The sequence below is a fragment of the Meriones unguiculatus genome (assembly GCF_030254825.1).
Source record: "Meriones unguiculatus strain TT.TT164.6M chromosome Y unlocalized genomic scaffold, Bangor_MerUng_6.1 ChrY_unordered_Scaffold_25, whole genome shotgun sequence".
Lineage (NCBI taxonomy): Eukaryota > Metazoa > Chordata > Mammalia > Rodentia > Muridae > Meriones > Meriones unguiculatus.
Window position 1 is genome coordinate 26,281,986 of NW_026843710.1, and position 144,179 is coordinate 26,426,164.

Consider the following 144,179-nt stretch of genomic DNA (forward strand, 5'->3'; position numbering starts at 1 on the left):
AGAGGAAATGAAAGAGGGGAGGAGATAGAAGGCAGGAAATGAGTGGGAGGAGAGGGGACAGAGGAGAGTTAGAAGAACAGAGGAGAGGGAGATCTTGTAGGATGTGGAGCATGAACAAGACCTGAGATTTCACAAAGAGTAAGTATAATATGGGGAATCAAAATGTTAGGAAACTATGAGTGCTTGGAGGTTTAGAATGCAATAACTATTGCTCAGCATTGTGTTCTATGTTAACTAAATAAACCCAGTCATCGTGTGGTGATTTGGGTATACAGCTGCTCAAGACTAACAGCAGCATTACCACAAGGAGAGCAACAGAGCCAAAAATTCTGAGCACAGCGGTCTTTCCTGAGACTCATACTCTAACCAAATACCATGTATTGAGATAACCTAGAACATTTGCACAGATCACAGATGTAGCCCATGGCATTTCAGTGTCCATGTGAGTTCCATAGTAATTGGAACAAGGACTACCTCTGACATGAACTGATTAGCCTGCTCTTTCATCACCTCCCCCTGATTGGGGAGCAGTGTTACTAGGCCAGAGAGAAATAGAATGCATCCACTCCTGATGAAATCTGATAGACTAGTATCAGAAGGAAGGAGAGGACAACCTCCCCTAGCAGTGGACTTTGGAGGGGCATTCGTGGAGAAGCCAGAGGAAAGGTGTGATTGGGAGGGGATGGGGTTTTATTGGGGGATACAAAGTGAATAAAGTGTAATTAATAAAAACTAAAATAAACGTATTGAAAAAATATAATTCCTTCCTGATTTATATTATAGGGGGGTGTGCATTGAGGTTGATATGAGAATGAGAGTGACCAGACAGAATGGAGTCTCTGTCTCTCAGTTTCTGTCAATTTATATCTTTCTTTCTTCTGGTCTCAGTTTTAATATTTCTGAATATGTTTTTTTTTTTTTAGTTTTTTTTTCTCTCTTACTCTCTCTGTCACCCTCTCTCTACCTGCTGACTGTGGTTCAGTAAGAAAAGCTCTCAGTTCTGCTGACAGATTACAAGAAGATGACTGCATGCCAGCGTGATATCCTGAATGGTGTCTGTAAATATATATGCAAGGTCCCAATTAAATGCTTTCTGTTCAAATAGTTGCCTTTGTCAGAGAGCCATTTTCACAGTAAGTAATTCTGTGAGTGTGGACATATCTGTGCATTTAAGAAATAATAATGGAATCTGTGAAAATAGGAAAGTCACATGTCAAGGACTAGTGACTTTATGAAAGACCACTTGAAAGAAATATGTGACTCTTTTCCTGAACTAAGAGTATTGGACCCAGTAAATGTCATCTCTGTGTTGTGTGCTTTAGCTGTCAAGATTGAGGCATGTAGGGCTGCTCAGCCTGTCTTTCAAGTTTGTTGTCATCTTGGCCCTTTTTACTAACTTGCTCCTGAAACTTTTATTGACTCTCAAATGTTTCATGACATCATTCTCCCTCTCAGCCAATTATAACCTGAGAGAATCTTGAGGTTTATATGGAGATGAGTAAACAAACTTTCCTTAGTGTCCAGTACAGGTGACTTTTTCTTGTGAAATTCAACAAGCCTTTATCTCATCCCTTTATTCAGATCCCACACCTTTTGTCCTGTTTACCTCTGTGAAAATGTCAAATAGAAAATGAAATGTCAATGTTTATTGAATTGGACCGCTTCCTAAGTAGGGAAGCTTCAAAGTGAAGTGGGATTAAGGGGAATGGACTTATTGGCAAGGTGCTCTCCAACTATTTTCTTGGATCTGAAATTTCCTAGGTTGTGACTTTGAACTGAGCATTTCCTAGCATATTCACAAAATTTATCCTTACAGTCTTATTGATATAATAGGCACTCTGGGGCTAGGGTTCCCTGGGGTTTTTATTCTTTAAGAGGAGGGCAAAGAGAAAGAAGCCAGATAATTCCTGGGACTGTTTGGCTGAAACAGAAAGATCTGTGAGGTTAAAAGGAGAACTGAGGGACAATAAACTATTTGACAGCTGGTGCTATTCTACAGTAGAGTTGTTAACCCTCTACGAGCAGGTTTGCCTTGGCTGACCTTGATGGATTGGAGCTGTGTCCTCCTCAGGGTCAATCAGCAATTCTCCTTGTCTTGTTTTACAGTTCAAACTAGTCCTTCATGACAGAGAAATGTGTCTGTGTTATATGCCTAGGACAGAAGAACAGAAGAGTTTCCTGCACTGGTCCTTCAGGAAAACACCCCAAATGTAGTGTTAGTGCCAGGACTGCTTGTACAGAGGTGCCACCTGAGCACATGAGTTCTGAGATAGCTGGGTAACCATTAATTCATGTCTAGGATTCTCTGCTATATAATGACTTCCTAGAAGGCATGCCTTAAAAGTCATATTCTGCTTTCTTTTAGTGGAATCTTTTCCCCAGGTTAAACATCATTGTAAAATTGTCACCAAATCATTTTTATTGATTATGTGGGAAATTCATATACTATACATTATGTTCCTTTTCCATTGCTCCCAGGTTCAAATTCCTACCCATGTGTCACACTATTTTTTCCCTTTAAGATACATCAATTGAAGTATGTGTTGTTCATCTACACATAGAAAATTATCAGAGTTTTAGTGTCAAGTTCCCTAAAAAAAAAACTGAGTTCATCCTTGATGCATGCTGCTACCACCCCCAAGAAAAAGCCATCAGTCCTGAAGAGCTCTATACTTTATCACCTTGATCAGCTTTTTAAATATATTTATTTATTACATATTGTTTAATTTGTGTCCCCTCTGCTCCCCTCTCTCCTTCTCCTTGCACTCCCTCTCACTCTCTTTCTTCTACCCCTATGATATTTCTCTATTTATCTGATATGGACGTCCTCCTCATCCTTCTATCTGAACCTAGCTTATCAGGTCTCATCAAGGTTGGCTGTATCAGTTACCTCTGAGATCTGATTCTCGGAGCATTGTTCTCCTTGTGTCTTCGATTCCCTGGACTTAGTACCCTCATCCTGCCTTCTCTCCCACAGGCTTCCAAGAGATCTGAGGGGAGGGAGAATTTCATAGGGAAAATCTCATTTAGAGCCGGGTGTTTTAAGGTCTCGCTGTGCACAATATTGGACTGTGTGTCTCTGTATGAAATCCCATTTGATGCAGAAGGAAGCATCTCTGTGGATCCAAGAACATGGTAATCAGTTGAGGGCACAAAGCAAAATATTTTAATCACAACAGCCTGGGTTTCTTGATAATTTCCATATGATGCCCTGGCCCAACAGCTCAATTCACTGCGATCCTGGCTTGGTGTAATCCTGGTTTGGTGACAATAGATGGTGTATTGGAACTTAATCCCCCACTATTAGGAGACCACCTAATAAGTGAATACATACCATATTTGTCTTTCTGCATTTTAGTTACTTAGCCCAGGATGATATATCCTGGTTCCATCTATTTGCCTGAAAATATCAAGATGTCATTTTCTTAGCTGAATAATACTCCATTATGGAAATACTCTACATTTTTCCCCAAAGGAGATTGTTAGTCCTGTTCTTTAGAACTTGGAATTTGATGGGACTGTAATCATTGTATTGAATGTCAAACTATCATGATAACTATATTCTTTTAGCCTAGAAATTTCTCCATCTTCTTTCACGTCTTGGTGGTTGGAATTGAAATGTTCAATTGAAGCTTATCTAGTTAGATATTGAGTCCCCAGTGAGGAAATGTCTGGAAAGTGTTAGGAGATATGGCCTTGTTAGATAATAGAATTCCTACTGGTTTTATAGCTTAGGAGGGTGTGCTTTGAGGTTGATATGCCAATGAAAGTGACTAGACAGAATGGATCTTTGTCTCTCTGTGTCTGTGACTTTATATGTTCATTTCTGTAGGTTTTTGTCTCTCTATTTCTGAATCTGTCTCTCTTGCTCTTTCTCTGTCTTTCTAAGTATTTCTTTCTGCCTTCTGCTTGTGGTTCAGTATGAAAAGCTCTGAGTTCTGCTGAAGGATTATAACAAGTTGTCTGCTTGCTGATGTGACATCATGGATATTCTCTGTAAAAATATAAGCAATGTCCCAATTAAATGCTTTTTGTTCAAAAAGTTGCTTGGTCAGTGAGCGTTTATCCAGAAAGTAATTCATTGACTGAGGACATATCTGTGGATTTAATAAATAAAGTTAGCATCTGTGATAATATGAAAGTGACATGTCAAGGTCATGAGACTTTATTAATGACCACTTGAAAGAAACATGTGACACTTTTCCTGAACTAAGAGTCTTGGACAAAGGAACTGTCTTCTCTGGGTTTTGTGCTTTCAGCTGCCTAGTTTGAAGCATGTAGGGCTGCTCAGCCTTTCTCTCAAGCAGGCTGTTCACTTGGCCCTTTTAATAATTAGCTGTAGAGACTCTTATTGGCTTTCACCTGTTTCATGACATTATTCTCTTTAGCATCAATCATCACCTAACCATTGTGATATCATAAGAACATTGGGATGTCATGATGGATTTGATATCATAATTTTATTGTGATGTCATAATAGCAATTTGATGTCATCATAGCGTTGGATGTCCTAATATCATTGTGAATTCTTACTGTTCAGAAGTCATAATAGCTTTTTTTTTTCTTTTCTTTTTCTTTTTTTTATTTTATTTTTTTTTATCAGTTACATTTTATTAACTCTGTATCCCAGCCGTGTCCCGATCCCTCATTCCCTCCCAGTCCCTCCCTCCCTCCCTCCCTCATCTCCACCGTGCCCCTTTCCAAGTCCATTGATGGGGGGACCTCCTCCCCATTCATCTGATCCTGTTTTATCAGGTATCTTCAGGACTGGCTGCAAAGCCCTCCTCTGTGGCCTAACAGGACTACTCCTCCCTTCGGGGGTGGGGAGACCAAAGAGCCAGTCATCGAGTTTTGCTCATCCTCATTAGCCATCAGGGAAATGCAAATCAAAACGACCCTGAGATATCACCTTACACCCATCAGAATGGCCAAGATGAAAAACTCAAGCGATAACACATGCTGGAGAGGTTGTGGAGAAAGGGGAACCCTGCTCCACTGCTGGTGGGAATGTAAACTGGTACAACCACTCTGGAAAGCTATCTGGCGCTTTCTAAGACAAATAGGAATAGTGCTTCCTCCAGACCCAGCTATACCACTGCTAGGTATATACCCAAAGTTTGTTCAAGTACATAATAGCTTTTTTAATTCAAATATTCATTGCGATGTCATAGCCTAATCACATTAAAATACCATTTCAAAGTCAAAATTGCATTTTGATGTCATAATAACATTGTGAAATCATAATACCTTTGGGATGTCATAATATTTAAATGTCATAATAGAATTGTAATGTCAAAATACCTTAGTGATATCATCATAGCATTGTGACTTCTTATCATTGTGATTTCTTAATAACATCGAGATATCATAATAGCATTGTGGTGTCATAAAATCATTGTAATGACATAATAGCATTGAGATGTATTAATATCATTGGAAAGTCATACTCTTGTGAAGTCAATAGCATTGTAATGTCATAATTCCATTTTGATATTATAACACAATCATGTTATAAGAGCATTGTGATGTCATCAATCTTTGTGATGTCATAATAGCATTGTGATGTTATAATAGCACTGTGATGTTATAATAATATTGTGAAATTATAATACATTGGGATATCATAACATTGTGATGTCTTAAGGGTATTATGATGTATAATACCTTTGTGATATTGTAAGAGCATTGTGATTTCATATCATTGTAATGTCATAATAGCATTGAGATATCATAATAGCATTGTGAAACCATAATAGAGTTGTGATGTCATAATAGCATTCTGATGTTATAAGAGCATTGTGATTTCATGATAGCATTATGATATCATAATAGCATTGTGATGTCGTACTGTAATTGTAATTGTCAAAATTCCTTTGTGATGACTTATACAATGATATCGTAATAGCATTTTGATGTCAGAAGAGCATTGGGATGCCATGATGCATTTTGATGTCACAATGCCATTGTGATAGCATAATCGCATTGTGATGAAATCAGAGCATTGTGATGTCATAACATCATTGTGATATCTCATAGCATTTTGAACCCATACCATTTTGAATTCAGAAGAGCATTACAATGTCAAAATTCTGATGTGATATCATAGCACAATTTTGTTGAAATACTACTGTATTAATAGCATGATGATGTCATAATACCATTTTAAGGTCATAATACCATCATAATGTCAACATAGCATTGTGATGCCATGATGTCATTGTGATGTCATAACATCATTGTGATATCATAATAGCATTGTGATGGCATAATACCATTGTGATGTCATATCGTTATGATATCACCAAAGCATTTAGATGGCATACCATTGTGTTGTCAGAATACCTTTTTGAAGTCATAATATCGTTGAGATATAATACCACTGTGATGTATCATAGCATTGTAAAGTCATAATATTATTATGATGTTAAAATTCCTTTGTGATGTCATACCACAATCATGTCATAATAGCATCATGATGTCATCATAGCACTGGAATGTTATGCAAATTTTGAAGTCATCATAGCATTGTGATATCCTAATTGAATTGTGATGTCATCATAACATTGTGATGTTATAATAGCATGGTGATATCATCCTATTATTGTGATGTCCTAATACCATTTTGACATCATCTGGTGGTGAAGTTATAATAACACTGTGATGTCAATAATTGTAATGTAATGAAAGCATGGTTATGTCATAAAAGCATTGGGATGTCATGATAAATTTTGTTGTCATAATGAATTCTGATATCAAAATGCAATTGTAAATTCATAATTTTATAATCTCATAAGAGAGTTGTGATGTCATAACACCATTATGATAGCATTTTGAAGCCATCATACCATTGTGATGTCATAATAGCATTATGATATCAAAATAACATTATGAAATCATAAAACTATAGGGATGTCATAATAATTTGATATCACAGTGCCTTTGTAATATCTTATTAGCACTGTGATTTCATATCATTGTGATGTCCTAATAGCATTGAGATATCATAATAGCATTTTGAATTCATAATATCATTGCGATTGCATCATAGCATTGTGAACTCATAACACCATTGTGATATCATAATACCATTGTGATGTTAGAATAAAATTGTTATGTCTCAATACTATTTTGAGGTCATAATAGCATTTTGATTTCATAGTACCATTGTGATGTGATAACACTTTTGTGATTTCATCACAGAACTGTGATGTCATAATAGCATTGTAATGTCATACTAGTATATTTAGGTCAAACACGATTGTGGTATGTCATCATAACATTGTGATATCATCAAAGCACTGTAATGTCATCATAGCACTGTGATGTATAGCATTGTAATGTCAAAATACCATTGTGATGTCAACATAGCATTGTGGTGTCATACTACCATTTTGAGGTCATAAACTCATTGTGATGTCATCAGAGCATTGTGATGTCAGCATAGGATTGTGATATCATATCATAATAGAAATGTGATGTCATAATAGCATTATGAATTCATAACACCATTGTGATGTCATAATAGCATTGTGCTGTCACAATAGTATTGGGATGTCATACAATTGCCAGGTCATAATAGCATTGTAATGTCCTGATAGCATTGTGATGTCATAACACAATTGTCATTGTAATGTCATAATAGCATTGTGAATTCATAATACCATGTGATGTCATAATACCATTATTATGTCATAAAAGCATTGTGAAGTCAAACCGTAATAGCACTGTGATATCAAAATACCATTGTGGGGTCATACCACAATCATGTCAAAATAGCACTGTGCTGTCATAATAGAAATGGGATGCATGATGAACTTTGATGTCATAGTATTGTGCTGTCATCATAACATGATGTCATATTAGCATTGTGATGTCATACTAGCATTGTGATGTCATATCATTAAGATGTCATAAAGTTTGTTTATTTAGTGGATCACATTGATGGGAACCACCCCTGCATGCCAGGGATGAAGTGTACTTATTATCATAGTGGATGATGTCTTTTATGTGTTCTTCGATTCAGTTTGCAAGTATTTGGTTGAGTATTTTTACATTGATGTTCATTGATGTTCAATTCTCTTTCCTTGTTGGGTCTTTGTCAGGTTTAGGTACCAAGGTGACTGTGGCTTTATAGAATGAGTTTGGTAGTGTTCCTTCTGTTTCTATTTTGTGGAATAGTTTGAACAGTATTGGTGTTAGCTCTTCTTTGAAGGTTGAATTCTGCGCTGAAACCATCTGGCCCTGGGCTTTTTTCATGGGAGACTTTTGATGACAGCTTCTATATCCTTAGGGGATTTAAGATTGTTTAATTGGTTTACCTGGTCTTGATTCAGCTTTGGAATGTGGAATAGAACAAGACAATTGTGCGTTTCAGATAGATTTTTAAATTTTGTGGCGTATAGGTTTTTTTTATTTTATTTTTATTTCCATAATCTTATTTTTCTCATTAGTTACATTTTGTTAATTCTGTATCCCAGCTGTATCCCTCCTTCCCTCCCCAATCCCACCCTCCCTCCCTCATCTCCTCCCTGCCCCTTTCCAAGTCCACTAATAGGGGAGGACTTCCTCCCCTTTCATATGACTCCCTTTTGTCAGGTATTTTCAAGACTGGCTGCAAAGTCCTCCTCTGTGGCCTAACAGTACTGCTCCTCCCTTGGGAGGTGGGGAGGTCAAAGAGCCAGTCATTGAGTTCCTGTTAGAAATAGTCCTTGTTCCCCTTACTATAGGAAACCAATTGATTACTGACCTATCACGGGTCACATCCGCGCAGAGGTTCTAGGTTTTATCCTCTCATGGACTTTGGTTGAGTTTCCATCTCAGAAAAGACCCTGTGCCCAGATACGTTTGGTCCTTGTGGAGCTCCTATCCTTTCCACATCAAACTCCCCTTCTTTCATATGATTCCCTACACTCTGCCAAAGGTTTGGTTGTGAGTCTTAGTATCTATTTTGGAGCACTGCTAGGTAGAGATGCTTTCTGCGGTAGACTCCTGTCATACGTTCAATGCATATCCCATTTGTCTTTCTAAATGAGGATTGATCATCATACCCCATGTCTGCTTTCTTGATTATCTATTTTAGGTGTATAGATTTCATTATGTTTATCCTATCTTTTAGGTCTATATAAGCGAGTATATTCCATGTTTGTCTTTCTCCTTCTGGGATACTTCACTCAGAATGATCTTTTCTAGATCCCACCATTTGCCTGCAAATTTCATGATTTCCTCCTTTTTGATTGCTGAGTAGTATTCCATTGTGTAAAAATACCACAATTTCTGTATCCATTCCTCTGTTGATGGACATCAGGGTGGTTTCCAGGTTCTGGCTATTACAAATAAAGCTGCTACAAACATGGTTGAGCAAATGTCCTTATTGTGTACTTGAGCAAATTTGGGGGACCTTGAAAAAAAGATTCTCAGCTTCATATGGAGAAACAAAAAAACCTAGAATCTCCAAAACAACCCTATACATCAACAGATCATCTGGAGGTATCTCCATTCCCGATCTCAAGCTGTACTACAGAGCAATAGTAATAAAAACTGCATGGTATTGGCGTAGAAACAGAAAGGAGGATCAATGGAACTGAATTGAAGACCCAGAAATAAACCCACGTACTTATGAATACTCAATTTTTGACAAAGCAGCCAAAACCATTCAATGGAAAAAAAGATAGCATCTTCAACAGATGGTGCTGGTCTAATTGGATTTCTACATGCAGAAAATGAAAATAGATCCACATTTATCACCCTGCACAAAACTAAAGTCCAAGTGGATCAAAGACTTCAACATAAAACAAGATACACTAAATCTGTTAGAAGAAAAAGTGGGGAACAGCCTAGAACTCATTGGCACAGGAGACAACTTCATGAACAGAACTCCAACAGCACAGGCTTTAAGAGCAACAATCAACAAATGGGACCTCATGAAACTGAAAAGCTTCTGTAAAGCAAAGGACACCATCATCAAAACAAAACGACTGCCTACAGATTGGGAAAGAATCTTCACCAACCCTCTATCTGACAGAGGGCTAATATCCAGTATATATAAAGAACTAAAGAAGCTGAAAAGCAGCAAAACAAGTAATCCAATTAAAAAATGGGGAACGGAGCTAAATAGAGAATTCTCTGTAGAGGAATATAGAATGGCAGAGAAAAACTTAAAGAAATGCTCAATGTCATTAGCCATTAGGGAAATGCAAATCAAAACGACCCTAAGATTTCACCTTACACCTATCAGAATGGCCAAGATGAAAAACACAAATGAAAACACATGTTGGAGAGGTTGTGGAGAAAGGGAACCCTTCTCCATTTCTGGTGGGAATGTAAACTGGTACAACCACTTTGGAAGTCAATCCGGCGCTTTCTCAGACAATTAGGAATAGCGCTACCTCAAGACCCGGCATACAGGTTTTTTAAAGTAAGACCTAATTATCGTTTGAAATTCTCCAGTGTCTGTTTTATATCCCCCTTTTTGTATCTGATTTTGTTGATTTGGATGGTGTCTCTCTGCCTTTTAGTTAGTTTGGCTAAGGGTTTGTCTATCTTGTTCATTATTTCAAAGAACCAGCTCTTGGTTTCATTGATTCTTTTAATTGTTTTATTTGTTTCTAATTTACTGATTTCAGCCCTGAGTTTGTTTATTTCCAGCTGTATAATCCTTTTTGGTGTGTCTGCTTTTTTTTTTCCTAGGAAGTTTAAGTGAGACATTAAGTTACTTGCATGAGATGTTTTGAATTTCTTTTTGAAGGCACTTAGTGCTATGAACTTTCCATTGTTTCATTGTGTCCCAGAAGTTTCAGTATGTTGTGCCTTCATTTTCATTGAACTATAGGAAGTCTTTAATTTCTTTGTTTATTTCTTCTCTGACACAGCTCTCATTTAGTAGCAAATTGTTCAATTTCCATGTGGGTCTGTAAACCTTTTGCTATTTTTGTCCTTGAGGTGTAGCTTTATTCTATGGTGATCAGATAGGACACAAGAGATTCTTTCAATCTTCTTGTATCTTTTGAGTCCTGCTTTGTGACCAACTATATGGTCTATTTTGGAGAAGGTTCCAATGAGGTGCTGAGAAGAAGGTAAATTATTTTTTGTTTGGGTGAAAAATTCTATAGATATCTGTGAGGTCTATTTGATTCATTACTTCTGTCAGAGTTATTGCTTCTTTGTTAATTTCTATTTTGTTGACCAGTCCTTGGTTCAGATTGAGTTGTTGAAGTCTCCCACCATTAATGTGTAGTTGTCTATGTGTGGTTTAAGTTTTATTAGAGTTTCTATAACAAATGTGGGTGTCCTTGCATTTGGGGCATGATGTTCAGGATAGTGATGTCTTCCTAGTGGATGTTTTTCCTTGTTGACTATGAAGTGTGCTTCCCTATCTCTTTTGATTTATTTTTGTTAAAAATTTATTTTATTAGATATTAGAATGACTTTTCCTGCTTGCTTCTTGGGTTCATTTGCTTGGAAAACTGTCTTCCATCCCTTTAATCTAGGTAATGTCTATCTTTGTGATTTAGCTGTGTTTCTGGTATGCAACAGATTGCTGGGTCTTGTTTATGCATCCATTCTGTTAGTCTTATCGTTTTTATTAGAGAATTGAGTCCATTAATGTTGAGGGAGATTGATGACCAGTGGCTGTTAGATCCTTTGATACTGGTGTTGGCAATGGTAGTGTGTTTTTGTGTTTGGCTACCTTATATTTCTCTGTAGTGATGCTATTTATTTCCTGTGTTTTCTTGAAAGTAGCTAGTTTTCTTGGGTTATAATTTTCCTCCTAGTGTCTTCCACCACAGAAACAAACTAAAGGAGAAAAACCACATGATCATGTCCTTAGATGCTGAGAAGGCATTTTACAAAATCCAACATCCATTCATGTTTAAAGTCTTGAAGAGATCAGAGGATGCACATACCTCAACATAGTAAAGGCAATATACAGCAAGGCTATAGCCAATATCAAACTCAATGGAGAAAAATTTAAATCAATCTCAATGAAATCAGGGACAAGAAAGACTGCCCACTATCTCTGTATCTCTTCAACACTGGTCTTGAAATCCTGGATAGAGCAATAATACAATTTAAGGAGATCAAGGGATACAAATCAGAAAGGAAGGAGTCAAAGTATCACTATTTACAGATGATATAATAATATACTTGAGTGACCCCAAAAATTCTACCAGGGAATGGCTACATCTGATGAACACCTTCAGCAAAGTGGCTGGATACAAAATTAACTCAAAAAAATCAGTAGCCTTCTTGTATACAAAAGACAAAAGGGCCGAGAAAGAAATTAGAGAAACAACACCCTTCATAATAGCCACAAAGGACATAAAGGACCTTGTTGTGAACCTAACCAAGTAGGTCAAACAAAGACTTGTATGAAAAAAAAAATTCCAGTTCTTGAAGAAAGATTTAGAAGAAGATATGAGATGATGGAAAGATCTCCCATGCTCATGGCATTTTACCATCCCCTCTCCTTATAGACATCTTACCAAAAACAATCTACAGATTCAATGTAATTCCCATCAAATTACCAACACAATTCTTTACAGACCTTGAAAGAAAAATTCTCGCCTTCATATAGAACAAGAAAGCCAGAATTGCAAAACAGTTTTCTGCAGTAAGAGATCTTCAGGAGGAATCTCCATCCCTGATCTCAAGCTGTAGTATGAGAGCAACAATACTAAAAACTGCATGATACTGGCTAGAAATAGACTGTTGGTTTAATGGAATAAAATAGAAGACACTGACATAAATTCACACACTTATGGACACCTGATTTTTGACAAAGATGCCAAAACCATAAAATGGAAAAATAATAGCATCTTCAACAAATGGTACTGGTCTAACTGGATGTTGATATGTTGAAAAATGAAATAGACTCATACTTATCACCCTGTACAAAACTAAAGTCCAAGTGGATCAAAGATCTCAATATAAAACCAGACATACTAACCCACTTAGAAGAAAAAATGTGGAAGAGCCTTGAACTCATTGGCACAGGAGACAAGTTCCTGAACAGAACACCAACAGCACGAGAAACAATCAATAAATACGAACTCATGAAATGGAAAAGCTTCTGTAATGCAAAGGACACTGCTGTCAGAATAATACGACTGCCTGTGGATTGGGAAAAGATCTTCACCAACACTGTATCAGACAGAGGACTAACATCCAATATATATAAATAACTCAGGAGTTAAAAAGCAACAAATCAAGTAATCCAATTAAATATGCAGTACAGATCTAAACAGAGAATTCTCAATAGCGGAATATCGAATGGCAGAGAAACACTTAAAGAAATGCTCAATGTCCTCAGTCATAAGGGAAATGCAAATCAAAACAACCCTGATATTTCACTTTACACCCGTCAGAATGGCTAAGATTAGAAACTGAAGTTATAACACATGCTGGAGAGGTTGTGGGGAAAGGGGAACTCTACTCCACTGCTGGTGCGAATGTAAATTTGTACAAATTGTGAAGTCATAATATCATTGTGATGTCAAAATTCTATTGTCATGTTACACCACAATCATGTTGTGATACCATTGTGATGTCATAATAGCATGTTGATGTCATAATACCATTATGAGGTCATAATACCATCTGATTTCTTAACACCATTGTTATATCACAAAAGCATTGTGAAGTCATAACACCATTGATACCATTTTGATATTATAATGCCATTGTGATAGCATAATAGCATTGTGATGTCATCATAGCATTGTGATGTAGTAATACCATTAGTGATGTCACCATAGTATTGTGAAGTCATATCATTGAGAATTCATAATAGCATTTTGATGTCAAAATTCCATTGTGATGTCATACTAGAATTATGTTGTAATACGACTATGATGTCATAATTCCACTGTGAAGTCATAATATCATTGTGATGGCAACATAACATTATGATATCTTATAATTGTGAAGATATTATAGCACTGAGATGGCATACCATTGTGATGTCACAATAGCCTTCACATGCTATAACCATCATAGCATTGTGAAGTCATAAGAACAGTGTGAAAAAAAAGAACAGTGTGAAGTCATAATACAATTGTGATGTCATAATACTATTCTGATATCATAAAAGCATTTAGATTATTTCATGATTGCATTGTTATGTCATAAGACCATTGTGTAGTTATAATACCTTTGTAATGTCATAATAGCATTTTGAGGTCATAATAGAATTGTGTTGTCATAATTATTGTGATGTTGTAATACCATTGTGAAGTCATAACACCATTGTGACGTTACAATACCATGTGATGTCATATAATTGTCAAGGTATTATATCATTGGGATGTCTTACCATTGTCATGTAATAATTCCCTTAGATGTCATAATTGCACTGTGATATCATAATAGCATTGGAATGCCATATTATTTTGATGTCATAATAGTATTGTGATGTCATAATACAAATGGGATTTAATGACACCATTTTTATTTCAGAACATCATTGTGATATATTAAAAGCACTTATACGTGATGATACTCCTTCTATGAAATAATTCCATTGAGCTGTTAAAATAAATTTGTGATGTCATATTGTCATTGTAAAGAGATTGTATCAATAAGATATCATAATACCACTTTGATATCGTAACAGCATTTAGATATAGTAGCATTTTGATGTCATGAAGCCATTGTGATATCATAATACCATGGTAATGTTATAATTGTATTGGATTGTCATACTGTTTTGATGTCATAATAGCATTTTAATGTCATAATACCATTGTGATGTCATACTATCATTGTGAAGTCATAATACCATAATGTTATCATAATAAGTTTCTGATGTAATTTTGAGGTCATAATTCCATTGTGATTTCAAAATTTCATTGTGATTTCATACCACAATCATTTTGAAATAATTTTTTCATTTGATAATTCCTTCAGATGATTCATGGCTGCAGCAATCCATGATGATAATCCTGAGGCTTGTCCTGCATCCACTCTGGTAGAATTTGCCTTAACAATGGCCTCTCTCAGCTGCTTCATCATAGTATCGAATTCTTCAGTCCAATTACCTAAAATATAGCTAGACAATTGTTTAGACAGATTTGCAGCACGGGAAAAATTCTCTTATTGTATCCTAGTGACACAAAGTCCAGCATACTTCCATTGACAGCCAAGTTGAGCGATTTGCCATAGGGTATCAATTTGCTCCTGCATGAGGTCAATCCTCTGATTGAACACCATCAAATCTCCTTATAGTTGAGGATTAATTCCTTTTTGTACATCTAATGCATGAGCTACATTGGCTAAAAGATTATTTAGGGTCTGAGCAGTCGGCATAGTATGACTCATGGCTAATGCCGCGGTGGTAGCTCCAACAGCCGCCAATGAGATGGCAGTAACAATGGTGGCTGTAATTCCAAGAACCCTTTTCTGTCTGAAGAGAGTCATAGCGTGAGGGGCATCAATGGGCACAGGCACCCAGTGAGGCATGCGAGTAACCAGGGCATATCTAAATTCACTAGCATTCTGTCATTGGGCAAAAAAGCAAGTATCATTACCACAATTACTTGGCTCTATCTGGCTAACAATGAATAAAAATGGGGGATATAAACAAACAGGTGTGGGCTTATAGGAAATATCATGAGAAGCCTTAACCCCCTTGTTGGACCATCCTGCATCAGTTCTAGAACTAGCAGTGGTGATGTCTGAGGTCTGAGTAGGTTCAGGAGACCATTGCCCCCAGGGGCGAAACGTGCTCCACGTAAATTGACTAACTCCATGTTTTCCTCCACTTTTGAAAGTAACTTAAGGTTCTTAAATTATCTGTTTTTTCCTTTTTTTAAATTTTTCATCAATTACACTTTATTCATTCTGCATCCCCCATAAGCCCCTCCCTCCTTCCCTCCCGATCCCACCCTCCCTCTCCTTTCTGCATGCATGCCACTCCCCAAGTCCACTGATAGGGGAGGTTCTCCTCTCCTTTCTGATCTTAGTCCATCAGTTCACATCAAAAGTGGCTGCATTGTCCTCTACTATGGCCTGGTAAGGCTGCTCCCCCCCCAGGGGGAGGTGATCAAAGAGCAGGCCAGTCAGATTATGTCAGAGGCAGTCCCTCTTCACATTACTATGTAACCCACTTGGAGACTGAGCTGCCATGGGCTACATCTGTGCAGGGGTTCTAGGTAATTTCCATGAAGTATGAGTATGAGTCTCTGGGAAGTTCCCTGTGTTCAAATTTTCTTGTTCTGTTGCTCTCTTTGTGGAGGCCCTGTCCTCTCCAGCTCTTACTATTTCCCAGTTCTTACATAAAATTCCATTCACTCTGCCCAGCAGTTGCCCATCAGGCTCAGCATCTTTTTTGATAGTCTGTAGGGCAGAGGCTTTCAGAGGCCCTCTGTGGTAGGTTCCTAGGTTGTTTCCTGTTTTCTTCTTTTTCTGATGTCCATCCTCTTTGCCTTTCAGGATGGGGATTGACTGTTGTAGGTAGGGTCCTCTCTCTTGCTTAGTTTCTTTAGATGCACAGATTTTAGTGGGTTTGTCCTATGTTGTATGTCTATATGAGCGAGTATATACCGTGTATGTCTTTTTGCTTCTGGGACAACTCACTCAGGATGATCCTTTCCAGGTCCCACCATTTACCTGCAAATTTCATGATTTCCTTATTTTTCATTGCTGAGTAATATTCCATTGTATAGATGTACCACAATTTCTGCATCCATTCTTCAGTTGAGGGGCATCTGGGTTGTCTCCTGGTTCTGGCTATTACAAATAAAGCTGCTACAAACATGGTTGAGCAAATGTCCTTTTTGTGTACTTGAGCCTCTTTTGGATATATGCCCAGGAGTGGTATGGCTGGATCTTGAGGAAGCACTGTTCCTAGTTGTCTTTGAGATATTATGACACCGCTGCAATTTCATAATACTATTGTGATGCAATAAAAGCAATGAGATTACATGACACTATTTTTATGACATAATACAATTGAGATGTCATAATAAAGTTCTAATGTCATGAAACTATTGTGATGTCATAATAGCATTTTGATGTCATAATAACATTTTGATGTCTTAATGTCTTTGTGATGTCATAATACCATTGTGTTGTCATAACACCATTTTGTTGTTGAATCATTGTGATGTCATAAAAACATTGAGATGTCAGACCATTGTGATATCATAATAGCCCTTTGAGATCATAATGCCATTTTGACATCACAATTCTATTGTGAAGACATAACACAATATGTTGAAATACCATTGTGATGTCATAATAGCATTGTAATATTATAATACCGTGGTGATATCATAATAGCACTGAGATGTCATGACACCATTGTGATGACATAATAACATGGTGATGTCATAATAGCACTGAGGTATCATGACACCATTGTGATGACATAGTACCAGTGAAATGTCATAATAAAGTTCTGTTATCATTACATAACTGTGATGTCATAATATAAATAACATTATAATACTGTGCTGATGTCATAAGAGCACTCAGATGTCATGACACATTTTTGAAGAAATTCATTTTACATGCCATAATAAAGTTGTGATGTCATAGTACAATTGTGATGTCATAAAAGAATCGTGATGTCATAATACTATTGTAAAGTCAAAATACCATTTTGATGTAATAACATCGTTTGAATGTCATAATGCAATTGTAATGTCATAATAGCACTGTGTTGTCATCATATCACTGTGATGTAATAACATTGTGAAGTCATAAAAACATTGTGATGTTATATCATTATGAAGACATTATAGCATTGTTATGTCATAATAGTATTTTGATTTTATATCGGCTTTGAGAATTCATAATGCCATTTGGATAGCGTGACACAAATGTTATGTCATAATACAATTGTGAAATCATGATACCATCTTGATATTATAATAGTATTTGGATGTCATACTATTGTGATGTCATAATAAGATTGTGATATCATAATACCATTGGGTGATGTCATTATAGCATCATGAAGTCATAATACCATTGTGATATCATAATATCATCATGATGTTATAAGAGCATTGTGATGATGTAATAGTATTTTTAGGTCATAATTCGATTGTGATGTCAAAATTTCATACCACAATTATGTTGGAATAGCATTATGATGTCATGATAGCACTGTGATGTCATAAATGCATTGGGATGTCATGACATCAATGCTATGTGATGTCATAGCATTGTATTGTTTTAATACCATGATGAAGTCATAAAAGCATAGTGATGCTATAATACCATTGTTATGTCATAAAATTATGATGTCCTAATAGCATTGAGGTGACATACCATCGTGAAGTCATTATAGCATTTTGATGTCATAATACAACTGTTTTTTTATAATACCTTTGTGATGTTGTCAAAACAGCATTGTGATCTCATAATACCATTGCGAAATCATAATACTCATGTTATGTAAGGATAGCTTTGGGATGTCATAATTGCATTGTTATATTATTATCGTGATGTTATATTTCCATTCTGATATCATATATGATATCATAATAGCAGTGAGATGTCCTAATAGCATTGTGAAATCATAATAGCACTGAGATGTCATGACACAATTCTGATGACATACCATTGAGATGTCCTAATAAAGTTGTGATGTCATAATAGCATTGTGATCTCATAATATCATTGTGAAATCATAATAGCATGTGAATTAATAATACCATTGTGATGTTAATAGCATTTGATGTCATAATATTCATGTGATGTTATAATAGTATATTGAGGTCATAATCCCATTGTGATATCATCATAGCATTGTGATGTCAAAGCATTGTGATTTGTCATAACATTGTTGATATAACGTTTTTTTGAAATGTATACACCTTACCCTTGTTTATTGAAATTCTGATTTCTACCCCCTTCTCTCTGGTTTCAATCCAGATATTGCATTGTGATACTTATCCTAAGCATCTGGGCTCAACTTTGTGTAAACAGGGAAGAATAAAACAACTAGCCACAATGTTGAGTGATAGGAGGAGTCAGAGTGCAGGAAAGGAGTGGGAGGAGAAACGACAAGAGAGCAGAGCTTGGAGAGCATAACTGGAGGAGAGATATTGGAAAAGCATGGAGAGAATGAACCAGGCCTAAGACTTCACAAAAAGCTAGAATAATGGGTAAAATCTAAATGTTAGTAAACTATGAAGACTTGAAGTTTATGAGGGGGTAACTATTGACCAGCATTGTGTTCTAAGTTAACTCAATAAACCCAGTCTCTGTGTGGTGAATTGGTTACACAGCTGTTTAGGATTAACAGCAAGCATTAATAAAAGATAACCAAAAGTACATATTATTCATCACCTACAACATACCATTGTGAAGCCATTAAAATTTTGTGATGTGAAAACACCATTGCGATGTCATGTCATTGCGAATATGTAATAGCATTGTGATGTCATAATAGCATTGTGATAGTATAATACATTGTGATGTCATATACCTTTGGGATAGCATGACAACTTTGGTATGTCATCATACCATGGTGATGTCATAATGCCATTGGGATGTCATCATAGCATTGTGATATCTTACTCTTGTGATGTCATAATACCATTGTGATATCCTATTGATGCTATGAAAACATTGTGATGATATAATAGTATTTTGAAAGGCCACTGGGAATTGAAAGGTCCATTGTGATGTCATATCACATTGATGTTGTAATAGCATTGTGATGTTATAATATGATTGTGAGATTATAACAATAATATAATGGCATGAGAGCATTGTGATGTCATGATTGCATTGCTTTGTTTTTTTATTATTGTGATGTTATAATTCCATTAGGATATCATACCATATGAGGTCATAATAGCATTGTGATGTCATATTCAATCGTGGTAGTCATAATATCAATTTGATGACATAATTACATATTGATGTAATAAACCCATTGTGATGTCATCATAGCATTGTGAGGTCATAATACCATTTTGATGTCAAAATTCCATTTTGCTGTCATACCAGGAGATTTTATTAATAACCTCCTGAAAGAAATATGTGACACTCTTCTTGAACTACCAATCTTGGAAAGGAACTGTCATTGCTGGTTTCTTTGCTATCAGCTGCCCAGATTGAGGTTTGTAGGGCTGTTGAGGCTTTCTCTCAAACAAGCTATGTACTACTCAGTGGTGAGTGAAGAAACTCCCTGGTCCTGGGGTTCACAGTTATAACTGGGCCTTCAGGACAAAGAACTGGCTCCATGGTATATGCCTAGGACACAAGAGCAGCTGTGTTATTTTCAGTGGTGCTCCAGACAAATCCTCTAAATGTAGTGTTAGTGCCAGGACTGGTGTTCAGCAGAATCTTATGTCCATTTTTACAGTCATTGTATAAGTTGTCAACATATTATTTTAAGTGATTATATGGGAATTTCATATAATATACAATACACTCCTTTTCCATTGCCTCCAGGTTCAAATTCATAACCATGTGTCACACTAATTTTTTTGTTGTTATTGTTTAAAGTACACCAGTTCAAGTATGTGTTGTTCATGTACTCATTGGAACATGATCAGAGTCTCAATCCAAGTCCCTTAAAGAAAACTGTGTTTCATCCTTGTTGCACCCTGCAAGCAATCTAAGAAGCCGTCAGTCCTGAAGAGGTCTATAATTCATCCCTTTGATCACATTTTTTTCTTGTGTATTTATTTATTATGATTTGTTTACTATGTATCAACTCTACTGCCCCGTCCTCAAATCCTTCCAGTCCCACCCACCTTCCTTCTTCTATCCATATGCCTTTTCTCTAGTTCCTTGATAGGGGTGTTTCTCTCCCCCTTCTATCTGACCCTAGCTTATCATCAAGGCTGGATGCATCATGTCCTCTATGGCCTCATTCTCAGGGCATTGTTCTCCTTGTGTCCTCAGTTCCCTCAAATTTTTACACACTTTCTGCCTCCTCTCCTTTAGGCTTCTCACACCTCAGAGGGAAGGGAGAATTTCATATGGAAATCCCATTTAGAGCTGGGTGTTTTATGGTCTTTCTCAGACTGTGGAGCTCTGTATGAAATCCCATTTCCGTCGTTGCAAGAATATGGCACTGGATCTCTAAGTTCAGGGCAGAGAACAACACAGTTAAATAAAAACAGTCTGGATTGCTTGAAAATTTCCATAGGATGACCTGGCCAAACAACTCAACTGCCACCCAATCCCCTATTGAAACACTGGTTTGGTCACAATAGGTGGCCTATTGGAACTTTATCCCCCCACTATTAGGAGAGCTCCTAACAAGTGAATACAGACCATATTTGTATTTCTGCACTTTAGTTACTTCACCCAGGATGATTTTTCCTGGTTCCATCCATTTGCCTGAAAATAATATCGTGATGTTTTCTTACATGAATAATACTCCGCTATGAAAATAATCCACATTTTCCCCAAAGGAGAGAGTCAGTCCTGTTCTTTGGACCTTGGAAGTTACGGGGACTTTAATCATTGTATTGAATGAAAAACCTTCTGGATAACGATGTTCTTTTAGCAGAAGTCCTTTCATTTCTTCCACTCCCTGGTGTTTTAAATTGAAATGTCCCCTTCAAGCTCATCTATTTACATGTTTAGTACCCAGTAAGCTAATGTCAGGAAAGGGTTATAAGTTGTGGTCTTGTTAGAGTATATAATTAAGATTGGAGTTATATTATAGGAGGGTGTGCTTTGAGATTGATATGCCAATGAAAGTGACCAGACAGAATAGAGTCTCTGTTTCTAAGTCTCTGTCACTTTTTATCTGTTTCTATCAGGCTCAGTCTCTCTATTTTGTATCTGTCTCTCTAGAAATCTATCTCTGTCTACATCTCTCTGCTTGGTACTTACAGTATGAAAAGCTCTCAGTTCTGCTGAAGAACAACAATATGACTACTCTGGATGCTTTCTGTAAAAACATAAGGCAGGTCCCTATTAAATGCTTTTTGTTCAAAGATTTCCCTTGGAACCTTTACACAGTAAGTAATTCACTGACTGAGGACACATCTGTGCATTTAACAAATAGTAATGGAATCTGTGATAATTTGAAAGTCATATGTCCAGGACAAGTGAATTCAATGATGAACACTTGAAAGAAATATATGACACGTTTCCTGAACTAAGAGTCTTTGACAAAGGAACTGTCATCTCTGAGTTGTGTGCTTTCAGCTGCCTAGATTGAGGCATATAGGGCTTCTTGGCCTTTCTCTCAAGCATGTTGTCCTCTTGGCACTTTTAATAACTGATTCCTGAAACTCTCATAGGCTTTTACCTTTTGCATGACAACATTCTGCCTCTCAGCCAATCAACACCTGAGCAAATCTTGAGGTTTCCATGGAGATGAGTAAACAAATTTTCCTCAGTGTCCAGTATCTCTAATCCTGTGCACATGTGATATTTTATTGTGAAACCCAATGTCAGGTAGGAAATGAAACTTTAATGTTTAAATAATTGGACAGCTTCCTAAGGAGGAAGCTTCAAAGTGATGTGGGATTAAGGGGGATGTACTGATTGACAAGTTAGTCTCCTACTGTATTCTTGGTTCACAAATTTCCTAGGTTGTGACTTTGAACTGAGCAGTTCCTGGCATACTGACTAAAAGTACTTTCACATTCTCACTGCTATAATAGGCTGGTAGGGTCAAGAGTTCCTTGGGGTATCACGTCTTTAAGATCAGGGAAAAGACAAGGAAACCAGACAATTCCTGGGATTCATTTGGCTGAAAAGAGAAAGATTTTGTATGTAAAAGGAGAACTAGGGGCAATAAACTATTTAATAGCTGATGCTCTTTCACACTAGTAGAAACCTCTATGAGTAGGGTTGCCTTGTTTGACCTGGCTGGGTCATCACCTGTGTCCTGCTCAGTGGTCAGTGTGGAACCCTCCTGGTCTGGGAGTTTTTATTTAAAAAGTTCCTCAAGGGCAGATAAATGCTTCTATGTTAAATGCCTAGGACACAAGAGCAGCTGTGTTTTCTGCTGTGGTGCTCCAGACAAATCATATAAATATAGTGTTAGGGCCAGGACTACTAGTTCAGTGGTACCACCTGAAGTCATGGGGTCTGAAATAAATATTAGTTCATGGCTGAGATTCTGCTACATAATGAGTTTCTGGAAAGCATGCCTTACAAAGTAGTACTCTGCTCTCCTTTACTGGAATCTTTCCCCCATGTTAAAAGTCATTGTAAAATTTGTCTACATATTATTTTTACTGATTTTACTATTTTATGTGGGAACTTCATATAATATACATTACAGTCCTTTGCCATTGCTCCCAGGTTCAAATTCCTACCCATGTTTCACACTAATTTTTTTAAATACCTCATTTAAAATATGTGTTGTTCATATACTCCTCAGAACATGATCAGAGTCTCATTGCCAAGTCCCTTAAAGAAAACTAAGTTCATTTTTACAGCACCCTGGCACAACCAACAAGAAAAAGCCATCAGTCCTTAAGAGCTCTATACTTCATCACCTTGGACACAGATTTACTTGCGTATTTGCTCATTATGATTTGTTCAATCTGTATCCTTTCTGCTTCCCACCTCCTCTTCTCTTTCCTGTCTCACCCACAATCCTTCTTCTATCTCTATGCCCTTTCTCTAGTTCCATGATAGGAGAGATTCTCCTACCCTTTATATCAGACCCTAACTTATCAGGTTTCACCAAGGCTGGCTGCATCATCTTCCTCTGCAGCCTGCTTCTAAGGGCACTGTTCTCCTTGTGTCCTCAATTCCCTCTACTTATGACACTCTCCTCAAGGGCAGATAAATGCTTTAGGAGACTGTCATAAGTAGACACTCCTGCTGGCTCCCCACAGCTCTAAGGGAAGGAAGAATTTCATGGTAAATCCCATTTAGTGCTGGGTGTTTTAAGATCTCTCTTTCTTCATGATATTGGACTGTGGGTCTCAGTATGAAATCTCATTCGATGTAGAAGGATCTAAGAATATGGCATGGATCTCTCTGTTGAAAGCAGAGAAAAACATATTTTAATAACAAGAGGTTGGGTTACTTAAAATTTGTGTAGGATGCCTGGATGAACAACTCAATTAACTACCACCCAATCCCTCCAGTGGAACACTGGTTTGGTCACAACAATTGGCCTATAGGAACTTTATCCCCCTCTATTAAAAGATCTCCTAATAAGTGAATACCTACCATGTTTGTCCTTATGCATTTTAATTACTTCATGCAGGATGATTTTTCCTGGTTATATCCATTTTCCTAAAAATATCATGATGACATTTTGTTAGCTGAATAATACTTCACTATAGAAATATTCTACATTTTCCCCAAAGTATAATGTCATTTCTGTTCTTTAGAACTTGGAAGTAGTGGGTCTGTAAACATTGTATTGAATGACAAACTTTCAGGATAACTATGTTCTTTTAGCCTAGATTTCCCTCCATATTCTACTTCCTTGAAGCTCTCTATTTACATGTGGGTTTGTTTGAAGGACCACAACAAGAAAAACAACAGCCCTTGTGTTCTAGGTATATAACACAACCATTTCTCTGTCCCGAAGGACCAGTTTGAACTGTAAACCCCAGGACCAGGATGGTTCCTAACTGATCATTAAGTAGGACACAACTGCTGTTGCAGCCAGGTCACACAAGGCAACCCTGCTCATAGTGGGTCGGAAAAAATAGTATGGAATACCATCAGCAATCAAATTGTTTATTACCCCTCAGTTCTCCTTTACACTTACCCATCTTTCTCTGTGTCAGCCAAACCAGTCCCGTTAATTGTCTGGTTTCCTACTTCTACTCTTAAAGACTCAATAGCGTGGAACCCTAGGCCATACCACCATATTATATCAATAGGAATGTGAAGGTATATTTAGTGAGTATGCCAGTAACTGCTAAGTTGTAAGTTACAACCTACAAATTTTCAGACCCAAGACCACATTATGAAACCACAATGTCATTTGGCACATTCCCCTTAATCCCACATCACTATGAAGCTTCCCTTAGGAAACTTTCCATTTAAATAAACTTAAAGTTTCATTTCCTACCTGACATTGTCACAGAGATGAGTAAAGGTGTGCACTCTGAATAAAGGGATTAGATAAAATATTGTTGAGTTACACAAGAAAAAGTCATGTATGCACAGATTCCGAGATTCTGGACCTGAGGAAAGTTTGTTTACTCATTTTCATGGAAACTTTAGCATTCTCTCAGATACTGATTGCCTGAGCAGGAGATTGATATCATGAAACAGGTGAAAAGCAGTAAGAATTTCAAGAGCCAGTTAATAAAAGGGCCAGTGGACAGCTTGCTTAAAAGAAAGGCTGAGCTGCCTTACATGCCTCAATAATGGCAGTTGAAAGCAAACAGCCCAGAGAAGAAAGTTTCTGTGTCCAAGACTTTTAGTTCAGAAAAACTGTCACATATTTCTTTCAAGTGGTCATTAATAAAATCACATGTCGTTGACATGTTATGTTCCCATTATCACAGATTCCATTAGTATTTCTTAAATACAGAGATATGTCCTCTGTCATGGAAATATTTACTGGCAAAATGTTTCCTGACAAAGGCCCCTCTTTAACAAAAGGGTTTAATTTGGACTTTGCTTATATATTTACAAAGACCATCCAGGAGGTCAAGTCAGCAAGCATTCATCTTGTAGTCACTCAGCAAAACTGAGAACTTTTCATACTGTACCACAAGTGGCAGGCAGAGAGAAGGAGACAGTGAGAGAATATGTTAGAAAGACAGATTCAGAAATATTGAGACCTAGACCAACAGAAACAAAGATATAAAGTGACAGAGATAGAGAAACAGAGACTACATCCTGGCTGGTCCCTTTCGTTGGCATATCAACCTTGAAGCACACCTTCCTATATTATCAGTTTTAAAGGAATAATATTATCGAACAAGGCCATACCTCCAAACCCTTCCCAGACATTTCTTCACTGGGAACTAAACATGTAAATTGATGAGCTTCAAGGCTACATTGCAGTTCAAATCACAAAGAAGTAAAAGAAGATGAGGGAACTTCTAGGGTAAAGAACATAGATATCCTTATATATTTTTCACTCAATACAATGTGTACAGGCCCAATTACTTCCAAGTTCTAAAGAACAGGACTGACAACATACTTTGGGAAAAATGTGGAATATTTCCTTAATGAAGTAGTATCCAGCAAAGAAAATGACATCATGATATTTTCAGGCAAATGGATGGAACCAGGAAAAATCATCCTGGGTGAAGTAACTAAAATGTAAAAAGACAAATATGGTATGTATTCACTTATCAGGAAGTCTCCTAATAGTGGGGATAATATTCCAATAGGCCATCTGTTGTGATCAAACTTGTCTTCCACAGGTGCAATTGGGTGTGCAGTTAATTGTTGTTGGGCCAGGGCTTCCCATGGAAATCGTCAAGCAACCCAGGCTGTTGTTATTGAAATATGTTGCTATCTCTCCTCAAATGATGGACCAATGTCATGTTCTTGCATCCAAAGTGATGTTTCCTTCTTCATTAAATGTGATTGCATACAGAGACCCACAGTCTGATATTATGCAGAGAGAGAGAGACCTTAAAACACCCAGCTCTAAATGGAATTCTCTATGAAATTCTACCTCCCCTCAAAGCTCTGGGAATCCTGCAGAAGAGGAAGCAGAAAGAGTGTCAAAAGTAGAGGGAATTGAGGACACAAGGACAACAATGCCCTAAGAATCAGGCTGCAAAGAAAGATGATGCAGCATATGGATAGAAGAAGGAAGGTGGGTGGGACTGGAAGGAGTTGAGGACGGGGCAGTAGAGTTGATACATAGTAAACAAATCATAATAAATAAATACACAAGAAAAAATGGCATGATAATTCATCAAAATAATTCATCAAAGGGATGAATTATAGACCTCTTCAGGACTGACGGCTTCTTAGATTGCTTGCAGGGTGCAACAAGGATGAAACACAGTTTTCTTTAAGGGACTTGGATTGAGACTCTGATCATGTTCCAATGAGTACATGAACAACACATACTTGAACTGGTGTACTTTAAACAATAACAACAAAAAAATTAGTGTGACACATGGTTATGAATTTGAACCTGGAGGCAATGGAAAAGGAGTGTATTGTATATTATATGAAATTCCCATATAATCACTTAAAATAATATGTTGACAACTTATACAATGACTGTAAAAATGGACATAAGATTCTGCTGAACACCAGTCCTGGCACTAACACTACATTTAGAGGATTTGTCTGGAGCACCACTGAAAATAACACAGCTGCTCTTGTGTCCTAGGCATATACCATGGAGCCAGTTCTTTGTCCTGAAGGCCCAGTTATAACTGTGAACCCCAGGACCAGGGAGTTTCTTCACTCACCACTGAGTAGTACATAGCTTGTTTGAGAGAAAGCCTCAACAGCCCTACAAACCTCAATCTGGGCAGCTGATAGCAAAGAAACCAGCAATGACAGTTCCTTTCCAAGATTGGTAGTTCAAGAAGAGTGTCACATATTTCTTTCAGGAGGTTATTAATAAAATCTCCTGGTATGACAGCAAAATGGAATTTTGACATCAAAATGGTATTATGACCTCACAATGCTATGATGACATCACAATGGGTTTATTACATCAATATGTAATTATGTCATCAAATTGATATTATGACTACCACGATTGAATATGACATCACAATGCTATTATGACCTCATATGGTATGATATCCTAATGGAATTATAACATCACAATAATAAAAAAACAAAGCAATGCAATCATGACATCACAATGCTCTCATGCCATTATATTATTGTTATAATCTCACAATCATATTATAACATCACAATGCTATTACAACATCAATGTGATATGACATCACAATGGACCTTTCAATTCCCAGTGGCCTTTCAAAATACTATTATATCATCACAATGTTTTCATAGCATCAATAGGATATCACAATGGTATTATGACATCACAAGAGTAAGATATCACAATGCTATGATGACATCCCAATGGCATTATGACATCACCATGGTATGATGACATACCAAAGTTGTCATGCTATCCCAAAGGTATATGACATCACAATGTATTATACTATCACAATGCTATTATGACATCACAATGCTATTACATATTCGCAATGACATGACATCGCAATGGTGTTTTCACATCACAAAATTTTAATGGCTTCACAATGGTATGTTGTAGGTGATGAATAATATGTACTTTTGGTTATCTTTTATTAATGCTTGCTGTTAATCCTAAACAGCTGTGTAACCAATTCACCACACAGAGACTGGGTTTATTGAGTTAACTTAGAACACAATGCTGGTCAATAGTTACCCCCTCATAAACTTCAAGTCTTCATAGTTTACTAACATTTAGATTTTACCCATTATTCTAGCTTTTTGTGAAGTCTTAGGCCTGGTTCATTCTCTCCATGCTTTTCCAATATCTCTCCTCCAGTTATGCTCTCCAAGCTCTGCTCTCTTGTCGTTTCTCCTCCCACTCCTTTCCTGCACTCTGACTCCTCCTATCACTCAACATTGTGGCTAGTTGTTTTATTCTTCCCTGTTTACACAAAGTTGAGCCCAGATGCTTAGGATAAGTATCACAATGCAATATCTGGATTGAAACCAGAGAGAAGGGGGTAGAAATCAGAATTTCAATAAACAAGGGTAAGGTGTATACATTTCAAAAAAACGTTATATCAACAATGTTATGACAAATCACAATGCTTTGACATCACAATGCTATGATGATATCACAATGGGATTATGACCTCAATATACTATTATAACATCACATGAATATTATGACATCAAATGCTATTAACATCACAATGGTATTATTAATTCACATGCTATTATGATTTCACAATGATATTATGAGATCACAATGCTATTATGACATCACAACTTTATTAGGACATCTCAATGGTATGTCATCAGAATTGTGTCATGACATCTCAGTGCTATTATGATTTCACAATGCTATTAGGACATCTCACTGCTATTATGATATCATATATGATATCAGAATGGAAATATAACATCACGATAATAATATAACAATGCAATTATGACATCCCAAAGCTATCCTTACATAACATGAGTATTATGATTTCGCAATGGTATTATGAGATCACAATGCTGTTTTGACAACATCACAAAGGTATTATAAAAAAACAGTTGTATTATGACATCAAAATGCTATAATGACTTCACGATGGTATGTCACCTCAATGCTATTAGGACATCATAATTTTATGACATAACAATGGTATTATAGCATCACTATGCTTTTATGACTTCATCATGGTATTAAAACAATACAATGCTATGACATCACATAGCATTGATGTCATGACATCCCAATGCATTTATGACATCACAGTGCTATCATGACATCATAATGCTATTCCAACATAATTGTGGTATGAAATTTTGACATCACAATCGAATTATGACCTAAAAATACTATTACATCATCACAATGCTCTTATAACATCATGATGATATTATGATATCACAATGGTATTATGACTTCATGATGCTATAATGACATCACCCAATGGTATTATGATATCACAATCTTATTATGACATCACAATAGTATGACATCCAAATACTATTATAATATCAAGATGGTATCATGATTTCACAATTGTATTATGACATAACATTTGTGTCACGCTATCCAAATGGCATTATGAATTCTCAAAGCCGATATAAAATCAAAATACTATTATGACATAACAATGCTATAATGTCTTCATAATGATATAACATCACAATGTTTTTATGACTTCACAATGTTATTACATCACAGTGATATGATGACAACACAGTGCTATTATGACATTACAATTGCATTATGACATTCAAACGATGTTATTACATCAAAATGGTATTTTGACTTTACAATAGTATTATGACATCACGATTCTTTTATGACATCACAATTGTACTATGACATCACAACTTTATTATGGCATGTAAAATGAATTTCTTCAAAAATGTGTCATGACATCTGAGTGCTCTTATGACATCAGCACAGTATTATAATGTTATTTATATTATGACATCACAGTTATGTAATGATAACAGAACTTTATTATGACATTTCACTGGTACTATGTCATCACAATGGTGTCATGATACCTCAGTGCTATTATGACATCACCATGTTATTATGTCATCACAATGGTGTCATGACATCTCAGTGCTATTATGATATCACCACGGTATTATAATATTACAATGCTATTATGACATCACAATGGTATTTCAACATATTGTGTTATGTCTTCACAATAGAATTGTGATGTCAAAATGGCATTATGATCTCAAAGGGCTATTATGATATCACAATGGTCTGACATCTCAATGTTTTTATGACATCACAATGATTCAACAACAAAATGGTGTTATGACAACACAATGGTATTATGACATCACAAAGACATTAAGACATCAAAATGTTATTATGACATCAAAATGCTATTATGACATCACAATAGTTTCATGACATTAGAACTTTATTATGACATCTCAATTGTATTATGTCATAAAAATAGTGTCATGTAATCTCATTGCTTTTATTGCATCACAATAGTATTATGAAATTGCAGCGGTGTCATAATATCTCAAAGACAACTAGGAACAGTGCTTCCTCAAGATCCAGCCATACCACTCCTGGGCATATATCCAAAAGAGGCTCAAGTACACAAAAAGGACATTTGCTCAACCATGTTTGTAGCAGCTTTATTTGTAATAGCCAGAACCAGGAGACAACCCAGATGCCCCTCAACTGAAGAATGGATGCAGAAATTGTGGTACATCTATACAATGGAATATTACTCAGCAATGAAAAATAAGGAAATCATGAAATTTGCAGGTAAATGGTGGGACCTGGAAAGGATCATCCTGAGTGAGTTGTCCCAGAAGCAAAAAGACATACACGGTATATACTCGCTCATATAGACATACAACATAGGACAAACCCACTAAAATCTGTGCATCTAAAGAAACTAAGCAAGAGAGAGGACCCTACCTACAACAGTCAATCCCCATCCTGAAAGGCAAAGAGGATGGACATCAGAAAAAGAAGAAAACAGGAAACAACCTAGGAACCTACCACAGAGGGCCTCTGAAAGCCTCTGCCCTACAGACTATCAAAAAAGATGCTGAGCCTGATGGGCAACTGCTGGGCAGAGTGAATGGAATTTTATGTAAGAACTGGGAAATAGTAAGAGCTGGAGAGGACAGGGCCTCCACAAAGAGAGCAACAGAACAAGAAAATTTGAACACAGGGAACTTCCCAGAGACTCATACTCATACTTCATGGAAATTACCTAGAACCCCTGCACAGATGTAGCCCATGGCAGCTCAGTCTCCAAGTGGGTTACATAGTAATGTGAAGAGGGACTGCCTCTGACATAATCTGACTGGCCTGCTCTTTGATCACCTCCCCCTGGGGGGGGAGCAGCCTTACCAGGCCATAGTAGAGGACAATGCAGCCACTTTTGATGTGAACTGATGGACTAAGATCAGAAAGGAGAGGAGAACCTCCCCTATCAGTGGACTTGGGGAGTGGCATGCATGCAGAAAGGAGAGGGAGGGTGGGATCGGGAGGGAAGGAGGGAGGGGCTTATGGGGGATGCAGAATGAATAAAGTGTAATTGATGAAAAATTTAAAAAAAGGAAAAAACAGATAATTTAAGAACCTTAAGTTACTTTCAAAAGTGGAGGAAAACATGGAGTTAGTCAATTTACGTGGAGCACGTTTCGCCCCTGGGGGCAATGGTCTCCTGAACCTACTCAGACCTCAGACATCACCACTGCTAGTTCTAGAACTGATGCAGGATGGTCCAACAAGGGGGTTAAGGCTTCTCATGATATTTCCTATAAGCCCACACCTGTTTGTTTATATCCCCCATTTTTATTCATTGTTAGCCAGATAGAGCCAAGTAATTGTGGTAATGATACTTGCTTTTTTGCCCAATGACAGAATGCTAGTGAATTTAGATATGCCCTGGTTACTCGCATGCCTCACTGGGTGCCTGTGCCCATTGATGCCCCTCACGCTATGACTCTCTTCAGACAGAAAAGGGTTCTTGGAATTACAGCCACCATTGTTACTGCCATCTCATTGGCGGCTGTTGGAGCTACCACCGCGGCATTAGCCATGAGTCATACTATGCCGACTGCTCAGACCCTAAATAATCTTTTAGCCAATGTAGCTCATGCATTAGATGTACAAAAAGGAATTAATCCTCAACTATAAGGAGATTTGATGGTGTTCAATCAGAGGATTGACCTCATGCAGGAGCAAATTGATACCCTATGGCAAATCGCTCAACTTGGCTGTCAATGGAAGTATGCTGGACTTTGTGTCACTAGGATACAATAAGAGAATTTTTCCCGTGCTGCAAATCTGTCTAAACAATTGTCTAGCTATATTTTAGGTAATTGGACTGAAGAATTCGATACTATGATGAAGCAGCTGAGAGAGGCCATTGTTAAGGCAAATTCTACCAGAGTGGATGCAGGACAAGCCTCAGGATTATCATCATGGATTGCTGCAGCCATGAATCATCTGAAGGAATTATCAAATGAAAAAATTATTTCAAAATGATTGTGGTATGAAATCACAATGAAATTTTGAAATCACAATGGAATTATGACCTCAAAATTACATCAGAAACTTATTATGATAACATTATGGTATTATGACTTCACAATGATAGTATGACATCACAATGGTATTATGACATTAAAATGCTATTATGACATCAAAACAGTATGACAATCCAATACAATTATAACATTACCATGGTATTATGATATCACAATGGCTTCATGACATCAAAATGCTACTATATCTAAATGCTGTTACGATATCAAAGTGGTATTATGATATCTTATTGATACAATCTCTTTACAATGACAATATGACATCACAAATTTATTTTAACAGCTCAATGGAATTATTTCATAGAAGGAGTATCATCACGTATAAGTGCTTTTAATATATCACAATGATGTTCTGAAATAAAAATGGTGTCATTAAATCCCATTTGTATTATGACATCACAATACTATTATGACATCAAAATAATATGGCATTCCAATGCTATTATGATATCACAGTGCAATTATGACATCTAAGGGAATTATTACATGACAATGGTAAGACATCCCAATGATATAATACCTTGACAATTATATGACATCACATGGTATTGTAACGTCACAATGGTGTTATGACTTCACAATGGTATTACAACATCACAATAATTATGACAACACAATTCTATTATGACCTCAAAATGCTATTATGACATTACAAAGGTATTATAACTACACAATGGTCTTATGACATAACAATGCAATCATGAAATAATCTAAATGCTTTTATGATATCAGAATAGTATTATGACATCACAATTGTATTATGACTTCACACTGTTCTTTTTTTTCACACTGTTCTTATGACTTCACAATGCTATGATGGTTATAGCATGTGAAGGCTATTGTGACATCACAATGGTATGCCATCTCAGTGCTATAATATCTTCACAATTATAAGATATCATAATGTTATGTTGCCATCACAATGATATTATGACTTCACAGTGGAATTATGACATCATAGTCGTATTACAACATAATTCTAGTATGACATCACAATGGAATTTTGACATCAAAATGCTATTATGAATTCTCAATGATATGACTTCACAATACTATGGTGACATCACTAATGGTATTACTACATCACAATGCTATGATGACATCACAATGCTATTATGCTATCACAATGGCATTATAATATCAAAATGGTATCAATGGTGTTATGACTTCACAATGCTTTTGTGATATAACAATGGTGTTAAGAAATCAGATGGTATTATGACCTCATAATGGTATTATGACATCAACATGCTATTATGACATCACAATGGTATCACAACATGATTGTGGTGTAACATGACAATAGAATTTTGACATCACAATGATATTATGACTTCACAATTTGTACAAATTTACATTCGCACCAGCAGTGGAGTAGAGTTCCCCTTTCCCCACAACCTCTCCAGCATGTGTTATAACTTCAGTTTCTAATCTTAGCCATTCTGACGGGTGTAAAGTGAAATATCAGGGTTGTTTTGATTTGCATTTCCCTTATGACTGAGGACATTGAGCATTTCTTTAAGTGTTTCTCTGCCATTCGATATTCCGCTATTGAGAATTCTCTGTTTAGATCTGTACTGCATATTTAATTGGATTACTTGATTTGTTGCTTTTTAACTCCTGAGTTATTTATATATATTGGATGTTAGTCCTCTGTCTGATACAGTGTTGGTGAAGATCTTTTCCCAATCCACAGGCAGTCGTATTATTCTGACAGCAGTGTCCTTTGCATTACAGAAGCTTTTCCATTTCATGAGTTCGTATTTATTGATTGTTTCTCGTGCTGTTGGTGTTCTGTTCAGGAACTTGTCTCCTGTGCCAATGAGTTCAAGGCTCTTCCACATTTTTTCTTCTAAGTGGGTTAGTATGTCTGGTTTTATATTGAGATCTTTGATCCACTTGGACTTTAGTTTTGTACAGGGTGATAAGTATGAGTCTATTTCATTTTTCAACATATCAACATCCAGTTAGACCAGTACCATTTGTTGAAGATGCTATTATTTTTCCATTTTATGGTTTTGGCATCTTTGTCAAAAATCAGGTGTCCATAAGTGTGTGAATTTATGTCAGTGTCTTCTATTTTATTCCATTAAACCAACAGTCTATTTCTAGCCAGTATCATGCAGTTTTTAGTATTGTTGCTCTCATACTACAGCTTGAGATCAGGGATGGAGATTCCTCCTGAAGATCTCTTACTGCAGAAAACTGTTTTGCAATTCTGGCTTTCTTGTTCTATATGAAGGCGAGAATTTTTCTTTCAAGGTCTGTAAAGAATTGTGTTGGTAATTTGATGGGAATTACATTGAATCTGTAGATTGTTTTTGGTAAGATGTCTATAAGGAGAGGGGATGGTAAAATGCCATGAGCATGGGAGATCTTTCCATCATCTCATATCTTCTTCTAAATCTTTCTTCAAGAACTGGAATTTTTTTTTTCATACAAGTCTTTGTTTGACCTACTTGGTTAGGTTCACAACAAGGTCCTTTATGTCCTTTGTGGCTATTATGAAGGGTGTTGTTTCTCTAATTTCTTTCTCGGCCCTTTTGTCTTTTGTATACAAGAAGGCTACTGATTTTTTTGAGTTAATTTTGTATCCAGCCACTTTGCTGAAGGTGTTCATCAGATGTAGCCATTCCCTGGTAGAATTTTTGGGGTCACTCAAGTATATTATTATATCATCTGTAAATAGTGATACTTTGACTCCTTCCTTTCTGATTTGTATCCCTTGATCTCCTTAAATTGTATTATTGCTCTATCCAGGATTTCAAGACCAGTGTTGAAGAGATACAGAGATAGTGGGCAGTCTTTCTTGTCCCTGATTTCATTGAGATTGATTTAAATTTTTCTCCATTGAGTTTGATATTGGCTATAGCCTTGCTGTATATTGCCTTTACTATGTTGAGGTATGTGCATCCTCTGATCTCTTCAAGACTTTAAACATGAATGGATGTTGGATTTTGTAAAATGCCTTCTCAGCATCTAAGGACATGATCATGTGGTTTTTCTCCTTTAGTTTGTTTCTGTGGTGGAAGACACTAGGAGGAAAATTATAACCCAAGAAAACTAGCTACTTTCAAGAAAACACAGGAAATAAATAGCATCACTACAGAGAAATATAAGGTAGCCAAACACAAAAACACACTACCATTGCCAACACCAGTATCAAAGGATCTAACAGCCACTGGTCATCAATCTCCCTCAACATTAATGGACTCAATTCTCTAATAAAAACGATAAGACTAACAGAATGGATGCATAAACAAGACCCAGCAATCTGTTGCATACCAGAAACACAGCTAAATCACAAAGATAGACATTACCTAGATTAAAGGGATGGAAGACAGTTTTCCAAGCAAATGAACCCAAGAAGCAAGCAGGAAAAGTCATTCTAATATCTAATAAAATAAATTTTTAACAAAAATAAATCAAAAGAGATAGGGAAGCACACTTCATAGTCAACAAGGAAAAACATCCACTAGGAAGACATCACTATCCTGAACATCATGCCCCAAATGCAAGGACACCCACATTTGTTATAGAAACTCTAATAAAACTTAAACCACACATAGACAACTACACATTAATGGTGGGAGACTTCAACAACTCAATCTGAACCAAGGACTGGTCAACAAAATAGAAATTAACAAAGAAGCAATAACTCTGACAGAAGTAATGAATCAAATAGACCTCACAGATATCTATAGAATTTTTCACCCAAACAAAAAATAATTTACCTTCTTCTCAGCACCTCATTGGAACCTTCTCCAAAATAGACCATATAGTTGGTCACAAAGCAGGACTCAAAAGATACAAGAAGATTGAAAGAATCTCTTGTGTCCTATCTGATCACCATAGAATAAAGCTGCACCTCAAGGACAAAAATAGCAAAAGGTTTACAGACCCACATGGAAATTGAACAATTTGCTACTAAATGAGAGCTGTGTCAGAGAAGAAATAAACAAAGAAATTAAAGACTTCCTATAATTCAATGAAAATGAAGGCACAACATACTGAAACTTCTGGGACACAATGAAACAATGGAAAGTTCATAGCACTAAGTGCCTTCAAAAAGAAATTCAAAACATCTCATGCAAGTAACTTAATGTCTCACTTAAACTTCCTAGGAAAAAAAAAAAAGCAGACACACCAAAAAGGATTATACAGCTGGAAATAAACAAACTCAGGGCTGAAATCAGTAAATTAGAAACAAATAAAACAATTAAAAGAATCAATGAAACCAAGAGCTGGTTCTTTGAAATAATGAACAAGATAGACAAACCCTTAGCCAAACTAACTAAAAGGCAGAGAGACACCATCCAAATCAACAAAATCAGATACAAAAAGGGGGATATAAAACAGACACTGGAGAATTTCAAACGATAATTAGGTCTTACTTTAAAAAACCTGTATGCCGGGTCTTGAGGTAGCGCTATTCCTAATTGTCTGAGAAAGCGCCGGATTGACTTCCAAAGTGGTTGTACCAGTTTACATTCCCACCAGAAATGGAGAAGGGTTCCCTTTCTCCACAACCTCTCCAACATGTGTTTTCATTTGTGTTTTTCATCTTGGCCATTCTGATAGGTGTAAGGTGAAATCTTAGGGTCGTTTTGATTTGCATTTCCCTAATGGCTAATGACATTGAGCATTTCTTTAAGTTTTTCTCTGCCATTCTATATTCCTCTACAGAGAATTCTCTATTTAGCTCCGTTCCCCATTTTTTAATTGGATTACTTGTTTTGCTGCTTTTCAGCTTCTTTAGTTCTTTATATATACTGGATATTAGCCCTCTGTCAGATAGAGGGTTGGTGAAGATTCTTTCCCAATCTGTAGGCAGTCGTTTTGTTTTGATGATGGTGTCCTTTGCTTTACAGAAGCTTTTCAGTTTCATGAGGTCCCATTTGTTGATTGTTGCTCTTAAAGCCTGTGCTGTTGGAGTTCTGTTCATGAAGTTGTCTCCTGTGCCAATGAGTTCTAGGCTGTTCCCCACTTTTTCTTCTAACAGATTTAGTGTATCTTGTTTTATGTTGAAGTCTTTGATCCACTTGGACTTTAGTTTTGTGCAGGGTGATAAATGTGGATCTATTTTCATTTTCTGCATGTAGAAATCCAATTAGACCAGCACCATCTGTTGAAGATGCTATCTTTTTTTCCATTGAATGGTTTTGGCTGCTTTGTCAAAAATTGAGTATTCATAAGTACGTGGGTTTATTTCTGGGTCTTCAATTCAGTTCCATTGATCCTCCTTTCTGTTTCTACGCCAATACCATGCAGTTTTTATTACTATTGCTCTGTAGTACAGCTTGAGATCGGGAATGGAGATACCTCCAGATGATCTGTTGATGTATAGGGTTGTTTTGGAGATTCTAGGTTTTTTTGTTTCTCCATATGAAGCTGAGAATCTTTTTTTCAAGGTCCCCCAAATTTGCTCAAGTACACAATAAGGACATTTGCTCAACCATGTTTGTAGCAGCTTTATTTGTAATAGCCAGAACCTGGAAACCACCCTGATGTCCATCAACAGAGGAATGGATACAGAAATTGTGGTATTTTTACACAATGGAATACTACTCAGCAATCAAAAAGGAGGAAATCATGAAATTTGCAGGCAAATGGTGGGATCTAGAAAAGATCATTCTGAGTGAAGTATCCCAGAAGGAGAAAGACAAACATGGAATATACTCGCTTATATAGACCTAAAAGATAGGATAAACATAATGAAATCTATACACCTAAAATAGATAATCAAGAAAGCAGACATGGGGTATGATGATCAATCCTCATTTAGAAAGACAAATGGGATATGCATTGAACGTATGACAGGAGTCTACCGCAGAAAGCATCTCTACCTAGCAGTGCTCCAAAATAGATACTAAGACTCACAACCAAACCTTTGGCAGAGTGTAGGGAATCATATGAAAGAAGGGGAGTTTGATGTGGAAAGGATAGGAGCTCCACAAGGACCAAACGTATCTGGGCACAGGGTCTTTTCTGAGATGGAAACTCAACCAAAGTCCATGAGAGGATAAAACCTAGAACCTCTGCGCGGATGTGACCCGTGATAGGTCAGTAATCAATTGGTTTCCTATAGTAAGGGGAACAAGGACTATTTCTAACAGGAACTCAATGACTGGCTCTTTGACCTCCCCACCTCCCAAGGGAGGAGCAGTACTGTTAGGCCACAGAGGAGGACTTTGCAGCCAGTCTTGAAAATACCTGACAAAAGGGAGTCATATGAAAGGGGAGGAAGTCCTCCCCTATTAGTGGACTTGGAAAGGGGCAGGGAGGAGATGAGGGAGGGAGGGTGGGATTGGGGAGGGAAGGAGGGATACAGCTGGGATACAGAATTAACAAAATGTAACTAATGAGAAAAATAAGATTATGGAAATAAAAATAAAATAAAAAAAACCTATACGCCACAAAATTTAAAAATCTATCTGAAACGCACAATTGTCTTGTTCTATTCCACATTCCAAAGCTGAATCAAGACCAGGTAAACCAATTAAACAATCTTAAATCCCCTAAGGATATAGAAGCTGTCATCAAAAGTCTCCCATGAAAAAAGCCCAGGGCCAGATGGTTTCAGCGCAGAATTCAACCTTCAAAGAAGAGCTAACACCAATACTGTTCAAACTATTCCACAAAATAGAAACAGAAGGAACACTACCAAACTCATTCTATAAAGCCACAGTCACCTTGGTACCTAAACCTGACAAAGACCCAACAAGGAAAGAGAATTGAACATCAATGAACATCAATGTAAAAATACTCAACCAAATACTTGCAAACTGAATCGAAGAACACATAAAAGACATCATCCACTATGATAATAAGTACACTTCATCCCTGGCATGCAGGGGTGGTTCCCATCAATGTGATCCACTAAATAAACAAACTTTATGACATCTTAATGATATGACATCACAATGCTAGTATGACATCACAATGCTAATATGACATCATGTTATGATGACAGCACAATACTATGACATCAAAGTTCATCATGCATCCCATTTCTATTATGACAGCACAGTGCTATTTTGACATGATTGTGGTATGACCCCACAATGGTATTTTGATATCACAGTGCTATTACGGTTTGACTTCACAATGCTTTTATGACATAATAATGGTATTATGACATCACATGGTATTATGAATTCACAATGCTATTATGACATTACAATGACAATTGTGTTATGACATCACAATGCTATCAGGACATTACAATGCTATTATGACCTGGCAATTGTATGACATCCCAATACTATTGTGACAGCACAATGCTATTATGACATCACAATGGTGTTATGAATTCATAATGCTATTATGACATCACATTTCTATTATGATATGATATCACAATCCTATGCTGACATCACAATGCTCTGATGACATCACAATGAGTTTATGACCTCAAAATGGTAGTATGACACCACAATGCTATGTTGACATCACAATGGTATTTTGACATTACAATGCTATACATCACAGTGCTATGATGACATTACAGTGCTTTGATGATATCACAATGTTATGATGACATACCACAATCGTGTTTGACCTAAATATACTAGTATGACATTACAATGCTATTATGACATCACAGTTCTGTGATGAAATCACAAAAGTGTTATCACATCACAATGGTACTATGAAATCAAAATGCTATTATGACCTCAAAATAGTATTGAGACATAACAATTTTATTCTAACATCACAATGGTATTATGATATCACAATGGTGTTATGAGTTCACAATGCTATGATGCAATCGCAATGATATTATGAATTCAAAATGCTATTATGATATCTCAATGCTATTAGGACATCACAATGATATGAAATCACAGTGCTAATAAGATATTACAAAGGCACTGTGATATCAAATTATTATGACATCCCTATAGTTTTATGATTTCATAATGTTATTTTGATATCATAATGCTATTATGACATCACAATGGTATGATGGCTTCAAAATGCTATCATAATGGTGTTATGACATCACAACTCTCTTATGAGATTATAAAATTATGAATTTACAATTGCATTTTGATATCAGAATTCATTATGACAACAAAATTTATCATGACATCCCAATGCTTTTATGACATAACCATGCTTTCATTACATTACAATTATTGACATCACAGTGTTATTATAACTTCACCACCAGATGATGTCAAAATGGTATTAGGACATCACAATAATAGGATGATATCACCATGCTATTATAACATCACAATGTTATGATGACATCACAATTCAATTAGGATATCACAATGCTATGATGACTTCAAAATTTGCATAACATTCCAGTGCTATGATGACATCATGATGCTATTATGACATGATTGTGGTATGACATCACAAAGGAATTTTAACATCATAATAATATTATGACTTTACAATGCTATGATACATCACAGTGGTATTATATCTCAACGATATTATGACTTCAAAAAGGTATTCTGACAACACAATGGTATGCCATCTAAATGCTTTGGTGATATCATAACGATATGACATCACAATGGTATTATGCCATCACAATGCTATTATGATATCACAATGATGTTATGACATCACAATGACATCATGGCATCACAATGCTATGTTGACATTATGATGGTATTATGACCTTAAAATGGTATTATGACATCATCATGCTATTAATACAGTAGTATTTCAACAAAATTGTGCTATGATATCACATCAGAATTTTGACATTGTAATGCTCTTCTGAATTCAAAATGGTATGGGTTCAAAATGCTATGAGATATCACAATGATGTTATGACATCACAATGCTCTGATTTCATCACAATGCGATTATGCTATCACAATGGCATTGTGACATCAAAATGCATCATGGCATCCCAATGCTCTTCTGACATCAAAATGCTATTACGATATCATTGTATAAGTCATCACAAAGGAATTTTGACAATTACAATTACAGTACGACATCACAATGCTATTATGATATCATAATGCTATCATGAAATCACAATGCTCTTATAACATCAGAATGCTATTATGACATCACAACTCTATTATGGTTTCACAATGCTATTATGATATCTCAATGCTATTATGACATTACAATGATATGAAATCACAATGCTCTTACAATATCACAAAGGTATTATACATCATAATACCCTTAAGACATCACAATGTTATGATATCCCAATGTATTATAATTTCACAATATTATTATAACATCACAGTGCTATTATAACATCACAATGCTATTATGACATCACAAAGATTGATGACATCACAATGCTCTTATAACATGATTGTGTTATAATATCAAAATGGAATTATGACATTACAATGCTATTGACTTCACAAGAGTATGACTTTCCAATGATATTAATACATCTCAATGCTATTATGTCATTACAATGATTTTATGACACCACAATGCTATTATGATATCTCGATGTTATTAAGAAATCACAATGATAAGAAGTCACAATGCTATGATGATATCACTAAGGTATTTTGACATTACAATTCTATTATGACATTTAAATATTATGACATCCCAAAGGTATTATGATTTCACAATGTTATTATGACATCAAAATGCAATTTTGACTTTGAAATGGTATTTTAATGTGATTAGGCTATGACATCGCAATGAATATTTGAATTAAAAAAGCTATTATGTACTTGAACAAACTTTGGGTATATACCTAGCAGTGGTATAGCTGGGTCTGGAGGAAGCACTATTCCTATTTGTCTTAGAAAGCGCCAGATAGCTTTCCAGAGTGGTTGTACCAGTTTACATTCCCACCAGCAGTGGAGCAGGGTTCCCCTTTCTCCACAACCTCTCCAGCATGTGTTATCGCTTGAGTTTTTCATCTTGGCCATTCTGATGGGTGTAAGGTGATATCTCAGGGTCGTTTTGATTTGCATTTCCCTGATGGCTAATGAGGATGAGCAAAACTCGATGACTGGCTCTTTGGTCTCCCCACCCCCGAAGGGAGGAGTAGTCCTGTTAGGCCACAGAGGAGGGCTTTGCAGCCAGTCCTGAAGATACCTGATAAAACAGGATCAGATGAATGGGGAGGAGGTCCCCCCATCAATGGACTTGGAAAGGGGCACGGTGGAGATGAGGGAGGGAGGGAGGGAGGGACTGGGAGGGAATGAGGGATCGGGACACGGCTGGGATACAGAGTTAATAAAATGTAACTGATAAAAAAAAATAAAATAAAAAAAAGAAAAAGAAAAGAAAAAAAAAAGCTATTATGACTTCTGAACAGTAAGAATTCACAATGATATTAGGACATCCAACGCTATGATGACATCAAATTGCTATTATGACATCACAATAAAATTATGATATCAAATCCATCATGACATCCCAATGTTCTTATGATATCACAATGGTTAGGTGATGATTGATGCTAAAGAGAATAATGTCATGAAACAGGTGAAAGCCAATAAGAGTCTCTACAGCTAATTATTAAAAGGGCCAAGTGAACAGCCTGCTTGAGAGAAAGGCTGAGCAGCCCTACATGCTTCAAACTAGGCAGCTGAAAGCACAAAACCCAGAGAAGACAGTTCCTTTGTCCAAGACTCTTAGTTCAGGAAAAGTGTCACATGTTTCTTTCAAGTGGTCATTAATAAAGTCTCATGACCTTGACATGTCACTTTCATATTATCACAGATGCTAACTTTATTTATTAAATCCACAGATATGTCCTCAGTCAATGAATTACTTTCTGGATAAACGCTCACTGACCAAGCAACTTTTTGAACAAAAAGCATTTAATTGGGACATTGCTTATATTTTTACAGAGAATATCCATGATGTCACATCAGCAAGCAGACAACTTGTTATAATCCTTCAGCAGAACTCAGAGCTTTTCATACTGAACCACAAGCAGAAGGCAGAAAGAAATACTTAGAAAGACAGAGAAAGAGCAAGAGAGACAGATTCAGAAATAGAGAGACAAAAACCTACAGAAATGAACATATAAAGTCACAGACACAGAGAGACAAAGATCCATTCTGTCTAGTCACTTTCATTGGCATATCAACCTCAAAGCACACCCTCCTAAGCTATAAAACCAGTAGGAATTCTATTATCTAACAAGGCCATATCTCCTAACACTTTCCAGACATTTCCTCACTGGGGACTCAATATCTAACTAGATAAGCTTCAATTGAACATTTCAATTCCAACCACCAAGACGTGAAAGAAGATGGAGAAATTTCTAGGCTAAAAGAATATAGTTATCATGATAGTTTGACATTCAATACAATGATTACAGTCCCATCAAATTCCAAGTTCTAAAGAACAGGACTAACAATCTCCTTTGGGGAAAAATGTAGAGTATTTCCATAATGGAGTATTATTCAGCTAAGAAAATGACATCTTGATATTTTCAGGCAAATAGATGGAACCAGGATATATCATCCTGGGCTAAGTAACTAAAATGCAGAAAGACAAATATGGTATGTATTCACTTATTAGGTGGTCTCCTAATAGTGGGGGATTAAGTTCCAATACACCATCTATTGTCACCAAACCAGGATTACACCAAGCCAGGATCGCAGTGAATTGAGCTGTTGGGCCAGGGCATCATATGGAAATTATCAAGAAACCCAGGCTGTTGTGATTAAAATATTTTGCTTTGTGCCCTCAACTGATTACCATGTTCTTGGATCCACAGAGATGCTTCCTTCTGCATCAAATGGGATTTCATACAGAGACACACAGTCCAATATTGTGCACAGCGAGACCTTAAAACACCCGGCTCTAAATGAGATTTTCCCTATGAAATTCTCCCTCCCCTCAGATCTCTTGGAAGCCTGTGGGAGAGAAGGCAGGATGAGGGTACTAAGTCCAGGGAATCGAAGACACAAGGAGAACAATGCTCCGAGAATCAGATCTCAGAGGTAACTGATACAGCCAACCTTGATGAGACCTGATAAGCTAGGTTCAGATAGAAGGATGAGGAGGACGTCCATATCAGATAAATAGAGAAATATCATAGGGGTAGAAGAAAGAGAGTGAGAGGGAGTGCAAGGAGAAGGAGAGAGGGGAGCAGAGGGGACACAAATTAAACAATATGTAATAAATAAATATATTTAAAAAGCTGATCAAGGTGATAAAGTATAGAGCTCTTCAGGACTGATGGCTTTTTCTTGGGGGTGGTAGCAGCATGCATCAAGGATGAACTCAGTTTTTTTTTTAGGGAACTTGACACTAAAACTCTGATAATTTTCTATGTGTAGATGAACAACACATACTTCAATTGATGTATCTTAAAGGGAAAAAATAGTGTGACACATGGGTAGGAATTTGAACCTGGGAGCAATGGAAAAGGAACATAATGTATAGTATATGAATTTCCCACATAATCAATAAAAATGATTTGGTGACAATTTTACAATGATGTTTAACCTGGGGAAAAGATTCCACTAAAAGAAAGCAGAATATGACTTTTAAGGCATGCCTTCTAGGAAGTCATTATATAGCAGAGAATCCTAGACATGAATTAATGGTTACCCAGCTATCTCAGAACTCATGTGCTCAGGTGGCACCTCTGTACAAGCAGTCCTGGCACTAACACTACATTTGGGGTGTTTTCCTGAAGGACCAGTGCAGGAAACTCTTCTGTTCTTCTGTCCTAGGCATATAACACAGACACATTTCTCTGTCATGAAGGACTAGTTTGAACTGTAAAACAAGACAAGGAGAATTGCTGATTGACCCTGAGGAGGACACAGCTCCAATCCATCAAGGTCAGCCAAGGCAAACCTGCTCGTAGAGGGTTAACAACTCTACTGTAGAATAGCACCAGCTGTCAAATAGTTTATTGTCCCTCAGTTCTCCTTTTAACCTCACAGATCTTTCTGTTTCAGCCAAACAGTCCCAGGAATTATCTGGCTTCTTTCTCTTTGCCCTCCTCTTAAAGAATAAAAACCCCAGGGAACCCTAGCCCCAGAGTGCCTATTATATCAATAAGACTGTAAGGATAAATTTTGTGAATATGCTAGGAAATGCTCAGTTCAAAGTCACAACCTAGGAAATTTCAGATCCAAGAAAATAGTTGGAGAGCACCTTGCCAATAAGTCCATTCCCCTTAATCCCACTTCACTTTGAAGCTTCCCTACTTAGGAAGCGGTCCAATTCAATAAACATTGACATTTCATTTTCTATTTGACATTTTCACAGAGGTAAACAGGACAAAAGGTGTGGGATCTGAATAAAGGGATGAGATAAAGGCTTGTTGAATTTCACAAGAAAAAGTCACCTGTACTGGACACTAAGGAAAGTTTGTTTACTCATCTCCATATAAACCTCAAGATTCTCTCAGGTTATAATTGGCTGAGAGGGAGAATGATGTCATGAAACATTTGAGAGTCAATAAAAGTTTCAGGAGCAAGTTAGTAAAAAGGGCCAAGATGACAACAAACTTGAAAGACAGGCTGAGCAGCCCTACATGCCTCAATCTTGACAGCTAAAGCACACAACACAGAGATGACATTTACTGGGTCCAATACTCTTAGTTCAGGAAAAGAGTCACATATTTCTTTCAAGTGGTCTTTCATAAAGTCACTAGTCCTTGACATGTGACTTTCCTATTTTCACAGATTCCATTATTATTTCTTAAATGCACAGATATGTCCACACTCACAGAATTACTTACTGTGAAAATGGCTCTCTGACAAAGGCAACTATTTGAACAGAAAGCATTTAATTGGGACCTTGCATATATATTTACAGACACCATTCAGGATATCACGCTGGCATGCAGTCATCTTCTTGTAATCTGTCAGCAGAACTGAGAGCTTTTCTTACTGAACCACAGTCAGCAGGTAGAGAGAGGGTGACAGAGAGAGTAAGAGAGAAAAAAAAACTAAAAAAAAAAAAACATATTCAGAAATATTAAAACTGAGACCAGAAGAAAGAAAGATATAAATTGACAGAAACTGAGAGACAGAGACTCCATTCTGTCTGGTCACTCTCATTCTCATATCAACCTCAATGCACACCCCCCTATAATATAAATCAGGAAGGAATTATATTTTTTCAATACGTTTATTTTAGTTTTTATTAATTACACTTTATTCACTTTGTATCCCCCAATAAAACCCCATCCCCTCCCAATCACACCTTTCCTCTGGCTTCTCCACGAATGCCCCTCCAAAGTCCACTGCTAGGGGAGGTTGTCCTCTCCTTCCTTCTGATACTAGTCTATCAGATTTCATCAGGAGTGGATGCATTCTATTTCTCTCTGGCCTAGTAACACTGCTCCCCAATCAGGGGGAGGTGATGAAAGAGCAGGCTAATCAGTTCATGTCAGAGGTAGTCCTTGTTCCAATTACTATGGAACTCACATGGACACTGAAATGCCATGGGCTACATCTGTGATCTGTGCAAATGTTCTAGGTTATCTCAATACATGGTATTTGGTTAGAGTATGAGTCTCAGGAAAGACCGCTGTGCTCAGAATTTTTGGCTCTGTTGCTCTCCTTGTGGTAATGCTGCTGTTAGTCTTGAGCAGCTGTATACCCAAATCACCACACGATGACTGGGTTTATTTAGTTAACATAGAACACAATGCTGAGCAATAGTTATTGCATTCTAAACCTCCAAGCACTCATAGTTTCCTAACATTTTGATTCCCCATATTATACTTACTCTTTGTGAAATCTCAGGTCTTGTTCATGCTCCACATCCTACAAGATCTCCCTCTCCTCTGTTCTTCTAACTCTCCTCTGTCCCCTCTCCTCCCACTCATTTCCTGCCTTCTATCTCCTCCCCTCTTTCATTTCCTCTGTCTCCTCCCAACTCAACATTGTGTCTAGTTGCTTTATTTTGGCCTGTTTATACAAGAGTTGAGACAGGATGCTTATAATGAGTATCACAATGTAATATCCAGATTGAAACCAGAGAGTGTGGGGGAGAAATCGGCATTTGAAGGAACAAGGGTTAAGTGTATACAGTTTAAAAGAACATTATACCAAAAGTCTGGATTCAAAATTAACTCAAGAAATTTAGTAACCCTCCTGTATACAAAAGATAAAAGGGCTCAAGTGGCACATCTGAGCAAGCAGTCTTGCCACTAACACTATGTTTAGAGGGTTTGTCTGGAGGATGACATTAGGAAACACAGCTGCTCTTGTTTCCTAGGCATATAACATGGAGCCATTTCACCATCCTGAAGGCCCAATTTTAAATGTAAACACCAGGACCAGGAGGGTTCCTCACTGACCACTGAGTAGGACATAGCTGCCCATCCAGCCATGTCTGCCAAGGCCACCCTGCGCATAGAGGTTTGGAAACACTAGTGTGTAACAGAACTAGATGTCAAGTAGTTTATTTCCCCTTATTTCTCCTTTTACACTCACAGATTTTCTCTTTTTCTGCAAAACCAGTCCCAGGAATTGTCTGGTTTCTGAATGACTCTGTTAATTGGAATTCTGCCCCCTGGCCTTGGCAGATGCGGCTCTTATGTAAGTTCTATGTCTCAGAGACTTTCTTGGTGTTCTCTACAAGCAGGGTATTCTGAGTTGGAAAAGTAGATAACAAGTTCCCTGCAACCTTGGGAACCAGACCACAAAATTTGTGTAAACTTGGGTGAATTCCTGGATGTCTTGCCAGGTGGCACAGATGTTTTGCTACTGGGAAAAAAAAATATGCTTGTAGCCTTTGCTTTGTAAGTGTTGTTTATAAACTGTAAGTAAACTGAGACTTGATCAGGAATCTCTCTTCTATTCTTCACGTCTCTGTCCCCCCATTTACACTCCCTCTTTCATGTGGACCCTTTTCTGTTGGTATAATGTTCTTTTCAAATGTATACACCTTGTTCATTCAAATGCTGATTTTTTTTGTCCCCCTCCACTCTCTGGATTCAATCTGGATATTGCATTGGAATAAATGTTAGGCTCAAATCATGAGTCAGTTGAAGAAGACCTGGAGTCAGAATCCCTGCAACAGCAAGAGGTTTATTTTCTGGCCGTTACATGATGGTGCCACCCTACAAATCAGAAAAGAGCAGCCCCAAGAAACAAAAGCCTTGGGTTTTTATAGGAAAATAATGCAGGGAAGCTCATGGGTTTTAGTCTTGGCAACTTGGGATTGGATGAAGAAGATATAAGGTAACTGACTTCTAAAATAATGGGTTACTATTAGGTGCTCAAGTTTCAGTCCTGCTAAGTGTGAATGTGGCTGCAATTAAAGGTGGGTGAGAGGGGTGGTTAGCTCATTCTTAAGATTGGGGCTGCTGGCTTTTGCGGTCAAGGGCTACTCAGAAGAATGCTTAAGGCCATCTGGGTTGGTTGCTAAGAAATTTTTTCTTGCAGACAAAAGTCTGGTCATTCTTTTTGCAGGGTAAAGATTGTTGCTTGCTCGCTTTCTTTTTAATCTGTCTTCACAGATGGCCAGGGTCACATTCCTCTGTTCTCTGGAGGAGTACTAATAGGCTTTAACTTAACATAGGCCTAAAACTCAAAAATATAGGTTTTAGAAGACATATAGGTTACAAAGTTAGTCTGATCTTTTCATTTCCCCTTTTCCTTGTAACTGCTTTAAACATGAGAATTTTATCTCTTTTTCTTTTCCTTTTCACTCAACATTTTAGCCTGTAGAATGGGACAATGAGCCGAAGATCTGTCTTCTGGAATTTCTTTAGTACTACAATTGTACTGTTGCTATCTCAGTTTGAAAGAGGCTCAAATTCTGCTCAAAAGTTGGAAAGAAGATGGGGTGGGGGTGTTACCTGGGCCTGTAATTACTTCAGTTCTATGCTCCGGTTTCAGCCATGTTTACTCTTTCGTAATGTTGTGTAAGCATAAGCACTTGCACTGTACTAATTCTTTCTGTAATAAATGCAACCAAGCTATTTATAATGCAGGCTGCAACCATTAACAAAACAAACAAGGTAGCTAGGGGTCCCATTATGGTTGACACCAATGGAGTAAGCCAGGGAGTGCTATTAAACCAGGATTCAAACCAACTTTGGTTGGCCTCACACTCTTTCTTTTAGTAAGGCCTTCTTGCACCTTTGCCTAGTATCTTCGATCACCCCAGAATGGTGTACATAAACACAGCATTCTTCTGTTAGGGCTGTGCAAAGCCCTCCCTTCTTTAGGAATAGTAAATTTAGTCTTCTTCTGTTTTGTAGGACTACTTCTGACAGGGAAGTTAATGACTCCGTTAGCCTGGTTACTGACTGCTCTGTCCTTTGGATATCTTCATCTATAGCTGTCCTGAGGCTTTGATAATTTTTGTCCTAGAGAACTAGAGAGGAAGCCCCTGTAGCAGTTCTGGCCATTCCCAAGCTCAACAGAAAGGTGAGGGTTAGAGCCATGGTTATTTCCCTTTTACGCCTACCTATTTTACCTCCATAGTCCCAGGGATCCAGTAGGTCCTCCAATGGATGATAAACAATCTTGGGCACCAGCTGGACTGGTACAAAGAGCTCATCTGCTTGTAGGAGGATCTGAGAGTACACACAAGGGGTTAACCCTGAATTACAAGCCCACCTACTATTGTTGGGGGAAGCAGGCATACTCTTGATTTATCAGGGACCTGAAAGAAGGTGGAGAACACACTGGCTGTGTGTGGCTTTTTGGATGCAAGTTTCTGATCCTAAGACTGATTGCAGTGTTGGGAGCCGCGTGGTCTTCTCGCCAGCAAGAACGCACGTGGACAACAGGATCCTTCTGCAGCAAGCTTTATTGCAGTCAAACGATGATAGGAGGAAGACCCCGAGCCCCGAAGTGGCGCTGTTTATATAAGCCCTGCTCGCACCAGAGTGGTGTGAGATGACGTATCATCCCCTGATTGGCTGCTTACCCATCACCCCATATGACACCCCGGGCTGGGCTCATGACGACAGTTGCCCAACAGTCATAACGGTCATAACGGTCATGTGCTCTAGGACTTGTTTACCAGTTTAGAAGGGCGGAAGCCAGCACCATGGCAACCAAACCCCGGCTCTCCACATCTCCCTGTTTTTTATTTTGTTTGAACAGTAAACTTCCTACTGTCAATACAGCATTATGCCAGAAAGCCAACGTCTGAGCCTGGTGGAAGGTAATGCTTCAGCCGTTGCCCGTCATTGCAGCAACCTCCTCACTGTGAGGCTGTCCTGTCTTAGGTCGGTTAAGACTTATTTGCACTCTTCCGTCACTGACTTTCCAGATTGTTTGGCAAGAGAAAAATTTTGATTTACACCCATCCCCGTGCAATGGGAAACAGATCCCCAGGGAGTGCAATGGCTGTAATTCCAGACTGTGGCATGTGCCTGCAAAGACAGAGGCAACCTTGTCAAACATTAATTTTTCAGCATGGATAACCAAATATCAGGGGAGGTACCTTGCTCCAGAGCTAGCGCCTGTACAATCACCACCTTCTCACATTTTTGTTGGGTTTTGAGTTTGGAGAACAACCAGAGGACAAATATTAAGCCACAGCACAGGGCAGCGCCAAACATCCCAATGCCCACCCATTCCTTAAAATAAGAAAAGGTGAAAGAAATCCAGGATAATAAGCCATCTGTGAGCGATAAATCCACTCGAGTAGAATTAATGGTCGCCACCACTACCCTTAGCTCTTTGTTTCTTCAAATCCTTCTGACCAATTTCCTGCAAGATATAGGGACAATTTCCTGGACAAAGTAGCGGCTCGGGTAATATTTTCATATTGTACACTGGTAATACAGAGTGCTCCTATTTTTCTTTCACACCCTAATTGAGCCAATTGAGATAAAATATCTATTCTTTCTTCCACAAGATCCAGACGCTGGTTAAGAACCATCAATCTGCCTTTTAATTGTGCGCTAGCAGATGCATGAAAGTTTATGGTTTCAGCCACACCTGCCGACAATTGATTTACTGTTGTGCTTGTTTGGACTGAATTTGCCATTGCCAAGCCGACTGCAGTCCGCGATGGCAGTAACAACCGCTGTGGTGATGCCAAAATCTCTCTTCTGTCTAAACAGGGAGAGGGTGGATGGAGTCTCCACAGGGATTGGGATCCACTGCAGGACTCTAACAACCAGGGCACGAGCGTAACGCCTGGCATTCCAACATTGCCACATCCAGCATGTCTCATTGGTACAATTTCTAAAAGAATTATTGGACAAAACAAGTAAAAAAGGGGAATAAACACAGACAGGACTAGGCGGAAAAACCGTCTGATTTGTATTGGACGAGAAAAAATTAGGAAAAACCAATGAATTATGTCTGACTGGCATAGGCTTCGGGAATGCAGACAAAATGGCCCAACGTTGTACCCCCACCATACTAGGAACCCGATTTAGAAGGATCCAAGCAAGAACTGGAATTAGTTGCAGGTATATTCGTTGAAAGATCATCTTCAGCTGCCTCGAGCTTTCGCGTGAGGCACTCCGGTACCCAGAATGGATTGTTTTCTTCCTGTGGGAAAACAAAGACAGCTCCCCTGGATCTTATTAAGATAGGATCCGGGCCTTTCCATTAACCAGTCAAGACATCCTTCCATTTGACCATTTCCTTATGCCTATCAGGCTCTAAGCATTGGCGATCAGCGCCCGAGTGGCCCTGACTGTCCAAATTTAAAAAAATGAGAGTAAAGAATGCCAAGGAAAGAGTCACTCGTGGCACTGAGGGCAGAGCCTCCTCGACTCCCCCTTTTTGTTTTATTAAGTAGGGTTTTAGAGTGCGATGAGCATGTTCAATAATACCCTGTCCCTGAGGGTTATATGGGAGACCCGTTAGGTGGATCACTCCCATTTGATGACAAAACGGTCCAAATTTCTGAGAAGTATAGGCTGGCCCATTGTCAGGTTTTAGAATTTTGGGCTTTCCCCGGCACTCCATGCCTCCAGGCAATGTTGAATAACATGGGCTGCCTTTTCTCCAGTCAGGCGAGAAGCAATCATAACTCCACAGCAAGTATCAACAGAAACATGTAAATATTGAAGTTTACCAAAAGATGAAATACGAGTAACATCCATCTGCCACACTTGTAGTGGATGGATTCCTCTGGGATTAATCCCAACATGAGACATAGGTAAGAACTGACAAGAATTTTGAGTTACAATATCTCTAGCTTCCTTTCTAGTTATGTCAAATCGATGATGCAATGTTTCAGCTGTCACATGAAATTTCTTATGAAACTCTTTAGCCAATTCCAAATTTGAGAAGAGGGCAAATGCAATCATCTTTGTGGCTCGATCTGCCAGGTCATTTCCATGGGACATAGGTCCCGGTAGACCTGCGTGAGCCCTAATGTGTATAATAAAAACAGGGGATTTTCTGATAATTAAGGCAAACTGAATTTTTTGAAAAATTTTTGCAAGCTTGCTAGATGCCTTGATCATTCCAGCAGCCTCTAAAATTTTGGTTGCATTTACCACATAACTAGAATCAGAAACAATATTTAAAGGACCTGGAAATTCTGTCAAAACTTCTAACACTACTAAACATTCCACAATTTGAGGTGAAGTCTCATAATATTGCTTAGAAACAACTTCATTATTAACCACATAAGCTCCTACTCCTGTTTTTGACACATCTGTATAAACTACCAGTCCATCCTGAAGTGGTTTCTGGGACGTTACATGCGGGAAGACTACCTCTTGAGTTAAAGCAAATTGCAAAACAGGGTGTTGAGGGTAATGATCATCAATCAAGCCACTAAAGGAGGTAACTAGCACCGCCCAAGTATCAGAGGTAGCAGTCAATACCTGAACCTCATGAGCTGTATAAGGCACTATTAAGAACTTTGGCTCCTTCCCAAAGTGTGTAATGGCGGCTCTTAACCCTCATAGTGCAAGTTGAGCAACTGCATCTGGATACCATTCAATAATTTTTGCAGGAGAAGCATTGGGATGAACCCACAATAAGGGTCCATCTTGCCATAATACAGCAGTTGGTAAATGTTTAGTTTTAATAACACACAGGTCAATGGTCTTAGTTTTATATACACGTTTTAATTGGGCATCTCGTAAAGCGTTTTCTACCACTTGCAGGGTGCGGCTTGCAGCCGGTGTTAAGGCTCTGGGTGAAGAAATATGAGCATCCCCTTCCAAAATATCAAATAGGGGTTTTAATTCAGCAGAGGGAATCTTTAAAAACGGCCTAAGCCAATTTATATCACCTAATAATTTTTGAAAATCATTTAAGTTATGCAAATGATCCCTGTGAATTTCTATTTTTGAGGAACTCTTTTGTCCGGGTAAATGACCATTCCCAAAAAGGAACCTACCTCAGAAATCTGGACCTTTTCAGTGGCAATATGCAATCCCCATTGCTGCAGGGTTTTTTGCAACAAAGGATACGCATCTTGCAAAATGGCTAACTCCTCATGGCACAAGAGAATATCATCCATATAATGAATCACAACAAGGAAGGAAATTTCTGTCTAACTGGTTCAAGAGCCATCTGCATATACACTTGACACATGGTGGGGCTATTAGCCATACCTCGAGGTAAAACTCTCCATTGATATCATTTGTCTGGCTCATGATGATTAACAACAGGTAGGGTAAAGACAAATCTCTCTCTTGTGGGCACAGAGGAACGGAGAAGAAGCAATCCTTGATATCTATAATTATGACTCCCCATTGTTTAGGTAAAGCAGAAAGTAAAGGTAGGCCTCGCTGAACGGAGCCAAAGACCCGCATCTGTGCATTAATGGCCCTTAAATCATGAAGAAGTCTCCATTTTCCATACTTCTTTTTAATAAAAAAAAGTTATGTTCCAGGGGGAAGTAGATGGTTCCAAATGACCAAGATGCACCTGTTCTTTAGCCAGGCTTGTAGCGGCTTCCAGCTTTTCAGAGGAAAGGGGCCATTGAGGAACCCATACGGCCTCCTCTGTGATCCAAGATATGGGCATGGAACCCTCAATGGCAGCTAATGAAAACCCAAGCCTTGTTTCCCTGTATTACTTTCCTGTTAAATCGGGTATAATCTCCCTTGTTCCTGTTTACCAAGGCCTTTTCCTTCCTTATAACCCATCCTTTTCATTATATCAACCGCTTGTTGCAAATACTCATTGGTCAATGCTAATCTTAAATCCTGCAAAATATCTCTTCCCCAGAGATTGACAGGGAGACCTTCTGTTGCCTGCCACATCAAAGAACGTGAACTAATCACAGGGCTGGCCTCATATCCCAACCCTTGTAAGGATGATTGTGTAACAGGCCACGCCTTAGGCCACCAGGTGGAAGAGATAATGCTTTTATCAGCCCCTGTGTCCAAAATACCAGTAAAACTTTTTCCCTTCTATCTGTAATGGTAGAGTAGGTCTAGTTTTAAGATCAACTACCAAATGAGCAAATTCTGTGCCTGTGGCAAGCCCTCTTGCACCCCTTGATGTTTCAGTAAATGGAAAACAATCATGAAGGCTTGGAAGGAGGACCAATTGAGCAATCCTATCTCCAAGAGAAATAGAAAATACGCCTTGAGGGCAGGAACAAAGCACCTGGAGCTGTCCCATAAAATCTTGATCTAATACTCCAGGATGGACCATAAGTCCTTTTAGAGTGAGAGAGGAGCGACCCAAAATAAGACCAACACTTCCTTCAGGCAGGGGGCCTTCAAACTCCACTGGGACAGGTTGCACCCCCATGTGTGACATTAATAATTATTGGGAGGTGAAAGGAAGTCCAACCTTGCTGATCCTCTTGTTGCTCTACAGCTGGATAAACCCTCCCGTTGTCTGCCTGTGTTCCATATCTTTTGGGGCCCTGAGATCTGGGGCCCTGAAGTCCGTTTTTTGGAACATTTTTATCTCTCTCCTCAGAGGGGGTGTCGTGCTGTATAAGTTCTCCCTGAATATCTCTGACTGAGCGGCATTCATTAGCCCAGTGATTGCCTTTTCTACACTTAGGGCAAAGACTCTCATACAGCAGTTGCTCTATCATTGGTCGGACCCTTTCTGGGTCTCCAAATACTCTTCCTGCTGTGTCTGTCAATCTGGCCACAAATTCTGGGAATGACTCCTGAGGACCCTGGATAATTTTTGTTAAATGGCTCTCGGTCCCGCCCTTCTTTGAAAGGGCCTTCCATGCTTTAATTGCAGCAGCAGATATTTGGCTGTACGCTCCCCAATCATAATCTGTCTGTTGCTGAACATGTGGACCTTGTCCTGTTAGTAGCTCAAATGTCCAGCGTCGTTGATTGTCTTCTGCATTGGCATTAGCCCTAGCTTGGGATTGACAGGCATCATGCCATAAGGCTTTCCATTCTAAATACACTCCCATATTAGGGAGGGCAGCTTTCACTACAGTCTGCCAATCATTTGGGATCATTGCTGTAGAGCCTAGCCTCTCAAGCTGCATAATTGTAAAATTAGCATCCACCCCATACTTATTAACTGACTCTGCCAGTTCCTTGACTAGAGGGTAAACTACAGGTACGTGGACACGGCCTCCCTCCACATCTTCAAATACTGAAAAAGTCTGAAAAATTTTGTGTCTATCTTTTATTGAAAAGAAGGAATCAGGACAGTGCCTCCTGGTGTAGGGTGGAGCAGCACTAGAGACAACGGGAGTGGCCGACTGAGAAAGTGTGCCCTTCCTGTTCCTCATACTACTTTGCTTCCGAAACAACAGCAATGGCCGCTCATCTGGGTGGTATCGTTCTTCCTCATAGCGGGCTGCTTTTTCCTCTGAGCCCTCGGAGGGACTTAACTCCTCTGACTCAGAATTGCCAATTTCTAAAGCCTGTAGTTTTTTTTTGTCAGATAGAGAGGCTCCTTTTTAGATTTTTTCTTCTCCTTATCATGTTTCTCTCCCAGGGCGTTCTTTCCCTTATCTCTCGCTCCTGCAGCTTTAACATCCACAGAAGGGCCTTTTTTCTTAGAGATGTCTTTATTGCTATCCATTGGGGCCCCTAATTGTTTGTCACATTCTGCTTGTGACATGCTGTCTTGTATCTCCTCTAACACTCCCTCAGTGCCTACTCTTAGCTTTCCGTTAATCTCTTTCCTTTTAGGTCACCCTTAAGCTTGTATGAAACCAAAAGAAAGAGGACGAGGGCAACGGTCACAACAGAGAAAGCAATAAAGGCTTCTGCTAGCTGAAGTGAAAGATGAGATAAATCAAGACCAAACATGCCTCTCAGAACTTATCTCACTCCTGCAGTCTTGAATCCTCCTGGAGTCCCGGGTTTCGGCACCAAATGTTGCGAGCCGTGTGGTCTTCTTGCCAGCAAGAATGCACACGGACAACAGGATCCTTCTGCAGCAAGCTTTATTGCAGTCAAACGATGATAGGAGGAAGACCCCAAGCCCCGAAGTGGCGCTGTTTATATAAGCCCTGCTCACACCAGAGTGGTGTGAGATGACGTATCATCCCCTGATTGGCTGCTCACCTATCACCCCATATGACGCCCCGGGCTGGGCTCCTGACGACGGTTGCCCAACAGTCATAATGGTCATAATGGTCATGTGCTCTAGGACTTGTTTACTAGTTTAGAAGGGCAGAAGCCAGCGCCATCGCAACCAAACCCCGGCTCTCCACATTGCAGAGTCAGTCAAGTGTCTTGATGTTTGCCAGCGACAGCCATCTGGACTATAAATATAGGTTAAGTGTGAAGTGTGAAGGGTAATTCCTTCATTAAAAGGAGGATTGACTCCATAACAAAGCCAGCAGGACTCTGCAACTTTAGGGTTGGTAGTATTTAGGGCTTTATAAGCACTCTTCATAATGATCCATAAAGGTTCCTTCTGAGATGCTGGGTTACTGATTGGGGTTTGAGTCACCAGTGCCTGAGTTGCACATGCAGGAGTGGGTTGAGGGGGAGGGGTGGGTGTGACAGTGGTAGGGTCAATAACACTGGAGGTCCTTTCAGAAAGAAGCAATTGAAGGTGCACTATTTCCCCATATGTCCCTGTCTTCCAGAGGTGCAGTCCAAAATGTTTTCTTTGCAACCACTGGGCATACCTCTTACCCTTATCAGTAAAGGAGAGCTTAAGCTAATTACAGGCTTTGGGGTTAGCCCAGTGGTATGGTTCATTATCCCAGGTTCCCCTAATAGCCTCCCATGTACATTTATTATATTTGGAGTCTCTAGTCAATTGGATAAGCCCCATTTAAATGGGTTTCCTGTCAGTGGCAAATTCCTCACACCCCCATTCTGCACAATATCGGTCAGCTCTGGTTCCACAGTGTTCCTACCTCCAGGGTGTATCAGTGTAGGGACACATATAAAAGTGTATTTGTGTTCTTAGCTAGGTTTCTTTCAAGGGACCCTGATGGCATGGCAACGGATAGATCAAAACTCAGCTCAGGATACCATGTGTTTGGGGAAACTGTCAGGGATATTTTGGCCAAGACATAGCCATATTCATCCCAGAGAACCAGGTTGTGGGGGTTGAGGGAGTTGTAGGCCCAAGTACATACAGTCAGAAGAGTAGTAATTGCAAAGATCTGGATCATAGATTTTTTTTTTGTAACTTCAGCCTTAAGAGGTTATAAGTTTTTATGGATCTTCAGGATTTGCAGTCATCTGTAGCAGGTGGAGCTGGCTTGGCATGGGAAGTGTGTACCCAGGCAGTTATTCCATCCACTTTCAGTGCAAACAGAGTGGTCAGGGACATGTTGTATGGCCACTTCCAGCAAGGTTCCAGAAAGTGGGCTCCATGTCTTTGTATGTAAACAGCATCCCTAGGCTGGAACTGGTGGAGAACTTCAGTGGTGCCTGGAGTGTAAAGGGCAGAGAGTTGAGACTAGATAGCTCTCTGTCTGTAGGGCACAGCCTGGCAGCAATCGCCCAGTCTGAGTCCATGGATAAGTCCTAGATACGGTCCTGTGGCCACCACTGTGGCTGATGACGCTTATGTGATTTCAACAGGGGATAGTTTAAGCCTATCGGGAGTGGCCTGAGCTCATAACAGGGCTAAGGGAAGGAGCACCACCCAGTCTAAGCCAGTCTCTAAGGTCAATTTAATCAGGGTCTCTTTTATAGTTTTATTTATTCTTTCTACCTGTCCTGAACTTTGTAGATGATAGGCACAATGTAATTTCCAATTGGTTCCCAACACTTTAACTAAGCTGACTTTCCTGAGCCCTAAAAGGGGGCCCATTGTCTGACCCTATTACCTGTGGAATTCCAAACCTGGGGAATATGTCTTCCAGTATCTTTTTAGCCACTATTGCCGCAGTCTCGTGCTTGGTGGGGAAGGATTCCACCAATCCTGAAAAGGTATCTGCAAAAACTAACAGTTATTTATAGTCATATTTACCAGTTTTTTTGTTTTTTTTTTTACTTCTATGAAGTCTACTTCCCAAAACACACCTGGACGGTTTCCTCTAGGTCTCTTATCAAGTCTGATCCATGATCTACAGGCATTTACCTGAGCAAAAACTTGACAGCTAGTTATTACTTGATCTATTAAAGTCATCAGTTCTGGAATGAACATCCTGGACCCTTTAACAGCTTCAACTAACCTTTTCACCCTAGGTGAGTCCATTTGTGCATCAGTTAAATCAGTTCCAAAGCAGCATTTTTGGGGAGTATTATTTCCTTTTAGTGTCTTCCAATGTCCATGCCTATTTTGTAATTGGTGGGATACTGAGAGATGAGGTTTTCTTCCTCAGCTGAGTATTGTAGGTGAAGTCATTCTTTGGTCTAGTTATTTTCCAGTTTGTCTATGACTTCCGTTACCAGGATGGAGGCTGAATGTTGCAAGGCAACTGTTCTTGCAACTTGATCTGCCATATTATTTACCAGGGTTATTGGGGAGTCTCCTTTTTGGTGTGCTGGGCAAGTGGATGATGCTTACATTTTTGGGCAGGGAGAGTGCTTCTAATAGCTTAGTTATTTCTCCCTTATTTTTGATTTATTTTTTTTCTGAGGTTAAAAGTCCCCTTTGTTGGTATATGGCCCCATGTATGTGGGCCGTGACAAAGGCATATCTAATATCAGTATAGATACTATTTTTTCCGTCCTTTCCTAGATTGATGGCTTGAGTTAAAGCAATTCTGCTTTCTGAGCAGAGGTATTGGATGGCAGTGCTTCCACCCATATTATCTGTTTTCTATCCACTATTGTTGATCCTGCCCTCTTTTGCCTGTCCATTAAGAAGCTGCTCCCATCTGTGAACCATATTACCTCTACATCTGGCAAGGGCTGGTCATTTAGATCATTTCTCCATCTGTGTTCTGTCACCAGCATCTACTGGCAGTCATGAAGGGGAGCATCCATGTTTGCATCTGGAAGCAAGAAAAGCCTGTAGTAGCCAGCCCGGAGCCAGAGCAGGGGACCCAGGCACCTGCACAGAGCCCTGCCTGCCTGCACACACCTGATTTGCTGCCTCAGATAGAACTGTGGGCCCCAGGGCACCAGAGACTCAGTTTCACCATTGGGTGCAAACCCACAGGGAGGAAAACGGCTGGTCTGATAGCTAATACTGATAGCTAACAGCTAATACTCAGGGCTATACAACTGAGGTGTTCCTGAGAAACACTGGCCATACTGTGGCCATAACCAAAAAGCAGAGGAGGACTCCTTCAGGAAAAATCATCCTCTGGCCAAGGGGGTTCTCCCTACCTCAGGACTCCAGGGAGCACAGAAACTAACAGCCAATACCTAAAACAGCCCAATGGGTAGAGGTCAGCGTAAAAGCCCAACCAATAAAAGATAATATGGTATCTCCAGAACCCAGACATCCAGGGGTGAATAGCATAATAGAAAATCAAGAAGATGACCTTACATCTATGCTGATGAAGAGGATAATGGAGGAAACAAATGAAATACGTAAAGAACAAGAAGAAGATATAACCAAACAGATCATGGCTTTCCGTAAAGAAATGGAGGAAGTTAAAGACAAGCAGATTATGGCCATCTGTGAAGAAATACAGGAAGATGCAGCCAAACAGTGTGCAGCCTTCAGAAAAGAAATAATTAAATCACTGAAAAAAGTAAAAGAAAGAGAGTTGAAGGAACTAAAAGAAAAAGAGGAAAATACAATCAGACAGAAGTAAAGGAAGTAAACAAAACAAATCAAGACCTGAAGATAGAACTGGAAAAATTAAAGAAAACACAAATGGAGGAAATAATGGAGAGGAAGAATTTAGGGAAGAAAACAGGAACTACAGAGGTAAACATAACCAACAGACTACAAGAGATGGAAGAAAGAATCTCAGGTGTAGAAGATATAATGGAAGAAATCGATGATTCTGTCAAAGAAAATGTTAAATCTGAAAAATTCCTGTCACAGACCATCCAAGAAATGCAAGACAATATGAAAAGACAAAACCTAAGAATAATAGGTATAGAGGAAAAAGAAGACTCCCTTCTTCAAGGCCCAGAAAATATTTTCAACAAAATCATTGAAGAAAATATCTCCAAGGCTCAGAAAATATTTTCAAAAAAATCATTGAAGAAAGTTTCCCCAAGTTAAAGGAGAAGCCAATAAGAATACACGAGGCCTACAGACCAAGAAATTAGAGCAGAAAAGAAAATCCTCCTGCCATATAATAATCAAAACAGTAAGTATACAGAACAAAGAAAAAATAGTAACAGCTGCAAGGGAAAAAGGCCAAGTAACATACAATGGCAAACCCATTAGAATTGCACCTGACTTTTCAACAGAGACTATGAAAGCCAGAAGGGCCTGGACAGATATCAAGCAGACCCTAAGAGAACACAGAGGCCCAGGCTGCCATACCCTGCAAAACTCTCAGTCCTCATAGATGGAGACAAAATATTCAATGACAAAAACAAATTTCAACAATATGTACATACAAATCCAGCACTACAGAAGACACTGGAAGGGAAAATAAAACCCAATAATTAGTTTCTGTCAAGAAAACACAGGAAATAACTAACCTTACTACAGTAAAACAAAAACAACAAAGCACACAACCTTATGACCATGGCCAACATCAAAATCAAAGGATCTAACAGCCACTGGTCATTAATCTCTCTCAACATCAATGGACTCAGCTCTCCAGTAAAAAGACACAGATTAACAGAATGGATATGTGAACAGAACCCATCAATCTGTTGCATACAAGAAACAGACCTAAGGCACAAAGATAGCCATTATCTGAGGGTAAAAGTTTGGAAAAAGACTTTGAAGCAAATGGACCCAAGCAACAAGCAGGAATAGCCATTCTGATATCTGATAAAATAGACTTTCAACCAAAATTAATAAAAAGAGATGGGGAAGGACACTTCATACTCATCAAGGGAAAATTCCACCAGGAAGACATCACAATCCTCAACATCTATGCCCCAAATACAAGAGCACCCACATTTGTAAAAGAAACATTAATAAAATTTAAACCACATATAGATCCCCACACATTAATAGTGGGAGACTTCAACACCCCACTCTCAACAATGGACAGGTCAACAAAACAGAAATTAAACAAAGAAACAATATCCCTGACAGAGGTCATGAATCAAATGGACATCTCAGACATTTACAGAACCTTACACCCAAACTCAAAAGAATTTACCTTCTTCTCAGCACCTCATGGAACCGTCTCCAAAATAGACCATATAGGTGGTCACAAAGCAAGCCTCAACAGATACAAGAAGATTGAAATAATCCCCTGTATCTTCTCTGATCACCATGGAATAAAGTTGGACCTCAACAACAGACATAGCAAAAAGCCGAAACACATATGGAAACTGAACAACTTATTACTACAAGACAGCTGGGTCAGGGAAGAAATAAAAAAACAAATTAAAGTCTTCCTAGAACTTAATGAAAATGAAGACACAACATAACCAAACTTGTGGGACACAATGAAAGCAGTGCTAAGAGGAAAGTTCATAGCACTAAGTGCCTTCAAGAAGAAATTCGAGACACCTCATTGAAGCAACTTAATGGCCCACATAAAAACCCTAGAAAAAGAAGAAGCAAACACACCAAAAAGGAGTAGACAGCTGGAAATAATCAAACTCAGGGCTGAAATCAATCAATTAGAAAGAAATAAAACAATTCAAAGAATCAATGAAACCAAGAGCTGGTTCTTTGAGAAAATCAACAAGATAGACAAACCCTTAGCCAAGCTAATTAAAGGCAGAGAGACACCACTCAAATCAACAAAATCAAAAATGAAAAGTGGGACATAGCTACAGACACTGAGGAAATCCAAACGATCATTAGGACTTACCTCAAAAGTCTATGTGCCACAAAATTTGAAAATCTAAATGAAATGGGCAATTTTCTTGATCAATTTGACTTACCAAAGCTAAATCAGGATCAGGTAAATCAATTAAATAGACCTATAGCCCCCAAAGAAATAGATATGGTCACCAAAAGTCTCCCATCCAAAAAATAAAAAAAAAAAAAAAAACAACAAACAAAAAAAACACTGGACCAGATGGCTTCAGTGCAGAATTCTACCACACCTTCAAAGTAGAGCTAACTCCAAATCTTTTCAAACTATTCCACAAAATAGAAATAGAAGAAACATTACCAGAATCATTCCATGAAGCCACAGTCACCTTGGTACCTAAACCTCACAAAGACTCAACAAAGAAAGAGAATTTCAGGCCAATCTCCCTTATGAACATTGATGCAAAAATACTTAACAAAATACTCGCAAACCGAATACAAGAACACATCAAAGACATTATCCCCTAGGACCACGTAGGCTTCATCCCATGTATGCAGGGGTGGTTCAATATATGGAAATCCATCAAGGTGATCGACCATATTAACAAACTGAATGAAAAAAAAAAACACATAATAATCACCCTAGATGCTGAAAAGGTGTTTGACAAAATCCAACATCCATTCATGCTCAAAGTATTGGAGAGATCAGGGATACAAGGCACATATCTAAACATAGTAAAGGCCATATACAGCAATCCTATAGCCAACATCAGACTGAACAGAGAGAAACTTAAAGCAATCCCACTGAAGTCAGGTACAAGACAAGGCTGCCCACTCTCCCCATATCTCTTCAACATAGTGCTGGAATTCCTTGCCAGAGCAATAAGACAATTGAAGGATATCAAGGGGAAACAGATGGGAAAGGAAGAAGTCAATTTATCACTATTTGCAGATGATATGATAGTATACATGAGTGACCCCAAAAAACTCTACCAGGGAGCTCCTACAGCTGATAAACACCTTTAGCAAAGTGGCCAGATACAATATTAACTCAAAAAAAAAAATCAGTAGCCCTCGTGTATACAAAAGACAAAAAGGCTGAGAAAGAATTAGAGAAACAACAACCTTCACAATAGCCACAAATGACATATAGTACCTTGGTGTAACCCTAACCAAGCAAGTCAAAAACTTTTATGAAAAAAGTTTCAATTCTCTGAAGAAAGAATTAGAAGAAGATATGAGAAGATGGAAAGATCTCCCATGCTCATGGCTTGGCAGGATTGACATAGTAAAAATGGCCATCTTACCAAAAGCAATCTACAGATTTAATGCAATTCCCATCAAATTGCCAACACAATTCTTTACAGACCAAGAATGAAAAATTCTCAACTTTGTATGGAATAACAAGAAACCAAGAATTGCTAGAACCATCCTTTACAATAAAAGATCTTCTGGAGGTATCGCCATCCCTGTTCTCAAGATGTACTATAGAGCAACAGTTTTAAAAAAAGAATGGTGGATCAGTTTTAGAAAAAGAATGGTGGATCAATGGAACCAAACAGAAGACCCAGAAATACATCCACACACTTACGGACACCTGGTTTTTGACAAAGATGCCAAAACTCTACAATGGAAAGAAAGATAGCATCTTCAACAAATGGTGCTGGTCCAATTGGATGTCTACATGTAGAAAACTGAAAATAGATCCATACTTATCACCCTGCACAAAACTGAAGTCCAAGTGGATCAAAGAACTCAACATAAAACCAGACACAATAAATCGGCTAGAAAAAATGTGGAGAATACCCTAGAACTCATTGGTACAGGAGAAAACTTCCTAAACAGAACACCAACAGCACAGGCTCTAAGAGTAACAATCAATAAATGGGACCTCCTGAAATTGAAAACCTTCTGTAAAGCAAAGGGCAAACTCATCAAAACAAACCGATTGCCTACAGATTGGGACGGAATCATCACCAAGCCTTTATCTGACAGAGCACTAATATCCAGTATATGTAAAGAACTAAAGAAGCTGAAAAGCAGCAAACCAAGTAATCCACTTAAAAATGAGGAACAGAGCTAAACAGAGAATTCTCTGTGGAGGAATATCGAATGGCAGAGAAGCACTTAAAGAAATGCTCAACCTCATTAGCCATTAGGGAAATGCAAATCAAAACAACCCTGAGATATTCACCTTACACCCATCAGAATGGCCAAGATGAAAAACTCAACTCAAGTGACAGCACATGCTGGAGAGGTTGTGGAGAAAGGGGAACCCTTCTCCACTGCTGGTGGGAATATAAACTTGTGCAACCTCTCTGGAAATCAATCTGGTGCTTTCTCAGACAACTAGGAATAGAGCTTCCTCAAGATCCAGCCATACCACTCCTAGGCATATACCCAAAAGAGGCTCAAGTACACAAAAAGGACATTTTCTCAACCATGTTTATAGCAGCTTTATTTGTAAAAGCCAGAAGTTGGAAACAGCCCAGATGCCCCTCAACTGAAGAATGGATGCAGAAACTGTAGTATATCTATACAATGGAGTATTACTCAGCAATGAAAAATAAGGAAATCATGAAATTTGCAGGTAAATGGTGGGACCTGGAAAGGATCATCCTGAGTGAGCCGTCCCAGAAGCAAAAGGACACACATGGTATATGCTCACTCATATAAACATACAACATAGAATAAACCAACTTAATTCTGTACATCTAAACATACTCATCAAAAGAGAAGACCCTTACTAAAATTTCAATCCCCATTCTGAAAGGCAAAGAGAATGGACCTCAGAAGAAAAGGAAAACAGGAAACAACCTAGGAACCTGCCACAGAAGGCCTCTAGAGAAAGCCTCTGCCATGCAGTGTGATATGAGATGCTGAGCCTGTTGGCCAACTGATGGGCAGAGTGAATGGAATTTTATGTAAGAAGTGGGAAATAGTAAGAGTTGGAGAGGACAGGAACTCCACAAGGAGAGCCACAGAACAAGAAAATTTGAACACAGGGAACTTCCCAGAGACTCATTCTCCAACCAAGGACTATTCAAGGAGATAACCTAGAACCCTGACAATGCAGCCACTTCTGATGAGAACTGATAGACTAAGATCAGAAAGAAGGAGAGAAGGACCTCCCCTATCAGTGGACTTGGGGAGGGGCATGCATGCAGAAAATGGCTGGAGGGTGGGACCGGGAGGGGAGGAGGGAGGGGCTTATGGGGGGCTACAAAATGAATAAAGTGTAATTAATAAAAGTTAAATAAAAAAAATAAAAAAAAGAAAGGCCTGCTTCCCAGGAACTCATTATGTAGCAGAGAATCCTAGCCATGAATAAGTTTTTTATTTTTTTATTTTTATTTTTTATTTTACTCATTAGAGATGTAAGACTGTCAATCTTTACTCCTGTAAGAAAGGACAATATCCCTACAATGTCAAGGTGTGCAGTACTTGTCCTCAATTTCATCCTATTCCTCATTTGAGAGTCAATCCTAAAAGACTGGTTCCAAATTAGATTTGGCAAATGGATATTACTCATATTTCTGCATTTAAAGAATTAAAATATGTACATGTTTTCAGAGAGAGCTATTCTGGAATTTTTTTGCCACTCCTCAACCAGAAAAAGCTGCAAAGGATGTTATTGCTCCTTTTCTACAGGCTTTTAATGTTCTAGAAATTCCTAGGCACTATAGAACTAACAATGCAACAGGATATACTAGCAAATCTTTTAAAAGATTTTCTCACCAGTTTCAAGTTTCTCATATAATTAAAATACCTTACAATCCTCAATGACAAAGCATGGTAGAGCATGCCCACTAAACAAGATTTATTTAAAAAATACAAGGAAGGGTGAGCTACTCCCCTGGATTCCTAAGAATCATTTTAATCATGTTTTTTTTTTTTCTGAATTTTGAAAATTTGAATTAGCATGGTAAATCTGAAGCAGATATATTTCGGCATACAGAAACCAAGAAAATTTTTGCTAAAGTAAAATGAGTGATCCATTAACAAATGAATGTCATGGACAGGACCCTGTACTCATATGGCAATGAGGATCTGTCTGTGTTTTTTTCACAAGAAATGATGCATCTAGATAGCTCCTGGAATCTGGTGCAGCAAGTGGATTTTCTTCTGACAATGGTAATGATGTCAATGAAGATCTCTCAGGTCAAGATGATGGTTTATTGGGCCTAAGTACTAATCCACCTCTACTACATCCAGTTTCCTGGGATGATGCCAAAATCCTTGTTTATGTCAACTACACTTGGTTGCTGGGTTTTTCTGCTTTTTCAGGAACACAAGTAAAACAGACTCTTAACTTTTCACGAATAGGAAGAGGTAATCCTCTTTGCTTTACCAGAGAGAGTATTCATCATAAGCACTTATCAGTCTCCCCTGTCCAGGTCATAGGTCGGAATGCCTACTGTTCTAAGTTGGGACGGTAGCTCAAGCCTCCCTTTGCAAGCAGGCAAAGTGGAACATTGTAGGGATATTAGTGTCCCTTCCTACAGGAGTAAAGATTGACAGTCTTATATCTCTAATGAGTTACCCACCCTGTGAGAAAGGGGATCAATGCACTTGTCCTCAACTGATGGTTCCTTGAGCAAGATGCTTCAGAGAAATGCCTATCATCTACTCCTGGGACAATGACCCTGCATTTACCATCGTGGACAAGACTGGTTTATCATTAAGGGTATCAAGAACTTGGCTTCTGGTAAAGGCAGTCAAATTTCCTTTGTTTTAGAAAAAGCCATTAGTGCTGGACTTTGGAGTACTTCAAATAAAAACTGGCAAACCTATGTATGGAAAATGGGGGCTGCATTGGGATATATAGGCATTCTCTCTGTGAATGCAAGTAACTTTCCAAAATTGATCAAGTATACTTCTGTTTTGGCATGTGTTAATCCTTCTTATTTACTTCTAATTGGAAATATTTTAGCAAGACATTTTAAGAACAATGATACCTATTCAACTGAATGTGTATATTACAATCTTAGTAATTATGTTAGTGCTGACAATAATGCTCTATCAGTATTAGTTGTTAAGCAATCTGCTTTTGCTATGATTCCTGTTAGGGTTTCTGATTCTTGGTATGAAAACAGAATTTAATTGGATTCAGGTTCAGAATCACCTTGCTGGTATTTGGTCTAGCAAAAACTTCTCATTGTACATTTTAACAATGAGAAGTAAGATCCCTGACAAAGAATCTGCCAAGAAACCCAGGTAAGAATTGGCCAATACAGCCTGGGATATATTTACTTGCCTCAGGAGGCCCTTTCCATCCTTTGACTCTGTGTTTAAGTGTGGAATGACACTTGTGGGCATGGTGGGTATGGGTTTGTTGGCTTGTGCCTGCTTTCCTTGTGTGTTACAGTTCTTTTGACAACAACATCAATGCATGCAAGTGCAGTTGCATGAATTTAAATTAAAGATCTCTAACAACTCATTTGATATGGAGGTAAGTCAGTGATGGGTAAGAGTAAAATTGTGTTTTTTTCCAACCTAAGAGAGAGGCTCATAAATATCACATTCTAGACATGGATGACAAGTAAGGAAAAATTCACATTTCGCCAACATAAGACAGGCTCTCCATAAAACAAAGAAGGGGAAACTGAAGGAGTCTTGTAATTGGAATTCTGACTCGGCCATGGCAGATGTGGGTCGTATCTAAGTTCCATGTCTCAGAGACTGTCCTTGGTCATCTCTGAAAGTGGGCTGTTCTGAGACTGAGAGGTTTACAGCAACCTCCCTGCAACCTTGAAAACCAGACAGCAAACTTGGTGGAACCTTGCGTTAATATCTGGATGCCTTGCCAGGTGGCACAAAAGTATTACTACTGTGAAAAAAAATGCTTGTACCCTTTATAAGTGCTTTATACTTGTTGTTTGCACGTTCAGTAAACTGAGAATTGAAAAGGAATATCTCTCGTCTCCATTCTTTATTTTTCTGTCACATTTACACTCCCACTTACAGGTGGACCCTGTTAGACTACCCTGTAGGACTGTCATGTTACTTTCTCTTTTCCCTGCTCTAAAAGACTCAATACACCAGGGAACCCCTGACCCTGCCAGCCGATTTTATCATTAAGAACATGAAGGTATATTTATTCAGTTATCCAGTATATTCTCATTTCAAAGTCACAAATTAGGAAATTTCAGATATAAGACCACAGTAGGAAACCACTTTGCCATTCGATACATTCCCCTTAATCCCAAATTCCCAGACATTTACTCACTGGGGAAAAAAAGAAATAGAAAGACAGATCCAGAAATAGAGAGACCTAGACCCATAGAAACAAAGATACAAAGTGACAGAGACTAAGAGACAGACTCCATTCTGTCTGGTCACTTTCTTTGGCATATCAACCTCACAGCACACTCTCCTATGATATATCTCCAAAAGGAATTATATTATCTAACAAGACCATACTGACTAACCATTCCCAGACTTTTCCACTCTGGGCACTCCATATGTAAATAGATGAGCTCCAATGGGACATTGCAATTCAAATCACCGGGAAGTAGAAGAAGATGGAGGGACTTCTAGGCTAAAAGAAAAGATTTATTCTGAAATTTTGTCATTCAATACAATGATTAAAGTCCCAGCAACTTCCAAGTACTAAAGAACACGACTGATAATCTCTTTTGGGAAAAGTTGGAATATTTCCATAACTAAGTATTATACAGCTAAGAAAATGACATAATGATATTTTCAGGCATAATTTTGGAACCAGGAAATATCTTCCTGGGTGATGTAACTAAAATACAGATAGACAAATATGGTATGTATTCACTTATTAGGAGGTCTATTAATAGTGCAGGATTAAGTTTCAATAGGCCATCAATTAAAACCAAACCAGTGTTTCACTAGGGAGATTGGGCCACGGCATCATATAGAAATTTTCAAGACACCTAGGCTGTTGTTATTAGATATGTTGCTCTCTGCCCTCAAATGATGATCAGTGCAATGTTCTTGCATCCACAGAGATTATTCCTTCTGCTTTAAATTGGATTGCAAACAGAGAAACACTGTCTGATATTATGCAGAGAGAGACCTTAAAACACCCAGCTCTAAATGGGAATACACTATGAAATATTCCTCCCCTCAGATCTCTGGGAAGCCAGCAGGAGAGTACGAAGGAAGAGTGTGATTAGTACATGTAATTAAGGACAGAAGGAAAACAAAACCCAGAGTAAGATGATGCAGCCAGCTATGATGGATGACACCTGATAATCTAGGTTCAGTTTGAAGGGGGAGGAGGACCTCCCCTTTCAGGGAACTGGAGAAAAGGACTAAGGGTAGGAAAAGGACTGTGGGTGGATCTGGGAGGAGGAGGAGATGAGGCAGCAGAGGAGAAACAAAGTGAAAAAATCATAATAATAAAAATAAAATACATAAAAATATATACAAAAGTCAAACAGTGATTAAGGGAATGAAGTATACAGCTCTTCAGGACTAATGGTTTCTTCTTTTGGGTGGTCCCAGGGTGTGGCAAAGATGAACTCTGTTTTCTTTAAGGGATTTTGCACTGAGAATCTGATCATTTTCCAATGAGTAGATGAAAAACACATACTTGAATTGATATATTTATAGAAAAAAATTTTACTCTAACACATGGGAAGGAATTTGAACCTGGGTGCAATGGAAAAGTAGTATTTTATATGAAATTCCAACATAATCAATAAAGAAGTAAGGTTAACAACTTTTTAAAAAAATTCTTTATTAATTACATTTTATTCACTTTGTATCCCCAGTGATTCCCTCCCTCCTTCCATCCTAATCCCTCCCTTCCACTACCCTCTGCATGCATACCCACCCCAAGTCCACTGATAGGGGAGGTCTTCTTTTCCTTCCTTCTGATCCTAGTCAATTAGGTCTCATCAGGAGTAGCTGCATTGTCATCTTCTGTGGCCTGGTAATGCTGCTTCTGCCTCAGGGGGAGGTAATTAAAGAGCAGGCCAATCAGTTCATGTTAGAGACAGTCCCTGTTCCTATTACAATGGAAGCCACTTGGATACTGAATTGCCATGGGCTACATCTGAGCAAGGGTCTTAGGCTATCTCCATGCATAGCCCTTGATTGCAGTATCACTCTCAGAAAAGACCACTGTGCTCAGTTTTTTTTTTTTTTTTGTTCTGTTGCTCTCCTTGTGGAGTTCCTCTCCTCTCCAGATCTTACTGTGTCCCACTTCTTTCCTAAGATTCCCTGCAATCTGCCCATAAGTCTCAGCATCTACATTGATAGTCTGCAAGGCAGATCCTTTCAGAGTTCTTCTGTGTCAGGCTCCTGACTTGTTCCCTCTTTTCTCCTTCTTCTGATATCCATCCTCTTTGCCTTTCTGGATAGGAATTGAGTGTTAGCAGGAGTCCTCCCTCTTGATTAGTTTCTTTAGGTGTACAGATTTTACTAGGTTTATCTTATATTATATGTCTATATGGGTGAGTATATGCGGTGTGCATCTTTCTCCTTCTGAGATAGCTCACTCAGGATGATCTTTTCCAGATCCCACCATTTACCTGCAGATTTCATGATTTCCTTGTTTTTCATTGCTGGGTAATATTCCATTGTGTATAAATACCACCATTTGTGCATTCATTCCTCCACTGAGGGGCATCTGGCCTGTTTCCAGCTTCTGGTTATTACAAATAAGGCTGCTACAAACATGGTTGAGCAAATGTGCTTATTGTGTACTTGAGACCCTTGTGGGGTATATGCCTAGGAGTGGTATAGCTGGATCTTGAGGAATCACTATTACTAGTTGTCTGAGAAAGCTCCAGATTGCTTTCCAGAGTGATTGTTTAAGTTTACATTCCCACCAGCAGTGGAGGAGGTTTCCCTTTTCTCCACAACCTCTCCAGCATGTGTTGTCTCTTGAGTTTTTGATCTTAGCCATTGTGATGGGTGTAAGGTGAAATCTTTGGGTTGTTTTGATTTGCATTTCCCTGGTGGCTAATGAGGTTGAGCATTTCCTTAAGTATTTCTCTGCCATTCAATATTTGTCTATTGAGAATTCTCTATTTAGCTCTGTACACCATTTTTAAATTGGATTACTTGATTTTTTGCTGTTTAACTTTTTGTTCTGTATATATACTGGATATATATATCCTCTGTCCAATATAGGGTTGGTGAAGAACCTTTTCCAATCTGTAGGCTGTCGTTTTGTTTTGATGACAGTGTCTTTTGCTTTACAGAAGGTTTTAAATTTCATGAGGTCCCACTTATTGATTTTTGCTCTTAGAGCCTGTGCTGTTGGTGTTCTATTCAGGAAGTTGTCTCCTGTGCCAATGAGTCCAAGGCTCTTCTCCACTTTTTGTCATAAGCGGTTTAGTGTGTCTGCTTTTATATTGAGGTCTTTGATCCACTTGGAGTTTAGTTTTGTTCAGGGTGATAAGTATGGAACTATTTGCATTTTCCTACATGATGACATCCTGTTAGACCGGCACCATTTGTTGAAGATGCTATTTTTTTTCTATTGAATGGTTATAGCATCTTTGTCAAAAATCATATGGTCATAAGTGTGTGGATTTATATCAGGGTCATCTGTTCGATTCAATTGATCCAGCAGTCTGCTTCTATGCCAGTACCATGCATTTTTTTAGTTCTGTTGCTCTGTAATACAGCTTGAGATAAGAGATGGAGATTCCTCCTGAAGATCTTTTACTGTAGAGAAGAGAATTGTTTTAGCAATTTTAGGTTTTTTCTTGTTCCATATGAAGGTGAGAATTGTCTTTTAAGGTCTGTAAAGAATTGTGTTGGTAATTTAATGGAAATTGCATTGAATCTGTAGACTGGTTTTGATAAGATGGCCAGTTTTACTATATTAATCCTGCCAAGCCATGAGCATGGAAGATCTTTTCATCTTCTGATATCTTCTTCCAATTCTTTCTTCAGAGACTGAAAATTTTTTTCATACAGGTCATTGACCTACTTTGTTAGGTTCACACCAATGCTTTATGATCATTGTGGCTATTGTGAAGGGTGTTGTTTCCTAATTTCTTTCTCGACCCTTTTGTCTTTTGTATGAAGGAGAGCTACTGATTTTTTTTTTTATTTTTATTTTTTTAGGTAATTTTGTATCCAGCCACATTGCTGAATGTGTTAATCAGCTGTAGGATTTCCCTGGTAGAATTTTTGGGGTCACTCAGGTATACTATGATATCATCTGTAATTGGTGGTAATTTGACTTCTTTATTTCCAATTTGTATCCCATTGATCTCCTTCAAATGTCTTATTTCTCTAGCAAGGACTTCAAGAAGAATGTTGAAGGGCCACCTTGCCTTGTCCCTGATTTCAGTGGAATTGATTTAAGTTTCTCTCCATTGAGTTTGAAATTGGCTATAGGCTTGCTGTATATTGCCTTTACTATGTTCATGTATGTGCCATGTATCCCTGATCTTTCAAATACTGTAAACATGAATCGTTGTTGGATTTCATAAAATGCCTTTTCAGCATCTAAGGTGATGATCATGTGTTTTTTGTTTTTTTTTTCCTTTCAGTTTGTTTATGTGGTGGATCCCATTGATGGATTTCCATATATTGAACCACACCTGCAAGCCTGGGATAAAGCCTACTTGGTCATAGTGGATGATATCTTTGATATGTTCTTGAATTCGGTTTGCAAGTATTTCGTTGAGTATTTTTGCATTGATGTCCATAAGGGAAATTCACCTGAAATTCTCCTCCTTTTTTGGTTCTTTGTCAGGTTTAGGTACCAAGGTGACTGTGACTTCATAGAATGAGTTTGGTAGTGTCGTTTCTGTTTGTATTTTGTGGAATAGTTTGAACAGTATTGGTGGTAGCTCTTCTTTGAAGGTCTGGTAAAATTCTGCACTGAAACTACCTGGCACTGGGCTTTTGTTCACAGCAGACTTTTGATGATAGCTTCTTTTTCCTTAGGGTATATAGGACTTTTTAATGGGTTTACCTGGTCTTGTTTCAGCTTTGGCATGTAGAATTGGTCAAGAAAAATGTCCATTTCATTTAGATTTTCAAATTGTGTGGCATCTTGAATTTGGAAGTATGATCTAAATATTGTTTAGATTTCTTCAGTGAATATATTTCCCTTTTCATGTCTGATTTTGTTGATTTGGATAATTTCTCTCTGCCTTTTAGTTAGTTTGGCTAAGAGTTTGCCTATCTTGTTCATTTTCTCAAAAAAAAAAAAAACAGATCTTGGTTTCATTGATTCTTTTAATTTTTTCTATTTTTTTATTATTTTTTTATTTCAGCCCTTAGTTTGATTATTTCCTCTTTGGTGTATTTGTGTATGCTTCTTCTTTTTTTTTTTTCTTTCCCCCTAGGGCTTTTAATTTGCTTTCACAGGATGTTTTGAATTTCTTCTTGAAGGTTCTTAGTGCTATGAACTTTCCTCTTAGCACTGCTTTTATTGTGTCCCATAAGTTTCAGTATGTTGTGCCTTCATTGTTGTATGTAGTTATTAAAATTTACTATTGGTTTATCTTCTTTTAATGCTGCTGTTAATCCTCAGCAGCTGTATAACCAAATCACCACTCAGAGACTAGGTTTTTAGTTAACCTAGAACACAATGCTGGGCAATATTTACTCCCTCCTAAACCTCCAAGCCCTCAGTTTCCTAACATTTAGATTTCCCACATTTCACTTGCTTTTTGTGAAATCTTAGGTCTGGTTCATGCTCCTCCGAGTCCTCCTAGCTCTCTCCTCCAGCTCTCTCTCCTCACTCTCCTCTCGCCCTTTCTCCTCCCACTCACCTCCTGCTCTCTAGCTCCTCCCCTCTTTCCTCTAGCAGTTAAGCATACCCTAGGCATCTTGTACCTGGGCTTTACAATGGTAGTGGCTATTTTTTTGGCTTGCCCCTTATTTACACAGACTGGACAGTTATGCCTTTATAGCCATATAGCATATGGCTCTTAGCATTAGCATATAAACTCTCTTACCCTTAGCGTTAAGTATATCCTAGGCATCTTGTACCTGAACTTTTACATTGGTTTTGGCTATTCCTTGGCTTGCCCTCTTTTTGATATGGGATGGACAGTTTTGTTTTTTAAACATATGAATATAATTTTTGCGTTTTTAGGACTAAACTAGGTTGGCATGTATTTTGCCATCTTTAAGCCTCTTTATTTCCCCAGCTCTCTAGTTTCAATCCGGATATTGCATTGTGATACTCACTATAAGCATCCTGTCTCAACTCTGTGTAAACAGGACAAAATAAAGCAACTAGATACAATGTTGTGCAATGGGAGCAGCCAGAGTACAGGAAAGAGGGGAGGAGCATTTGAATTAACAAGGGTAAGGTGTATACATTTTAAAAGAACATTATAGCAACACTTCATTTTCATTGAAATTCTAGGAAGTCTTTATTTTTTCTTTATTTCTTCTCTGACCCAGCTATTATTTAGTAGCAAGTTATTCAGTTTCCATGTGTGTGTAGGCGTTTTGCTATTTTTGTCATTGAGGTCCAGCTTTATTCCATGGTGATCAGATAGGATACAAGGGATTATTTCAATCTTCTTGTATCTGTTGAGTCTTGCTTTGTGACCAACAATTTGGTCAATGTTAGGGAAGGTTCCAAGAGTTGCTGAGAAGAACGTAAATTCTTTTGTGTTTGGGTGAAAGGTTCTGTAATGTCTGTGGGGTCCATTTGATTCATGACCTGTGTCAGAGTTATTGTTTCTTTGTTTAATTTTTGTTTTCTTGACTGATCCTTTGTTGAGAGTGGGGTGTTGAAATCTCCCAATATTAATGTGTGGGGGTCTATGTGTGGTTTAGGTTTTATTAAAGTTTCTTTTACAAATGAAAGGGTGCCCTTGCATGTGGGGCATAGAAGTTCAGGATTGTGGTATCTTCCTAGTGGATTTTTCCCTTGATGTGTATCACAAAGAGAGTAATTACCTGAGAGTGAAGGACGGGAAGATGGTTTTCCAAGCAAATGGACCCAAGAAGCAAGCAGTAGTAACCATTCTAATGTCTAACAACTCTTATAATGACTTTTAAAATGAAGAAAATGTTTCTCTCAAGGAGTGCAAAGTTTGACTTTTTAAGGCATGCTTTCCAGGAATTAATTATTTAGCAGTGAGTCATAGCCATAAACTAGTGTTACTGAGCTACCTCAAACCTCAGGTAGCACCTCAGATCAAGCATTCCTGGCTCTAACACTACTTTGTGAGGGTTTGTCTGGAGAACAACAGCAGGAAACATAGCTGCTCTTGTGTCCTAGGCCTATAAGAGGGATCCATTTCTCTCTCTTAAAGGCCCAGTTTTAACTCTGGATCAGAAGTATTGCTCACTGACTATTGATTAGGACAGGATTAAAAATCCAGCCAGGAGAGCAAAGGTTTTAAAAAGTTTACTGCCACTCAATTCTCCTTTTACACTCACTGATCTTTCTCTTTATCAGCCCAACCATTCTCATGAATTGTCTGGTTTAATTCTCTTTCCCTGCTGTTAAAAACTCAGTAGCCCAGTGAACCCTAGACCCTACAAGCCTATTATATCAATAAGAATGTGAAGGAACATTTAGTGAGTAACTACTCAGTTCAAAGTCACATCAAAGATATTTCAGATCCAAGATCATATTAGTAACCACCTTGTCTTTGGGTAAATTCCCATTAATTCCACATGACATTGAAGCTTCACTACTTAGTAAGCTGTCCAAATCAATAAACAGTAAAGTTCCATTTCCTACCTGACATAATATGTTGACAACTTTTACAATGCCTTTAAACATGAAGAACAATGCTGCTAAAGAGGGCAGAGTTTGACTTGTAAGGCAAGCTTTCTGGAATTATTTATGTAGCAGAGTATCCTACCCATGAACTACTGGTTACCCAGCTGCCTCAGACCCCAAGAGCTCAGGTGGCACCTCTAAAGTACCAGTGCTGGAACTATCACAACATGCAGAGGGTTTCTCTGGAGAACCACAGCAGGAAACACAGCTGCTCTTGTGTCCTAGGCATATAACACAGACCCATCATGTCTCTGTCCATGAAGGCCCAGTTTTAACTGTAAACACTAGGTTCAGGTGGATTGCTTACTGACCACTGTGAATGTCACAGATGCAGATCCAGCCAGGTCAGCCAAGGCAACCCTTCTCATAGAGGTTTCAGAACACTAGTGTACATAGTGTACACTATTTGAACATTTAGCGTATACTATATGAACACAGTGTACATTATTTAACAGCTGGTGCTTCACCGACCCTTTGTTCTCATTTTACACTCACCAATCTTTCTATATTTCATCCAACCAGTTTCAGGAATTGTCTGTTTTCCTTCTCTTTTCCCTGCTCTTAAACACTCAATCCCCCAGGGAACCCTTGACCATGAGTACACATTGTATAAATAAGAATGTGAAGTTAGATATGGTGCGTTCCCAAGTAACTGCTCAGTTCAAGGTCATTCAGTGCATTCCCCTTAATCCCACTTCTCTTTGAAGCTTACCTACTTAGGATGCTGTCCAATAAACATGTAAGTTTCATATCCTACCTGACATTGTCACAGTGATAAACAGTTGTACATCTGTTGGATCTGGACAAAGAGATGTGATAAAGACTTGTGTTTCACAAGAAAAAGTTACATATGTGTAGGATCAGAGACACTGGAAAATGAAAATTTGTTTACTCAGCTCCATGGAAATGTAAAGATTCTCTCTGGTGCTGATTGGCTGAGAGGGACAATGATGTCATGCAACAATTGAAAGCCAGTAAGAGTTTCAGGAGCCAGTTATTAAAAGAGCCAAGTAGACAACATGCTTGAGAGACAGGCTGAGGAGTCCTACATGCTTCAGTCTGGGCAGCTGAAAGCACACAAAACAGAGATGTCAGTTCTTGTGCCCAAGACTCTTAAAAGTGTCACATATTTCTTTTAAATGGTCATTAATAAAGTCACATGTCGTTTACATGTAACTTTCACATTTTCACAGATTCCATTATTGTTTGTTAAGTGCACAGATACGTCCTCAGTCAGTGAATTACTTATTGTTTATCCACTCCCTGACCAAGGCAACTCTTTGAACAAAAAGCTAATATTTGGGACCTTGCTTTTATTTTTATGGAGAGCATCCATCATGTCATGTCATCAGGCAGTCATCTTGTACTACTTCAGGAAAACTGAGAGCTTTGCATACTGAAACACAAGCGTCAGGTAGAGAGAGGAACACAGACAGAGACAGAGACAGAGAGAAAGAGCTACAGAGACAGATTCAGAAAAAGAGAGACTGAGACGGACAGAATCGATGAAAGAATGTGAAAGACTCCATTCTGTCAGGTCACTTTCATTGGCATATCAACTTCATAGCACACCCTCCTGTAACATAATTCTATTATATAACAAAACTATACTTCCTAGCCCTTCCCAGACATTTCCTCACTGGGGACTAACCATGTAAATAGATGAGCTTCAAGAGGACATTGCAATTCAAATCACCAGGAAGTGGAAGAAGATGGAGGGACTTCTGGGCTAAAAGAACATAGGTATCCTGTTATTTTGTCATTCAATACATTGATTAAACTCCCAGCAACTCCCAAGGACTACAGAAAGGGATTTAAAATCTCCTTTTGATGAAAATGTGGATTAATCCATAACAGAGTATTATTCTGCTAAAAAAATGACATCATGGTATTTTCAGGCAAATGGATGTAACCAGAAAAAAAAAATCATCCTGAGTGAAGTAACTGAAATGTAGAAAGGCAAATATGATATGTATTCAATTATTAGGAGGTTTCCTAATAGTGAGAGACAAAATTCCAATACGCCATCTCTTCTGACCAAACCCATCTTCCACTAGGGGCAGGGTGGCAATTAATTGAGTTGTTGGACCAGGGCATCCTATGGTAACTTTCAAGTAACCCAGGCTGTTGTTATTAAAATATATTGCTCTCTGCCCTCAAATGATAGATGAGTACCATGTTCTTGGATTCAAAAAGATGTTTCCTTCTACATCAAAAGTGATTGCAATAAGAGACCCACAGTCTGATATTATGCACAGAGAGACCTTAAAACACCCAGCTCTAAATTAGATTTCCCTGTGAAATTCTCTCTCCCCTAAGAACTCTGAGAAGCCTGAAGGATAAAGGCAAGTAAGAGTGACATAAATAGAAGGAATTAAGGATACAAGGAGATTAATGTCCAGAGAATCATGCTGCAGAAGAAGAAGATGCAGCCAGCCTTGTTGAGACCTGAGATGCTAGAGTCATGTAGAAGTGTGAGGTGGACCTCCCCTATCAGAGAACTAGAAAAAGGTCATAGAGATTGAAGAAGGAGGATGGGTAGGACTGGAAGGAGAAGAAGGAGGGGGTAAGAGAGGGGATTCAAAGTGAACAAACCCTAACAAATAAATACATAAGAAAATATGTGAACAAGGTGATGAAGGATAGAGCTCTTCAAAATAGGTGGCTTCCTTTTGGGGGTGGTTCAAGACTGCAGCAAGGACGGACTCATCTTTCTTTAAGGGACGTGGCACTGAGAGTCTGATCATGTTCCAATGAGTATATGAACAACACATAGTTGAAAAAAAAAATGATTTAGTGTGGCAATTGGGAAGGAATTTGAAGCTTGGAGCAATGGACAAGAAGCATAATGTATATTACATGAAATTCCCATAAATAAATTTCCACAATAAAAAGAATATGTTGACAACTTTTACAATGACTTGTTAAAATGGAGAAAAGATTTGGCTAAAAGAGGGCAGAGTTGACTTTGAAAGGCATGCTTTCCAGGAACTCATTATGTAGCAGAGAATCCTAGCTATGAACTAGTGGTTACCCAGCTACCTCAGACACCAGGAACTCTGGTGGAACCTCTTAACAAGAAGTCCAAACACTAATACTATGTTTAGAGGGTTTGTCTGGAGGATCATAGCAGGAGTCACTACTGATCTTGCATCCTAGGCACGTAACACAAACCCTTGTCTGTTTCCTGAAGGCTCGATTTTAATTGTAAACCCCAGGATCAGAAGGATTTTTCATTGACCCCTAAGTATGACAAAGCTGCCAATCCAGCCAAGTCAGACAAGGGAACCCTGCTCACAGGGGGTTGCCAACACTAGTGTGTAACATTACTAGTTGCCAAATAGTTTATTGCCCCTCAGTTCTCCTTTTACATTCACAGAACTTTCTCTGTTTTAATCAAACCAGTCCCAGGAATTATCTGGTTTCCTTCTCTTTTCCCTGCTCTTAGAGACTCAATACCCCAAGGAACCTAGACCCTGTCAGCCTATTATATCAATAGAATGTAAAGTTACATTTATTGAATAATTCCAGTAAATGCTCAGTTTAAAGTAACAACCTAGGTAAATTCAGATCCAGGACAACACAGTAGGAGATCATCTTGTCATTCGGTACATTCCCCTTAATCCCACATCACTTTGAAGTTTTCCTATTTAGGAAGCTGTCCAATTAAATAATCAGTAAAGTTTTATTTCCTACCTGAGATTGTCACAGAGCAAAACAGGATTAAAGTTGTGGGATCTGGATAAAGGGATGAGATAAAGTCTTGTGTTTTCTGAAGAAAAAGTCACTTGTGCAAAGCATCAGAGATACTGTACACTGAAGAAAGTTTGTTCACTCATCTCCATGGAAACCTTAAGATTCTCTCAGGTGTTTATTGGCTGAGAGGGAAAATGATGTCATGAAACAGCTGAAAGCCAGTAAAAGTTTCAGGAGCCAGTTTTTACAAGTGCCAAGTGGACAGCTTGCTTGAGAGAAAGGCTGAGCAGCCCTACATGCCTCAATCTGGGCAGCTGAAATCACAGAACCCAGAGATTACAGTTACTATGTCCAAGACTGTTAGTTCAGTGTCACATATTTTTATCCAAGTGGTTATTAATAGTCACATGTACTTGACATGGGAGTTTCACCTAATCTTACAGATTCCATTGTTGTTTGTTAAATGTACAGATATGTCATCAGTCAGTGAATAACTTTCAGTGAAAATGCTCCTGACTAAGGAAACTCTTTGAACAAAAAGCATTTAATTGGGACCTTGCTTATACTATTTATAGAAACCATGCAGGATATCACCTCATCAAGCAATCATATTGTTGTAGTCCTTCAAAACAACTGAGAGCTTTTCATACTGAATGGCAATTGTCAAGCAGAGAGAGGTAGACCGAGAGAGACAGAGATAGAGCTACAGGGACACACTTAGAAATAGAGAGACAAATCTATGCTTTCTAAGAAGTTATATGTGACAGAGAAACCTAGCCATGAACTAGTGGTTACCGGCTACCTAAAACCTCTTTATCTCAGGTGTGAATTCTTAATAAGTAGTCCTGGAACTAACACTACATTTAGAGGGTTTGTCTGAGGACACAGCTGTTCTTTTTTTATTTCAGCTTTAAGTTCATCTTTATTCAAAAAACAATCATGGAAGATGTGATGATAATACATTAAACCAAAATGAATTGTGGATTTCTAGGAGCATATGAGCGAGCTTCAGGGAAGCACACATACTTAGAAAGAAAATGCAATATGAAATAACAGAGTCATAACACAGAAAGTATTCCTTCCTATCCCTGTGTTCTGCTTTTCATGTTTTTTCACTGCAGTAGAAATGGAACTGTAGCAGAGATTGGTACCAGTAGCATGGTTTTTGCTATGTTGACCCTGACCGTGTTTATTTGGGGGGAAGGAATATGAAAAGTTCTTTAAGTTTAGGCCAGAAAAGCCATTAAATTCAACACAGCTGTTCTTGTGTCCTAAGAATATAACACAGACCCATTTCTCTGACTTAAGGCCCTTTTAAAACTATAAACCCCAGTACCAAGAGGGTTCCTCACTGAACACTGTGTAGCACATAGCTGGTGATCCAGCCTCTTCAGCCAAGGCAACCATAGTCATAAGAATGTGCCAACACTAGAGTGGAACAGCAACAGCTTCAAATAATATCTCACTCTCAGTTCTCCTTTTACAATCACAGGTCTTTCTCTGTTTCAGCCAAAACAGGTCCAGGAACTGAATGGTTTCCTTCTCTTTTCCCTGCTATTAAAATTTCAATAGCACAGGGAACCCAAGGCCTGGCCTGCCTATTATACCAGTAAGAATGCGAACATATATATATTGTGTATGTGAGTAACTCCTCAGGTCTAAGTCACAACCTATGAATTTCAGATCCAAGGCCACAGTAGAAGACGACCTTTTCATTCAGTACATTCCTCTTAATCCCACATCACTTTGAATCTTCCCTACATAGGAAGCTGTCTAATTAAATGAACATTAAAGTTTCATTTCCTACCTGACATTGTCACAGAGCTAAACCAGAATAAGGGTGTGGGATCTGGGTGAAGGGATTAGATAAAGTCTTGTTGGGTTTCCCAAAAAAAAGTCATGTGTGTACAATATCACAGGGCACTGTGGAAAGTTTGTTTACTCATCACCATGGAAACCTCAAGATTCTCTCAGGTGTTGATTGGCTGAGAGAGAGAACGATGTCATGAAAGAGGTGAGAGCCACTAAGAGTTTCAGGACCCTGTTATTAAAATGGCCAAAGGGTCTGCCTGCTTGAGAGAAAGGCTGAGGAGCCCTACATGCATGCCTCAATGGAATCACACAACCTAGAGATGTCAGTTACTGTGTCTAAGACTCTTATTTTATGAAAAGTGTCACATATTTCTTTCAAGTATTCATTAATAAAGTCGCATGTCAACATTATCACATATTCCATTATTATTTATTAAATGTACAGATATGTACCCTTCAGTGAATTACTTACTCTGAAAATGCTCTCTGACCAAGGCAAACCTTTGAACAAAAAGCATTTAATTCATATCTGGCTTATATTTTTACAGAGACTATCCAGAATATTACATTAGCAAGCAGTCATCTTGTTGCAGTCCTTCGGCAGAACTGAGAGCTTTTCATACTGAACCACAATTTTCAGGCAGAGAGAGAGAGAGACTGAAAGAGTCAGAGAAAGAGTGAGAGACACAGATTCAGAAATAGAGAGACAAAGACCAAAAGAAACAAATAGAAAAAATGACAGAGAATGAGAGACAAGACTCTTTTCTGTCTGGTCACATTCACGGGCATATAAACCTCAAAACACAACCTTCCATGTTATAATTACAATAGGAATTATATTATCTAACAAGGCCATACCTCCTAACACTTCCCACAATTTTCCTCACTGGGGACTAAACATGTAAATAGATGAGTTTCAATGGGACATTGCAATTTAGCTAAGAAAATGACATCATGATATTTTCAGGCAAATGGATGGAACCAGGAACAGTCATCCTGGGTGAAGTAACTAAAATGCAGAAAAACAAATACACTTTGTATTCACTTATTAGGAGGTCTCCTAATTGGGGGGGGGGGATAAAGTTCCAATAGGCCACTAAACTGTCACCAAACCAGTCTTCTTCTAGGGAGATTGGGTGGTAGTAAATTGAGCTGTTGAGCCAGGGCATGCTATGGAAATTTTCAAGCAACCCAGGCTTTTGTTAATAAATTTGTTGGTCTCCTGCTCTCAACAGATAGATCAGTGCCATGTTCTTGGATCCACAGAGATGCTCCGTCTGCCTCAAATGGGATTGCATAAAGACACCCAGAGTCTGATATTGTGCAAAGAGAGACCTTAAAATGCAATTTCCAATGAAATTTTATCTTCCCTCAGAGCTCTGGCAATCAAGGAGACAAAAATAATGTTATAAGTAGAGGGCATTGAGAATACAAGGAGAACAATACCTGGAGAATCAGACTACAGAGAGAGCTGATACAGCCAGCCTTGATGAGACCTGATAAGCTAGGATCACATAGAAGAACATCAAGGGCCTCAGATAGAAGGGGAGAAAGACCTCCACTATCAGGTAACTAGATGTAGGGCATAGGTGTAGAAGAAGTAGAGTGGGTGGGACTGGAAGGAGAAGGGGAGAGAGCAGCAGAAGAGATAGAAAGTGAACAATTCATGATAAATACATAAGAAAAACTGTGATCAAGTGATGAAATATAGAGTTCTTCAGGACTGATGGCTTCTTCTTTGGGGTGTCCAGCAAGGATGAACTCAGTTTTCTTTAAGGGTCTTGGTACTTAGATTATGATCATGTTCCAATGAGTATATCAACAACATATACTTCAATGGGTGTAATTTAAAGAAAAGAAAAAAAAATAGAGTGGCACATGGGTAGGAATTTGAACTTGAGAGCAATGGAAAATAAGTGTTATATATATTACACAAAATTTCCACATAATCAATGAAAATAATATATAGACAACTTTTACACTGATTTTCAACATGGAAAAAAGATGCTGCTAAAGGAGGGCAGAGTTTGACTTTGTGAGGCATGCTTTCCAGGAACTCATTATTGAACCTCGTAACAAGCAGTCCTGGCACTAACACTAAGTTTGGAGGTCTGTCTAGAGTACACATCTCCTCTTGTGTCCTAGGTATATAATACGGACCCATTTCTCTGTCCTGAGCTCCCAGTTTTAATGCTTAATCCCAGGACCAAGAGGGTTCCTCACTGACCACTGAGTAGGACACAGCTGCTGATCCAGCTAGGTCAGTCAAGGCAACCTTGCTCATTGAGGGTTGGAAACACTAGTGTTAAACAGCTCAGCTATCAAAAAATATCTTCCCCTCAGTTCTGCATTTACACTCACAGATCTTTCTCTCTTTCATGCAAACTAGTGCCAGGAATTGTCTGGTTTCCTTCTCTTTTCCCTGCTCTTAAAGACACACTAACCCAGGGAACTGTAGACCCTGCCATCCTATTATATCAATAAGAATGTGAATGTACATTTAGTGAGTAGAAGATCACTTCTCAGTTCAAAGTCACAACTTAGAAAATTTCAGACCCAAGACCACATTAGGAGACCATGTTGTCATTTATTATATTCCCCTTAACCTCTCATCACATTGAAGCTTCCCTACTAAGGAAGCTGTACAATTAAATAAACACAAATGTTTCATTTCCTGACATTGTCACAGAGGTAATCAGGTGTAAGTGTGTGTAATATGGAAAAAGGGATGAGATAAAAGCTTGTTGGGTTTCACAAGAAAATGTCACATGTGCACAGGATCAGAAATACTGGACAAAGAGGAAAGTTTGTTTACTCATCTCCATGGAAACATCAAAATTCTCTCAGGTGATGATTGGCTGAGAGGGAGAATGATGTCATGAAACAGGTGAAAGCCAGTAAGAGTTTCAGGGGCCAGTTATTAAAAGGGCCAAGTTGACAGCCTGCTTGAGATAAATCAGCTCTGAGCAGCCCTACATGTCTCAATTTTGGCAGCTGAAAGCCCCAAAATTAGAAATGACAATTCTTGTGTCCAAGACTCTTAGTTCAGAAAAGTGTCACATATTTCTTTCAAGTGGTCATTAATAGTCACGTGTCCTTGACATGGGAATTTCATATTATCACAGATTCCATGCTCATTTGTTAAATGCACAGATATGTCCTCAGTCAGCTAATTACTTATTGCTAAAATGCTCCCTGACCATGGCAACTCTTTGACCCAAAACAGTTATTTGGTCCCTTTCCAATATTTTTACATAGACCGTGCATGAAGTCACATCATCAAGCAGTCATCCTGTTATAGTCCTGTAGCAGAACTGAGAGCTTTTCATACTGAACTGCAAGGGGCAGGCACAGAGGAAGTCAAAGAGAGAAAGAGCTAGAGAGACAGATTGAGAAATAGAGAGACTGAGACTGACAGAATCAAAGATAGAGTGTGACAGAGAGTGCGAGACAGAGACACCATTCTGTCTGGACATTTTCACTGGCATATCACCCTCAAAACACACCCTCCTATAAAATAACTCCAAAATTAATTATATTATCTAACAAGGCCATAAGTCCTAACCCTTCCCATACATTTCCTCCCTGGGGACTAAACATGTAAATGGATGAGCTTCAAGGGGACATTGCAATTCAAATCACCGTGAAGTAGAAGAAGATGGAGAGACTTCTATGCTTTGGTGGCGACAAGCTTGCACAGTATTCAGAGGAGCTGAAACTCCGAATTGGATGCAGCTCAGCCGGGGACAACTCTGTGGACTTGTCCTGGGGAATCGATTCCCAGGCACTTCCCCATAAAGGGCAGAAGCAGTGTTGGAGGTAACCATGCCTGCAGCGGAGGAGGCAGAGTTACTGCAGACAACAAGGAGGCAGCAGTGGAGTTACTGGAGTTACTGCAACTAGCATCTGAAGCAGAGGAGACTTGCTTACACACAGTGCTGTCTGCTCCAAGAACAGATCTCCATCCTTGATATTTGAGGCTGAGAACACTCAAAACCCTGGCATATCCCCCCACAACCTCAGATCTCCAGCCTTGCCTTAGGGTGAAGTAGCAGAAGCATATAGCGCTTCCCAACTCAGAGAGCAGAGCCCCACCTGCTGTGCCCACAACTTCAAAAACAGAGCACAGGTATGGGCACACAGAGCCCACAACAGAGTACTTGTCCTGCCTGAAGCATCAGCCACAGAACTCAGAATCCCGCCTGCAGAGCCCTCCAGAGACTGCAGACCAATGGGTATTCAGGAAACATGCACAGGTGCTTTGTGCCGGCAATCTGTGCTTGCTAACCATGCCAGCATCCACATCTCCTACTGTGCTTATTCCCAACCCCCATATCCCAAGCACCTAGACTCTCTAGCACTCCCAATCAAGATGTAAGCACATGCTCATACACATACACATGCACATGCTTACTCCCCCAAAATAACGGATCTGCGCCAGCGGCATTTTCCTCCCTCAGGTACAACTTACTCAGCAACGCACTCTCAAACCACTGGACCTCCATGAACTTCCTGAAGAATACTCCAGAGACCAGAGAAAGACAGTTCCAGTCTGAAGTTCAGATTCAAGGGAAAAACAGCGAAGATCACATATAAGCAAATGGACAAAGGTAGGCATAAGAACTCACCCAACAAAAATCAGGACACCGTGAACCCACCAGCAACCCCCAAAATCAATGGATATTTTAACTCAGGGGAAACACAGGAAAATGACTTTAAAGCTATGCTTATGCAGTTATTAGAGAAAGAAAAAAAGGAAATGAACAGAATTCTCAAAGAAATACAGAAGACTATAACTACCCATGTACAGGAACAATTAGGGACATTTAGAGAAGAAACAACAACAACAGAAATAGTAGCCACATGCACTCAGGTGAAGGAAATGGTGCAAAGCATGAAAACAGAATTGGAATCTATAAAGGAATCAGAAACAGAAATCCCTGGACCTGGATAACTTAGAGAAAAGATCAGGAATAACAAAGATAAGCATCACCAACAGAATACAAGAGATCGAAGAAAGAATCTCTGGTGCTGAAGATGCACTTGCTGAAACTGATTCCTCCCTCAAAGAAAAGTAAAATCAGAAAAGTTCCAAACACAAAACATACAAGAAATCAAGGATGCCATGAAAAGACGAAAGCTAAGAATAATAGGAATAGATGAAAAAGAAGACTCCAGGCTCCAAGGACAGGAAAATATTTTTAAGAAAATCATAGAAGAAAATTTTTCCAACTTAAAGAAAGAGATGTCCATGAACATACAAGAAGCCTACAGAACACCAAATAGACTAGACCAGAAAAGAAATACTTCACATCACATCATAGTTTAAACAGTAAATCTACAACAAAGAAAAAATATTAAAGGCAGCAAAAGAAATAGGTCAAGTAACATATGAAGGTAGACCAATCAGAATCACACCAGACTTCTCATCAGAAACTATGAAAGCCAGAAAAGCCTGAGCACAGGTCATACAGACTTTAAGGGAACAAAGATGCCAACCCAGACAAAACTTTCAAACATAGATGGAGAAAACAAAATATCCCATGATAAACTAAATTTAAGCAATACCTACACAGCAACCCAGCCCTATAGAAGATACTAAACGAAAAACTCCAATCCAATGAAAACAACTACACCAAAGAAAATATAGGATATACATAATTCCCCAACAAAAATTAAGAGGAAAAAAGGCAATTAATCACAGACCACTAACTCCATAATGAAAGGAACTAACAGTCATTGGTCACTACTATCTATCAACATAAATGAACTCAACTCTCCAATAAAAAGACAAAAACAAAGAGAATGGTTGCAGAAATAGAATCCAACATTCTGATGGATCTAAGAAACACAACCACGGGGGGGGGGGGAAACTACCTCAGAGTAAAGGGCTGGAAAAATATTTTTCAAGCAAATGGACACAGAAAACAAGAGGGGGTAGTGATCCTCATATCTAATAAATTAGAAATTCTACCAAAATTAATCAAAAAAGAAGAGGAAGGGCACTTGATACCTAAACCACACAAAGACCCAACAAAGAAAGAGAATTTCAGGCCAATCTCCCTTATGAACATTGATGCAAAAATATTTAATAAAATACTTGCAAACCAAATCCAAGAACACATAAAAGATATCATCCACCATGACAAAGTAGGCTTTATCCCAGACATGAAAGGGTGGTTTAATATATGGAAATCCATTAATGTCATCCACCACATAAACAATCTGAAGGAGAAAAACCACATGATCATCTCCTTAAGATGCCAAAAAAGCATTTGACAGGTTCCAACACCCATTCATGATTAAAGTCTTGGAGAGATCAGGGATACAAGGCACATACCTAAACATAGTAAAGGCAAAATACAGCAAACCTATAGCCAATATCAAACTTAATGGAGAGAAACATAAATCAATCCCACTGAAATCAGGGAAAAGGCAAGGCTGCCCATTATATCCATACTCTTCAACATAGTACTTGGAGTCCTAGAGAGAGCAATAAGAAAACTAAAGGAGATCAAGGGGAAACAAATCAGAAGAGAAGGAGTCCAAATATCACTGCAGATGATATGATAGTATACATGAGCAACCCCAAAAATTCAACCAGATAACTCCTTCAACTGATAATCACCTTCAGTAAGATGACTGGATGCAAATTCAACTCAAAAAAGTCAGAAGCCCTCCTGTATTCCAAAGACAAATGGAGTGAGAAAGAAATTAGGAAAACAACACCCTTCACAATAGCCAGTAATAAGATAAAGTACCTTGGGGTGACTCTAACCAAGTAAGTGAAAGACCTGTTTGAGAAAAAAATTCAGGTCTCTGAAGAAAGAAATTGAAGAAGATATCAGAAGATGGAAAGATCTCTCATACTCATGGATTGGTAGGATTAACATAGTGAAAATGGACATTCTGCCCAAAGCCATCTAGAGATTCAATGCAATTCCCAGCGAAATACCAATACAATCCTTTACAGAGCTGGAAAGAAAAGTCCTCAGCTTCATATGAAGATACAAACAAAACAAAACAAAACAAAACAAACAAACAAAAAACCTAGAATTTCCAAAACAATCCCTGATCTCAGATGTACTACAGAGCAATAGTAATAAAAACTGCATGGTATTAGCATAGAAACAGGAAGAAGGATCAATGGAACCAAATAGAAGACCTAGAAATAAACTCACACATCTATGAATACTTGATTTATGAAAAAGAAGCCAAAACCACTCAATGGAAAGAAAAAACAAAAACAAAACAAAAAAACAGCATATTCAACAAATGGTGCTGATCTATCAGGATGTCTACATGCAGAAAAATGAAAATAGATCCACATTTATCACCCTGCACAAAACAAAAGTCCAAGTGGATCAAAGACCTCAACAGAAAACCAGACACATGCAATCTTTTAGAAGAAAAAGTAGGGACGGCCCTAGAACTCATCAATACAGGAGAGTACTTCCTGAACATAAAACCAACAGAACAGGCTCTAAGATTAACAATAAATATTTTGGACCTCATGAAACTGAAAAGATTTTGTAAAACAAAAGACAGTGTCATCAAAACAAAACACCATACACCCTGGGAAAGGATCGTCACCAATCCTACATCTGAGAGAGGGCTAAAATCCAGTATATATAAAGTTATATAAAGTACTCAAGAACTTAAAAGGCAACAAATCAAGTAATCTAATTTAAAAAATGGGGCACAAAGTTAAATAGAGAACTCTCTGCAGAGGTTTGTAGAATGGCAGAAAAACACTTACAGAAATGCTCAAAGTCTTTAGCCATCAGGGATATGCAAATCAAAATGATCCTGAGATTTCAGCTTACATCCATCAGAATGGCTAAGATCAAAACTCAGGTGACAACACATGATGGAGAGGTTGTGGAGCAACCCTCCTCCACTGCTGCTGGGAAGAAAAACTTGTACAACCACTCTGGAAAGCAATCTGACACTTTCTCAGACAAGTAGGAATAGTGCTCCCTCAAGAGCCAGCTATACCACACCTTGGCATAGATCCAAAAGATGCTCAAGTACACAACATGGACCTTTGCTCAGCCAATGTTTGTAGCAGCTTTATTCGTAATAGCCAGAACCTGGAAACAACCCAGATGTCCCCCAATTGAGGAATGGATACAGAAATTGTGGTACTTTTATACAATGGAATACTACTCAGCAATTAAAAATGTAGAAATCATGATTTGCAGGCACATCTTGGGACCTAGACTATCATCCTGAGTAAGGTATCCGAAAAGCTGAAAGACACACATGATATATACTCACTTATATAGACCTAAAGGTAGGATAAATATACTGAAATCTGTACACCTAAAGAGGAAAAACAAGAAAGAGGACTTGGGGTAAGATGACCAATCCTCACTTAGAAACACAAATGGGATGGACTTTGGCTGTAAGAGAAAACAAGAAACAGGACAGGTGCCTACCGCAGCAGAGGACCTCTGAAGACTTTATCTAGCAGTGTGTCAAAGCAGATATTAAGACACATAACCAAACCTTCAGCATAGTGCAGAGAATCATATGAAAGAAGGGGGAGTTAGTAAGACCTGGAGAGGACAGGACCAAATATATCAGGGCACAGGGGTCTTCCGTGAGACTGTTTCTGTTTCTCCAAGCAAGTACCATATATGGATATAACCTAGAACCCCTGCTAGAATATAGCCCATTGTAGCCCAGTATCCAAATGTGTTCTCTAAGAAAGGGAACCCGGACTATATCTGACATAAACTCAATGGCCATCTCTTCCTCCTCCCACCCCCCCGCAAGGGAGGCGCAGCCTTGCTTGGCCACAGATGACATGGCAGCCAGTCTTGAAGAGACCTGATAAGCTATGGTCAGATGGAAAGGGAGGAGGACCTCCCCTATTAATGGACTTGGAAAGGGGCAGGAAGAGGATGATGGAGGGAAGGTAGGATTAGGAGAGAGTGAGGGAGGGCTCTAAAGCTGGGATACAAGGTAAATAGACTGTGATTAATATAAAAAATCAAAAAGAACATAGTAATCCTCATAGTTTGTCATTCAATACAATGATTAAAGTCCCAGCAACTTCCAAGGAGTAAAGAACAGGTTTGAAAATCTCATTTGGGAAAAATGTGGAATATATCCATGACAGATTGTTCTTCAGCTAAGAAAATGACATCATGATATTTTCAGGCAAATGTAAAGAACCAGGAAAATCATCCTTGGTGAAGTAAATAAAATTCAAAAAGACGAATATGGTATGAATTCAGTTATAAGAAGTTCTCTAATAGTGGGGGATAAAGTTCCAATAGGCCATCTATTGTGACCAAGCAAGTCTTCTACTAGGTATTGGATGTCAGTTAATTTAGTTGTTGGGCCACGGCATCCTATGAAATTTTGAAGCAACCCAGGCGCTCGTTATTAAAATATGTTGCTCTTTGCCCTCATCTGATATATCACTGCCATGTTCTCGGATCCACAAAGATGCTTTCTCCTACATCAATTGGGATTGCATACAGAGAGCCACAGTCTGATATTATGCAGAGAAAGACCTGAAAACACCCATCTCTAAATGGAAAATACCTATCAAATTCTCCCTCCTCGCAGATCTCTGGGAAGCCTACCAGAGAGGAGGCAGGAAGAGTATTATAAGTAGAGGGAATTGAGAACACAAGGAGAACAATGCACTGAGAATCAGGCTGCAGAGGAACACGATGCAACCAGCCTTGATGAGACTGATAAGATACAGTTGTATACAAGAGGGAGGAGGACCCCCTCCCCATCAGAGAAGTATTGAAAGTGAATGGGGATAGAAGAAGGATAGTGGGTTGGATTGGAAGGAGAAGAGGGAGGGGGCAGCAGGGGAGATACCAGGTGAAAAATTTGTAATAAATAAATACATAAGAAAAACTGTGATAAAGGTGATGAGGTATAGAGCTCTTACGGACTGATGGCTTTTTCGTGGGGCTAGTGCCAGGGTGTGCCAAAAATGAAACCAGTTTTCTTACGAGACTTGGCAATGAGACTCTTATCATGTTCCAATGACTATATGAACAACATATACTAAAATTAATAAATTTTAAAGAAAAAAATTGTGTTACACCATAGGTAGGAATTTGAACCTGGGAGCAATAGAAAAGGAGTGTGTTGTATATTAAATGAAATTCTCACATAAGCAATAAAAATAATATGTTGACAACTTTTACAATGACTTTTAACATGAAGAAAAGATTTGACTAAAGGAGGGCAACATGTGACTTTCCAAGAACTCATTATGTAGCAGAGAATCCTAGCCATGAACTGGTGATTACCAGCTACCTCAGACCCCATGAGATCAGGTGGAACCTTTTAACAAGAAGTCCTGGCACTAACACTATGAAAGAAGCACAGCTGCTCCTGTGTCCTAACCGTATAATTTAGAAACATTACTCTGTCCTGCAGGCTCAGTTTTAACAGTAAACCGCAGGACCAGGAGGATTGTTCACTGACTACTCTATAGGACACAATGGCTGATTAAGCTAGGTCAACAAAGGCAACCCAGCTTATAGAGGGTTAACAACACTATCATGGAACGACACCAGCTGTGAAACAATATCTTGTCCCTTTATTCTCGTTTTACACTCAATGAAATTTCTCTTTTTCAGCCAATTAGTGCCAGGAATTGTCTGGTTTTCTTCTCTTTTCCCTGCTCTCAAGGCTCAATACCACAGGAAGCCCTAGACCCTGCCAGCCTATCATATCAGTAAGAATGTGAAGTTATATTTAGTGAGTAAGCAAAAAACTGCTCATTTCAAAATCACAGCCTGTGAAATTTCAGATCCAAGACCACATTAGTAGACCACCTTGTCATTCAGTACATTCCCCTTAATTCCACATCACTTTAAAGCTTTCCTACATAGTAAGTTTTCCAATTAAATAAACATTAAAGTTTCATTTCCTACCTCACATTGTCACAGAGCTAACCAGGAATAAAGGTGTGGGATCTGGATAAAGGGATGAGATAAAGGCTTGTTGTGTGTCACAAGATAAATTCACATGTGCACAGGATCAGAGATACTAGACACTGAGGGAAGTTTGTTTGCTCATCTCCATGGAAACCTCAAGATTCTCTCAGGTGATGATTGGCTGAGAGGGAGAATGATGGCATGAAATAGGTAAAAAGTCAGTAAGAGTTTCAGGAGCCAGTTGTAAAAAGGGACAGGTGGACAGCCTGCTTCACTGAAAGGCTGAGCAGCCCTACATGCCTCAATATGGGAAGCTGAAAGCACTCAACCCAGAGATGACATTTCCTGTGTCTAATAATCTTAATTCAGGAAAAGTGTCACGTATTGCTTTCAAGTGGTCATTAATAAAGCCTAATGTACTTGACATGCGACTTTCACATTATCACAGATTCCATCATTATTTGTTGAAAGCACAGATATGTCCCAAGTCAGTGAATTGCTTACTGGGAAAATGCTCCCTGGCCTTTTTTCAAATCTTTGAAAAAAAAAGTGTTTAATTGGGCGTTTGCTTATATTTTACAGAGACCATGATGTCATGACAGCAAGCAGTCATCTTGTTGGAGTCGATCTGAGAACTTTTCATACTGAACCACAAATGTCAGGCAAAAGAGGAAAGAGATAGAGAAACAGATTCAGGAGAGAGAGACAGAGACCAACAGGATCAAAGATATAAAGTGACAGAGACTGAGAGACAGAGACTCCATTCTGTTTGGTCACTTTCTTTGGCATATCAACCTCAAACACATCCTCCTTTAATAAGACTCCAAAAAATTATATTATCTAACAAGGCCATAACTCCTAACCCTTCTGAGACATTACCTCACTGGAGACTCAACATGTAAATAGATGAGCTTCAAGGAGACATTGCACATCAAATCACGAGGCAGTGAAAGAAGATGGAGGTACTTCTAGGCTTAAATAACATATTTATCCTGAAAGTTTGTCATTGAATACAGTGACTAAAGTCCCAGAAACTTCCAAGGACTAAAGAACAAGACTGGCAATTACCTTAGGGAAAATGTGGAATGTTTCTATAATGGAGTATTATTCAGCTAAGAAAATGACATCATGATATTTTTAGCCAAATGAATGGAGACAGGAACAATCATCCCAGGTGAAGTAACTAAAATGTAGACAGACAAATATGGAATGTATTGATTTATTAGGAGGTTTCCTAATAGTGAGGGATAAAGTTCCATTAGGCCATTTATTATGAAAAAATCAATATTCCTCTAGGGAAATTGTGTGGCAGTTAATTGAGTTCAGGGCCAGGGCATCCAAACAAAATTTTCAAGAAACCCAGGCTGTTGGTATTAAAATATGTTGCTCTCTGCCCTCAACTAAGAGTCAGCGCCATGTTCTTGGATCCACAGAGATGCTTCCTTCTACATCAAATAGAATTGCATACAGAGACCCACAGATGGATATTATGCAGAGAGAGACCTTAAAGCACCCAGCTCTAAATGGGAATTCCCTAAGAAATTCTCTCTTCCCTCAGATCTCTGGGAAGCCTGCAGGAAAAGAAGCAAAAAGAGGGTCGTAATTAGAGGAAACTGAGGACACAAGTAGAGAAATTACTTGAGAATCAGACCAGTGAGGAAGATGATGCACCCAGCCTTGATGATACCTAATAAGCTACCATCAGATAGAAGGGGTGGAGGACTTCCCCCATCACAGAACTAGAGAAAGGGCCTAAAGGTAGGAGAAGGAGGGTTGCAGGTTTTGGAGGGAGTAGAGGGAGGGGAGAGCAGAGGGAAAACAGAGTGAAAAAATTGTAATAAATAAATACATCAGAAAAACAGTGATAAAGGTGATGAAGTATAGAGCTTTTCAGGACTGGTGGCTTCTTCCTGGGCATGATGGCAGGGTGTGGCAAGGACGAACTCAGTTTTCTTTAAGAAACTTGGCACTGAGACTCTGATCATGTTTCAATGAGTAAATGAACAACAAATTCTTCAATTGATGTGTGTTAAAAAAAAATTAGAGTGCCACATTGGTATGGATTTGAACCTGGGAGCAATGGAAAAGGAGTGTAATTATATATTATATGAAATTCCCATATAAGCAAAAAAATAATATGTTGACAACTCCAGCAATTTCTTTTAACAATGAGAGAAGATTTCTGTAAAAGAGGAACTTGACTCTGTAAGACATGTTTGCCAGGAACTCACTATGTAGCAGAGAATCCTAGCCATGAACTAGTGGTTATCCAACTACCTCAGTCTCTATTAGCTTAGGTGGCACCTTGAACAAGCCATCCTGCAATAAAAATTTGTTTAGAGTGTTTGTTTGGAGGATATATGAAGGAACACACAGCTGCTCTTTTGCACATAACATAGGCACATAACACAGACCCATTTCTCAGTCCTGAATTACCAGTTTTAACTATAAACCCCAGAACAAGAGGCTTCCTCACTGATCCAAAAGTGGGACACAGCTGCTGATCCAGCCAGGCCAGCCAAGGCAATTCTGTTCAGAGAGGGTTGCCAATATGAGTGTGGAACAACACCAGCTGTCAAATAATGTATTGTCCCTCAGTTCTCCTTTCAAATACACCAATCTTTCTCTGTTTCATCCACACCAGGCCCAGGAATTGTCTGTTCTCCTTCTCTTTTCCCTGCTCCTAAAGTCTCAATAACCCAGGGGATTCTAGACCCTACAAGCCTAAGAGTATATAATTCTTATATCAATATAATAGAATTGATATAATTCTTTTTTTTTTTTCAATGCAGTTTATTCAGGAACATTGAATAATCCTCGGACCCCGGGGAAAGCCAGCCCACAGCTTAAATAGCCTCTGGGTAGCCAATCCAGGCGTGCCACGGGGGCAATGCAGATAGGTCCACATACATGTAAGCAAGCCATATCCTCGGCCTTAGCCAAATGTGGAGTTGTTCGTGACAGAGAGCACTCACCATCGGGAAGGTGGAAGGCGGAAACCAGCTCTATCTTTAAGGCATAGCATTCCGCAGCTCTCTACAGTTCCCCCTTTTTGTTTTAGACGCATCAGGCAAGAGTAGAGGTCTGATCTCTGATATTAGAAATGAATTGGGACTTTGTACAGATGTTCAATAAGAATTTGGAGTTGTGTTTAGTGAGTACACAAGTACTCACTTCAAAATCACAACCTGTGAAATTTCAGATTCAAGACCACATTATGAGACCACCATGTCATTTGGAACATTCATCTTAATCTCACATCACGTTGAAGCTTCCTTAATTTGGAAGCTGTCCAAAAAATAAACATTAAAGTTTCATTTCCTAACTGACATTGTCACAGAACTAAACAAGAGTAAAGGTGTGGAATCTGGATAAAGAGATAAGATAAAAGCTTGTTGGCTTTTGCAAAAAAAAAAAAAAAAAAATCACATATTCACACTATCAGAGATACTGGACACTGAGTAAAGTTTGTTTACTCCTGTACATGGAAATCTCAAGATTCTCTCAGGTGTTTATTGACTGAGAATGAGAATGATGTAATGAAAAAGGTGAAACCCAGTAAGAGTTTCAGGAGCCAGCTGCTTGAGAGAAAGGCTGAGCAGCCCTACATGTCTCAATCTGGGCAGCTGAAAGCACAGAACCCAGAGATGTCTGTTCCTGTGTCCAAGTATCTTAGTTCAGAAGCGTCTCATATTTCTTTCAAGTGGTCATTAATAAAGTCACTAGTCCTTGACATGTTAGTTTCACATTATGACAGATAGCATTATTATTTGTTAAATGCACAGATATGTCCTCAGTCAGTGAATTATGTATTGGGACAATGCTCCCTCACCAAGGCAAGAGTTTAATGGGTACTTGCTTATATTTTTACAGATATCATCCAAGATGTGACATCAGCAAACAGTCATCTTGTTGTAGTCCTTCAGCAGAACTGAGAGCTTTTCATACTTAAAAACAAGCTGCAGGCAGAGAGAGGATGGCAGAGAAAATAAGACAGAAATCGAGCTAGAGAAAAAGATTCAGAAATATTAAGACTGAGATATTAAGAGAGAGAAACAAAGATATAAAGTGACAGAGACAGAGAGACAGAGACTCCATTCTGTCGGTCACTTTTATTGACATATCAACCTCCAAGCACACCCTCCTATAATATAATTCCAAAGAAAATGATATGTTTTTAACATTTTTATATTATTTTTAATTACACTTTATTCACTTAGTATACACCCATAAACCCCACCCTCCTCCCCTCAGAATCCAACCATCTCTCCTCCTTGTCCACGCATGCCTCTTTCCACTGGTAATTCGGCTCTTCCTCTCCTTCCTTCTGATCCTATTCAATCAGATTTCATCAGAAATGGCTGCATTATCTTCCTCTGTGGCTTGGTAATGGGGCTCCCCCATCAGGGTGATCAGAAAAAGAGCAGACCAATCATTTCATGTCAAAGACAGTCCCTATTCCCATCCTATTCCCATTACTATGGGACCACTTGGACACTGAATTTCCTTGGGCTACATCTGGGCAGGGGTTCTTGTTATCTCGATGGGTGGTACTTGTTTGGAGTATGAGTCTCAGGAAAGACCCCTGTGCTCAGATATTTTGGGTCTGTTGCTTTCCTTGTGGAGCTCCTGTCTTCTCCAGATCTTACTATTTCCCACTTGCTTCATTGGATTCCATGCACTCTGCCCAACGGATGGCCATGAGTCTCAGCATCCAATTTGACAGTCTTCAGGGCAGAGCCTTTCAGAGGCCCTCTGTGGCAGGCTCCTAAATTGCTCCCTGTTTTCTCCTTCTTCTGATGTCCATCCTCTTTGCCTTTTGGGATGGGGATTGAACATTTTATAAAGATTCCTCACTCTTGATTATTTTCTTTAGGTGTACAGATTTTAGAAGGTTTATCTTATATTCCATTTCTATATCAGTGAGTCTATACCATGTGTGCCTTTCTGCTTCTAAGATAGTTCACTTCCAGTTCCCACCATTTACGTGCAGATTTCATGATTTTCTTATTTTTCATTGCTGAGTAATATTCCATTGTATAGATATAGCACAATTTCTGTATCCATTCTTCAGTGGGGAGGGTATATAGGTTGTTTCAAGGTTGTGGCTATTACAAATAAAGCTGCTAAAACATGGTTGATCACATGTTCTTATTGTGTATTTCAGCCTCTTTTGGATATTTGCCTAGAAGTGGTATAGCTGGATCTTGACGAAGTACTATTCATACTTGTCTGCAGATGCACCAGATTGATTTCCAGAGTGGTTGTACAAGTTTACATTCCTAATAGCAGTGGTACAAATTTACATTTCCCACCAGCAGTGGAGGAGAATTACCCTTGTGCACATCCTCTCTAAAGCATGAATTGTCACTTGAATTTTTGATCTTGGACATTCTGATGGTATAAGTTGAAATCTCAGGGTCATTTTGATTTACGTTTCCTTGATGCCTAATGACATTGAGCGTTTCTTTCAGTGTTTTCTGCCATCCAATATTCCTCTATTGAGAATTCTCTGTTTAGCTCTGATCCCTATTTCTCTAATTGGATTACTTGATTTGTTGCTTTTCAACTTCTTTAGCTCTTTATATATACTGGATAATAGCCCTCTGTCACATAGAGACTTGGGGAAGAGTCTTTACAAATCTGTAGGCATTCCTTTTGGTTTGATGACAGTTCCCCTTGCTTTAAAAAAGATTATCAATTTTACAAGGTCCAATTTACTGATTTTTGCTCTTAGAGCCTGTGCTGTGGTGTTCTGTTCAGGAAGTTGTTTCCTGTGCCAATGAGTTCAAGGCTATTCTCCACTTTTTCTTCTAAGGAATATAATGTGTCTGGTTTTATGTTGAGTTCTTTGATTAACTTTTACTTTAGTCTTGTGCAGGCTGGTAAGTATGGATCTATTGGCATTTTTCTACATGTAGACATCCAGTTAGACCACCACCATTTTTTGAAGATGCTATAATTTTTTCCATTGTATGGTTTTGGCATCTTTGCCAAAGATCAGGTGTCCATAAGTGTGTGGGTTTATTTCTGGGTCTTCTCTTTGATTCCATTGATCCACCATTCTGTTTTTATGTCAGTACTATGCAGTTTTTATTACTGTTGCTCTATAGAACTGCATGAGACCAGAGATGCAGATACCTCCAGATGATCTTTTATTGTGGAGGATTGTTTTAGCAATTCTAGGTTTCTTCTTTTTCCATATAAGTTGAGAATTTTTCTTTCAAGTTCTATAAAAAAATGTGTTGGTAATTTAATGGGAAATATATTGAATCTGTAGATTCCTTTTGGTAAGATGGTCATTTTAATATTTTAATCCTGCCAAGCCTTATGCATGGGAATTCTTTTCATCTTCTCATATCTTCTAATTATTTCTTCAAAAAACTGAATTATCTTTTCACAAAATACGTTAGCTTATTTGGTTAGGGTCAAACTGAGGTTCTTTATGTCTTTGACCAATACAAGAAGACATCAAAGATATCATCCATTATGAGCAAGTAGGTTTCATCCCAGGTATGCAGTGGTGGTTCAACATATGGAAATCCAACAACGTGATTTACCATATTAACAAACTGAAAGAAAAAATAAGAAAGCACACAATAGTTTCCTTAGATGCTGAAAAAGCATTTGAGAAAATCCAACATCCATTCATGTGTAAAGTATTGGCGAGATCAGTGATAAAGGGCACAAATCTAAATATAACAAAAGCAATTTATAGGAAGCAAATATCAAATATGAAACTAAACGGAGAAAAACTTAAAGCAATACCACTGAAATCAGGAAGACAGCAAGGCTGCCCACTCTCTCCATATCTCTTGAACATTGTTTGGAAATCCTTCCTAGAGCAATAAGACAATTCATGGACATCAAGGGGATACAAAACAGAAAGGATAAAATCAAAGTATCACTATTTGCAGATTATATGATAGTATACCTGAGTGATGCCAAAATTCTAAAAGGGAACTCCTACAGCTGATAAACAACTTCAGCAAAGTTGTTGGATACAAAATTAAATAATAATAATAAAAAAATCCATAGCCCTCCTCTATACAAAAGATAATATGGGTGAGCAAGCAATTAGGGAAAGAAAAGATACTATATTTTCTAAAAATGCTACAACTCCTAACACTTCCCAGACATTTCCTCACTGGGGACTCAACATGTAAATTCATGAGCTTCAAGGGGACATTGCAATTCAAATCATCAGGAAGTGGAAGAAGATGGAGGGACTTTTAGGCTAAAAGAATATAGTTATCCTGATATTTTGTCCTTCAACACAATGATCAAATTCCCAGCAACTTCCAAGGACTAAAGAACAGATTTGACAATCTCCTTTAGGGAAAATCTATAATATTTCCATAAAGAGTATTTTTCAGCTAAGAAAATGACATCATGATATTTTCAGGCAAATGGATGGAACTGTGAGAAGTCATCCTGGGTGAAGTAACTTAAATGCAGTAAGACAAAGATGGTATGTATTGACTTAGTAAAAGTTCCTAATCATGGATGATAATAGGCCAATAGGCCGTCCATTGTGACCAAACCAATCTTTCACTAGGGGTATGGGTAGCAGTTAATTTAGTCCTTGGGCCAGGGCATCGTACAGAAATGTTCAAATATTCCAGGCTATTTTTATTAAAGCATGTATTTATATGCCCTCAACTTATTAAATCAGTGCCCTGTTCCTCTATACTCAGTGATGCTTCTTTCTGCATCTAATGTTATTGCATACATAGTCCTACAGTCCAATATTATGTACAGGGAGACCTTAAAACACCCAGAACTAAATGTCATTTCCCTATGAAATTCTGCCTCCTTTCAGAGCTTTGGGAAACCTGCAGGAGAGGAGGCAGGAAGATTTTCATAAGTACAGGGAATTGAGGACACAAGGAGAACAATGCCCTGAGAATACAGCCACAGAGGAAGATGATGCACCCAGGCTTGATGAGACATGATAAGCTAGCGTGAGATAGAAGGGGAGGAGGACATCTCCTATCAGGGAACTAGGGAAAGGGCATAGAGGCAGAAGAAGGAGGGTGGGTGGGACTGGAAGGAGAAGAAGGAGGGGGCAGCAGAGGGAATACAATGAGAAAAATCATAATAAAAATATATAAGAAAATCTGTGATCATGTTAACGAAGTATACAGCTTTTCAGGACTGATGGCTTCTATTTGGGGGGGTTTCAGGGTGCAGCAAGGATGAGCTCAGTTTTCTTTAAGGGACTTGGCACTGAGACTCTGATCATGTTCCAATGAGTATATGGACAACACATACTTCAACTGATATATTTTAAAGAAAAAAAAATATTTAGTGTGGCACTTGGGTAGGAATTTGAACCTGGGAGCAATGGAAAAGGAGAGTAATCCATTTTATACAAAATTCCCACATAAGCAATAAAAATAATATGCTAACAACTTTTACAATGACTTTTAACATTGAGGAAAGTTTCCAGTAATAGGGGGAAGAGTTTGAATCTGTGAGGCATGCTTTCCAGGAACTCATTATGTAGCAGAAATTCCTAGTGATGAACTACTGTTTACCCAGCTATCTCATACCCTATGAGTTCTGTTGGCACCTCTTAACAAGAATTCTTGACACTAATACTATGTTTAGAGCATTTTTCTAAAGTACCACAGTAGGAAACACTTCTGCTCTTGTGTTCTAGGTATATAACACAGAACCATGTCTCTGTTAAAAAGCCAGGTTTTAAATGTAAACCCGAGGTCCAGGAGTATTGCTCAGTGACCAATGTGGAGGTCACAGCTGCCAGTGCAGCCAGGTCAGACAAGGTTACTTTTCTCACAGAGTTTTGACTATACTAGTGTAGAACATTACTAGCTGTTAAATAGTTTCTTGCCTATCATTTTTCCTTTTACATTCACAGATCTTTCTCTGCTTCAGCCAAAGCAGTCCCAGGAATTGTCTGGTTTCCTCCTCTTTTCCATTGTTTCCTTCTTTTCAGGACTCAATACCTCCGGGAACCCTAGACCCTGCCAACCTATTATATTAACAAGGATGTGAAGTTACATTTAGTGAGTACACAGGTAACTGCTCAGTTCAGTCACAACCTAAGAAATTTCAGATCCAACACCACAGTAGGAGACCATGTTGTCATTCACTACATTCACCTTAATCCCCATCACTTTGAAGCTTTCCTACTTTGGAATATTTCCAATTAAATAAACATTAAAGTTTCATTTCCTACCTGACATTGTCACAGAGCTAAACAGGATTAGAATCTGGATAAAGTGATGAAATAAAAGCTTGTTGGATTTTACAAGAAAAAAAATCACATCTGTACAGCATCAGAGGTACTGAACATTGAGGAAAGTTTGTTTATTCATCTTCTTGAAAACCTCATTGGCTAAAAGATTATTCGGGGTCTGAGCAGTCTGCACACCTTAGATGTACAAAAAGGAATTAATGCTCAACTAAAAGGAGGCTTGATGGTGTTCAATCAGAGGATTGACCTCAGGAATCAGTTGGGTCCATTCTCAGGTCACCCAACCAGAACTTGGAAGAGATCCCAGGTCGCATAGGCATTAGCTCACAGGACCAGAGCCACTCGCCTCTGTGTCCTGGTCACCTTCCCAGGCTGATCAGTGGGCAAAAAAACACCAGAGACTGGGAGTTCCAGTCGAGACAAAACCCACGGGGAAGGAAAGTTGCAAGACTGGTCACAGGTCACCCAGTCTTTCCCTGGAAAAATCTCGCAGACCTTGGATACCCACCGCCATCACAATTGAGCTCCTCCTGCTGCACAGAAAGTGGCTGCGCACCCATCTGACCAGTACAGAAAAGCTATGCACCCCAGTGCAACAGAGACAGGAAGATGCTGTCTGGAGAGGCCCTCACAGGGAAGGAAGGAAACAGTACTGACTTGGGGCACACAGGTTTACTCCAGGGAAAGTCTCTCACAGACCTGTGGCTACAAATCCATCACTGAACTGGGCTCCAAACACCAGTGCCAGCACAGAGAGGGGATGCATGCCCAGCTCACCAGTACAGACAAAGCTATGCACCCCATTGCAACAGAGCCTGAGAATCCCTGTCTGGAAAGGGCCCCAAAGGTAAGGAAGGAAACTGAACTGTCTTGGGTCACCTAGGCTTTGCCTGGGGAATGTCTTGCAGACCAGCGAGTACTCATAGCCATCACTGATCCCTGCCCAAGCAGGGAGCACAGAGTTATTGGGAACCCAGCTCCCACAGACTAGCAGGCGGGTGCATGCTCCACCAACCCAGAGGCCTGCTTTGTACCAACTACTCCTTACAGACAGAACTGTGTGCCCCAGGACACCAGAGTGTTGGAGTCACTGTGGGAGAAACACTCACAAGGAAAAAGGAACAAAGCAAAAGGGATGTACTTAGGCCACCCAGTATATCCAAAAAAAAGTTCCCACAGACTGGCGCAACCCATGGACCTGCTGTGCCCCAGATAGTCTGCTGTTACCAGGAGAGCATTACACACGTGCCACAGATTACCCCTTGGGCACTGGGGCACAGAGCCCCAACCTCAGACCTTCAAAATACAGGGAACCCCGACATCAACCTCCAGACACTGATCCAAGAAGCAATCAGTTATCCCTAACAAAACTAACCAAACCACAGGACACACAGGTTACAACAACTGGTCACAAAATTTACAGCAAAATATCCAGAAAGAGGGCAGCTTTCTCCAGGACTTCTCCTGGTGAGAGGAGAGCCCTTTCAACTAATAAGGACCACAGTTACCACCAGGTCTATATGCCTGAGGTGAGCTGTGGAAACTCTGAAAACACCTGCAATCCAGTGACTATACCCAAAAAGCTGAGAAGCCTTCTTTCAGGAAACACCATCTTCCTGCCAAAGGGATTCTCTCCACCACAGGATTCCAGGAACCACCAGAAACTAACTTCAACACCTAAGATAGCCAAATGGGGAGAGGACAGAGTAAAAGTTCAACCAACAAAAGCCACAGCAATATGGTATCTCCAGAATCCAGTTATATAGGGACAACTAGCCCTAGACACCCCAGCATATTAGAAATGCAAGACGATGACCTAACATCTATGCTCATGAAGAAGATAATAGAGGAAACAAAATAAGTAAAGAAATAGAGGAAGCCGCAGCCAAACAGTTTGTGGCCTTTAGAGAGGAAATGCTTAAATCACTGAATGAAATAAAAGAATCAAAGGAGCGTTAATACAAACAACTGAAGGAATTGATGGAAAAACAGGAAAATATAAGCAGACAGATGGAAGAAATCAACAAAAGGGCTCAAGATCTGAAGATAGAATTGGAAAAACAAAAACAAAAACAAAAGAAAAAAAAAACCCAAAACAGAAGAAATTGTGGAGAGAAAGAACTTAGGGAAGAAAGCAGGAACTAGAGAGTTTAGCATAACCAATAGGCTAAAAGAATTGGAAGAAAGAATCTCAAGTGTGGAAGATACAATGGAAGGAATAGATGTATCTGTCAAAGAAAATGTTAAATCTAAAAATTTCTGACACAGACCATCCAAGAAATTCAAGACAACATAAAAAGACAAAACTTAAGAACAATAAGAAAAGAGGAAAAAGAACATTCCTTGCACCAAGGCCCAGAAAATATTTTCAACAAAATCATTGAAGAAACTTTTCCCAACTTAAAGGCGAGGCCAGTAAGAATACAAGAGACCTACAGAACACCCAATAAATTAGACCAGAAGAGAAAATCCTCCCACCACATAATAATCAAAACCGTAAGTACACAGAGCAATGAAAAAATACAAAACGTTACAAGAGAAAAAGGCCAAGTAACATGTAATGGCAAAACATTAGAATAATACCTGACTTTTTAACAGAGACTATGAAAGCCAGAAGGGCCTGGATAGATATTATGCAGAGCCTAATAGAACACAGATGTCAGCCCAGGCTACTATAACCAGCAAAACTCTCAGACCTTATAGATGGAGAAAATAAGATATTCAATGACAAAGACAAATTTCAACAATACCTACAAACAAATCCAGCATTATAGAAGATACTAGAAGGGAAAATACAACCCAACAAAACTAGCTACTTTCAAGAAAACACAGGAAAAAACTAACCTTACTACAATAAAACAAAATGCAACCAAGCACACAACCTTATGACCACAGCCAACATCGAAGTCAAAGGATCTAACAGCCACTGGTAATTAATCTCTCTCAACATCAATGGACTCAACTCTCCAATAAAAAGACACAAATTAACAGAATGGATATGTAAACAAAACCCAGCAATTTGTTGCATAAAAGAAACACACCCAAGGCAAAAAGATAGACATTACCTGAGGGTAAAAGTTTGGAAGAAGACTTTCCAAGCAAATGGATCCAAGAAACAAGCAGGAGTAGCCATTCTAATATCTGATAAAAATAGACTTCCAAACAAAATTAATCAAAAGAAATTGGGAAAACACTTCACACTCATCAAAGAAAAATTCCACCAAGAAGACATCACAATCCTGAATATCTATGCCCCAAATACAAAGGTACACACATTTGTGAAAGAAACATTGATAGAACTTAAACCACACATAGATCCCTACACATTAATAGTGGAAGACTTCAACACCCCACTCTCAACAAAGGACAGGTCAACAAAACAGAAATTAAACAAAGAAACAATATCTCTAACAGAGGTCATGAATCAAATGCACCTAACAGACATTTATAGAACCTTACACCCAAACACAAAAGAATTTACCTTCCTCTCAGCACCTCATGGAACCTTCTCCAAAATAGGCCATATAGCTGGTCACAAAGTGAACCTCAACAGATATAAGAAAATTTCAGTAATCCCTTGTATCCTGTCTGATCACCATGGAATAAAGCTGAACCTCAACAACAACAACAATAGCAAAAAGTCTACATACACATGGAAACTGAACAATTTGCTACTAAATGACAGCTGGGTCAGGGAAGAAATAAAGAAAGAAATTAAAGTCTTCCTAGAACTCAATGAAAATGAAGACAAAACATTCCCAAACCTGTGGGACACAATGAAAGCAGTGCTAAGAGGAATGTTCATAGCACTAAGTGCATTCCAGAAGAAATTCGAGACAGATCATTCAAGCAACTTAATGGCTCACTTAAAAACCCTAGAAAAAGAAGAAGCAGCCAAACCAAAAAAAAGTAGATGGCTAGAAATAATCAAATAATCAAAATATCAACAATCATATAATCAAAACAATCAAATTCAATTGATTTCACTCAATTGAAATCAATCAATTAGAAACAAGTAAAACAATCCCAAGAATCAATGAAACCAAGAGCTGGTTCTTTGAGAAAATGAACAAGATAGACAAACATTTCCCCAAGCTAACTAAAAGGCAGAGAGACATCATCCAAATCAACAAAATCAGAAATGAGAATGGGGACATAACTACAGACACTGAGGTAATCCAAACAATCATTCGGATTTACTTCAAAAGTGTATACGCAACAAATTTTGAAAATCTAAATGAAATGGGCAATTTTCTTGATTGATTCCACTTACCAAACCTGAATCAGGAACAGGTAAATCAATTAACTATTGCTACATCCTCCAAAGAAATAGAAGTGGTCATCAAAAGTCTCTCATCCAAAAAAACACCAGGACCAGAAGGTTTCGCTGGAGAATTCTATCAGACCTTCAAAGAAGAGCTAACTGCAGTTCTCTTCTAACTATTCCACAAAATAGAATCAGAAGGAACATTACCAAACTCATTCTATGAAGCCACAGTCACCTTGGTACCTAAACCACACAAAGATCCAAGAAAAGAAGAGAATTTCAGGCCAATCTCCCTTATGGACATTGATGCAAAAATACTCAACAAAATACTTGCAAACCAAATACAAGAACACATCAAAGATATCATCCACTATGATCAAGTAGGCTTCATCCCAGGTATGCAGGGATGGTTCAATATATAGAAATCCATCAGTGTGATCCACCATATTAACAAACTGAAAGAAAAACACTACATGATAATCTCCCTAGATGCTGAAAAAGCATTTGACAGAATCCAATATCCATTCATGTTTAAAGTATTGGAGAGATCAAGGATATAAGGCACATACCTAAACATAGTAAAGGTGATATACAGGAAGCCTATAGCCAACATCAGACTGAACAGAGAGAAACTTAAAGCAATCCCACTGAAATTAGGGACAAGACAAGGCTGCGCACTCTCTCCATATCTCTTCAACATGGTGCTGGAAGTCCTTGCTAGAGCAATAAGACAGTTGAAGAAGATCAAGAGGATACAGATTGGAACAGAAGAAGTCTAATTATCACTATTTGCAAATGATATGATAGTGTACATGAGTGACCCCAAAAACTCTACCAGGGAACTCCTACAGCTGATAAACACCTTCAGAAAGTGGCTGGATACAAAATTAACTCAAAAAACTTAGTAGCCTTCCTTTATACAAAAGACAAAAGGGCTGAGAAATAAATTAGGGAAACAACACCCTTTACAATAGCCACAAATGACAGATCGTGTCTTCGTGTAACCCTAACCAAGCAAGTCAAAGACTTGTATGAAAAAAAAAATTCAAGTCTCTGAAGAAAGAAATAGAAGAAGTTATCAGAAGATGGAAAGATTTCCCATGCTTATGGCTTGGCAGGATTAACATAGTACAAATGGAGATTTTACCAAAAGCAATCTACAGATTGAATGATATTCCCATCAAATTACCAACACAATTCATTCCAGACCTGGAAAGAAAAATTCTCAACTTTGTATGGAATAACAAGAAACCCAGAATTGCTAAAACAATCCTCTACAATAAAAGATTTTCTAGATGTATCTACATTCCTGATTTTAAGTTGTAATATAGATCAAGAGTAGTAAAAACTGCATGGTACTGGCACAGAAACAGAATGGTGGATCAATGAAACTAAACAGCAGACCCAAAAATAAACCCACACACTTATGGACACCTGATCTTTTGCAAAGATGCCAAAACCATAGAAAGGAAAAAAAATAGTATCTTGAACAAATGGTGCTTGTCCAACTGGAGGTCTACATGTAGAAAAATGCCAATAGATCCATACTTATCACCCTGCACAAAACTGAAATCCAAGTGGATCAAAGACCTTAACATAAAACAAGCCACATTAAATTGGCTAGAAAAAAATATGGGGAATACCCTAGAACTCATTGGTACAGGAGAAAACTTCCTGAACAGAACACCAACAACATAGGCTCTAAGAGCAACAATCAAATAAATGGGACCTCATGAAACTGAAAAGCTTCTGTAAATCAAAGGACACCATCATCAAAAAAGCCTACATATTTGGAAAGAATCTTCACCAGCCCTTTATTTGAAAGAGGACTAATATCCAGTATATACAAAGAACTAAAGAAGCTGGAAAGCAGCAAACCAAGTAATCCACTTAAAATGGGGTTCAGAGCTAAACAGATAACTCTCTGTAGAGCAATATCGAATGGCAGAGAAACATTAAAAAAATGCTCAACCTTATTAGCCATTAGGGAAATGAAAATCAAAACCAGCCTGAGATTTCACCTTAAACCCATCAGAATGGCCAAGATAAAAAATTCAATTGATAACACATGCTGGAGAGGTTGTGGAGAAAGGGGAACCCTTCTCCACTGCTGGTGGAAATGTAAACTTATACAACCACTCTGGAAATCAATCGGGTGCTTTCTCAGACAACTAGGAATAGCACTTTCTCAAGATCCAGCCATACCACTCCTAGGCATATATCCAAAAGAGGCTCAAGTATACAATAAGTACATTTGCTCAACCATGTTTGTAGCAGCATTGTTTGTAATAGCCAGAAGCTGGAAACAGCCCAGATGCCCCTCAACTGAAGAATGGATGTAGAAATTATGGTACATCTATATAATTGTGTATTACTCAGCAATGAAAAATAAGGAAATCATGAAATTTTCAGGTAAATGGTGCAACCTGGAAAGGATCATCCTGACTGAGTTGTCCCAGAAGCAAAAAGAGACACACACATGGTATATACTCACTCATATAGACATACAACATAGGACAAACCCACTAAAATATGTACATCTAAGAAAATATGCAAGAGAGAGGACCCTGACTAAAATGACCAATCCCCATCCTGAATGGCAAGGAGAATGGATATCAGAAGAAGAAGAAAACAGGAAACAACCTGCCACAGAGGGCCTCTGAATGCCTCTGCCCTTCAGACTATCAAAGCAGATGCTGAGCCTGATGGCCAACTGTTGTGCAGAATAGAATAGAATCTTATGTAAGAAGTGGGAAATAGTAAGAGCTGGAGAGGACAGGAACTCCACAATGAGAGCAACAGAACAAGAAAATTTGAACACAGAGAACTTCCCAGAGACTCATACTCCAACCAAGGACTATTCATGGAGATAAACTAGAACCCCTGCACAGATGTAGCCCATGGCAGTTCAGTGTCCAGGTTGGGTTATATAGTAATGGGAATAGGTACTGCCTCTGACATAATCTGATTAGCCTGCTCTTTGATCACCACCCCCTGAGGGGGGAGCATCTTTACCAGGCCACAGAAGATGACAATGCAGCCACTGCTGATGAGATCTGATAGACTAACTTCAGAAAGAAGGATAGGAGGACCTCCCCTATCAGTGGACTTGGGGAGGTGCATGTATGAAGAAGGGGAAGGGAGGGGATTATGGGGGGATACAAAGTGAACAAAGTTTAATTAATAAAAGTTAAATAAAAAACTAAAATAAATAGAAAAAAATGACAGAGACTGAGAGACAGAGACTCCATTCTGCCTGGTCACTTTCATTGGCATATCAACTTCAAAGGACAACCTCCCATCTTATAACTCCAATAGGACTTATATTATCTAGCAAGGACAAACCTCCTAACCCTTCCCAGACATTTACTCACTGGGGACAAGCAAGAAAATAGATAAGCTTCAAGGGACATTGCAATTCAAATCACCAAGACATGGAAGAAGATTTAGAGACTTCTAGGTTAAAAGACTAAAAGAACATAGTCTTCCTGACAGATTCATGTTCAATACAATGATCAAATTCCCTGCAATCTCCAAGGACTAAAGAGCAAGACTGGCAATATCCTTAGGGGGAAATGTGTAATATTTCCATGAAAGAGTATTAGTCAGCTAAGAAAATGACATGATTTTTTCAGGCAAATGAATGGAAAAACAACAAAAAATAATAATAATCCTGGGTAAAGTAACTAGAATGCAGAAAGACACATATGGTATGTATTCACTTATTAGGAGGTCTCCAAATAGTGGGGGATAAAATTCAAATAGGCCTTTTATTGTAACCAAAACAGTCTTCCACTAGGGGGATAGGTGGCAGTGAATAGTGTTTTTTGGCCAGGGCATGGTACAGAAATTTTCAATGAACATAGGCTTTTGTTTTTAAAATATTTTGCTCTCTACCTCAACTGATAGATTAATCCCATGTTCTTGATTCCAGAGATGCTTCCTTCTGCATCAAATAGGAATGCATACAGAGATCCACAATCTGATATTATTCAGAGATAGATCTTAAAACACACAGCTCTAAATGGGATTTCCCTATGATTTTTCTCCCTCCCCTCAGAACTCTGGGGAGCCTGCAGGAGAGGAGGTAGATGAGTGTCTTAAGCAGAGGGAATTTAGGACACAAGGAGAAAAATGCCCTGAGAACCAGCTGCAGAGGAACGTAATGTGGCCAGCCTTGATGAGATTTGATAAACTAGGGTCACATAGGAGGGGCAGAGTAACTACCCTCTCAGACAAATAGAGAAAGGCTAAAGAGTTAGAAGAAGGAGAATTGGTGGGACTGGAAGTAGAAAAGGGAGGGGGCAGCAGAGTTCATACAAAGTAAACATAGTGCAATATATAAATAAGTAAAATAACTGTGATTAAGGTGATAAAATATAGAGCTCTTCAGGTCTGACAGCTTCTTGTTGGGGGTGGAGGGGTCCAGGATATGGCAGGGATGAACTTAGTTTTCTTAAGGGACTTGGCACTGAGGCTCTGAACATATTACATTGAGTATATCAACAACATATACATCAATTGATGTATTTTTGAAAAATAAAAAGAAAAATTAGTTTGAGACATTGGTAAGAATTTGAACCTGGAAGCAATGGAAAGGTAGTGTAATGTATGTTACATGAAATTCCCACATAATTAATAAAAATAAAAATATTATGTTGAAAACATTTACACTGATTTTTACAATGGAGAAAAGATTCTTCTAAAGGAGGGCAGAGTTTAACTTTGTAAGACATTCTTTCCAGGAACACATTATGTAGCAGAGAATTGTAGCCATGAGCTAGTGGTTACCCAGCTACCTCAGACTGCATGAGTTCAGGTGGCACCTCTGAACAATCAGGCCTAGCAGTAACAATACTTTTAGAGTGTTTGTCTGGAGGATACAGCTGCTCTTGTGTTGTAGGCCTGTAACACGGACATGTTTTTTTTCTGTCCTGAAGGCCCAGTTTTAACTGCAAACCCCAGGACCAAGAGGTATCCTCACTTAGCACTGTTAGGACACAGCTTCTGATCCAGCCAGGAGAGACAAGGCAACCCTGTTATTGAGAGTTGCCAATAGTAGTGTTTAACAGCACCAGGTCTCAAATAGTTTATTGCCCCTCAGTTCTCCTTTCACACTCACCTATGTTTCTCTGATTCAGCCAAACCAGTCCCATGACTTGTCTGATTTCCTTCTCTTTTCCATATTCTTAAAGACTCAATACCCCAGGGAATCCTAGGATCGGTTTGCCTATTATAAAGTATATATATGTACATTTAGTGAGTATGGGAGTAACTGCTCAGTTATAAGTCACAACCTGGAAAATTGACACCACCTTGATATTCGGTACATTACCCTTAATCCCACATCACTTTAAAGCTTCCCTACTTAGGAAGCTGTCCAATTCAATAAACATTAAAGTTTCATTTCCTACCTGACACTATTACAGAAGTAAACAGGAATGAAGGTGTGAGATATGGATAAAAGGATGAGATAAAGGCTTGGTGGGTTTCACAAGAAAAAGTCAATTGTTCACAGGACCAGATACTGGTCACTGAGGAAAATTTGTTTACTCATCTCCATAAAAATCTCAAGATTCTATCAGGTGCTGATTGCCTGAGAAGGAGAATGATGTCAAAAACAGGTGAAAGCCAGCAAGAGATTCAGGAGCCATTCATTACAATAACCTAGTGGACAGCCTGCTTAGGAGAAAGGCTTAGCAGCCCTACATGCTGCAATCTAGGCAGCTGAAAGCACCCAACCCAGAGATGACAGTTCCTGTGTCCAAGACTCTTAGTTCAGGAAAAGTGTCGCATATTTCTTTCAAGTAGTCATAAATATCACTACATCACAGATTACATTATTAATTGTTAAATGCACAGATATTTGTTCTTGGTCAGTGAATAACTGGGAAAATGCTCCTCGAGCAATTCTCTGAATAAAAGTGTTTAATTGGGACCTTGCTTATATTTTTACAGAGACTTTACAAGATGCCATGTCATCAAGCAGTCATCTTTTTGTAGTCCTTCAACAGAACTGACAGTTTTCATACTGAACCACACGTGGCAGGCAGAGAGAGGGAGGCTGAAAGAGACACAGAAATGGCTATAGAGACAGATTCAGAAATAGAGACTGAGACAGACAGAAACAAAGATATAAGGTGACAGAGCCTGAGAGACAGAGACTGCATTCTGTCTGCTCACTCTCATCGGCATACCAACATCAAAGCACAACCTCCTATAATATAACTCCAAGAGGAATTATATCATCTAACAAGGCCATACGTGCTAAACCTTCCCAGACATTTCTGCACTGTTGACTCAAAATGTTAATAGATAAAGTTCGATGGGACATTACAATTCAAATCCTCAGGAAGTAGAAGAAGATGAAGGAACTTCTAGGCTAAAAGAACATAGTTATCCTGATAATTTGTCATCGAATACAATGATTAAAGTCCCAAAAATTTCCAAGGTCTAAAGAACTGGACTGACAATCTCCTTTGGGGAAAATGTGGAATATTTCTCTAATGGAGTATTATTCATCTAACAAAATGACATTATGATATTTTCAGACAAATGCTTGGAACTAAGAAAAATCACCCTGGGTGCAGTTACTAAAATGCAAAGAGACAAATATGGTCTGTATTCACTTATAAGAGGTCTCCTAACATTTTTGGGAAAAAGTTCCAAAAGGCCATCTATTGTGAACAAATCAGTCTTGTACTACGGAGATTGTGTGGCAGTTAATTGAGATGTTGGGCCAAGGACTCCTATGGAAAATTTTAAGCAGCCCAGGCTGTTGTTATTAAAATATGTTACTCCCTACCCTCAACTGACAGATGAGTACCATATCCTTGTATCCACAGATTGCTTCCTTCAGCATCAAATGGGATTGGAGACAAAGACCAGCAGTCCTGTAATATGCAGAGAGAGAGACCTTAAAACCTCCAGCTCTAAATGGGATTTCCCTATGAAATTCTCCCTCTCTTCAGACTCTGGGTAGCCTGCAGGAGAGGAGGCCAAAAAAAAAAAAAAACTGTCAGAAGTAGAGGAAATTGAGGACACACACAAGGAGAACAATGCCCTGAGAATCAGGTCTCAGAAGATAATGCAGCCTGCCATGATGGGTCCTGATAAGCTAGGGTCAGATGGAAGGGTGAGGATGACCCTATCAGAGAAGCAGAGAAACGGTATAGGAGTAGAAAAAGGAGGGTGGATGGGACTGGGGGCAGCAGAGGAGATACAATGTGACAAAATCGTAATAAGTAAATATATAAGAAAAACTGTGATCATGGTGATGAAGTATAGAGCTCTTCAGGATTGATGGCTTCTTCTTGGGTGTGGTACCAGGGTGCGGCAAGGATGAACTTAGTTTTCTTTAAGAGACTTGGCACTAATACTCTGATCATTTTTCAGTGATTAAATGAACAACACATGCTTCAATTGATGTATTTTAAAGAAAAACAATAGAGTGGACATGGGTAGGAATTTGAAACTATTAGCAATGGAAAAGGAGTATAAGGTATATTACAAGACATTCCCCTATAAACTATAAAAATAATATGTTAACAGCTTTTACATTGACAGAGAAAAGATTCAGCTAATGGAGGGCAGAGTTTGACTTTGTAAGGCATTCTTTCCAGAAACTCATTATGTAGCAGAAAACCCTAGCCATGAACTAGTGATTACCCACCTACCTCAGACCCTATGAACCCAGGTGGCACATCTGAGCAAGCAGTCCTGGAACTAACACTAAGTTTAGAGTGTTTGTCTGGAGGACCACAGCAGGAAACACTGCTGTTCTTGTGTCCTACGCATATAACAAGGACCCATTTCACTATCTGGTAGGCCCAATTTTAAATGTAAATACCAGGACCAGGAACATTCCTCACTGGCCCCTGAGTAGGACATAAATGCCAATCCAGCCAAGTCAAGCCAAGGGAATTCTGCTCATGGAGGATTGGTAACACTAGTTTGGATCAAAACCAGTTGTCAAAAATTTTATTTCATCTCACTTCTTCATTTACAGTCACAGATTTTCTGTTTCAGCCAAACCAGTCCCAGGAATTGTCTGGTTTTTAAGGAGTCTGATAATTGGAATTCAGCCTGCCAGCCATGGCAGATGTAGATCTTATCTAAGTTCCATGTCTCAGAGACTTTCCTTGCTGGTCTCTGCAAGCTGGGTGTTCTGAGCCTCAGAAGTAGATAGTAAGTTCCTTGCAACCTTGGGAATCAGAGAGCAAAGTTGATGTAAACTTCAGTGAATTCCTGGATGCCTTGACAGGAGGCACAGATGTGTCGCTACTGTGAAAAAAATCTGCTTGTATCCTTTGCTTTATAAGTGTTGTTGGCATGTTCAGTAAACTGAAACTTGATCAGAATCTATTTTGTCTCCATTCTTTGCATCTCTGCTCCCCCATCCCCCGCCATTACACTCCCTCTTTCAGGTGGTCCCTGTTCGACTAGCAAGCAGGAAAGGTCAGGTTGTGCCTGAACAAGGGACTTTGAAAATGAGGGACAACATGAGAAAGGCTGGTTTTTGGAGCTCTGGATGCCTAAGAAAAAAAATTGCTCCGTGATGACAGCCCATCACAAGTAGGAAAACAAGGTAGGCAGGCAGTGAATCATGGGACAGAGAAACAGCAGGGAGATGTTAATAAGGACTTTAAAATCAATGCTAATAAACGCTAGGAATTGGGAGGAACATCCGTATACCCTTCAGTTTGCACATGAAGTTTGTCCCTGGTTCCCAGTTGAAGGTACCATCAATCTGGAAGCTTAGGAAAAGGAATCTCACAAGATAAAGAGTTACTTGGAGGAAATTAGAGCGGCCAAACAGGCAGAGAAGAAAAGATACTTCAAATGTTCATAAAGGAACTCAAACAGATTAGTGTAATTTGAGAGTAGAAAACAATGTAGGAGCTAGAGAGTGAGAATGAAATGGATTCAGTGGAAGAAACTGTCAAGTCTCATAATTCAGACTGGCCTTATGCACCCTCTGCCCCTATGGCTTTCACTGCCACATGTGCAGGAGATATGGGACCACTTCAGGAGGATATTACTGTTCTCAGAGAGTAAGTCCAATTAGAAAGGGAAAAAGTTAAGTTACTAAGGGAATTAGAGAAATTTAAATTACAAAATAATAATAATAGTAGTAATAATAATAATAATAAATAATAATAAAATTGGAATGTTTACACTGGTAAATTTTAAAGTCTGATTTTTACTTTTAAAATTATAAGTGTGCTTTATGATTTCACTCCTAAAGAGAACGCTTTGTTTTAATATTACAAAAACAGGTTATAAAAAATATTTAAAAATTTAAAAAGCAGGTACCATGGTTGCTTTTTGTGTTTGTCTCTGCTTTTTTTGGTTTTGTCTACTGACTTCTGTTTTTGTTTCTGTATTTGGGTTTACTTGGCAGGTCTGGAAAACTTGGAGAGTTTCCAATCTGGTGGAGGGAATCTGCAAGACACTCCAATTCCAGGAAAAAAAGCCCCTAATATTCTACTCCTTTTGGGAACATGAGAGGAGTGTGGCTGGGACCCTATTCTGTGTGATAAGAGAGCTGTGTGCTGGAGCCTGCTCTCCATCTGGAAGCTGTGGAAAGGGCCATGGGGACTGTGCTCCTTCTGGAATATATGTGTGTGGAGGGGATAAATGAGGGGGCCCACTCCTGGAATCTGTGGGACTTGTGTTTAGTAGGGGCTCGTCAAGTCCTGGTATTTGGGTATTCTGCTTACTCCAAGGTGACAATGTTACACTTCTACATTCCTTATCTATCTCTCTGTTTGTGTATGTTTATCTGTAGACTTGGATATTTTTAGACATGTGACGACAATTTGAATCAACACCTCAGAGTTAAATTCTATAAAACATTTTAAAAGTTACCAGGTATTTTAAAATAGTAACCCTTAGGCAGTCTAACAAAGAACTTAAAACAGTTTCTCAAACCTTTGGGGAAAATAAAAAATCTTTGGTATTTGTTAGAAATCATATGGAGGGGAGAAGTATAGGGTGGGTTCACAAATCACCCTGTGAGAATTATTCCATGTGGGAGATTTATTAGAGAAAGGGAAAGGGCATCACAGAGAGATGAGGTAAAAGAGAAAGAGAGAGAGGAGGAACTCTGTGAGTTCTCTTATAAGGTGACCAAGACCATGTGCAAGTGGTTACAGGTGATCTGTGGGTGGTCTGCTTGGTAGCTTCACAAATGCCTTATGACTTACTTGTCAGGTTCTTTGGAGCTGGCCATATGTCTGCTTATGGATCCCAACATTCCTCCCTTTTTGTTTTATTAAAAAGTGAGGAGCTGGGAAGAGTGATGTTGGGGTGAGGGAACAGGGATGACTTTTGCTCTTCAAGCTACTTCCTGCTAATTATGGGCATTGTCCTTCTCGGGGTACGGCTGATCCCCACCATCAGGGTCATTGTCATATGGTTCTGTGGGCAGAAGTTGATAATCCTGTATGAGTAACTGATTATTGGTTTATTTAGAGATTTGCATTTGTTGTTGGAAGAATGTAGAGATGAAGTAAATAAACAGGGTGCAAAAAGCAAAACCAGAAAGACGAGCAGGAGAGGTAAGACAAAGGCAGATTCCATTTCCATATGGGACTCTCAAATGCCCAAGAGCTAGAAGCCTCAAGCTGTTCCCTTCTTTTTCATAAATCTCTCTGGAGTTGTTGGATTTTGTCTTTTACTGTACCTGACTGGTTGATATAAAAATAGATTACTCCTGGAGGAAGATGCAAAGGCCACCTTCTCCAGCTGTGAGGAGATCCAATCCACTTCAGTTTTGAAGTACTACTGCTGCCAGTGAGTCAATCACTCCTTGGAGGATTGTCTGAGCCACTTGCTGGAGGTCCTGGATAAACTAGGAAGAAAGCTGATAATACAGAATTAGTGAGAGGGCTAGTCTTTTTATTCCAGTCCCTAGAGCTGCTAGTGATTCCAACAGCCAGCAGGGGAAGGATTGAATTGCCCTCTTATTCTGCTGGGCAGCTTTTTGAGTCCACGACTGGGAATTGGTAGGGGCTCACTTTTGTTTATCACGCCCAGCTCAGGGAAGAGGAGTACCAGAGTGCAAACTCCTAACCAATGAGCAGGCAGATAACAGTAGACCCGAGTGCCACAAAGAATCAAGATATTAGCAGTAGGGCATTGGGGTTGAGATGACGTATCAAAGACAGTAGTTTCATTATATTCTAAGGAACTTAGCATTCCTACAGAGTGTGTCCCAGATGCCTTGAAACAGCTTGCCACACCAAAGAGGGTGATATGAGAAAGGTAGGGGGTTGTGGCAACATCAGAGTCAGGGCAGTTAGTAAAGGTAAAGTGAGGTTCCTTGACAGAGTCACTGCAGAAGTTGTCAGTGCTACTTCTGACTTGGTCCCTTGTGTTAGAAACAGCCAGCAAGCTTTAAAATGGTCTGGTTGGGTCACATTCAGGAGCTTGTAGGCTGAGGTCAGAGTCTGAAGTAGGAGATGAAATGACAGTTTTGTGTTTTTTAGCAAAGCAGATGTTAGAGGAGTGTTTAGTTATCTTTTCTACTTCCCCATCCCCAGTGACTGGGTAATTGGGACATATTTTCTCTAGATATGAATAGTACTTATTGGTAGATTGGGTGTATTGCAGCAGTAGAGTTTTCCAAGGATGCATACTACCCAACTGGCATTCCATGGGTCTTAGGTGTATAAATAAAGGGTCTTTTTGTACAGATGAAATAGCCTCTTCTGTGCTGTTGTGTGGATTAGGCAAGACCAGTATGGGCAGCCTCCATACCTCTCTGGCAATTTTTTGCAATAATCATTTGTTTGATCAAAGAGAAAGCAAACAAAAATTCTATCAAATAAGAGGGGAATGATAGATGTTGGGGTGATAGCTATTTCCATTGGCTCCTGACAGCCTCCCATAGAGCAATTTTCTGACCCTATTAGGAGAGACTGTTTATTATCAATGAGGGTTTCTTGAACCTCAATTCTCCATAGGTAGGGATTACCTTGAACAGCAATAGGCAAGAGGAAGATGAGGAAAAATACATATCCAATCCAGTAGGGTCGAACACAGCTCTGTCGTAAGGCCTCATTTTTCTGGAACTGGAGATAGGGTGGTTGATCTTGCTGCCTTTTGGAGCTTGAGGGAGCAGGGTCCTGTTGGAGTTGATATATAGGAAGGGTCATTATCTTGAAGAGATGGGGTGAAAGGCTTAAGGTGGGATAAATAAATCCGGTGAGGGAAGCCCTCAAGCCTAGTAGCTGTGTGGGTCACAAGAATCACCTTGAAAGGGCCCTGTCATTTATGAGAAAGAGTTGGGGAACTTTGGTGTGCAGGGGAGAGAAGGACCTGTTCCCCAATGTTAATAGGAGATGGACAGTGATTAGTGTGTGGCCATGGTAAACAGTGGTGATTTAAGACCCATAGAAGGGACTAGAGTTGACAGCATAAGGGTGTAAGCAGGTGGTCAGGGAGAGGAGAGGATTTAGCTGAAAGACCAGAAGTTAGGACCAGTCTCCCATACATGAGCTCAGAAGGTAAAATAGACAGAGGTTTTTTGGGGAGAGCTCACAGCCTGAAAAGAGCCAGGGGGAGGAATTTTACCCAATCAAATTGAAGCTTTTGTGATAGCTTAACAAGAGTGTTCTTTAGGGATCGATTAGTTTGTTCTTTCTTTCCTGAAGATGGGGGACAGTATGGGATATGAAAATACCAAGGAATGTGAAGGGCTTTAGATAAGGTCTGTGAAACCTGAGAAGTGAAATCAGGGCCATTATCTGACTGAAGGGAGGTAGAAATTCCAAAATGTGGGATAATCTCATGGAGTATATCAGAAACTCTCTGAGCTCTTTTATTAGTAGTGGGGAAAGCCTCCACCCATCATGAGAATTTGTCCAGCAAGACCAGGAGGTACAGGACACATTTGTCTGTTGGCATGTTGGTAAAATCAAGTTGAAGTTAGTGCCAGGGAGAGAGCAGCCAGTCTAGTATGTAGGGAAAAGTGGGCTACAATAGCCTGAGTTAGGATCTGAAGTCTGCCAGATCTTATAAAAAGCAGTACTTGTCTTTAGGAAGCACAAGTCCTTAGAGGTAGGCACTGAAGAAGTTATACAAGGCCTGACTGTTAGAATGAAAGAACTAGTATTGATAGGACAGAATCTGAGGCATGTCAGGGGCAGGGGAGGTAGGGTTGTATTGTAAGGATGTTTTGTGTTGCCAGAGATGAATCTAGGCCTTTTAGGGCCACAGCCTTAACTAGGCCTCATCAGCCCAGCTATTCCCTTTGGAAATTATGGAATTGTCCATCTGGTGGGACCGGCAATGGACTATTCCAATGACTGTGGGAAGATTGGAGGCTTTTAGCATGGCCAAAATTTGTTCATCATTGGTTACAAATCCTCCCCTTTACTGTAAGTATTCCATACTCTTTCCAGATGGCAGAATGGGAGAAAAGAATATGAAAAGCGTATTTAGAATCTGCACAGATATTAAGAGATTGTCCCTGGGCTAGTTGGAAAGCTTGGGTAACAGCTGTTAATTAGGCCTGTTGATATGTGGTGTGGGCAGGTAGGGCTTGTGCCTCAACTACCTCAGTATTTGACATTATGGCACAACCTGCTTTTTGAGCTCCCCCATGTACAAACGAGCTGCCATCTGTATACCAGATAGGTAGCCTGAAGCAATGTGTCCTCCTGTATGTGTGAGGGGTGGGGCAATAGTTCCTCTAAAGTTTTCGTGCAAGAATGAGTTGGGGAATGGTCAGAGTTAGGTCAAGAAATAAGCATTGAAATATTAAGAGGTGGGCATGGTTAGAAAGTGAGGGTAGAGTTTTCTATTAGTGCCACCAGGAGCGAAAGGACCCTGGAAGGAGGTAAAGTTTGTAAGCCTTGGTATGTTAAAAGGTGAGACAGGACCATAAGAAACAGGCCATTCCCAGAAATGATAAGATTTCTTCTTTATTAGTGGAACTGCCAGAGACCATATTAGGTCTTTTCTTTCTAGGGTGAGGCCCGTATGGGTTGGAATTAATGTTAGTCCCAGGTAAGTGACCTCAGAGGTAGATAACTGGATCCTGGAGGGTAAGACCTAATAGCCCCTGCTGGATAGGAAATTTAGAAGAGCAGAAGTGTTAGCTCTTCTAATTTGTAGAGATGGTCTGCAGCAGAGAACGTCATCTACATACTATATAAGTTTGTATTTAGGGAGAAAAAAACGAGAGTAGATCAGAAGCTAGAGCTTGGCCAAAATGATGTGGGTTTTCTCGAAATCCCTGGGTTAAGACAATACAGTTAAGCAGAGTAGAGACCAGGGTGTCAGGGTCAGTCCAGGTGAAGGCAAAGATATTTTGTGACTGGGTATCTAAAGGAATAGAGAAAAATGCATCCTTGAGATCCAGAATCTTGAGAGGAAGTGGGTATTGAGCCTGAAAAATATACCAGGTGGGGTCCTGTAGCTGAATCTCTACAGGGGAATGGTGCCTAGCCACAGAGGGGTTTTGGACATCCCAGACTTGGGGGTACACTTGACAGGCTGGGAAAGAAAACAACTTGTTAGAACTGGTAGGTAGGGTGGCTAGGAGTTGGGGGAGAGAGGACACTGGAGAGCTTGGGTCAAGCAAATGGGTGAAGTAAAGGAAATACAAGAAATACAGGCTTCTACTTTGGCTAAAAGTCCCTTCCCATTAGGGCAACTTGAAAGGCTGGCATTACTGAAAAGGAATGAGTCAATGGAAATCCCCAAAAAATATAATGAAGTAGTGGAATCCAGCAAGGCTGGCATGGTTGTCCCCCTATCCTGACAATAGAGGAACTACAAGGAGAGGTTGCTCCCCAGTACTCCATTATGACTAAGTAAATGGCTCCAGTGTCCACAAGGAAAGAGATGGCCCATCTTGATACCATGATAATTAGCCATGGCTCTCTTTTAGTGATGGCAGTTGTCTGGTCAAGGGAACCTGGGTACCTCCAGTAGTCTATAGCCAGGCCTATGATATTGGCCAGAGGGCTATCTTGGAGTGATGCCCCCATATCATGGAAGAAACTGTGTCAATCAACACCTCAATGTCTCTCTTGGTGGCATTTTGGACATGGTCCCAATTGCTTTTGGTGGTTAGAGCATGCCCTCACCCAGTGATCCTTCTGACCACATATGAAACAGGGACCTGGTGCTTCTCCTGTCTTAGAAGGCAAGAAATTCTGGCTAAAGGCCAAGGCCAGTCAGATGGTCTCAGCCAGCACTTGGTGTTTTTGTTTGTGGGCTTTTTCATCTTTTCCATGGAAGCCCTTAAAGGACAGCACTAAGAATTCTGCCTGTGGAGTCCAAGGTCCTTTTTACGAGTATTTAAGCTTAGCTCTAATGTCAGAGAAACTTTGCGAAAAAAAAAATAGGTCATTAGGAGTTGTCTGCCCTCTGTAGTTTTGGGATCTAGAATAGTGTGTTGTAAGAGGCCCTTTGTAGGCACTCTAGGAATTTAGAAGGATTTTCCTTTTCTGTCCTTAATGACATCCTGGACCTTTTCAGAAATAACTGGCTTAAGGCCTGCCTTATAGAGACCAGCCAGGAGGCAGGTCGTGAATTGATCTCTGGCTAAATGCCTTCCAGGGTACAGTAATTCCACTGTGGATCCTGGTTGGGTACAGCCTCAGCCCTGAACCAGGTGTGAAGCATTTGTTTGGTGAACCTCATCTGCATGCATTATAGCCTGTTCCCAAACTCACCTGTGTTCTGCAGGTAATAGGTTATTGGTAAGGATCATATATATATATATATACATATATATATATATTAAGTTTTCTCTCTTCCCGCTCTAAACCTCCTCTCTGCTCTTCCTGTCCTCCTACCCAACTTCTTCTAACTATAAAATCTCAACCCCAAAAGTTCTCTACCTTTGACCATGCAGATGAAGCTCCACCCTACTGCTCTCAACCTCCAGTTTCTCTGGAATCCTCACAACCTCTGGTGCCTTCTTCTTCTTCTTCTGCCCCAGCCTCCCAAACTCCAGCTTCTTCGAAATTCCCACAACATCTGGTACCTTCTCCATTCTCCCCTACCCTAGTCTCTCTCCCTCCTGCTCTTCCAGAATCCTCCCAACCTCTGGCGTCTTCTCCCTCTCCTTCTACTCCTTCCTCTCCTCCTTAGGTTTCTCCAAAACCCTCACTCCCTTCTTTGGCAACCGACTGTCCTAGTTGCCTCACTGTAGCACCCACTTCACCCCACCAACAAGTATCAGCTCACCTACTACCTGCTCTCTTTCTATAGTAAAATCTGCCCCTCTACTCAGCATAAGTCAGCCTCAATCCTTTCCTTGTGGGGAGTAGCAGATATAGACAGCTTAATTTGGGTGCAAGTTCCTTTCTCATTAACTGAACATTCTCAAATAGAATGAGATTAGGATCCTATACCTCTAATCCTTCTACTTCCATTAAAGAATTTCAATATCTCACTCAATCTTATAGTCTCACCTTCCATGATATATATATCATATAATTAAGCCTGTGGGACCAGGGATCTCTTCTAGGTTCTGGCTGGGTGGCCTGAGGGTGGACCTGACTGGTTCCCATGCCGTGGGGGTTTCCTCTCACCTGGGAAACACGATCGCTGTTGTTTTAGGGTCCAGAGTTCAGTTTCTTGGTTGCTGTATATAAAATGTTGTCCTGCTCCTCAGATGCAGAGTTCTCCTGGTGCCGCCATCTTGCCCCCCCCAACAGTAAATGAAACTTTAATGTGTATTTAATTAGACCAATTCCTAACTAGGGAAGCTTCAAAGTGATGTGGGATTATGGGAAATATACTGAATGACAAGATGGACTCCTACTGTTGTCATGGATCTGAAATTTACTAGGTGTGACTTTGAACTGAACAATTACTTAAGCAATCACTAAAGGTACCTTCATATTCTTATTGATATCATAGGCTGGCAATGTCTAACTTTCTCTGGGGTATTGAGTCTTTAAGAGCAGAAAAAAAATAAGGAAACTATACAATTCCTGGGACTGGTTTGTCTGAAACAGAGAAAGATCATTGACTGTAAAAGGAGAACTGAGATACAAGACATTATTTGACAGCTGATACTGTTTCACAACAGTTTTGCCAACCCTTTTTAAGTAGCCTTGGCTGATGTGCCTGAATCAGCAGCTAGGTCCTACTAAGTGGTCAGTGAGGAACCCCCCTGATCTTGTGTTTTATATGTAAAACTAGGTCTTCAGGACAAATAAAAGGGGGGTGTCTTTTTATAGGTGTAGGACACAAGAGCAGGTGTGTCCTCCAGACAAATCATCTAAATGAACTGTTAGTGCCAGGACTTATTGTTCAAAAGTGCCACCTAAGCTCATAGGGTCTGAGGTAGCTGGGTACCCACTAGTTCATAGCTAAAATTTTCTGCCACATAATGAGTTCCTATAAAGCATGCCTTAATAAGTCAAACTCTGCCCACCTTTAGCAGATTCTTTTTTTTTCATGTTAAAATTCATTTTAATAGTCATCAACATATTATTTTTATTGATTATGTGGGAATTTTATAAAATATACATTGCACCCTTTTTCCATTGCTCTGAGATTCAAATTCTTACCCATGTGTCAAACTTTTTTTTCTTTTCTTTAAAATACATCAATTGAAATATATGTTGGTGATATTCTTATTGGAACATAAGTGCCAAGTCCCTTAAAGAAAATTGAGTTTATCCTTGCTGTGTCCTGGCACCACCCCTAAGAAGAAGCCATCAGTCCTGAAAAGTTCTATACTTTATCACTTGATCGCAGTTTTTCTTATGTATTTATTTATTATGATATATTCACTTTGTATGTACTGTTCTTCCCCTTCCTTCTTCTCCTTCCAGTCCCACCACCCTACTTCATCTATAAATATGTTGTTTCTCTAGATCCCTGATAGGGGAGGGTCTATTCCTCCTTCTATCTGACCATCACTTATCAGTTCTAAACAAGGCTGGCTGCATAATCTTCCTTGGGGCCTGATTCTCAGGGCATTTTTCTCATTGTGTCCTCAATTCTCTCTACTTATGACAGTCTTTATGCCTCCTTTTCTGCAGGTTTCCCAGAGCTCTGAGGGCAGGGAGAATTTCATAGAAAAATGCCATTTAGGGCTGGTGTTTTTAAAGTCTCTTTCTCTCTCTCTCTTTTTTTCTCTCTCTCTCTCCCTCTCTGCATGTTATCGGACTATGGGTCTTTGTATGCAATCCCATTTGATGCAGTAGGAAGCATCACTGTGGATCCAGGAACATGGCACTTATCTATCAGATGAGGCGACAAAGCAACATATTTTAATAACAACACATTGGACTGGTTTAAAATTTCTGTAGGATGCCCTGACACCAACTCAATTCACTGCCACCCAATCACCCTAGTGGAAGACAGGTTTGGTCAAAATAGGTACTCTCTTGGAACTTTATTAGGAGACTACTACTACTATTAGGAGACCTCATAATAAGTGAATGTGTTGCGGGCTGTGTGGTCGTCTCGCCAGCAAGAACGCACGCTAACAACAGGATCCTTCTGCAGCAAGCTTTATTGCAGTCAAACGGTGATAGGAGGAAGACCCCGAGCCCCAAAGTGGCGCTGTTTATATAAGCCCTGCTCGCACCAGAGTGGTGTGAGATGACGTATCATTCCCTGATTGGCTGTTCACCCATGGTGTGAGATGACTTATCATACCCTGATTGGCTGCTCACCCATCACCCCATATGACGCCCCAGGCTGGGCTCGTGACGACAGTTGCCCAACAGTCATAATAGTTTATAGGTTTTGAGGGCGGAAGCCAGCGCCATGGCAACCAAACCCTGGCTCTCCACATCTCCCCCTTTTTTATTTTGTTTGAACAGTAAGCTTCCTACTGTCAATACAGCATTATGCCAGACAGCCAACGTCTGAGCCTGGTGGAAGGCAATGCTTCAGCCATTGCCCGTCATTGGAGCAACCTCCTCGCTGTGAGGCTGTCCTGTCTTAGGTCGGTGAAGACTTATTTGCACTTTCCAGATCGTTTGGCAAGAGAAAAATTGTGATTTACACCCATCCCCGTGCAATGGGAAACAGATCCCCAGGGAGTGCAAGGGCTGTAATTCCAGATTGTGGCATGTGCCTGCAAAGACAGAGGCAAACTTGTCAAACATTAATTTTTCAGCATGGATAACCAAATATCAGGGGAGGTGCCTTGCTCCAGAGCTAGCGCCTTTACGATCACCACCTTCTCACATTTTTGTTGGGTTTTGAGTTTGCAGAACAACCAGAGGACAAATATTAAACCACAGCACAGGGCAGCGCCAAACATCCCAATGCCCACCCATTCCTTAAAATAAGAAAAGGTGGAAGAAACTCAGGATAATAAGCCATCTGTGAGCGATAAATCCACTCGAGTAGAATTAATGGTCGCCACCGCCACCCTTAGCTCTTCGTTTCTTCAAATTCTTCTGACCAATTTCCTGCAAGATATAGGGACAATTTCCTGGACAAATTAGCGGCTCGGGTAATATTTTCATATTGTACACTGGTAATACAGAGTGCTCCTATTTTTCTTTCACACCCTAATTGAGCCAATTGAGATAAAATATCTATTCTTTCTTCCACAAGATCCAGACACTGGTTAAGAACCATCAATCCGCCTTTTAATTGTGCGCTAGCAGATGTATGAAGGTTTATGGCTTCAGCCACACCTGCCGACAATTGATTTACTGTTGTGCTTGTTTGGACTGAATTTGCCATTTCCAAGCCGACTACAGTCAGCGATGGCAGTAACAACTGCTGCGGTGATGCCAAAATCTCTCTTCTGTCTAAACAGGGAGAGGGTGGATGGAGTCTCCACGGGGATTGGGATCCACTGCAGGACTCTAACAACCAGGGCACGAGCGTAACGCCTGGCATTCCAATATTGCGACATCCAGCATGTCTCATTGGTACAATTTCTAAAAGAATTATTGGACAAAACAAGTAAAAAAGGGGAATAAACACAGACAGGACTAGGCGGAAAAACCGTCTGATTTGTATTGGAAGAGAAAAATTTAGGAAAAACCAATGAATTATGTCTGACTGGCATAGGCTTCGGAAATGCAGACAAAATGGCCCAACGTTGTACCCTCACCATACTAGGAAACCGATTTAGAAGGATCCAAGCAAGCACTGGAATTAATTGCAGGTATATTCGTTGAAAGATCATCTTCAGCTGCCTCAAGCTTTCGCGTGAGGCGTTCCAGTACCCAGAATGGATTGTTTTCTTCCTGTGGGATAACACAGACAGCTCCCCTGAATCTTATTAAGATAGGATCCGGGCCTTTCCATTAACCAGTCAAGACATCCTTTCATTTGACCATTTCCTTAGGCCAATCGGGCTCTAAGCAGTGGCGATCAGACACCAAGTGGCCCTGACTGTCCAAATTTAAAAAATTAAGAGTAAAGAGTGCCAAGGAAACAGTCACTCGTGGCACTGAGGGCAGAGCCTCCTCTACTCCCCCTTTTTGTTTTATTAAGTAGGATTTTAGAGTGCGATGAGCACGTTCAATAATACCCTGTCCCTGAGGTTTATATGGGAGACCCATTAGGTGGGTCACTCCCATTTGATGACAAAACGGTCCAAATTTCTGAGAAGTATAGGCTGGCCCATTGTCAGTTTTTAGAATTTTTGGCTTTCCCCAGGCACTCCATGCCTCCAGGCAATGTTGAATAACATGGGCTGCCTTTTCTCCAGTCAAGGGAGAAGCAAACATAACTCCAGAGCAAGTATCAACAGAAACATGTAAATATTGAAGTTTACCCCAAAAGATGAAATGTGAGTAACATCCATCTGCCATACTTGTAGCGGCCGGATTCCTCAGGGATTAATCCCAACATGAGGCATAGGTAAGAACTGACAAGAATTTTGACATTGGGTTACAATATCTCTAGCTTCCTTTCTAGTTATGTCAAATCGATGATGCAGTGTTTCAGCTGTCACATGAAATTTCTTATGAAACTCTTTAGCCAATTCCAAATTTGAGAAGAGGGCAAATGCAATCATCTTTGTGGCTCGATCTGCCAGGTCATTTCCATGGGACATGGGTCCTGGTAGACCTGAGTGAGCCCTAATATGTGTAATAAAAACAGGGGATTTTCTGATAATTAAGGCAAACTGAATTTTTTGAAAAATTTTTGCAACTTGCTAGATGCCTTGATCAATCCAGCAGCCTCTAAAATTTTGGTTGCATTTACCACATAACTAGAATCAGAAACAATATTTAAGTGACCTGGAAATTTTGTCAAAACTTCTAACACTACTAAACATTCCACAATTTGAGGTGAAGTCTCATTATATTGCTTAGAAACAACTTTATTATTAACCACATAAGCTCCTACTCCTGTTTTTGACCCATCTGTATAAACTACCAGTCCATCCCAAAGTGGTTTCTGGGACGTTACATGCGGGAAGACTACCTCTTGAGTTAAAGCAAATTGCAAAACAGGGTGTCGAGGGTAATGATTATCAATGAAGCCACTAATGGAGGTAACTAGCACCACCCAAGTATCAGAGGTAGAAGTCAATACCTGAACCTCATGAGCTGTATAAGGCACTATTAAGAACTTTGGCTCCTTCCCAAAGTGTGTAATAGCAGCTTTTAACCCTCATATTGCAAGTTGAGCAACTGCATCTGGATACCCTTTAATAATTTTTGCAGGAGAATCATTGGGATGCACCCACAATAAGGGTCTATCTTGCCATAATACATCAGTTGGTAAATGTTTAGTTTTAATAACACACAGGTCAAAGGTCTTAGTTTTATCTACACGTTTTAATTGGGCATCTTGTAAAGCGTTTTCTACCACTTGCAGGGTGCGGCTTGCAGCTGGTGTTAAGGCTCTGGGTGAAGAAATATGAGCATCCCCTTCCAAAATATCAAATAGGGGTTTTAATTCAGCAGAAGGAATCTTTAAAAATGGCCTAAGCCAATTTATATCACCTAATAATTTTTGAAAATCATTTAAGGTATGCAAATGGTCCCTGCGAATTTCTATTTTTGAGGAACTATTTTGTACGGGTAAATGACCGTTCCCAAAAAGGAACCTACCTCAGAAATCTGGACCTTTTCAGTGGCAATATGCAATCCCCATTGCTGCAGGGATTTTTGCAACAAAGGATACTCATCTTGCAAAATGGCTAACTCCTCATGGCACAAGAGAATATCATCCATATAATGAATCACAACAAGGAAGGAAATTGCTGTCTAACTGGTTCAAGAGCCATCTGCACATAAAATTGACACATGGTGGGGCTATTAGCCATACCTCGAGGTAAAACTCTCCATTGATATCTTTTGTCTGGCTCATGATGATTAACAGCAGGCAGGGTAAAGGCAAATCTCTGTCTGTCTCGTGGGCACAGAGGAACGGAGAAGAAGCAATCCTTGATTTCTATAATTATGACTCTCCATTGTTTAGGCAAAGCAGAAAGTAAAGGTAGGCCTCGCTGAACAGAGCCAAAGAGCCGCATCTGTGCATTAATGGCCCTTAAATCATGAAGAAGTCTCCATTTTCCAGACTTCTTTTTTTAATAACAAAAATAGGTGTGTTCCAGGGGAAGTAGATGGTTCCAAATGACCAAGATGTACCTCTTTTTTAACCAGCCTTGTAGCGGCTTCCAGCTTTTCAGAGGAAAGGGGCCATTGAGGAACCCATACGGCCTCCTCTGTGAGCCAAGATATGGGCATGGAACCCTCAATAGCAGCTAATGATAACCCAAACCTTGTTTCCCTGTATTACTTTCCCGTGAAATCAGGTGTAATCTCCCTTGTTTCTGTTTACCAAGGCCTTTTCCTTCCTTATAACCCATCCTTTTCATTATATCAATCGCTTGTTGCGAATACTCATTGGTCAATGCTAATCTTAAATCCTGTAAAATATCTCTTCCCCAGAGATTGACAGGGATAGGAAGAACATATGATATGAAGCTTCTGGTTTGACCTTCTGGTGCCTGCCATATCAAAGAACATGAACTCATATCCCAACCCTTGTAAGGAGTGGGATGATTGTGTAACAGGCCACACCTTAGGCCACCAGGTGGAAGAGATAATGCTTTTATCAGCCCCTGTGTCCAAAATACCAGTAAAACTTTTCCCTTCTATCTGTAATTGTAGAGTAGGTCTAGTTTTAAGATCAACTACCAAATGAGCAAAATCTGTTCCTGTGGAACCAAGCCCTCTTGCACCCCTTGATGTTTCAGTAAATGGAAAGCAATCATGAAGGCTTGGAAGGAGGACCAATTGAGCAATCCTATCTCCAGGAGAAATAGAAAATACGCCTTGAGGGCAGGAATAAAGCACCTGGAGCTGTCCCATAAAATCTTGATCTAATACTCCAGGATGGACCATAGTCCTTTTAGAGTGAGAGAGGAGCGACCCAAAATAAGACTGACACTTCCTTCAGGCAGGGGGCCTTCAAACTCCACTGGGACAGGTTGCACCCCCATGTGTGGCATTAATGTATGTATTCACTTATGAGAGAGTCCCTAATATTGGGGCATGAAGTACCAATAGGACATCTGCTGTGACTAAACCAGTGTTCCACTAAAGGATTTGGGTGGCATTTAATTTAGTTGTGGGGTCAGGACATACTATGGGAATTTTCAAGCAACCGAAGCTATTGTTATTAAAATATGTTGCTCTCTACCCTCAACTAATAGATCAGTGCCATGTTCTTGCATCTACAGATATGCATCAAATGTTATTGCATACAGAGAACCTCAGTCTGATATAATGAAGAGACTTAAAAACCCAAGCTCTAAATAGGATTGCCCTATGAAATTCTCCCTCCCCTCAGAGCTCTGGGAAACCTGCAAGAGATGAGGCAGGAAGAGTGAAAATAATTACAGGGAATTGAGGACACAAGGAGAACAATGACTTGAGAATCAGACCCCAGGGGAAGATGATGCAGCCAGCCATGATGAGATATGATAAGCTAGACTCAGATAGAAGGGAGAGCAGGACCTCCCCTATCAGAGAATTAAAGAAATGGCAAAGGGGTATAAGAAAGAGGGCAGATGGGACCAGAAGGAGAATGAGAGGGGCAGCAGTGGGGATACAAAGTGAACAAATATTAATAAATATATACATAACAAAAATTGTGATAATGTGATGAAGTATAGAGCTCTTCAGGACTGATGGCTTGTTCTTGGGAGTGGAACCTATTATATCAATTAGAATGTGAAGTTACACTTAGTTAGGATGCAAGTAACTGCACAGTTCAAACTCACTTCCTAGGAAATTTCAGAACCAAGAACACAGTAGGAGACTACCTTATCATTCGGTACATTCCCATAATCCCACATGATTTTGAAGCTCCCTATATAGGAAGCTATTCAATTCAATAAACACTAAAGTTTCATTTCCTACCTGTCATTTTTTAATTGGGACCATACTTATATGTATTTATGGAGACTATACACAATATAACATAAGCAAGCATACAACTTGTTGAAGCCCCTCAGCAGAACTGAGAGCTTTTATTACTTAACCACAAGTGGAAGGCAGATAGAGGGTGACAGAGAGATGAAGACAGCGAAAGAGCCTGGGAAACAGATTCGGAAACATTAAGATTGAGACCAACAGAAACAAAGTACTTTTTTATTATTATCTATTTATTCTTTTTTAATTTTAATTTAATTTTATTTTTGATTACAAATTTTTACTTTGTATTTCCCCTCTAGTTCCCTCCCTCTTCCTCTCCCAATCCCTCCCTCCTTCCCCTTCTCTAAACATGCTCCACCCCAAGTCCAATAGTAGGGGAAGGATTCCTTTTCTTCCTTCTGATGCTCATCAGGAGTGGCTGCATTGTCTTCCTCTGTGGCCTGATAAGGCTGATCCCCCATTAGGGTGAGGTGATCAAAGAGCAGGCCAATCAGTTCATGTCAGAGGCAGTCCCTCTTCCCATTACTATGGAGCCCACTTGGACACTGAACTTCCAAGGGGTACACATCTGGGCAGGGGTTCTAGGTTATTTAAATGCATGGTACTTGGTTGGAGTATGGATGTCAGGAAAGACCCCTGTGCTCAATTTTTTTGGTTCTGTTGCTCTACTTATGGAGCTCCTGTCCTCTCTAGATGTTACTATTTCCTACTTATTTCACAATATTCCTTGCATTCTGTCCAAAATTTGGCCGTAAGTCTCAATATTTGATTTGATAGTCTGCAGGACAAAGCCTTTCAGAGGTCCCCTGAAGCAAGCTCCTAAGATGTTTCCTATATTCTCTTCTTCTGATGTCCATTCTCTTTGCCTTTCTGGATGGGGATTGAGTATTTTAGCCAGAGTCCTCCCTCCAGATCCAGATTAGTTTCTTTAGGTGTACAGATGTAGGTTTATCCTATATTATATGTCTATATGAGTGAGTAGATACCATGTGTGTCTTTCAGATTCTGGGATAGCTCACTCAGGATTATCCTTTCCAATTCCCACCATTTACCTGCAAATTTCATTATTTCCTTGATTTTCATTGCTATGTAATATTCAATTGTGTAGATGTACTACAATTTCTGTATCTATTCTTCATTTCAGAGGTATCTGGGTTGTTTCCAGGTTCTGGCCAATGCAAATAAAGCTGCTACAAAGATGGTTGAGCAAATGTCCTTATTGTGCACTTGAGACTCTTTTGGATATATGCCTACAAGTGGTATGGCTGGATCTTAAGGAAGCACTATTCCTAGTTTTCTGAGAAAGTGTCAGATTGCTTTCCATGGTGGTTGTACAAGTTTACATTCCCACCAGCAATGGCGGACTGTCTCCCTTTCTCCACACGGTCTCCAGCATGTGTTGTCAGATGATTTTTGATCTTGGCTATTCTGACTGGTGTAAGGTGAAAGCTAAGGTTTGTTTTGATTTGCATTTCCCTGATGGCTAATGATGTTGAGCATTTCTTTAAGTGTTTCTCTGCCATTAGATATTCCTCTATTGAGAATTCTCTGTTTAGCCCTGTTCCCCATTTTTAATTGGATTACTTGAATTGATGATTTTCAACTTCTTTAGTTATTTATATAAACTAGATAATAGCCTATGTCACATAGAGAGTTGGTGAAAGCCTTTCCCAATCTATAGGCATTCATTTTCTCTCATGACAGTGTTTTTTCCTTTACAAAAGATTTTCAGTTTCAAGAGGTCCCATGTATTGATTGTTGCTCTTAGAGCTTGTGCTGTTTGTTTTCTCTTCAGGAAGTTATCTTCTGTGCCAATGAGTTTAAGCCTCTTCTCCATTTTTTTTTTCTAACCAATTTAATGTTTCTGGTTTTATGTTGATGTCTTTAATCCACTTGGATTTTACTTTTGTGCAGGGTGAAGAGTATAGATCCATTTGCAGTTTTCCACATATAGACATCCAGTTAGTCCAGCACAGTTTGTTGAATATGCTATCTTTTTTCCATTGTACGGTTTTGGAATCTTTCTAAAATATCAGAAGTCCATAGTGTGGGTTTATTTCTGGGGCTTCTATTTGGTTCCATTGATCCACCATTCAGTTTCAAAGCCATTACAATGCAGTTTTTATTACTGTTGCTATATAGTACAGGATGAGATCACGAATAGAGATAACTCCAAAAGATCTTGTATTGTAGGGGATTGTTTTACCAATTCAGGGTTTCCTGTTTTTCTATATGAAGTTGAGAATTTTTCTTTCAAGGTCTGTAAAGAATTCTCTTGGTGGAAATATTATGGGAATTGCATTTTATGTGTAGATTGCTTTTGGTAAGATGTCCATTTTTACTACGTTAATCCTGCCAAGCCATGAGCATGGGAGATCTTAAAAACATATGATACATTTTTCTAATTCTTTCTTTAGATTCTTGATATTTTTTACACACAAATCTTTTATTTATTTGGTTAGGATGACACTGAGTAACTTCATATCTTGGACCTAATACAAGAACACTTCAAAGATATCATCCACTATGACCAATTTGCTTCATCCCAGGTATGCAGGGGTGGATCAATATGTGTTAATTCTTCAATGTGATTCACCATATTAGCAAACTGAAAGAAAAATAACACATGATAATCTCCTTGGAGAGATCAGGAATACGAGGCCAAATATAGTAAAGGCGATATACAGCAAGCCTATAACCAACATTAAACTCAATGGAGAGTAACTTAAAGCAATCCCACTGAAATCAGAGACAAGGCAAGGATGCCAACTCTCTCCATATCTCTTCAGCATAGTTTTGGAAATCCTTAAAAGAGCAATAAGAAAATTGAAGGATATTAAGGGGATACAGTTTGGAAAGGAAGAAGTCAAAGTATCACTATTTGAAGATTTTCTAATAGTATATCTGAGTGAACCAAAAATTCTACATTCAAATCACCAGGAAGTAGAAGAAGATGGAGGGAATTCTAAGCTAAAAGAACATTATTATCTTCAGAGATTATCATTCAATACAATGATTAAAGTCCCAGCAACTTCCAAGTTCTAAAGAACAGGACTGACAATCTCCTTTAGGAAAAATAAAGAATACTTCCTTAAAGTAGTATTATTCTCCTATGAAAATGACATCAAGATATTTCAGGCAAATGGATGGAACCAGGAAAAATCATCCTGCGTTAAGTAACTAAAATGAATAAAGACATATATGGTCTGTATTCACTAATTAGGATGTTTCCTAATAGTGGGGATAAAATTCCAATAGGCCATATATTGTGAATAAACCAACCTTCCCCTAGGAGAATAGGGTGGCAGTGAATTGAGTTGTTGTGCCAGGTCACCCTATAGAAATTTTCAAGCAACACAGGCTGTTGTTATTAAAATATGTTGCTCTTTGCCCTCAAATGATTAGTTAGGGTGATGTTCTTGGATCCACAAAAATGCTTTCTTATGTATCAAATGTGATGGCATACAGAAATCCACAGTCCGATATTATGCACAGCGAGACCTTAAAAAACACAGCTCTAAAAGGGATTCCCAATGAAATTCTCCCTTCACTCAGAGCTCTAGGAAGCTTACAGGAGAGGAGGTAGGAAGAGTGCCATTACTAGAGGGAACTGAGGACACAAGGAGAACAATGCCCTGAGAATCAGGCCACAGAAAAAAGATGATACAGCCAGCCTTGATGAGACATGATAAGCTAGGGTCAGAGAGAAGCTGGAGAAAGGAACTCCCTGTCAGAGAAATAGAAAAATGGAATAGGGGAAGAAGAAGGAGGCTGGGAGGGACTGGGAGGAGAAGAGGGAGGGGGTCAATTAGGGGATAAAAAGTAAAAAGAAAAATAATGACTTAATACATAAGAAAAACCTGATCAAGGTTGTGAAGAATAAAGCTCGTCAGGACTGATGTTCTTTTTGTGGGGTGGTGCCCAGATGTGGCAAGGATGAACTCAATTTTCTTTAAGTAATTTTGCCCTGAGACTCTGATCATGTTTTAATGAGTGTGTGAACAACACATACTAAAATTAATGTATTCTAAGAAAAACAAAGATTTAGTGTGACACATGGGTAGGAATTTGAAACTGGAGCAATGGAAAATTGTGTAATGTATATTATATGAAATATCCAAATAAGAAAAATAATGTGTTGACAAGTTTTACAATGACTTTTAATATGGATAAAGGTTCTGCTAAAGGAGGGCAGAGTTTGACTTTATAAGGCATGCTTTCCAGGATCTCCTTTTGTAGCAGAGAATCCTAGGCATGAACTAATGTTTTTTCAGCTGCCTGAGACCCAATGAGCTCAGGTGGCACCTCTGAACAAGCAGTCCTGACAAAAACACTATATTTAGAGGGTTTGTCTGGAGGAGCACAACAGAAAACACAGCTGCTCTTGTGTCCTAGTCATAAACATGAACCCACTTCTCTGTCCCGAAGGCTCAGTGTTAAGTGTAAATGCCAAGACCAGGAGAGTTCTGGACTCACCACTGCAAATCCAGCCAGATCAGCTTAGACAATCCTGCTCATAGAGGGTTGACAGCACTAGTGTGGAAGAGCATCAGCTGTCAAAGAGTTTATTGCCCCTAAGTTCTTTTACATACACTGATCTTTCTATTTTTCAGCCAAACCAGTCCCAGGAATTGTCTAGTTTCCTTCTCTTTTTAACTGTTCTTAATGACTCAAAACCCCAGGGAACCCTAGACCAGGCCACCTTATATCAATGAGAATGTGAAGGTATATTTAGTGACTATAAGAATAACCACTCAGTTCAAAGTATCAACCTAGGAAATTTCAGATCTAAGTCCATAGTAGGAGATCACTTTGTCATTCAGTACATTCTTCTTAATCCCACATCACTTTAAAGCTTCCCTACTTAGGAAGCTGTCCAATTAATTAAACACAAAAGTTTCATTCCCTGACTTTGTCACAGAGGGAAACATGAGTCTGGATAAAGGGATTAGATAAAAGCTTGTTGGGTTTCACAAGAAAAATCATGTGTACACAGTATGAGAGATACTGGACACTGAGGAAAGTTTGTTTACTCATCTCCATGGACTCTTCAGGAGTCTCTCAGGTGTTGATTGGCTGAGATTTAGAATGATGTCATGAAACTTGTGTGTTTTGCACAGTTTGTGAACCCCAAAAGACCAGGAATAAATAGCCTTCACACTAAATACATGGGGTTGTTTTTATTACGAATCATTACAAGCTGCAGTTTGGTCTCACACCCCTCACCTCCGAAATAGTGAGAGCAGAGTCCTGTGCTCAGATTCATTGAGTGATTTAATGATTCTGGTCCCTCCAGGCATGCCGAAGGCAGGAGCGATTCCTACCTGGCAAGCATCTATTGGTCAAAATGCTGCATTTTGAATTGATTTGCTATAAGAAGATCCCCAAACCATTAATGATCTGGTGTCTCTCCCTATGGGGATTGGCCAGTTTCCTAGCAACTGTATCTCTAGTGTATGGGGAAAGAAGGCAGTAAGGCGGGTTCTTCCCCTCAGGGCATTACTGGACTTCTCCAACCAGCTAGCCTTAGTTCATTCTTTAATCTTAAATAATAACTGTTGATTTTTAATCTTTTGGATTCTCATTTCATCCTTCCCATGATCATTTGAAGACCCAATCTTGGGTTTTCTAGATATGACCCATTGTATCCTATAGATTTGCCTTTTTACAATGGGATCTGAGTACCATTAGTGTATTGCACCCAAACATTTTTTTTTTCTTGAGAGCCATCAAGCAATTTAAAATAAAAGGCCCAAAAATAAAAAAAAATGAGTAGGGGTAGTAAGCCAAGGAGAACTATTAACTTGTGTCTCCAGATAATACCTAATGTCAGGGAGCCCATTTTGACTTAGCATTTCAGCATACAAGGTGGGATTTTGGTGAAGATCCATCTTCTGGAGCTTCTTCAGTCCTGACAATTGGACCATTGGCATCAGGGGCTAGGGATGCTGAAATGTCAGTCAAAGGCTGGGCAATGGTGTAGTCCCAAGTATTTGGTTAGTTGATCCACCCAAAAAGGCAGGGAGAAATCATGTCAGTTTCAAGGAAGTCTAGATTTCAGCTTGCAGTCCATAGCTGATTCCAGAATAGAGTCAAACAGGTGAAAATCTGCTGAGAAAAATTCAGACTAGAGACAGAAGTTAAGATTAGTCTATTAAATGGGAAAAGTGAGAAATCCCAAGATCAGGGAAAAGCTCATCCTGGATCGGTTTGAGCTATGTCAGATCCAGATCATATGACTTCTTGATTTCCTAAAACTCATATGAATTTTTGGTATATAAAAGGACATATATAGTTTCATGAGGTCCCATTTATTGATTGTTGCTCTTAGAGCCTGTGCTGTTGGTGTTCTGTTCAAGAAGTTTTCTCCTGTACCAATGAGTTCTGAGGTATTTCCCACTTTTTTTTCAAGCCGATTTAATGTGTCTGGTTTTATGTTGAGGTCTTTAATCCACTTGGACTTCAGTTTTTTGCAGGGTGATATGTATGGATCTATTTTCATTTTTCTACATGTGGACATCAAGTTGGACCAGCACCATTTGTTAAAGATGCTAACTTTTTTTCCATTATATGGTTTTGGCATCTTTGTCAAAGATCAGGTGTCCATAAGTGTGTGGGTTTATTTCTGGGTCCTCTGTTCGGTTCCATTGTTCCACCATTCTGTTTCTATGCCAGTACCATGCAGTTTTTAAAACTGTTGCTCTATAGTACAACCTAAGATCAGGGATGGAGATACCTCCAGAAGATCTTTTATTGTAGAGGAATGTTTTTGCAATTGTGGGTTTCTTGTTATTCCATATGAAGTTGAGAATTTTTCTTTCCAGGACTGTAAAGAATTGTGTTGGTAATTTGATGGGCATTGCATTGAATCTATAGATTGCTTTTGATAAGATGGTCATTTTTACTATGTTAATCTTGCCAAGCCATGAGCATGGGAGATCTTTCCATCTTCTCATATCTTCTTCTAATTCTTTCTTCAGAGATTTGAAATTTTTTTCATACAAGTCTCTGACTTCCTTGGTTAGGGTTACTCCGAGGTACCTTATGTCATTTGTGGCTATTGTGAAGGGTGTTGTTTCCCTAATTTCTTTCCCCGCCCTTTTGTCTTTTGTATACAGGAGGGCTACTGATTTTTTTGAGTTAATTTTGTATCCGCCCACTTTGCTGAAGGTGTTTATCAGCTGTGGGAGTTCCCTGGTAGAGTTTTGGGGTCACTCACATATACTATCATATCATGTGCAAATAGTGATAATTTGACTTCTTCCTTTCCAATTTGTATCCCCTTCATCTCCTTCTCCTGTCTTATTGCTCTAGCAAGGTCTTCCAGCACTGTGTTGAAGAGATATGGAGAGAGTGGGCAGCCTTGTCTTGTCCCTGATTTCAGTGGGAGTGCTTTAAGTTTCTCTCCATTTAGTTTGATGTTTGCTATAGGCTTGCTGTATATTGCCTTTATTATGTTTAGATATGTGCCTTGTATCCCTGATCTCTCCAATACTTTGTACATGAATGGATGTTGGATTTTGTCAAAGGCTTTTTCAGCATCTAGGGAGAATATCATGTGGTATTTTTTTCTTTCAGTTTGTTAATATGGTAGATCACATTGATGGATTTCCATATATTGAACCACCCCTGCATACCTGGGATGAAGCCTACTTGGTCATAGTGGATAATATCTTTAATGTGTTCTTGTATTCGGTTTTCAAGTATTTTATTAAGTATTTTTGCATTAATGTTCATAAGGGAGATTGGCCGGAAATTCTCTTTCTTTATTCAGTGTTTGTGAGGTTTAGGTACCAAGGTGACTATGGCTTCATAGAATGAATTTGGTAATATTCCTTCTGTTTCTATTTTGTGGAATAGTTTGAAGAGAATTGGTGTTAGCTCTTCTTTGAATGTCTGGTAGAATTCTGCGCTGAAGCCATCTGATCCTGGGCTTTTTTTGGATGGGAGACTTTTGATGACTGCTTCTATTTCTTTGGGGGATATAGGACTATTTAGTCAAAGCAAAGGACACCATCATCAAAACAAAGCGAACGCCTACAGATTGGGAAAGAATCTTCACCAACCCTTTATCTGACAGAGGGCTAATATCCAGTATATATAAAGAACTAAAGAAGGTGAAAAGCAGCAAACCAAGTAATCCCCTTAAAAAATGGGGAACAGAGCTAAACAAAGAATTCTCTGTAGAGGAATACTGAATGGCAGAGAAGCACTTAAAGAAATGCTCAACCTCACTAGCAATTAGAGAAATGCAAATCAAAACAATCCTGAGATTTCACCTTACACCCACGAGAATGGCCATGATCAAAAACTCAAGCGACATCACATGCTGGAGAGGTTGTGGAAAAAGGGGAACCCTTCTCCACTGCTGGTGGAAATGTAAACTGGTACAACCACTCTGGAAATCAATTTGGTGCTTTCTCAGACAACTAGGAATAGTGCTTCCCAAAGATCCAGCCATACCACTCCTGGGCATATATCCAAAAGAGGCTTAAGTACACAAAAAGGACATTTGCTCAACCATGTTTATAGCAGATTTATTTGTAATAGCCAGAACCTGGAAACAACCCAGATGCCCCTCAACTGAAGAATGGATGCAGAAATTGTGGTACATCTAAACAATGGAATATTACTCAGCAATGAATAATAAGGAAATCATGAAATTTGCAGGTAAATGGTGGGATCTGGAAAGGATCATCCTGAGTGAGTTGTCCCAGAAGCAAAAAGACACACATGGTATATGCTCACTCATATAGACATACAACATAGGACAAACCCACTAAAACCTGTGCATCTAAAGAAACTAAGCAAGAGAGAGGACCCTAACTAAAATGTCCAATCCCCATCCATAAAGGCAAAGAGGATGGACATCAGAAGAAGAAGAAAACAGGAAACAACCTAGGAACCTACCACAGAGGGCCTCTGAAAGCCTCTGTCCTACAGATTATCAAAGCAGATGCTGAGCCTGATGGGCAACTGTTGGGCAGAGTGAATGGAATTTTATGTAAGAAATGGAGAATAGTAAGAGCTGGAGAGGACAGGGTCTCTACAAGGAGAACAACAGAACAAGAAAATTTGAACACAGGGAACTTCCCAGAGACTCATACTCCAACCAAGGACTATTCATGGAGATAACCCAGAACCCCTGCACAGATGTAGCCCAGGGCAGTTCAGAGTCCAACTGGGTTACATAGTAATGGGAAGAGGGACTGCCTCTGACATAATCTGATTGGCCTGCTCTTTGATCACCTCCTTCTGGGGGGGCCAGCCTTACCAGGCCATAGTAGAGGACAATGCAGCCACTTTTGATGTGAAATGATAGACTAAGATCAGAAAGAAGAGGAGAACTTCCCCTATCAGTGGACTTGGGGAGTGGTATGCAAGCAGAGGGAGGAGGGAGGGTGGGGATGGGCTTATGGGGGATGCAGAATGAATAAAGTATAATTGATGAAAAATTTAAAAAAGGACATATATATTTTAAAAAACTCAGAAAAGTAACATATTAGCAAGTGTAATATAACAACATTCTGAGAGTAACAGGTAAAACTTGGTATAACCTTTATAAACAACTTAAGTGTGTCCATGGTCTGGAACTCTAACACTTTTTCTGTGGGCACAGCTGTTGGTAATCAGCCACCAATGGAGCTTGGCCATTTGTCATACACTCAGCATTTACTTTTAGCCCCCATCTCCATGTTTACATTGTAAAGTTATGTAAAATACATTCATGGATTTATTGTTAAACCCTGGATCCTTGGACTTTCCTTAACAAAGATACTAGAAGAAATATGTTTAAGATATTCCTAAACCCTGTCTACCTCAGAAATGGTAGATATTAAGAATACTATAGTAAAAAAGGCTATGGCTTTTGGGTCAGATATACACGTTAAAAAGATGTTTTTAACATGATGGGAAGCACCTTTATGTCTATCTCCAGGAGACAACCAAATGAAATTAAAATCTCAAGCTGGTGACTAAATAATAAGCAGTCATTTCTCCATCAACTTAACAGAACTCTATTGATCAATGCCAAAACTCTGAACTTCTGAAATCTTATAACATAAGCACAACAGTAGCAAAGGAGGGGATCTAAAGTATCTCCCATTTTTAATATGTTTTAAAACATTTTCATACCATTATAACTCATTTATATACCTTAAAACATTTACTTAAGACTTTCTAATATTTCTACATTTATTAACCCTGAAACATTTTTCCAGATCAACTAAAATTCTCTAGATTTTTTACAACCTAAACCCCTATATCCTCAGACCCTACATAAGCTCCATATTCTTTATCCATTTATTTATCTTTAGACACAGGCAACTAACATGAATCCTTTGAGCAAGGCAAACCTGTTTTTCTTTCTAAATAAGAGATCTAGTACTTAGTAGTTTTAACTAGCTAATGAACTGATCAATGAGCTAACAGTGAATCTAATTGTCTGCTCTTTAGCTGCAAAGCTACCATTAGCTTAACATAGCTGTCAAGGTTTTCAGAGACCTGAGAAGTATAAATTATAAGCTAAATAAATATACAAACCCATGTGTCAATCAAAATGATAGGGATGACTAGCTATTCCATCACTTAGATAGTATCTATGGCTTCTGTGGTTTAATGTCATACTGAACAGGAGACAGTCCAGGGAGGCACAGAAGATGAAGGACTGCTTCTGTGAAAAGAGGAACATGAGAGATTGACCACACCTTGCCCCTCACAATGTGAGGCAATAGTCCAAGGCTTTGTCCACAGGTTCTGCTGGGCCCTAGCAGCGGGCCAGTTGAGGCAGTAAGGACCAGCGGTTACATAACACCATCCTGAGTCACCATCATCTATAGTGCCCAACTCTTCTTGGAGACTTTGGGGGAGCTACTGCCAGGATTTTGAGACTCTCTGTCACAATAAGCTTATACATGTTAAAATGCCATATTCATCAGATATCTGACAAGTTTGAGGGCCAGCATATCTGAGTTACTCTTTGTCTACCTTTATCATCTGCTCTAACCTGTGTCCTATAAAACAGAATGCTATACTCTCTTGTTCTGGCATATTTCTTAGATGCATGTTTTAGCACTATATATTTTAAGTAGATCTACATAGGCAAAGTTTATAGTTACCCGACTTAGGCTTAGGGCATCCTATGCAAATTGTAAGCAACCCAGACTCTTGCTATTTAAATACGTTGCTCTCTGCCATCAACTGATAGATCAGTGCATCATTCTTGGATCCAAAAAGACACTTCCTCCTGCAACAAATGGGATTTCATGCAGAGACCCACAGTATGATACTAAGCAGAGAGAGAGAGAGACCTTAAAACACCCAGCTCTAAATGGGATTTCCCCTATGAAATTTTCCCCTCCCTCAGAGCTCCAGGAATCCTGCAGGAGAGGATGTAGGAAGAGTGTTATAGAAGGAATTGAGGACACAAGGAGAACAATGACCTGAGGAACAGGCCACAGAGGAAGCTAATGCAGCCAGGCTTCATAAGACCTGAAAATCTAGGGTCAGATAGGAGAGGAAAGAAAACCTCCCCTATCCAAGAACTAGAGAAAGAGCATGGGGTAGAAGAAGGAGGATGGATGGGACTGGAAGGAGAAGAGGGAGTGGACAGCAGAAAGGATATAAAGTGAAGACATCGTAATAAGTAAATACATAAGAAAATCTGTGTTCAAGGTGATGAATTATAGAGCTCTTCAGGACTGATGGCTTCTTCTTGGGGGTTGTGCCAGGGTGCAGTAAAGATGAACTCATTTTTATTTAATGGTACTGATACTGATACTGATACTGATTATGTTCCAATGAGTATATGAACAATACATACTTCAATTGATGTATTTTAACAACCAACAAAAAAGTGTGACACATAAGTAGTAATTTAAAACTGTGGGCAATGGAAAAGGAATGTAATGTGTATTATATGAAATTCGCACATAATCAGTACAAATAATATGTAGACAAATTTTACAATGACTTTTTTTAATTTTTATTTTTTCTTATTAGTTACATTTTATTAACTCTGTATCCCAGCTGTATCCCGCTCCCTCATTCTCTCCCAATCCCACCCTTCCTCCCTCCTCTCCACCCTGCCCCTTTCCAAGTCCACTGATGGGGGGGAACTCCTCCCCATTCATCTGACCCTGTTTTATCAGGTCTGCAAAGTCGTCCTCTGTGGCCTAACAGGAGTGTATCTCCCTTGGGGAGGGGGGAGGTCAAAGAGCCAGTCACTGAGTTCCTGTTAGAAATAGTCCTCTTTCCCCTTACTATGGGAAACTAATTGGTTACTGAGCTACCATAGGCTACATCTGAGCAGAGGTTCTAGGTTATATCTATAAAATGACTTTTAACATGGAGAAAATATTCTGCTAAAGGAGGGCAGAGTATGACTTAAAAGGCATGCTTTCCAGGAATTCATTCTGTAGCAGATAATCTGAGCCATGAAATAGTGTATACCCAGGAACCTCAGAGCCCATGAACTTAGGTGACACCACTGAACTAGCAGTCCTGGCACTAACACTACCTTTAGAGGGTTTGGAGGTTTTGTCTGGAGGACCACAGCAGAAAACGCAGCTGCTATAGTGTCCTATGCATTTAACACGGACTCATTTATCTCCCCTGAAGGAACATTATTCAATAAAATTCCCAGGAACAGGAGGCTTCCTCGCTGAACACTGAGTAGGACACAGCTGCCAATCCAGACAGATCAGAAAAGGCAACCTTACTCATAGAGGATTACCAACACTAGTGTGGAACAGCACCCATTGTTAAATAGTTTATTGATTCTTAGTTCTCCTTATACTTACATCATCTTTCTCTTTTTTAGCCAAACAAATCCAAGGAATTGTCTGGTTTGCTTCTTTTATCCCTGCTCTTAAAGACTCAATACTCCAAGTAACCCTACACCATGCCAGCCTATTATATAAGTAAGAATGTGGAGGTATATTTAGTGAGTACACAAGTAACTGCTCAGTTCAAAGTCACAACCTAAGAAATTTAAGATCCAAGACCACAGTAGGAAACCACCTTGTCTTTAGGTAAATTCTCCTTAATACCACTCCACTTTGAAGCTTTGTCCAATTATATAAATATTAAAGTTTCATTTCCTACCTGACATTGTCACAGAGGTAAACAGGAGCAAAGGAGTGGAATCTGGATAAAGGGATGAGATAATGGCCTGTTGGGTTTCACAATAAAATGTCACAAGTGCACAAGAGCAGAGATACTGGACACTAGGGAAAGTTTGTTTACTAATCTCCAAGATTATCTCAAGATTCTCTTGATACTGATTGACTGAGAGACAGAATGATTTCATGCAACAGGTGGAATCCAGTGAGAGTTTCAAGAGACAGTTATTAAAAGAGTGGACAACAAGCTTGAGAGAAAGGTTGAGCTGCCCAACATGCCTCAATCTGAACAGTTAAAAGCAGACAACCCAGAGATCATAGCTCCTGTGTCCAAGACTCTTAGTTCAAGAAAAGAGTCATTTATTTCTTTCAAGTTGTATTAATAAAGTCACTTGTCCTGGACATGTTACATTCACAATTTCACAGACTCCA